The sequence below is a fragment of the Halichoerus grypus genome, chromosome 5, assembly GCF_964656455.1.
Source record: "Halichoerus grypus chromosome 5, mHalGry1.hap1.1, whole genome shotgun sequence".
Lineage (NCBI taxonomy): Eukaryota > Metazoa > Chordata > Mammalia > Carnivora > Phocidae > Halichoerus > Halichoerus grypus.
The window spans coordinates 171582419-171704136 of NC_135716.1; the positions used below are offsets into that span (position 1 = coordinate 171582419).

Here is a 121718-nt window from a genome sequence, read left to right on the forward strand (position 1 = left end):
CTGTTTGCCCACACAGGCATTGGAACCTTTGTACAAAGTAGGTGTTTATTTCATAATTGAATGAAATTAATTAATTTCATAATTTCATAATGAAATTAATTAATTTCATAATTTCATAATGAAATTAATTAATTTCATAATTGAGTGAAAGTCCACAGCGAGTCCATACGGTGCCTTTGCTCAAAGGAGCAAAAGGTCCCCCCTCGGGGCAGATATAGTCCCAAAGCCGGGCCCACTTGTCTGCATACTTTTGTTCAGTGAACAACCTACCCAACCATTCACTGCAGCTCGGAAGGAAGGAAGGAAGGAAGGAAGGAAGGAAGGAAGGAAGGAAGGAAAGAAGGAAGGAAAGAAGGAAGGAAGGAAGGAATGTGAAACAAGTGAGAAGCTCTGAGGCAGAGAAAAGATTTGGAGTGGAAGTGGAAGCCAGGAAAAGCTGAGTCCTGTCAATTTTGGAGTGGCAAACAAGATGACCCACAAACTCTGGCCACTGATTCCAGAAGGCACCCAACTCCTGTTTCGTAGAAGCCAGATTGTTTGGCTGCTCTTACCTATCCAAACTATTGTTGTCTCTCCTTATCTAAGGCAACTTGTGCAAGACTTGAATTGTTTCTCTCCAAGAGGATGACGAGCACCCTGAGCTATGAGTACGTACAGCGTGATTACAGGCGCCTCCAAGACTCAGCAAAGCCCAAAAGCCCTGCCTCTGCTTCTCTTCGAAGCCATATGAGGAGATAGCCAGGCCCTAGACAAAGCAACTTGAGAACATTTACTAAAGATATCAAGGACTGCAAAAGAAAACAGAGCTGGCCAAATCCTCAGGGTGGGTGGAGTTACTCTGGAAGACTTTCTAGACAGGCCGTATTTTTCTGCCCTCTGTGTCAGCCCAGCTCCTTCCACTCAGCTTTACCATCTCTCTCCCCAACCTCTTTTAGTAAGCAAGACTTATAGCTCGGGTTTAGTCTTGACCAGACATCTACAAAGGGCTGCTTGTTCCCCTTTTCCCTTTGCTCATGAGCAAATCGGCCAAGAAGCCAAAGCTCTGGGACTTAAAGGGCCCGAGGTGGGGAAAAGACACTGAGGCAGCTCACAAAATGTGATTTGTCACGGATGCTGACCCTCCACAGACAGGCAAGGCCTTGGAAAAATCCTGCCACCGAGGCTGGCCACCTGCCAACTCTGAAGTCAGTGGAGTTTTGTAGCCTTCTTCATCAGAGAGGGAGTTTCCCCAGCGCCAGGCTGCACTCACCCACCAGACTGGAGGTCGTGGGGTGAAGGCTGCATCTTGCCTTCAGATTAGGAGCAACACATTAGGTGCAGAAGCTGCTCCTCCAACAGACTAGAGCCCCCTGAGGGCACAAGTGTCCCCCTCTTCAGATTGGGAACTCATCCAGAGACAGCAGTAGGAGAAATGGTACCCTTTATCGAGTGCTTCCTATGTGCCTGAAACTGTTCTTTAAAAAAAATAATAAACATATTAATTCATTTTAGTCCTCAACAACACTGTGAGAGAGGTCTTAGTATTATTCTCCTTTTCCTATTTTCTAGATGATGAGACTGAGGCATCAAAAGGTTGACTAATTTGTTCAAGTTGCACAGCGAGGTGGTAGAGGCAGGATTCTCCATCAGACTGAGAACAACGTGAGGATAGGGACTATATCCTGCCCCTTGCCTCCCACCAGATTAGGGGTTCACTCAGGGCCAAGATCAGACATCCCTCTTCTGTCTACCAATATCTCCCTGTTTGGAGCAGTAACAGCCCTTACTCGGTGTTATGCCTGGCATCTGGGTTGGGGACAGGGAGTTACCCCTTAGAGCTCTGAGCTGGTCCCCCAGAAATATGCCCCACGGGGTGAAGAACCCAATCTTTTGGGGATGGAGCATCTATCTGGGATGGGGGTCAGGATGCCAGCAGTCTCTCAATTCCCCCCTGTGCCTGGGAGGCCACAGAGTGCCCAGGAGCCTGCAGGCCCCTATCACAGGGAACATGCCTTCCGGAGCCCGGCCTGGTGCGGCCCAGTTAGCTGGGCATTTCCTTCTGTCCACAGCTCACCTCACTCCTGGCCTCAAACCCAGCCCTGAGTCTCTGGAACCTAGCAACTCTCACAAGAAACAATGGAAACTTCAGGTTTTTTTCTCCTCCCTCTATCATTACTCAAAAGGTTTTCCTCTAAGCTCCATGCACACCCGCACACACACGCCAGTTTTCTCTCCACCCATCAGCCTGGGTTGCCCTGGAAATTTTCAGGCAGAACGGAGACCTGAGCGCAGGCGGAGAGGCCCAGTGGCATGGCCAAGTGTGCGGTCTGTGGGTCTGTGTCGAGGTGGATCATCAGGGACTGGGATTTCCCACCCAAGCATCTGTGACTGGGGCTTTCGTGGGGTCTGTGTCTGGGCTTGCGTGTGCGAGCTGTGTGTCTCTGGCACCCGGGCTGTGATTTATGTCCATCCAAGTTGGTTTGTGGTGGTTTACAGGGAAAATGGTGCGTGTGAGGGCCAGTTCAGTTCCCTCTGGAGTGCCCACTGTAAGGCGCTGTGGTTAGTGCGGGAGAAAATGTAAAAAAGACAGGCCAGCATGTGGGGGAGCGAATTATGTCCCCCTGTGTGTGAACGGGAAGCGCCTGTGTGGAATTTGTGTGTGAAAACACGTCCTGACACTTCGGGTCTGGGGCTTCATACTTGTGAGTCTGTGTAAAAATGCGAATAGGAACATGAGCCGCTGAGTGTGTGAAAGTCGTGCCGGCTGTGTCACCTGCAGGGTGACACTTTGGAAGACTGATCAAGTGTGTGCCTGAGTGGGTGAAGTCTGTTGGTGTGCGCTGGTTGGGGGTGAGGGCGCAAGTGTGAAAGGTCGTGGGGAGACCAGCGTGGCGCGCGCGCGTGTGTGTGTGTGTGTGTGTGTGAGCGTCCCAGGTGCTCGTGTGCAGGCCTTGTGTGTGAGAGCGTGGGGAGCTCTCGCGGCCCAAGTGAGAAAGGGGGTGTGAGCAAGTGTGGGTCCGTGCGGGGGTCGCTTGGACGGGGAGGGGCTTGTGCGGGGGTCGCGTGTGCCGGGAGGGGCGGCGGGGGCCCGCGCGCAGGGCCCCGGCCCCGTCCCATCCCACACTCCAGGCCGGGTTTGGCGGGGAGCCGGGCTGGGCCGCGGCCCGCGCCGAGGGGGTTGGGGGGACCCAGACAAAGGCCCAGTTGGCTGCGCTGCCGGCTCGGGCTCGGGCTTGCGGCGCCTGCGGTCCGGGGGCGGTCCGGGGGCGGGGCCTGATGCCGCGGGGCGGGGCGGCCCGGGGGCGGGGCCCGGGGCCCGGGGGCGGAGCGGACGGCCGCGGGGGCGGGGCGGGGCGGGGCGGGGCGGGCGGCGGGAGGGGTGGGGGCGGCGGGAGCGGGCCGCGCCGTCCCGAGGACTCCGCAGGCTGGCGAGCGGGCGACTGCGGGCGGGCGCCGAGCGAGAGAGCGAGCGGAGCCGGCCGGGCCATGGGACAGCGGGCGGCGGGCGCGCTGCTGCTGGCGCTGCTGCTGCACGGGCGGCTGCTCGCGGTGAGTGTGCGGGGCGGGGGGGGGGGCGGTGGCGGGGGACTCCCCGGGCCCCGCTCGCCGCGCCAGCCAACTTGGCTGGGACTCTGGCCCGGGTTGGGGGCGCCCGCCGGGGACCCCGGGTCGGCACAGGTGGGCGCCACCCTCCGCCGTGGGGCTGTCCGGAGGGGCGCCCGGGGAACCTTGCGTGGGGCCGGAGGCGGGGCCGGCCCGCGTGAGAGCCCGTGGGTCGCCCGGCCACGTTGCTGAGTCTCCAGTCGCGCTAGGCATGGCCCGGCCTGCCATTCCTGGGGACCAGGCGGAGAAACTTCGAGCAGGGCGGGAACTTGGCCGGGCAAGGGCACCCCTTTCTGTGCCAACTTGGAAAGGGGGCATTCACTGGTGATGGGGAGCCTATCAATCCTCACTGGAACTTTACCAGGCCGTCCGGCCCCTTGGGGAGCTAGTAACCAGGCAGGCACAAGTAAAAATCCATTCCGGACACAACTGAGGTTTGTGTGGAACACCCACGGGCTCCGAAGTCCTACAGCCTAGGACTTGAATCCATCCCTGCTCCTCACTGAGTAGCTATGTGACCTCGGGCAAGCCCAAAGGGAACTCAAAATGCATGGTCTCAAAGTGTAGAGCTGGAAGCTGGTTGGCAGGACTGCATGGAAGGCGCGTGAAAGTGCCTGGTAGGGGACCTAGGTCTGTTTCCTAGCTATCCTCTTCCGGGGTCCTCAGGTGCGGGGGAGCCTGCCACCACAGCCCACTTCCCTGCTCTGAGCTTGGATGGGCCCATGCAGAGAAAAAGAATGCTTGACCAGGGAGAGGCTCTGAGGACCTGAGTGAACTTGAGAAGGGCGGGGCAGGGTCAGTGGGCAGGCAGCTGGTGGCAGATGTGGGTGGGGGCACATCTGAGGAGCTGGGTCTGCCCTGGTGAACCACAGAGCCACCCCCACCGTCTTTGAGGTGGTCCTAGGCGGTCCCTGTCCCTACCCCCGCCCCCCACCCCCTTCTCAGAGCCAAGAGAGGGACTTTTCTCTAAGCCAGTGTTTACCCAGTGACTGAATCCCTGTCCTGGCCTGGCCGGCTGTCTCACCTCTGCCCTCTTGAGTCACTCCTGAACCCCCACCCCAGACCTGACCCCTCAGCTCTCTTGCCCGGCCCACCTAGAACCTCTCCTCCCCCACTCCCCATCTGCATAGGTTCCTTAATCCCCTCTCTCAGCCTCTCACCCCAGCAAGTCCAGCAGGGCCCATCCAGTTGCTTCTCAGTCTTGATCCAAACTTGATCTTTACTTTTCCAAAAAGTAGGCACCAACCTAGCACATGGGATGTGTTCCTTTTCTGAAACTCCCCCAGCTCTGCCCCCTGCTGAGGGGCTCCTGGATGCTGGGTCCTACTGTGGCCAGAGTGAGGAGGAGGGTGGAGTTATTTGCTGTGTACAGGAGGAATGTCCACAGAAATTCCAGATTGCAGCCAATCATCTCACTCACTTGTTCATTCAAAATATCTTCATTGAGCAGCGTTCCATGACAGTCCGTGGGAGTTCTGGGGCTCATTCATTCGGCAGATATTGCTAAGCACCTACTGTGTACCAGTGCATCTGGCACTGTGCTAGGGACTGGGGTTTATGGGTGAGCAAGAACAGGCCCTGTCTTTGCTTTCCCAGAACTGAGATGTGTAAACAGGCAGTTCCAATCCTGTGGGATTATAGAGTCTCCTCAGCAACCACACCGAGGTCTTCACTGTCCCAGCCCAGGCTGATGGTGGAGAGCTGGAAAGAGCTTGGACCCAAGAAGTCTGAATCCCAGCTCTGTCATTTTCTAGCCTGTGATCTGGGGCCATTTCTTCTTCCTGGGCCTCAGTTTCCACATCTGTAAAATGGGGTAAGAAGTTTATTGTACGTTTTCAATGACATCAGGTTCCTAGCCCAGTGCCCCAGCAAGCCTTGGGCTCCTCCTCACCCACTGCCCTTTATCTTTTCTGCCCTTTGGTTCACATCCACAAGCCAATAGAGGACAGAAGAGGAAGGTAGGGTGGTCCTTAGGAAGCTCAAGACCTCACTGGGGGCAGGAGACAGAGAAGCAGTGGACTGTGATTAAGTGTGGGAGTAATTTCAGTTCAGAGGAGGTGGAGAGGCTTGCTGGGGGTGGGGGCCAGGCCTGGGTGACTCAGTGCCTGCCTTGGCCTGCTGATCCCTTTTCTTCCTGCTGGGGCCTTAGCCCTTCCTTTCTTGGGGCCAGCCCTGCCAGGAGACAGGAATATTGAGGGGGCTGCCATGATTACGGTGTTTTTCAGGGCTGAGGAGGGAAGTCACTGAGATACCTGTTTCCTGCCTCGGCTGGGTTTCCTCACTAGGGAGGCTGTGGGCGGATGGGAAATGGAGAAGCTGGAGGAGCCTCCCCTTTCCTCAGGGGCAGCACTCCCTCAGCCCTCGCCTGGACATAACTGGCTGCCCTGCCCACCCCCATGGCCCCCAGTCCCCAGCCCCTCTTACTCCAGACCCGCTTGGGGGGGTGTGTGCTTGTGAGTGTGCCTTGGGGACTTCTGGAGGGAGGCCATAGAGGGAGGTGGAGGCTGGAAGGGGCAGAGATGGACCCCCTCCCCATACACTAGGCCCAGCTTCCTATGTCTGGGGAGTAGTGGCCCCCACCTGGCTTGGCCCGGGCCTGTTCTCCGGCTGAGCACAGGCATGTTGGGATCTGTGGATCTGAGGCGCAGCTGGGGAGAGGAGTGGAAGGAAGGTGGCAGAAGGTGACTGGGTTCAGGGCTTGGGGTGGTAGGGAGGGAGGTCTTGGAGTACCATGCCAGATGATGACAAAATAATATGGACAGTTCACATTTATTGAGTGCCAACTGTTTGCCAGGCACAAAGTTTCTCAACAAATTCTCACATGTCATTCCCCTGCTCAGATCCTCCCTGCATTCCCCCTGTTGCTCACGATCAGACTCAAGCCCCTGACCTAATATGACCCACAAGGCCCTTTGGGATCTGGCCTCCCCCACTCCCTCTCAAATCTCTCCTCTTGCCAACTTTCCCCTTGCTTACTCCAGCTACACTGGTCTTTGTTTCTTGAATATGCCAAACACACTCCCACCCCAGGGCCTTTGCATCTGCTGTTCCTTCTACCTAGAACGTTTGTCCCTCAAATATCTATGTGACCCTCTGCCTCCCTTCTTTTAAGTCCCTGACTACTCTGCCCAACATTCTCTGTCCCTAGACTGCTTTATTTTTTTCCTTGTTACTATCTGATAAGTATTCGTTTATTTATCTCTCTCCTACCCCCCCCCCCCAATTTAAGCTCCACAAGAGCAGGACCTTGTGTGTTTTTGTTTGCTGCTGCTGTATCTTTAGCATCTGCCAGGTAGTAAGTGCTCAGTCAATATATCTGTTGAATGCATTAAGCCACAGCTGCTGATATGGTCCCCATTCTCTAAGCAGAGGACATCCTGGGGACGCCTGTCCTGGCGGAAGCCTCGAAAGACCTAACTCCAGGGCGGCCATTTGTAGGATCACCTGTTTATTTGTAGGTTTGTTAATTTCCTCATCAAATATTCCCTGAGATCCTATAGACGGTCGAATTAATCCCAGGGCTTTCAGTGGGGAGTAAGGGGGAAGAAAGGCTAGCCGCTGTGCTTGGAGCCCTCACTAGGTTCCCCTGGTTTTCCCCTGGGGGCTCAAGGTCTAGGGTGAGTCTGCAGAGGCTTCAAGGCTGCTTGGCCTTGTGGGGAGACTCTCTGGAGGGGGAGTAGGAGGGGCCGCCCAAGATGTGGAGAGATAGAGAGCTGTGATTCAGAGGCTACTTGGAGGCCAGACCTGTAGGTTCTGGACCCTTCACCACTTGGGACATGTGGGAAGGGCTCTCAGTTCTGGCCCGTGGCCCCCCTCCCCAGTCCATCCCAGCTGTGAGGGGTCAGGCTAGGGAACGAATGGGTGAACTTGACTCCATCCCCCAGCAGCTTCCCAAAGATATGACGAGCACAGTGCCCCCTCCTCCCAGGGCCCACCCTGGCCTTGCCCCCATCTCCCTTCTTCCAGGAAGAGGGAGGTTGGGCTGAGGATCCTAGCCCTGCTGGAATGTTGCCCCAACCCAGGCCTTGGCCTCTTTGGCCCTGCTGCCCACTCCTGCTCCCAGGGCCCAGCCGAGGCCTGCCGGCTGCCCCGGCGCCCAGAGCTGGCTGACTGAAACCTAGAAGAATGTGTGGAACTCACTTCGCGGGGAGCCGCCAGCCTCACTGTTGGCCTTGGGTTGGGTCCGTGTCAATAGCAGCCTTGAGAGGGAGGGGCTTGTGGCTGTTGGGGGTGGCTGGGCTAGGGGCACCATCACCAAAGCCCCAAAGCCCTGGGAACAAGGCGGCTCTTTGAGGCCTGGGAATGTGGGGCCTTCAAGTGTCAGCCGCCCCCAGAACCCCCCTCCCCTGTTTTCCCTACGCCCGCCTGCGCCAGGGTTGCAGGGACCTTAGAGCATCCCTGTGGCATCCCTGAGGTGTCCTTAGGACAGCTCCTGGCTACCTACCAGAGTCCTTTCCCAGAGGCACGGAGGAGGGCACCCTGTTTCTCTGTTGCTCTGGATTTTTAGAGGGGGGCATCTGGTGCACACAGGCCCGCAGTGTATGGTGAATGAATGAATGGACCGATGATGGATGTGATTAAATATTCCACAGATTAGAGTCCCCTACAGGTGCGTGTTAGACGTAAAATTCATTCAACAAGTATTTATTGAATATCTTCTAAGTGCCTGACCTTGTTCTAGGTGCTGAGGTCACGGCAGGGAACAACAAGTCAGACTCCGTCCCCTCACAGTACTTGCATTAGAGCTAGTGGGGGAAGACGGTATGTCAGGGAGCAGTAAGTGCTCACGAAGAAAGATAAAGCGGGGAAGAGGGTGGAGACAGTGATGAGGTGGGATGAGGCAGTCAGGAAAAGCCTCTGAGAAGATGGTACTTGAATGGAAGCATCTTAAGAAGTGAGGGTGTGAGCCCTACAGATGCCTGGGGGGACAGGGCACTCCAAGCAGAGGGAACCAGCTAGTGCAAAGGCCCGGTGTCCAGCATATCTGTGGAAAACAAGGAGGCCCATGTGTTTGGAGCAGGGTGAGTGAGGGGGGAGCATGGTCCAAGTGCTGCGCCTTGGCCATGGAAAGGCCTTTGGATTTGCTTCTGAGTGAGATAAGAGGTCACTCTAGTTGCTGTGCAGAGAAGGTCAAGGGCAAAAGCAAGCAAGCCGAGAGATCCCGGCCAGAGACAAGGGGAATTCATACCAGGGCGAGGGAAGTGGGAAGAAGTGGTAGATTCCTGAAGATATTTTGAAGTTAGGACTGACAGAATTTGCGGATGGGTCGATTGGGTATGGGGTGGGACAGAAAGAGAGGAGTCAGGGAAGTCTCCACGGTTTGTGGCATGAGCATCCGGAAGGATGGAGCAGATGCTAATTAAGATGGAAAAACTCCGCGAGGTGTTGGAGGGGAAGGCCTAGGGATGGGGGCAGCATTGGACCAAGCTGGGGCCTCTACGCCGGCCTATGGAGTGGGTGCAGGGGGGTCTTGCCAAATGTGCATCTAAGGAGCTGCAGGCACTGGACCCTGAGAACCCCACAGCCTGAGCTCATGCTTAGGAGTTTATGTGTTTTTTAGAACGTACCGTCGTCCCCCCAGTGTGGCCGGGAAGCTCCACGAGGACACGGGCTCAGATTTTGTTCATTGCAGTTTGCCTGGTGCTAGGCAACATTTATCAAGTGAATATATTAATGGCCTTGGGAGAAGCCAGCAGGCCAAGAAGGCCCAGGCTCCTTGCTGAGGATTGAGAAGGGGCTGCTTTGGCCCCTGGGCACAGGGGAGCTGTCCTTCCCAGCCACTGCTCTCTGCGGAGACCTGGAGAATGTGGCATAAGCCGGGGTGCCCACACTGCTGTCTTCCACTTGTCTGTTTCCTCACTGGACTCGGAGCCCTTTCTCAGGCACCGTGATCAAGGGAAAGTGTGAGCTCAAAGGGCCCTGCCTTCATGTCTTAGCGCGGCCCCAACTGGCTGTGTGACCTTGGGCAAGTCGCTCTGTGTCTCTGAGCCTCAGTTATAAATAGTTATAAATAGGGATCATGATGCCCATTTCCCATTTCCCCGGTGGACCCTGCAGGTGCACCTCGCTCAGTGTGTGAAATGTAATAGGTGTTTGACAAGTGGTGGCTGTTCTGCGAGAATTGTTCCTGTTGAGGGCAAGGCCAGAGTGATATTTGACTAAGGGTCCCGAGGGCCCAGCACCGCACACCTTCTCCTGATCAAAACTGCTGCCAACCACTGCCCCGGGCCCCACGCTGGGCTTGTGGAATGAATGACTGTGCAGAAGAAAGCCGTCGCTTCTCTCTCGCGCGCGTGGTCCAAGTGCGCTGGATGTAACTGCATCTGATCTGTCACTGCCCCCCTTCCCCCACTGCGGCCACAGCTGCAGGACAGAGTCCACCCTTCCACTCTGATTGCTCCTTCCTGGTGGGGGAGCGGGGGGGGCACACCCCAGGGTGTGGCCTGGGAAAGGCTGGAGCCTGGGGACTTGTTGTCCCCTTCCCAGATGTGTGCAGTTGGTGGGCTCTGAGCAACAAGAGTGTGGCCAAGTAGCTCCCACGGCGGCAGAAAGGATGTTCGCGCATCTTAACGGGTGTGGCGAGGGGGCTTCCTGGGACCCCATCCCAGCCCCGTCGTCCTTCAGGCCCGCACTGGAGGAGACAAGACCTTGCCCAGGGAGGTCCTGAGGGAGCCTATAGCAGGTCACTTGCCAGAGGTGGTGGGGCTGCACAGCTCTTTACTCTGACCCCTGTGGGCTCACAGAGAAGCAGCAGGGCGAAGGGAGAGAGACTCACGAGTGCGTGGTCACCCGTCTCTCCACCCTGTGCCTTGGGCTTGGGCTGCTGGGTAGAGACCTGCCCCTTCCCCACGAGGGTGTGTCGTGTCCAGGTGTTTGCTTTTTTCGAATCTGGCCTCTTTCCCCATCTTTCCCCCAGTCCCAGTCTGTGGGGAGGGGGAGGCAGCCTGGGGCTTGGCAGGGGGAGGACTTCAGAGGTGGCCTTGGGTGACCTCACAGATGGTCTCCTGGCGTGGGGCTGGGAATTCCCAGCTGCCTCTGGCCCCTTCCCAACCCACTGCCGGGTCCCTGACCCCACCTCTCCCTTCCCTGCCTTCCCCTACTCACCCCCAAGGAGTCGGCTCTGGCCCCCACCTCCTGCTGCTGGCCTCCCCCCCTCCCCCAGCTGACTCATCCACTCTCCTTGTTTGGCGGTTCCAGTTTTCAAATAGTTGGGAACTGGGATCATTCCTCTTCTTGGATGCCTCGCTGGGCTGGATGGATTGAAATTCTGGCTTCATAAATCCTGTCCACAGTGGCCTGTCACTTCACAGACTCTTCCCCCTCTCCTGCTGTTTGCCTTCCTGTGACCCTTGGGCCAGAAGAACTGAGACCTCGGAGTTTCCTGAGGACAGACTAGTGTCTTCTCTGCCCTGGGACCTCCAGGGTCTCCTCCCCAGTGACCTCAGTCACCTAGATCGTCAGCCAATGCTCAGCGAGCACGCACACCTTCTCTCTCTTTTTTTTTTTTTTAAGATTTTATTTGTTTATTTGACAGAGAGAGACACAGTGAGAGAGGGAACATAAGCAGGGGGAGTGGGAGAGGGAGAAGCAGGCCTCCCATGGAGCAGGGAGCCCGATGCGGGGCTCAGTCCTAGGACCCTGGGATCATGACCTGAGCCGAAGGCAGATGCTTAACGACTGAGCCACCCAGGTGCCCTATGCCTTCTCTTGATTAAAAACCACCACCCTATCTGGAGCCAAACCCCACACGGGGCTCTCTCCCAGCAAGCAGTATTGCATATAATCCTCCCAGAAATCTCAAGGTTGGCATTATTATCTCCATTTTGCAGAGGGGGAAACTGAGGCACAGCAGGGGCATGGCTGGCCCAATTCATCCCTCTCGTATGTGGCGCAGCTGGGAGTGGGGCCCACGTTGTCTGCCTCCAAAGCTGTCATCCCTCCCCCTGTGGATCCAGCCTATTGGGTGTAGAGAGAGGGCAGTCAGGGAGGGCTGGCATAGTCAGGACGGGCTATACGGAGGAGGCAGACTGGACTGGCCTTGGCAGAGGGTACAGCAAGCTGCATATCTCCCATGTGGGCTTATCTCGTTCTTACTTCGCAGGCTTGGATGCCTTTTGCCCCTTGGCCTCCATCCCAACTTAGTGATAACATTCCCCCGGGGGGATGGATTTGGCTTTCCCTGGGATTGAGACCCTTGGGAACCTGGATCCTTCTCAGTCAGGTCCCAAGCCCCCCGTGGGACCTGCAGGTTTTGCCATTTGGAGTTAGTGAATTTTTGCTGAACGGGGCCTGCCTGGAGCCAGCCGTGTGCCCACCTCCATCACAGGGACCTGGGTGAAATACAAGGCACAGAACCATGTGGCCCAGCTGGAAGGTGTAATCTACATTTAAGTCCCAAACTGTGTCATTTGAGCATCCCTCTGCAGTGGAAGAGTCAGGAATTTTCCCATCCATTCATTCATTGCCTGAGGACCTACTGTGTGCTAGCCATTGAGCTCGGTGTTTTATCTGCATTGTCAGCTCTCCCGTGTAGTTGGGAGCATACCTCCATTTCCCATGAGAAGCAGCTCAGCGGACAGCCGTGACTTGCCCAAGATCACAGAGCCAGCTGCAGAGGAAGGTAGGAGCTGAATCCACATCTGTCAGTCCTCCTGGGAGAAATGAGAGGCAGGGTCTCTCCTCTCAGGACCCTCTGGGTCCTGGACCCATGAACCATAAGCACCCAGTGCAACTCACGGTGCAGACAGGAGCAGATTGTCAGGGACGGAAAAGATCGATTTGGCATGAGGTACCTGGAAGACTTTGTGGAGGCAGCGGACCCTAAAGAGCATAGAGGATTTGGCTGGTGGAGGAGGAAGGCATCCGGGGCAGGAGGCCAGAAGTCATCTGTCCCCATTGTCCCTAGATTCACATTGTTGTCAAGTGTGTGGGAAGGAAGGCCCAGGCCTGCTGCTGGAGTCATTAACACGGGGAAAAGAATGGGAGGAAGCCACCAAGATAGCTGAGGTGACATCCATCCTGGTCCCCCACCCTTTACCTGGCCAGACCAGGAGGCAGGAGGTCAAGGCCCAGGCTGCCACTTAGTTGCCAGCCAACTGCTGATCCTCCTTCCTGGGCCTTGATTTTTCTACCCACAAAATGGACTCCTTTCTTTCTCTCTGGCCCCCTGCCAACCCAGAGGAATGGAATGTTGAGTTCTTGGAGAAAACTCCTGGCTTCCTCTCAGGGGCTGGTGCTACGCCATTCTTCAGAGCCCACCATGTGACCAATCCCACGTCTTCCTTCACTGATGCTACCAGCCCACAGGTGCCAGGCCCTGAACGAGGGAACCAGATGGAGGAGGGGCTGCCTGCTCCCTTACACCTAACCTGCCCTCGCCTGCGCGCCTGGGATCCCCCCCGCAGTGGTCTGCCCACATGGGTCTCCCTCTGTGCCCCTCGGGGACCTGCGGCTGAGCGAACAGCTGGGCTGCTGTCAATGTTTAGTGAATGAGCATTAGATTCCGGGTCATGAGATTCCTGTACTCCTCCTGGCCCTGCCTGTGCGATCCAGGACAAGTCGTCTGACTTCTCTGAGCTTCATTTCCCCCAGAGGCAAGATGGGGCCATTCATTCATTCAGCAAACATTTATGGAGTGCCAGCCCTAGGCCGGGCCCTGTGTTAGGTATAAACCAGCGGGGGGGAGGGGGGTTGATGGAGCTTTATAGTCTCAGAGGGAGGCCAGCTGGTTGGTGGACTAGTCAATACAAGGTGTGGGGGCAGGGGGAGAGGTTTTCAGGGCCACTCGCAGCCTCTGTGAGAAAATCTGGAGTCTTTGTGACCTCGTCTAAGCCCCCATTTGTTAATAGTTACTTCACAGTCTATTCTCCTCATGGGAGGAGGGGACTTGGGGACATGGCCCCCCTGGGCTAGGGCAGGAGAGAAGACCCACAGGGCTGGAGAAGAGAGCAGGCCAGTTTTGTTGGGAGTCTCAGATGAGCTCATGGGTGTGGAAAATCACCGGGGCTATTTATGCTGAGCCTGATTATTTTAATTTAGAAGAAATGGAAGCTGCACACAGAGTTCGGGTTTGGGGCTCTGTGACATTGAGTTGAACGAAGAGGGTGGGCCCGAAGCTCCTGTTTTCCATCTTCGCCCTCTTTCCTCTCTCTCCACTCCTGGGGGGGGGGGGGGGGGAGAGGGGAAAGGGGCAGAGACCAGGCCTGGCCTGGATTTGATTTCGGGAAGTGGAGGAAAGGGTTAAGTCAGCCTGGTTTTCCACCTCGTGGGTGGGGGGAGGTGGGGAGCCAGGAAGGGAAGGCTAGGGCAGGAATGTGTGATAAGATCAAAGCTTTCAGCCTGCTGGGGCCTCACCTTGGTTTCACCTGAGCAACTGAAGGGAATTCTCTTCTCTGGGAGGAGGATGGAGAACTCCTGGGGGAGGGGGTTGCAGGTCCCATCCTCCTCCCTTGGGCACTCCAAAAGAGGTCCCACCCCCCATCTTCCAGAAGGCTCAGCTCTTGCCCTGACAGATGCTGGAAGCCCCAGGGACCACCTTTACTTGGTATATCCAGATTGGGGGGAGGGGTGCCCTCCTTACCACCCCCACCCCCACAGCTCTCTCACCCTTGGGGTTTCTGGCCAGGACTCAGGGGGCTCTTTCAGTGGCCTCTTAGCCCCCTATCCGTTAATTCTGCTCCATTTAACTCTGCAGGTTGTACTTTGGGAGTGTCATGGGCAGGAGGCACAGCCGTGAGTCTTGTCCTAGTTCCATCACTTACTGCTCTGTGATGCTGGGCTGGTGGCTTAACCTCTCTGAACCTCATCTGTCAGCTGGGAATGGTAATACCTTCTTGGTGGGATTTTGGGGGAAGATCAGAGATCATATAAATCTACAGCCAGAAGAGACAGTTGACAAATAACAGGAGCCATTATTTTGTGATTTTCTTTTCCCGCCTCTGAAGATTGCTTCTGATACTTGGTCCTAGGTAAACCTGGAGGCTCCGTTTTGTTCTGCCTCCTCCTCCCCCCGCCCTTTGAGAAGGCCCCAAGCCCCAGGGTCCATCCTTCTGTCCAGCACTCTTCGCTTATGGGTCTTCGCAGTGTTGAGAGGGGAGCAGGGCAGGACAGGTTGTGAGGGAAGAGGGAGCTTGGGCTCTTGTAAATGCCCCCAAGGCACCGGCCTGACCACCTGCCCTAGTGATACCTTGACCTTTCCTGGCCAGCCCGAGTAAACCAGGTGGTCCAGGCCACCCCCTGGAGTACCAGGCTGCTCAGCACCCCAGCCACCGCTGGGACTCCTGTCTCAGCTCTCTGCCTTGGCTCTGCCACAGTTAATGATTATTCTGGGCAGCAGGGGCAGGGAGGCCCGCCCTCGCAGCTTCTTAACCACTGGTTGCACCCAAGGTATGTTAGCAAGCGGCTTGGGTGTTCCCTGCTTTAATGTGGCAGCCCAGTTCTGAGGCACATGGCGGGGGCGTGGGGAGCAGGCGGGAGGGTCTTGGAGTCATAGATTGACAGGCCAGCCTGTGCCCCTGGGGCCCTGGGGCCAGATTGGGGCCCATAGGATCTGGGTGAAATATGAGCTAAGCATAATAGGCTCCTGTGGTTTGGTGCCAGCCATGTGAGCAGACCCTACAATCATACACCAGATGAGCAAGCTCGCCGCCCCCCCCCCAGCCCAGAAGAACCCCTGTGCTGCTCCTTACCCAGGCTCAGACCCTGCTGGGGAGTCCCATCTGGAAGGCAGTGTGAGGGTTAGGGCTTTGGGGCAGCTGGGCTTGGCTTCTCACCCCCACTCTGGCTGGCACTTCCAGCTGTGTGACCAAGTCACTTTACCTTTCTGAGCACCCATTTCCTCATCTGAAACAAGAGAATACTAATCCCTACTTTGCAGGTGTCAGTAGGCCAAGGTGCAGAAAGTATGTAGCTCATAGTTAATACCCGGGGATGGAAGAAATTATTACTGTTATAGTTTTTGTTATTAGGAGAAAGTGAAAGTTGAATCTTAGTCTTGGGTGGAACCAGGGCAGCGGTGGCCCGTGGGTGTTGGGCCCATGGCTGGGGGATTTGGGAGGAGGTGGGGCATGGGGAGATCCCAGGAACATGTTTGAAGAGGGCATGTATGAGAAGGCTGGCTGGCTGGAGAGAACAGGGCTTTGGCAGGCTCTCTGGGTCTCATCCAGGCCCCCTCAGTGCCCCCCACCAGCTCCCTATCCCCCCCCTGCCGCCACCCCAGGGCTGGGTCCTGAGGTTGGTGCAGGCTAAGTGGGGGAAGAGGGAGAATTGTTTATTTTGATAACATTAGGGCATATTCCCCCACTGGCAGCTGCTATTTTGAGAGCCCCAGAGAGCAGGGGCTATGGTTAAATTAGGTAATGTTGCTCCAGAAGGAATGTGTGAAGCCGTGGGGCCGAGGCCGCAGTGACAGGACAGTGGGTTTGCTTCATATAAAATTAACTGCAACTTGGAGAAGAGCTGCTCAGGTCACTTTATAAGGCGATGGAAGGGGGAGGCCGCTGGGGGAGTAGAGGTGATGGCCCAGGGCCTCGTCTGGGGGAGCCTGGGCCCCTGCCCGGAGGCCTGGCTTGCCCAGCAGGGGCTGGTGATGTGGCGGAGGGGCAGGGCTGCCGTGTCCTCAGCTCTGTGCCTCTGGCTCAAGGCGGGTGGGGCCCGGGGTGGCGTGATGCATGGGGAGGATGGATCCGCAGACTTGGCCTCGAATCCTGCTTCTGCCTCCTTCTAGCCTTCTGTGCTTGGGCAAGTCACTCAACCTCAGTGAACCTCAGTATTATCAGTGGTGAAAATGGTTCCAACCCCCTGGGGATGTTTCTTAAGGATTAAATCTCCAGAAGAAAAAGCAGAGCTAACTTTTATTATAACCTATGCAAGGTGGTGTTCTGACTCCAAGGATGGTCCACGCACCAGCCGCTGGGGCCTCACCCAAACCTACTGAATCGCCCAGGTGTGCTAGCAGTATCCCCAAGAGATCTCCTAGGAGACACATAGTAAAGGTGGTCTCATTTTATCTTGAAAACCACCCCTGTGATGTGGGAATTACTGTCATCTGTTGTGAAAACTGAGACGTGGAGAGATGACCAGCATAGAAGCTCCATCCACGTTCATTCTCTTTCCCAATTCTGCCCTTTCTGCCCCTCTTTTGGGCAGGGCTAGGGCTGGGGAGAGGTATGTCAAAGTTCCTGGCAGGACTGGAGAAAGTCAAGAGTATCTCCTGCTCTCTCTCTCTCTCTCGCTGACAAATAAAACTAAAAAAAAAAAAAAAATAGAGAGTATCTCCTGCCTTTGAGATTTAATCAGACTTTCTTTTTTTTTTTTTAATATTTTATTTATTTATTTGAAAGAGAGAGAGTGAGAGAGAGAGAGAGAGAGCACAAGCAAGGGAAGAGGGAGAAGCAGGCTCCCCCACCGAGCAGGGAGCCTGATGCGGGGGTCGATCCCAGGCCCTAGGATCATGACCTGAGCCGAAGGCAGACGCCCAACCGACTGAGCCACCCAGGCACCCCTTAATCAGACTTCCTTATCTCCGTGCACCATTGGGCTCGGCACAGCTAGACAGAGGTCATTCCAAAGTCATTCCATATTCCCATCCTTGGAGAAAGATAGGGGCAGGAAAGAGGTTCTCTACGATGTGCCCTGGGATACAGACAGCGGCCACTGCCCGACAGGTCAGGGGATCAGAGCAGGGGCTGCCCGGGATCACCCTGTGCATCACGGGTACATTTGAGACTGAGTTCATCTAGCAGCAAATATTTTGAGGAACACTTACTATGTGCCTAGCCCTGGGGAAGTATCCTAAATTTCCCCCCATTCTGCAGACTCTTTATTATCCAGAAATAAAAATGTTCCTACTTATTTATTTACCACTTACCACATGCCACACACTTGCATTATTTCTTTCATCTATTAAATGCCACTGCCTGTTTCTTCCTCTTCTATAAAATGGGGATAGTAATAATCATACCTAGCTTATGGGGTTGTTATGAAGATAATATCTGTCAAGTGCCTGGGACATAGTATTTGCTAAATACGTATAATAAGTACAAATAATCTCCCAACAAAGCAGGTACTATTACTGCCTTCCATTTTACAGATGTGCAAATGGAGGTCCAGAGTAAGAAGGGGACTCGCCTGTTGGGATCACAGAACATGAGGGCAGAGCCATAAGAAATTGAGTCCGTAAACTTCTAAGTGACTAGTATAATTCAGCTCACTCTGGTAAATGTTTATTATCCACTAGTTGCTGCTCAGCATTGGGATGTATCTAAAAGTTAAAATAGATGTAAAAGGTGGGAAAACCCATCCTGGTGTTTGTCCCCAAGGAGCTTTGATTCCAGCAGGAGAGTAGAGACATTTACACAAGTGGCTATAATTAAGACCAAATCTCTAGTCCTGTAAAAGGTATAAATTAAGTCCTGGGGGTGGGGGGTTGTGTGAGGGAGAAAGATGTCTTTGGGGGGGGGTCCCAGAAGACTTCAGAGTGAGGTGGTGATTTAGCCAGGCCTGGAAGGACGGATGAGTAGATTAGATTGGGAGGCATAGGAACAGCATTCTAGGAGGAGGGAACAGCCTTCATGAAGGCCTAGAGGCAAGAAATGTGCCCTGTGAGAGGGAGTGACATTCAGGGGCCAGGGGCTGCGTTGGGTCTGCGGTGATAAGGCCGGGAAGGCCAAGTCCAGCTTTCTTGTCATTGAAGATTTCCAGTTTTCTCGAAAATTGGCTCCTCAACCAGTCGGGGTTATTCCATCATCGTTTTGCCTTTTCTTCATGTCAAGAAATCAAAGATTTTTATAAATGGCCTGTCTGAGCTTCTGGTCAACGTGTGGTAACAGGCAGAGCTGACAGAATTCGGGCCAAAAGCAAGAGACTTGATGTCCTGATTAACTGGGCAGCCTTATCGCCCACACATGTACAATTTCCGTGAGTCTTTTCCAGCATTGACAATGACTCTGGGTGGGGAGCACAGTGGAAGGGCCAGGCTGGGTTCTGATTTCCCCTCTGTGGCTTACCAGCTGTGTGGCCTTGGGCAAGCCTCAGTTTCCTCCTTTGTAGAGTGGAGACAGCTACCTCCAGGCTTGCTTTGAAGGATTGGTGATGGTGTAATCTGCACTGCCCAGTATGATGGCTCTAGCCACATGTGACTATTTAGTAAATCTAAGATTTAACTAAATAAAATAAAATTTAAGTTTACAATAAAAAATTTCTTTTCTCCATTGCCTCAGCCACATTTCAAGTGCTCAGTAGCCACAGGAGGCTAGTGGCTACCTTATGGGACAGGGTAAACAGAACATGTCCATCACTGCACAAAGTTCTACTGGGTGGCCCTATGCACTCAGTAAGGGCGGCTGTTGTCATTGTTACTGGTTCTCCGTCCCAGTTTGGAGACTCCTGAGCCTTGACGGAGGTGGACAGGATTTTCCCTCTGTGCCTTCCCCACTTTCTCCTCGGCCCCCGGGGAGCTCTCCCTCCCCTGACTCCACCCATGTTAAAAAGGCTCCCTTTCCCCCTTAATTTCCCACCCACTCCCCTCAGCTGTCTCTGCAGATCTGCGCATTCAGCTGCTGGCATCTGGAATCTCCACGTCCAGCCTCGGAGATTCCCAGGGCCCATTCCTAGGGCAGGGAGGTGAGGGAGGAGGCCTCCCCTAGCAGTCCCCTGCTCCCAGCGGAGGTGCCTGGGCCCCTCTCGGCAGGATGAAGATGATGGTTTGTTGTGACGGAGGCAGTGGGCAGCCTGCCTGCTCTAACACTCCCGTATCTGGGCGCCAAGCGTGTTGTTTGCACTTGGCCGGGCCTCAGGGTCTGGCCCTGTGCCCTCGAGGGCTGGCCTAATTTGGCACCCCTGGTTACAAAGGCTGATCGTGGGCCTCCGCCTGGTCAGGACAACCAGGAGCTCTTCCCAGGCCGGGTCCTGGGGATGAGGGGCATGTCTGGAGCTGGAGTGCAGGACAGATTCCCAGCTGTGACCGGGCCACAGGCACTGAGTGGGGACAAGGCCCGGGCAGGCATAGGCAGGATGGACACTCTTAGGGGCCAGGCAGGAGGTCACCCTGGGCGGTTCAGGTTGGTAGGGTCTACACGCGGCATTCACACCTGTCTGGGGAGGAGCATTGGGTCTGAGATGCCAAAGAAGCTCAGGGTCTCCTCTGAGCATCATGTTCTGTCCTCCCCCTCCCTCATCAGCTGGGAGGTGGACAAACAGGCATCTGAGGCCCACAAGTGCTGAGGCCATTGAGGCCCAGCAAGGAGGCATGACGCCTGACATCACACAGCCAGTCTGGAGAAGTCGGAACTCCGACTCGGACATTTTAGGAGCTTTTCCCCTTCCTGCCCCTCCCGGTGGGAGCTCTGGGGACAGTAGCCCCTGGATATCTTGCTGAGAAAGACGGTTGGAATCCTGGCCCTGCCACTTTTTCTGTGACCTTGGGCAAGCCTCTCTGAGCCTCCTGGGCCTCATCCAGGGGATGGGGATCATAATTATACCTCATTCTCAGGGCAGTTGTGAGGGTTAGGTCACTGGCCTCCTGGCTGTTTTCAGAACATTCTAAGGATACTCCTGCCTTGGGCCCTATACATCCGCTATTCCCTGTCCCCTGAGTGCCCTTCCACTGTGCCCTAGCTTCTGTCATATCGCCGTCCCCTTCCCTAACCGGCCTGTGTAAAATAGCAGACCTCACTGTGGCAGTCCCTGTCCCCCTCGCCCTGCTGTATTTTTCTTCATAGCACTCTTGCCATTTGACAAATATTAGTTTATGGTCCCGTTGACTCCCAAGCCGAGTGTCGCCTCTGTGAGGGCAGAAGACACGCATGGTGCATGATACCTGTGCACGTAACAGTCGCTGGTTATCTTCCCTTCTCTTCCTGGTCCTTCTGATCGCTGCCATTTATCGGGCCCTGCCTCTGTGCCAGGCCCTGTGCTTGGCACCTCACTCTCAGCTCCGCAAATTTCACAGGGTCCCCGTCACGGCTTTGTCACTCGTCAGAGGTGGGCGGCAGGAGGTGCTCAGTGACTTGCCCAAAGCTAGCTAGCTGGAAAGTGGCAGGGCCTGGCTTCCAACCGGGTTAGCCCTGCCCCAAAGCTCCCTCTGCACCACTTCCTGTGTTGGGGTAACGAGATCAGAACTCTGACCCAGATTTGGAGTTCAGAATCTACACTTGACAGGAGTGAATGGATCAGATTTATGGGTGGTTCTCAGTCTTTTTGGGGTGCCCCTTCCAGCCTTTTCTTCTCCTGTACAACCATTCCCACTGCCCCAGAATGACAGGTACCCTTTGGCTGGGGAGCCCCAGGGGTCAACTGGACACCCCAGGGGTAGGGTAGGGACCTCAGGGTGGGCCCAGGTCCTGGGCTGTCCCTTGGCTGTCTGGTGGCAAGTGGACAGGATGTTCCTACAGGCAGCAGACATTCCTGGTCAGAGGTGGCAGGCAGTGGGAGATTTACCATTTCCGGTAACCTGAGTCACTGGGAGATTGGAGTTCTCCCTGCCAAGGACATGCACCCTTGGCTTGCCAACCCTTCCTGCCCTTTCCTCAGCCTTGGTCTGCCTGGGGCTTTTAGGACCTGCTGGAGGGACCAGCTGTAAGTCCCAGAGTTGAGATGGGGGTCTCCGGCCCTGATCAGCCCCTGAACAAAGACCCAGCCTAATGCCACCCTTCCGGAGTCCTCTTCTGTGGAACCCCACACCCCAGCCTTGGGGAAGGAGGGGAAGGAGGTGACATGATGGAAGGAGAAGGGCCCTGTGTTAGGAGCCAGAGACCTGGGTCCTGGGTCTGCCTCTGCCACCAACTTGCTAGAATTTCTCTTCTCGGAGCCCCCCGCACCCTATCTGAGTACCCAGCACTATTCCAAGTACTCTGCATACACCAGCCATCTTATCCTTATAACAACACTTGGAGGGCGAGGCAGGGTCACTAAAATGAAGCTCAAAGGGGGAAAGTCACCCAATGGGCAGTGTCACAGAATGGGATTTGAACTCAGGCTCTTCAGCACTAGCTGGTCTTCCTTGATGTCCTTCCTTCCCCTCTCTGAGCTCTTTTTTGGCTTCCCCTTCTGACAAGTGAGGGCTTTGGGCTAGGTGATCCCTCCCAGCCCTGGCAGCACGGGACCCAGGAATCTGTTGGAAGGCTTCCCAGGCAGGTTTCACGTGAGCCTTACCTCGCCTGGAGGGGGTGCAGGAAGCATTGCAGGAATTATTCTTCCCCAGGGGTTTCTGGAGAGCTCACTCTCTGGGCCTGTGAGCTCTTGGATGGGGACGTGGGGGTGGGAGGGGAGGAAAGGCAGGAAGTGACAGGTTGTCCTGTTAAATCTTCACAGCGGTCTTGTAAGGTGGTCATTTTTATTCCCGTTTTATAGATTGGGAAACAGAGGCTCAGAGGGGTCAAGTGATTTGCCCAGGGCTACACAGCTAGGACGTTGCCAGGCTAGGGCGTCCAGTTAGCTCCAAGTGGTGTGGAGTGGCATGTGACCAACCCACATTTCCTATGATGGCTTTGATTTATTAATGAAAATTGTAGTCTTCCTGAAAACCATGAACATGCCCCAGGCTTTGAATACCTGTGCATCCAAACTACATCTCCCAGGCTGCCTCTGATACCTGCAAGCGGCCCCGGGATCCTTTGTTAAACTGTTTCTCCACATACGCCTCGGAAAATATGGCCAGGCGTAATTACAGGGATGCAAGAGTTCAGAGGAGTGAGAGCTGCGTGGGCTGGAATGAACTGGAAAGGGTTGGCACTGTGCTGGGAGCAGGGCTGTGGGGCCAAGCGGGGCCTGGGGTGGAGCCAGGCAAGGCCAGGTTCGCAGGCTCTAAGAAAGCTCCTTGAAGGGCCTGCAACCCTGGCCATTTGCCAGGAACACCACGAGGGCTCTCCCGGGACCCCGTGCCCACTTGGCCCTGCCCATCCACCCCTCCCAACGAGGGTCCCTGGGGCGCCCAGGCTCCAGGCGAGGCTTCTTCGGCCCACAGACCTTTGCTCCATTTCTCCCTCTCCCCCCCAGACTTCCCCAGGAACTGGGTAAAGGGCTGCAGGAATGAGGCCTGCGTCCTGGCCAGTGGGCCCGGCCAGGGACCCTGGGATTTGAGCAGTTGACAGCATGAGGACTGAGATGACCCCAGCCATCCTGCTCCCACCCCCCTCCTGCTGTGGGGCCCTTGGCCCTGAGGCCCCAGCAGCTGTCAGCAGGGAAGGGTGACAGGAGGGCCAGAGGTGACTCCAGCCCGTCCCTTCTCCCCCTGCTTGGACCAGGCCCAGAATTCTTACCAGCTGTTGTCAGCAGCTGCTGAGCTTTGTTCCAGAGCCAGCACTGGGTACCCCCTCCCTCTCGAAGGACATCTTCCCACCATCGTTCATAGCCACCCCCTGGGGAGGGGTTGGGGCTAATATGGGGGACATGGTCACATCCCTGAGTTCCTTTGATTCCACTAACACCACGAAGAAATAGGAATCAATGCCCCCGTTTTTATGGAAGAGAAAACAGATCCAGAGAGGCCAAGTGACTTGCTTGCAATCACACAGCTACTGAGTGGCTGAATCTAGGCTCCTGGCTCCCGGCTCAGTGTCCACCCCACTGCCTTTCTTAAGAGTGTGTTGTGCAGGATGTTAGAGACTTTGAGGTTCCTGTCACCTTGGCCACTTAGTAGTTTTGGGACCCCGGGCAACCTTTTTTTTTTTTAAGATTTATTTATTTAAGTAATCTCTACACCCAACACGGGGCTCGAACTCACAACCCTGAGATCCCAAGTTGCACACTCCAACAACGAGCCAGCCAGGTGCCCTTCCAGGCAAACTCCTTCACCGCTTGAAGTGGAACTCTCATGTTCTTGCTTATAAAATAAGAATAGGACCTACCTCTTGGGACTGTTGAGCAAATTACATGAGAGAATCAATGTTAAGTACTTAGCCGAAGTCCTCGAGTGTTCTAAGGACCCAAAATGAGATGTGGCAATGTTATCCTCAGGGAGTATTAGCCACCTGTGCACCGAGCACAGTGGCTGCCTCTATGGGGGTTACAGACACAGTCCACAAATATTTATGTCGGGCACTAAATATTTATTTGGCACCTACTGTGTGCCAGGTGCTAGGAAAAGAGCAGTGACAAAATAAACAAAATCCCTGTCCCTGCTTACATTCTATCCCACGCGGTGGCTGGGGAGACACAGCTTCATCTTAACCACAGAAGCCGCCAAGCACTTGTACACACACTGCTGTTTTATCCCCGTTTTCAGATGAGAAAATGGGCTGAGAGCAGTGGCGGAGCAGATCCCAGGACCCAGCTCTCCCGAGGGTCTTGGGCAGTGGCCCTGAGGGCTTCCTAGAGGAGGCGGCCCTCGTGCTGCGGCCCTCAGGGCCTCAAGGCCTGGCAGGAAGGTTGGGATGCAGCTACCACAATCTGGGCAGCAACAATTTCAGGAAGGTCTTGCCTAGGTCAAGGCCTCTTGTTCCCCAGGGAAGAGGCCCAGCCAGAGCTTTAAATACCCCATGCAGCCCAGAATAGCCCCCATTGTCTTGGCCTGCAGCTGGGGGACCGTGGAGGATGCTGAGGGGAGGCTGATCCTGGAGCAGGAGGACGGCTTCCCTATATGGTAGGGCTGGTGTTTCTGGGAAGACTTTTCTATTTGGCTCCTGCAAGAGAGCCTGCCTGTGGGAAGGGTGGAGCGCTGCCTGGTTCTGCGTGAGCAACGTGCTGGCTGGAGGGGGAGCTCCGTGGGTGGGGGACTCCCAGGGAGGGCTGTGTGCCTGAGTGAAGGTGCTCCTTTGTGCGCCAGGGATGTGTGTGCATTGGCCCACTGGGCCCTCCACTGTGGGTAGGCCTAGCCATGTCCCCTGCCCGGGGCCTCCTGGCACCCTCTGGTGCTCTGGCTATTTTGGGCACTCGTTGTGTTCAGGTTTGGGGAGGGATGGGTAATCCTGCTCAGGGCCAAGGATGCTGGGGGCACACTCTGGACAGCCATCCCAGCCTCCTGGATCTTTGATGTCTGTAGCCTCTGCCCCTGACTTCAGGCTCAAGGGGTCATGGTCAGTGGACCCCTATGGGATGCCAGCCCCACTGGCAAGGGCAAAGAAGAGCGCCAGACCAACCTTGCCCTTGGGACATTCCCTGCTCTCAGTATCAGGAATAACTGTGCTTCCTCTAAGCAACGGGTTTATTTTGACCTCACTGGGACCCGGAGTCCAGGGACTGGTCAGGTTTCCTTCCTCCCATTGGCCACTGGAAAGCTCAGAGCCAAATGAATGGTTGCTTTCCCAAACCTCCAGAATTCAGCACATACTCTTATCTACTCACCGCACTCCAGACTGTCGGTCTGCTTTTGTGAGCTTCTCCTACGTATGTTTAGTTCATTCTCTCCTGCCGTTCTGGGTGCATCTTTGTAAGCTGCTTTGAGCTTTTCTGGAAGAGGGTGGCTGGGGAAGTATAAATAGATGGTGATGATGGTGACCCCGTGCTGGGCAGTCCCCTGCAGCCCCATCCTTAAGGCTTGATTCTCACTTTGTGATTCCCTCTGTGACAAGCCCCACCTTCTTTGCTGGTGGAAGTCATAGCCTAGAATTCTAGAAACCTAAGGTTTCAGGATGTCAGTGTCCTAAAATGTCAAAGCCAGATGGAAGCTTTGGGATCATTTAAGTTGAGAGCTTTCAAACTTATTGAGCAGCGAAACCCTTATGCCAATCAAAATAATAGTATTTTGGTTAAATCCTGCAATATTTTGATAAATAACAGCAAACACAGGACATTCACCATGTGCTAGAGCTATTTGTAGCATTTTACATCTTTACCTAATCCTTACAACAGTCCCATGAGTTAGATACTATTAATATGAACTATCATGCCCATTTTACAGATGAGGAACTGAGAGGCACAGAGGGTTAAAGTGACCTGCTCTCAGCTAACCAGGGGCTGCACCGGATGTATTATACAGAAGGTCATCATATAAAATGGAGAAGGGTGGATTTGTTTTCACTGAAGCAAGTACTTGGGAGAGGGGCTCTCTATCGGTCCCCCCACCCCCTCACCCACTTTCTAAAGTGGCCCTCAAGGCTGCTGAGACCAGGCTGGAAAGCAGTGATCCTGGCCTACTTCATCATTTGACAGAGGGAACCTGAGGCCTGGAGAGGGGAAGGGGCTTGCCCCAGACAGAGGGGTGAGCCAGAAGCCCTTTCGCAGTCCCTCCTGGCCTACTTTGTCACGTGGAAGAGCACCAGCAGCTGAACTTCCCCTTAGAACACTCAGCTCGCCGCCTCTCGTGGGCGGAGGGACCCTCTGACCTTCTGCATGGTCCTAGGGGACCAGAAGTGACCAGGCACGGGGCCACCCTCTGTGTGTCCCCTCCGACAGGACTCCTCTCCCGAGAGGGCAGGCTGATGGCCAGGGAGGAAAGGGGCAGCTTCCGTCTGGCTTTTTTCAGACTCTGACTGTGTTTCTCCCTGAGGAGAGAACATACCCCTCCTGTCGCCTGGCCTGCATTTCCTCGGTTAGTCCTTTATTGCATGGGGCCTTGGGGTTTTCTGTCTTCAAGAGCTCCCTTTTCAAAACCCCTGACGGTGGTGGCGGCGGTGGGCTGTATCTTAGATCCAGAGCCTCACTGAAGGAGAGCTGGCTGGCAGCTAGCCGAGGGAGAGGGGTCGGTTTGGTGCGGGTGCTCCCAATATGTGCTCTGTGGAACCCTAGTCCCTCCCATGAGGGTTCCAAGTTAAGCAAGTTTGGGAAACAGTAAATAGTTGCCCCCTTCCCTCACCATGGTGCTCAGGACACTGAGGACTTAGGGAACCAGCTCAGCTTTGTGTAACCAGCCTTTCCCAGATGTGTTTGTCTGCAGGACCCCCCCGCCACGTCCCGAGTTACTGTGCCTTGGAATGGACATTAGTCATGAGGAAAGGGGACAGGGGCACTTCAAAAGGAAGGGGCCCTTCCTTTTATTTCCAGCTCTGTTGCCTCCCGCCACCACCCCCCCCCCCCAGGCCTGTCTTCAGTCATGGGCTCGGCCCTGCTGGCCCCCTCCTCCCCCTCCGGGAAGCAGATGAGGAAAGCCCTGGGGGCCAGGGAGAGCTGGCCTCCTTGGCTGCAAAGAGCGGCCGTTCCAGCCTGTTTTTTCCTGTTGCTGATACCCACGGGAGCAAGCAGAGTAGAGTCACCGAGGCCCGGCGGCCTGGCTGCCTGGGGCAAGGCCCTCAAGCTGGAGCCGTGGCCCTGCTCGCCTCTGAGACCCCCACCCACTCCCTGGGATGCTGGTCTGGGCAGGGAGCAGGCCTCTGCTCAGTGACCAAGGGCAGCATCTTGTCCCATCAGAAATGGGCCCCCTGGCTGGAAAGCCTGAGGCGTCAGAGATGACAGGAGGAAGGCTCGCATGGTACAGAGTTCCTGGTTGGGAACCAGGGAGGGGTCTGGCTCCCAGTCTTGGCTCTTCCAGCTCTGTGACTCGGGGCAAGCTGTCTTTCTGAGACTCGGTCTCTTCATTTATAAACTCCGTCCATTCATTAACTTAAAAAGTGTTATCGAGCAGCTACTCTGTGCCAGGTAATTGGAGGTACTGGGGATATGGACAAAGTCACTGCCTTTGTGGAGCTAATGTTCCAGTGGGGGTGACAGATGATAAACAGATAAACATGTAAACCCGGGTAGAATGTAGGTGGTGAGATGCTGTGAAGCAGGGCAAGGGAAGTGACAGAGAGCTGACTAATAGATTCTGGACCTGGGATGTGGTCTGCATCTCTGTAAAGGTGACATTTGACCAGAAACGAGAGGAAGAGGAGGAGTGGGCACATCTGGGGGTGGTATCCCAGGTAGAGGATGCAGCAAGTGCAAAGGCCCTGAGGTGGGAGAGAGAGGTGTGTTTGAAAACTATTGAGATAAGTGTGGCAGAGAATGGGGAGAGCACAGCAGGAGATGAGGCTGGAGAGGTGTGTGTAGGTGCGTGTGTGTGTGTGTTTGTGTGTGTGTGTGTGTGTGTCTGTAGGCAGGTCACACAGGACCTGGTTACCCATGATAAAGGTGTTTCTTCTCATCCTTTCGTGAATCAAGAGTAATGGAGAGGCCTAACCCAGTAGGTTCAGGAGGTGGTCCTTGTTGTACGTGGTGTCTCATTTCAACAAAAATTTGTGGACCCTTCCCCCACGCATCCTCCCGTAAGCCTGGCACTGTGCTAGGGGCTTCATTCATGAAATCTGTGGGCATCTCTCTGGATGCCCAGAGAGAATGGGCCGGTGCAACAGGTTGCTGGGGCCTTGAAGGCCCACAGACACCCCAGCACTCCCAGGCTGCAGGGCCTCCTGGGTGCCAGAGAATCTGAGAACCACGCCGGGCTGCAGGCAGGAGGCAGGCGTGTGAACACCGCAGGCATTGTTGGCACCGGGGGTGCTTGGCAGATAATGTTCAAGCCCTGGGGACCTTCTTGCTGGGCGGCCCAGCCTGGAAGCCATTCCCACTTGCCCGCCCCCCCCTCCACCACTTTGGCGTACCTGGCGCTCGGGTGGGGCGGGGTCATTTCCCAGTGACTTCCTGCTGCTTCCCTCTAGGCTGGCAGGCGGGTCAGTCAACGCCAGGGGAGGCCCATTCTTGGGGTGTCTGTGGGGCAGGAGGAGAGTGCAGGGACTCTGGGGGGACCGAGGGACTTGGGCTCTGTGACTAGCTCCATGACACCAGCGTAGTCAAGGGACACTGCTCTTTTTGTGGAAAAGCCCACTCAGGGCTGGTCCCTTGACCGTGCTGTGCACTTTCCCACCTCTGGGCCTAGGCCCGTGCCCTTCCTTCTGCCTGGTGCGCACACTCTGCCCCTTCTCCGCCCTACTTAGGTGAGACCATCTTTCAGATCCAGCTGAATTGTCCTTTCCCCTGGGAAACCTCCCCCAAACTCCCACCTGCCTCGGTCAGTGAGGGGCCCCTCCCCTGGGCCCTCCCAGCCCCCTGTCCTTCCTCTGGAGCGCCCTCTCTGCTCTGTGTCCTCCCTCGGTGTAATGGTGTGTCTGCCTTAGGAACACAGAGCTCTGTGTCTCTTTACTTCCCAGTTTTATCCCCAGGCCCCAGCACATAGTAGGTGCCCGAGAAATAAAGCTCAAAGCGACTTGAATTGAACCTTATAGGGCAAGTTGGATTGATTATCCTTTTTTTTTTTTTTTTTACGGGGGAGGAAGCTGAGGCTGCCCAGCTAGAATAAGTGGCCAAGGCGGCCTGGAATCTGGGTTGTCCGAGCAGCATCTGCCCTCTGCCCCACTGGCTGCGTCTCCGAGACTCATAAGGTGCTCTTGCTTGGGCCGTGGTGGTGGCAGCCCCGTTCGGGCACAACCCCAGCTCCGTGCAGAGGGACCTTGAAGGCAGAGACTGTGTCAGGTCCACCTGGGAAAGGGCCAGGCAGAGTTCTCTGGCCACGCTTTGAAGAGCAGGTCCCCCATCATTCCACTTGCCTCTCCCAGCAGCCCTGGGCGGGAGGCAAACCAGGCAGGGCGTTCTGGTACCTGTCTCACCCCCAGGAGCCTGAGCGTGGAGGGAGTGTTGGCCGTTTCGGCGAGCGTGGTATCCAGACCCTCTTTTCCCTTGGGACCAAGTGATGTGGCCTCCGTTTTAGTGATGGGGAACTGAGGCAGTGTGGCTCTCGCTGTGGTATCTCGAGCAAGTCCTTACTTTCTCTTTCTGAACTTCACTTTCTGCTTCTGTCAGAAGGGCTAATTCCCACCTCGGGGCTGTTGGGCAGGTTCGCCGGTTCATTCATTCGTTCTGTCTGTGTCAGCAGATGTTAATTGAGCACCTGGTATGTGTCTTCTGTCTTGAAGATGCAGCAGTGATAAAAACAGATGAGCATCTGCCCTCCTGCTCCTTCCGTTCACATCAACACAGATAGCTGGTGTGGAAGCCTAGCGCGTTGAGTGGGTACTCGCTGCAGTGTGCGCTAAAAGGGAAGGGTGTCGAGGGGCTTGTCCAAGGCCACATGGTGAGTTTGGGGCAGAGCTGGGACGAGAGACCCCAGAGCTCCGCGCTCCCGTTCCCTTGTTCTCTGTTGAAGGCCCTGACCGGCCCTCCGCGCCCTTCCGCGGCCCTGGCCGAAATGCAGGCTTTGCAGGTCCCGGGCCTTGGGGTCGGAAGCCGGGGCTTGCTAGGGGCTGTGCCCCCAAGCTAGCAGAGTACAGAAGAGGGGGCCCTGCTTTCACGCTGGATTCCCGCTGCCTTAGCTGTGTGACCTTGGGTAGGTGACTTCACCTCTCTGAGCTTCTTTTCTTATCTGTAAGCTGGGCACGGTGGGCGGTGGGGGAAGAGCCGGTATCTGCTGTGGGTTTGCACGACATAAGCCCTGTGAAAACCTTATCTTGGCACCTGCGCCCAGGGAGGGCTTGCTGTGCCTCCTGCCATTCTCCTTATTCGGGGGCTGGTGGTTCTTCCCGGGCAACGGGCTGGCAAAGGCCCTGCACCTTGGGAGCCTGAGTGTGGGAAGCTGGCAGGCCTCCCGGGTGGCACGGGCAGGGTAGGCATGCCAGAAGAGGCTGTGGCCACCTCCTTTCCGGCCCGGCGCCCCTCTTGGCCTGCCAGGGGATTAAAGGCCTTTTGGCCTTTGTGTCGGGCTCACCCGCCCCTGGCAGTTTGCACAACAAAGTGCTGCCCTGACAGATTCCTTCCCCTTTGCCGTCTGCTGCCCATAGACAGGGCACTGGGCAGTCCGGGGGTGGGGCAGGGCACCTTGACCCTGTATCTGGGGCCGGGGCTGTCACAGAGCCAGGGAGCACTTGTGGGGTGACCTGGGAGCCTGGATCGTGGCAGAGGGGAGGGGGAGCTTCTCCAGGTGTGTGTCCTTCCCTGAAGATCCGGGGGCCCTGGATGGGGGGAAGGGACACTGAGGCAGAGCCTGTGTTGGCAGGTGGGCAGGCAGGGGCTTGCTTGTCCCCCGCCCCCGCACAGTCTCTGGATTTCGACGGGGTGAGCTCACTCCAGCCCAGATGCCTGGAGCCTTGCCCTGGGCAGGCAGCTGCAGCCCCCCTGGGGACTGCGGTGCTCAGACCTTCCCGCCCAGCTGCGGGGGTAGTGGTGGGCTGAGCCCAGGCCTGGGCCATGGGGAGGGGGCGATGGGCAGGCTGCCCAAGTCGAATGTGAATAATGTCTCTGGAGCAGCCCAAAGTCCCCCTGTCATGCCAGAGTCCGCCTCAGAGCCGGCAGATAACTTGAGTTTCGGCCCCAAGCTGTGTCGTCACCCCCTGGCCTGGGTGCCACCCCGCCAGCCAGCCCAGAGCTTAGGCGGCAGAGTCAGACCCTTCCCTTCACCCCAGACCTGGAGGCCGACTCTGGGCCTGAGCCCATGCCCCGCACTGCCTTGCATCACCTCTTGTCCATACCCACCCTCACCTCTACTCTGTGCCCCCTGCATGGTACTAATTCTAACACTTACTGAGCACTTACTGTATACAGGGCACCAAGCCGAGCGCCTTGCATGCCTTCAATTTCATTTACACGGTGATCCTCTGTGAGCCTCCGTTTGCTCATCTGCCAAATGGAAATGATGATGCATCTGAAACCCTGGGAGTCAGAGGTGCTTTGGAATTCAGAAGTTTCCAGATAGAAGAAAGGTTATGTAGAACACGTGAGAACACTCAGCGGAGTCTGGGGCAACACCCCATAATGAAACACAGTAATATTGCTGCGGCAAAAGCTACAACTCCTCACCCCTGAGTGGAGTAAATAGGATGTTAATAGCTTCCTGTCAGTTCAGTTCAGGACTTGGCACCAAACGAGCTTGTTATAAACTCATTTTAAAAAAAGTAAACGCTCTGAGTTTTCAGAGCTCTTTGGATTTCCCTTACTACAGACGAGGGATAATGGCCCAGCAGTGCTGGCCCTGCCCTGGTTGCTGCGAGGATTCGTCGAGGTGGTCCATGCGGTGCTGGGGATGGGGCCCGGCCAGGGAGAGCCCTCGATGAAGTTGGCCCGCTCCTGTCATCTCCTCCCTGGGCCGCCACCTCCCTTGATTTTAGCAGCACCAGAAACTCTTATCTGCACACGTACCCTTTGCAAGGCCCACAACCCTCACTTAAGAACTCTTAAAATCTCCAGACCCCATATCCTAGATCTGTAGCGGCGCCTCCCCCCTCACCCCAGACCTTCTCTACCTTCTGTGCCCCTCTCTAATGGCTCCACCTTTCTCCTCCATGCCGAGTGCTTCCCAGCTAGCCTTAGATCTGTCCGCATCCTCAGGCCAGGAGAGGAGGTAGACATCCAGCCTCTGTCCCTTGTCCCAAAGGGTCTCTGTAGGACTTGGACCCGGAGACTCATGTGCACCCTCATCCCCACCAGGAAGGCCTGGACACAGCCCAGCCTCCCGGAGCTGTCTCCCAGAAGTTCCCCACCTGTCTGGTGTCCCTCCTGTCTGGGTCCCCCCCTGCCCCCCGCCCCCCACTGGTGGGGGGCCCCCGTGCCCACACCCCTGCTCCAAGCAATTGTTCCCAGCACACTAGAACAGTCCTTTGGCCTTGGCTTGTATGAGTCAGCTGCTTCCACTTCCCCCACCAGGAACCTGCCAGGTCTGGAAAATCCCCCTCTCTGTTTGGCTCCTTCCTCTCTGGCCCAGGGCTGCCTTCTGGACCCCTCCTCTCCAGCCCCGCCATCCGGCTCCATTGCCTCCCTGAGTACTGGGTTCCTCTGGGAGGAAGCTGGGCTTTCTCATCGCCGGAGATGGGCTGCAGGGCAGGAAACCTGGGTTCTATTTCTGCTTTTGACCTTGGAGCCACCAGTGGCCCTCCTTGGGACGTTAGGCACACATTGCATGGGCTCGGGTAGCTGACAGCTCAGGCGTCTGTGGGCCATCCTGGGAGCCGGTTGGGTTGGGGATGGGAACTGGCCAGCCCTGGACGTCCTGGCCCTGCCCCCTGCTTAGGCCTCAAAGCCAGCCTGGAGGCCCAGCCTCAGCCCTGCCTCTTTCCTGGTCAGCAGATGCAGAACCCGGAGGTCCTGGGTCTGTCCTGGCCACTCACCTGGGCAAGTTACGTGGGAAAGCAAGGTGCTATTCCCTCCTCTGTGAAAGGGGGCCTTTCACACCTGCTCAGCCACCTCAGGGGTCATTGTCAAGGTCCAATGACACTGAGATTGAGGAAATGATCTGTAGACTGTGAAACAGCACTGTGGCTGAAAGGTTTTGTGGAGTGACTCTCAGTGACCTCAGTCAGTTCCGGCTCAGTGGCAAAAGCTTAAACATTGGAACCAAACCACCAGAGGTCAAATCCCAGCTCTCGCCCACCTGCTAGATCTTCAAGCAGATGACCTGATTGCTCCATGTCCCCATCCCTACAGGGGGCTGTTTAACACCTATACCCTGGGTTAACATTTATAAAAATCCTTAAAGGAGTGCCTGGTGTGTAGTAAGTGCTCAATAAATGTTAGCTCTTTCTGTTCCCAAGTAGACCCCAGACTTTCCAGATCTGAATCCAAGTTCCCTTCTATGGTCAAGTCTCAGGCTCCTTTGGGCTCTTTCCAGTCTGACTTCTTCTCTCCTCCCAGATGTGAAATACAGCTGCTAGAACCTTTTGATCTTCAGCTTTTCACAAATGAAGTCTCTGCTCTTGCAGGGTTGGCCCTCGCTACAGGCCCTGATCTGACCCCAGAGCCTCGGGCCCTGGGGTGGGGGCTGCGAGCAAGGGCAGGCTGGCATGTGGAAGGGCCCATTCCCTGGAGTCCCTGGGGTGAGAGGTCTTCTATCCGGGCCCAACATACCCTGGATTCTCTCACTCCTCTCACTGCAGATGTGTGTTCCTGACATTTTTTCCAAGTTGAATCTCACTTTGCTATTTCCTGTCCGGTTCCGACACCGCCCACCCCCCACCCCCACACCCCAGCTCCAGGCCTGGGAGAAGCCTTGGACCTTGCTCACCACCAGAGTTTTCCTTTCCAGACAGCAGTGTCTAGGGGATGCTGGGAATCTCTGTGCCCCACGCATGTCCCCCATGGCCTGGCTTGCATGGAGGATGTGCGTGGCAATGACAGAGGGAGAGCCCTCCCCAGGTGGGAAGGATCCAAGCCTGCCGCTCTAACCTCTTCTGCCCAGTGTCTGTGCCCCTATGCCAGTCTTAGCCTCACACTTCCCTTAGGCCAGTCAGGGCCTGCTCTGAAGCCCCCCTCCCCCACAGTGGGAATATTGCCCTCTACCTGCAGCCAAGGGAAGGAGGGAGAACCCCTCATGGGGATTGATCTTGTGGTTCTTAGCCAGTGAGTTAGAGTTCTCTGCGTACACGCCTCTCCATCCCTCCCGCCTGGATGAGAAGGGGCCCCGGAATCTATTTCTCACCAGCTCCTAAAGGTTCTATAGTTCATTCCTGGGTACAGACCCTGTGGGCATGACCCAGAAGTCCACTGGTCACCTAGGAGGGGGATGGGCATTTGTCCAGAGAGAGGGTGGGGAAGGAAAAGGAACAGGAGGAGGGGTTTGCCCCTGCATTGGAGGGGAAGGGGCTTTAGGCCATGGCAGGGGGTAAGTCGTGAGCAATGCAGACCTTGCACAAGGCTTGGTAGCATTGCAGACACAAAGGTGATGAAATGGCACCCAGTCCCTGCCCCCGAGTTGCTGCCAGCCTAGGAAGGGAGATTGCATATAGACCGCTCGGGGGCAGGTGGTACCTCCAAAGCAAGTCAGGTTCAGCAAGCAGCTAGAATTAGTAGGTGATGACATTTTTTGCCATTCACTCCATTCATTCATTCATTCATTCATTCAAGTAGTTATTGAACATGGGGTCCCTTCCTTCAGGATGCTTCCATTCCAGTGGAGATACAGGTGATTAGAGTGTGAGCCCAGGAGTGCCCAGAATCCAGCCTGGGCACAGAGGGGACTGTGAAGGCCAAGTGTCAGGACAAAGTCTCCCAAAGGAGATTGTCTTTCTTTTTTTAATTTTTATTTCATTTTATTTTATTTGAGACTTTTGTTTTTAGTCATCTTTCTTGAGGTGCAAATTACATGCAATAAAATGTACCCATTTTAAGGGTACAGTTCAATCACGAGATGTATATAGCCAGGGAACTGTCACTCCAAAAGGTTCCCTTGTGTCCCTGCCCGGTCAGCCTGCCCCACCCCTGGTCCCAGGCAACTAGCGACATTTCTGTCACTGAGGTTAGACCTTTCCCCCCTAGAGTTGCATCTCAGTGAGGTCACACAGTATGTCGCCTTCTGTGTCCAGTGTCCTTCACTCATCACGTGTGATTGAGCTTCAGCCGTGTTGCTGTGAATGTCAATAATTCTTTCCTTTTTCTTACCGAGCCGTTAGAGGTGACGGTTAGCTGAATTTTGGAGGGTGACTTAGTTAGCCAGATAAACAAAGGGAGGAAGGGCATTCCCGCGGAGGGACTAGCGCGAGAAAAGGCCAGAGGCTGCAGGAACGTGGGCTGGGCGAAGTCGGGGGGGGGGGGGGGGGTGAAGGGAAGGAGAGAGACTGGCAGACTCATTGTTTTTCTTCTCCTCCTTGGGCCTCTTTCCTGCTGCCATCACCTTGTCTAGCCAGTGAGGGCTGGGTCTGGTTTTCAAAGCGAGACCATTTCCTTCTGGCTGGGCTGGGCTCCCCAGGGAGGGCCAAGGCCAGGGCAGGGCCTGAGACACTCACGCCAGGTTATCTGGGACTGGATGTGCATTACGGGGCCACGGCACATCCATGCATGCTGGTGCTTGGGGGCTCTGGGGTTCTCTTCGGCTCCCCCGGGCTTGTGTTTTCCTCCACGTTATCTGATAAAACTCCTTTGGAAACATCTTGATCTTGTCTGAGGGGCAAGAGGTGTTCACTGCCCCTACCCCGACCTGAGAAAGGCAGGTGTGAGGGCCGCTGGGGGCCCCTCTGCTCTGGCCTGTGGGGCGCAGGGTCTCAGCAGGCCCTCTGTGGCACAGGAGCCTGGAGTAGAACTTGTGCTAGGCTCAGCATCAGCCTGAGGTCACACAGAGTTGACACCACGCCTGTCCAGCTGCTGGGCCCCACCCCCGCGGCTGGGTGCACAGATGAGCTTGTCAGTGTGGCCACGAGCGCCGGAGCGAGTTGTCCAACATGGCTGGAATGTGTTTCCTGTGGCTTGGAGCTTTGGAGGCCAAGGACTGAGGCCGAAAGAGGGGGCCAAGATGGCCTGGTGGGAAGCTGTCATTAGAGATAGCAGCTTCGGTGGACTCACCCTTGATTTCTGTCTCTGTCCCCTATCCATCCTGACCCTGGTCATCCTTCTTTGCTGGCCCAGGTCACCTTTTACCTGCCCGTGGCCCCCTGTCTACCACCTCGTGTCCTGGATGACCCTTGCCTTCCCCGAAGAAAAACGAGTCAGTCGTCACTTACCAAAGTGATTTTAATTTTACTGTCTGGTTATTTGAGGGTTCATTCAGACTCAGTGAATTTGCAGGGTTGGGCTCTGAGGCCTCCCGGGGCAAATGGGGCTTTGGGGAAACAGAGTCAAAAATAGCGGTTCAGCCCCAGCCTGACTCTCTTAGCCAAATTACGTCTGACTTAAGCACTCCAGGGCTTAGTGGGGGGGCACTCTGGGTCCCCCTTGAAGTGAGGGGTGGGGGTCCTGGGCTTGGCGGGGGCTGGAGAAGGTGACCTTTGGCTGTGTGATCTCCCACAGGTGGTCCACGGGCTGCAAGCGTATGATGGCTTGTCTCTGCCCGAGGATGCCGAGACAGTCACAGCGGGCCGGGCTGGCTGGAGGTACTCAGACCTCTCTGACGACGAGGACTTGCTGGCTGACGAGGCCTCTGGAGGTGAGCAGAGGGTTCTGGTGGCAAGGAGTGGAAGAGGTAAGGGGGTGGAGGTGGGGTTCTTCCCACTGGTCCTTAAAGAGGCCCCCGGAACCTGGCCCAAGGGGGTGCCTCCAGAGATGGGCATCCTAAGCCCTGGTCCCAGTGACCCCCAGATGCTCCGCTTACAACCTGTGTGACCCTGGGATGGTGGCTGCTCGGCACAGCACAGGGTGATGAGGACCGACGGGGAGGTGGTGGACAAGGCACGGTAGAGGACAGTTACCACCCCTTTCTGCACCCACTCCTGGCCTCACCTGGCAGCCAGTGTGACCGGGCCCCTCCCACCAGCATGGGCAGACAGTCAAGTCCCCAGAGTGTGCGGCCTTGGTCTGCACCCTCTCTGATGGAGGCTTCTGAGCGGACTTTTCCTGGCCAGCCTCCCTAGGCATGGGGAAGAGGCGACAGTTCTCGGCTTTCGTGACCTGGCCCACTATGTGCCAGGTGCCCCAAACCGCGCCCGACACCCAGTAGGTACTCAACAAATACTCAACAATACATCTCTCTTCTGCTTGCAGATGGCCTGGGGAGCGGGGACCTGGGCAGCGGGGACTTTCAGATGGGTAAGTTGCTGAGGGCAGAGGTCCCCTCCTGCCCCCTTGCAGAAGTCCCAGGGCAGGTTTTCCCCACCACAGAGGTCCCATCTCGGGGGCTGAGGGCCTCAGGGGCTCCATGGGCTTGCCATGCGGGTGGTCTCATGCTTGCCGAGTGACAGTCATGTGGCCTGATTGGCAGGTCCCTGCGAGGTAGGGGATGGCTGGTCTCTGTGGCTGTCTGTGCCCCAGGGATGAGGCTTAGGGCTGCAGGCAGAAAGTGCCCACTTGTAATAGGTACTGAAAGCCAGACACTCAGCATTCAAAGCAAAATTCTCATCTGCCAGCTCCACTGGGGAGTCCTTCCCTAGATCCCTTCTTGGGGGTGCAGAGCCAGGGACCCCAGGCAGGGGTAGCCAGGTAGAGGTGCTCTCTGGCATAGGACATTTGGGCAGGCCAACTGAGCGGGCAGGGGGTGGAAATAGCCTCACCCTGGACCCGGGAGGGACCCTGCATTTAGTTTGGGTCACCTGCTGGGAAGCCAGGGGTTCCCGGGTTGGAGAAGAGGGCTGGGCTTTGTGGAGAGAAGAGAATCAGGCCTCCATCAGCTGCTCACGCTGCCAGCACTCAGTGCACAGTGGAGCTGGGGCCAGGCCAGCGCTGGACCTCAGAGTCCCTGCTTCTTCCCGCCCCAGGATTCTGGGTAGAGACGGAACTACCGGGTAGCAAAGCCCAGCAGCTCTGTGTGGTTCCTGCTGCCTCCTCTGGAAGCCAGCGCTGAGCACTCTGTGGTCAGGGCCAAGGGTGGAGCTCAGCTCAGGCGGACGACTGGGCGGCCGCACTGCATCCAGTGCCTCCCACCGTGGTGGGCCTGCGCCTCTCCAGGGATGGGGTCACCTCCCTTTGACTGGTGCATCGGGGGCATCCGCATGCCAGAGGGTGGTGTCCTACCTGGGCAAGTGCAGACAGGAGGGTTGGCCCCTACATGTCCCGGTCCTGACTGTGACCTCCCAGCCCCTGGGACTCAGATCCTGCCTGAAGCTTTTCCTCATGTAGGTCTTTCCAGGCCTGCGGGATGCCTGGGAGCTGCCTCTTGCTAAGCCAGGCCTGTCTGCTGAGGCCCTGGTCCTGTCCCTACTGTCCATTTGGAAACGTCTGTGGCCCCTCCCCCCGGGGCTGTCGACCGCGGCAGCTCTGCCCTCTCTGAGGGGCCCTTGCCAGCCCACCTCCCCGTGAGATGCAGCTGTGAGGGCAGGAGGGGTCAGAGGTGGGGGAAGGGGCGGGGAATGGGGAGCAGCAGCTGGGCAGGGCCTGCTAGCAGGGCAGAGGCCTGCGCTTGTGAGTGGGGCCTATCCGTGGGAAGACGCAGGGCCTCAGACCCTCCAGGCCCGGCCCTGGCACCGGCCCTCTGCCCTTGGGGCAGGTCCAGGCAGCTGGGCTGAGTCTGAGGCCTGGAGGCAGCAAGCGTGTCTCTCATTCCCAGGGTCTCCTTGCCCGAGAGCAGTGCCCACCCCATGCTGGGAAGCAAGGGCCATCCTGACCAAGATGGGGCCACGCCGGCCATGCCCCTTGCCTGGGCTCTGGCCCAGCCCCCCACCCTGGAACCTAGCCCCTGAAATGATGCCGCCCTCCCCTCAGGCAGGGCTGTGGCTTCCGCAGCCTCTGCCCCTGCCCGGTCCCACAACCCCCACCTTCTGTGTGCTGGTACCCCAACCTGGCAGACAGCCCCTGGCTCTGACTCCCCATCTCTGGGACCCCTGCCCACCTCCCCTCCCCCAGTTTCTTCCCATCTCTCACCTGTCTGGCCTGCTCTGACACCCGTCTCTGTCTCTTCCTCCCTTCCTCCCCTGCCTTGGGCTGTCTCCTCCTCTTTGTCTCATCTGTGCGTCATCCTTCTGTCTCCTTCTGTGTCTTTCACCGTCTCTCTCTTTCCCTCTCTCCCTTCCTCCTGTGTCTCGAACCTTGCTCTCATTCTTCTCCCGCTTGCTCTCTGTGCCTCTGTCATTTCCTCCTGTCTGTCTGTTTCTGTCTCTTCACATCTCCGTCTCTCCCTCTGGTCCCCTCTACCTCACTTGCTGTCCGTCCTGGCCACTCTCTCTGCGGCTCTACTCTGCAGGCCGCGGGCTGCCCTCCTGTGGCTGGTGAGGCGTGTCCTCCCAGTAAGTGAGGCCAGGCGGCCTGGGGGCTCTCTCTGCCTCCCTCCCCGTTCCCTCTGCCCCCCTCTCCCTGCCTTGTCCTTTCTCCCTCTCCCCTTCCTCCCCAGCCTCTACTTTGTCATACACAAGGCTCCAAGGCACTTTCTTTTTGGGTCTGGGGGCTGGCCGGCCCCTGCCCAGGACATAGCTAGGCCCCATCTAAACACAGTGGGCGGGGGCCCCTGGCGTTCCCCCACCCCGGGCGCTGCTTGGGCAGGGATGAGTGCAGCAACCGCTCGGAGAACAAGGCCCTAGAGGCTGCAGGCAACTTGTACCCACCTCAAGACTGGCTGTTGCTGGGCCCACCCAAGGGACCCAGGGGCTCCTGGGGCTGGGGCTCCAGGGTCTGGGTATGTGGCGGAGGAGTTCTGCAGCAGGGAGTTGGTGGGATAGTCTGCTTCGGGGCAGGGGGTGGTCACGAGCGTGTTCCCCACCCCCACCTGGGTGCAAGCAGCTCCCGGCCTCCTGCCCCTCCAGCCTTTGGCTCCAAGTGAGCTGTCTGGATAGGGTCAAGATGAGGGCCAGGAGGGAGAGCGCTGGCCAGGGTAGGCACCCAGAGAGCACACCCACCCCAGGCAGCTTCACTCTCTTACAACACCCTCAGCTCTGGGGGCTGGTTTCTGGAACAGACAGGGCTTTACCTTCTGCCCCAACCCTAAGGTACTGGCCGGGGGGAGGCAGGTCAGGATGGAAGAGGGAGGTTACTCGCCCTGACCTACCCCTGGTCTGGGAACTTGCCCTGACCTACCGCTGGTCTGGGAGGAGACAGGGGTGGGGTCAGCCTGGAGGGTCCGAGCCCTTCCCAGGGCCTAGGAAAAAGGGGCTTTGTGGAGCCCCGGCCCCCTCCCCCAGGAGGGAGCACATTCCTGGGCAGAGGCCCGGCCTCCTCGCCCCCACTGGGCCATGGGGCTGAGGCCAGGGGCTGGGGTGGGGGACTCTCAATGGGCCTCTGTGCCTGCTCACAAGGGGCCTCTGTGGCCGAGCTCGCGGCCTCCACGCTCCGGCCCGCAGAGCGCCACCCACCCGACCCCCGGGAGCCCAGCCCAGCGCGGTCCCTGCGTTTCAGAGTCGACAGCGGCGCTGTCACAAGCACCCTCTCTCCGTGTAGGAGTCCACTCCTGCCCCATCCCAACACCCCAGGGCTTGCTTAGCCCAGGCCACAGACGGAGGGGGTCCTTGCTCGGGGGCGTGTGCCCCTGTGGGCCTGACCGAGTGAAGCGGCAGGGGGACGGGCCTTGTAGTTGGGCCCAGCTGATCCCGCTCCCTGCCCTACCAGCCTCGCCCTGTCACTGGTCACCTCTCTGAGCCCACTTCCTCCTCCAGGACTTTGCAGCTGCTCTTCCCACTGCCCGGAATGCTCTTCTCCCAGATTCTTCTCCATGGCTCACTCTCTCCCTTCAAGGATCCCCTTTGAGGAGGGTCCTTCCCTGGCCACCCTGGGAATGTAGCAACCTACTACCCCAGCACACCCTCTCCCCCAGCCCTGGTTCTTTCCCCAGAGGCCATATATTTCTTGCTCTTGTCTCCTTTCTCCTCCCACTAGAAAGCGATCTCTGTGGGGACAGGAATGGTCATTTGTGGAGTTGACGGCCGGACTCTCTGCCCTGAGAACACCACCAACCACGTAGTAGGCCCTCAATATAGATTTGTTAAAGGAATAAATGCCTCTCTCAAATGAAAGGTGGTAAAACCAAATCCATCCCTCTGGTTTGTTGTAAAGACCAGAGACGATGATTGCAGCTAACCCAGGCAGCCCCTAGTACGCACCCGGCGCTGTTATAAGTACTTTACGTTTCTGAACTTAACCCTTACAAGAACCCTCTGCGGTGGGCGCTACTGTTACCCCCACTCTGCACATGAGGACACCGAGGCACATCATCGGTGGTTAAGTGTGCTGCACGAGGTCACAGGGCTGTAAGTGGCCATTTTGCTCCAGCAGCTAAGCTTTTTTATTAAGCTACACGGCCTCTCGTATAGGAAGAGCTCACGTTGTATGGCACCTACTCTGTGCCAGGGTCTGTCCTAAGCACTTATACATATTTAAACACTTATAACTCATTAACTTGGCATTTATAATTAACACCTAAATTCATGAATGTTGTAAGATTTAATGCCTAAAAAATCTTGTACATAGTAGGGGCTCAAGAAACTGTGTGTGTGTGTGTGTGTGTGTGTGTGTGTGTGTGTGTACACAGTGGTCTGTGTATGTAGTGCGCGTGTACACGCTGGTCTGTGTGTACTGTAAGCATATGATACAGACTGATTCAGCATCTACTACGTGCCGGGCTCTGTTCTAAGCGCCGTGTGTGTGTGCTTGCACGTGCGTATGTATGTGTGTGACTCATTCGCAGCTCATATTAACTCGTATTTTTTTTTTAATTTTATTATGTTATGTTAGTCACCATACATCATTGGTTTTTTGGGGTTTTTTTAAGGATTTTATTTATTTATCTGACAGAGAGACAGCGAGAGAGGGAACACAAGCAGGGGGAGTGGGAGAGGGAGAAGCAGGCTTCCCGCCGAGCAGGGAGCCCGACACGGGGCTCGATCCCAGGACCCTGGGATCATGACCTGAGCCGAAGGCAGATGCTTAACGACTGAGCCACTCAGGCGCCCCTACATCATTGCTTTTTGATGTGGTGATCCACGATCCATTGTTTTCATATAACACCCAGTGCTCCACGCAGTACGTGCCCTCCTTAATACCCATCACCGGGCTAACCAATCCCCGCCCCCAAAACCTTGTTTGTTTCTCAGAGTCCATAGTCTCTCATGGTTCATCTCTCCCTCCAATTCCACCCCCCCCATTTTTCCCTTCCTTCTTCTAATGTCCTCCATGCTATTCCTTATGTTCCACAAATAAGTGAAACCATATGATAATTGGCTTTCTCTGCTTGACTTATTTCACTTAGCATAATCTTCTCCAGTCCCATCCATGTTGATGGAAAAGTTGGGTATTCATCCTTTCTGATGGCTGTTAACTCGTATTTTTAACTGCTACATGAACTCATGAACACTATGTTTAATGTGTATAAAACATTATACAGGGACGCCTGGGTGGCTCAGTCGGTTAAGCGTCTGCCTTCGGCTCAGGTCATGATCTCGAGGTCCTGGGATCGAGTCCCACATCAGGCTGTCTGCTCCACAGGGAGTCTGCTTCTCCCTCTCCCTCTCCCTCTGTGCTTTCCCTCTCTCTCTCTCTCCCTCCCTCTCTCAAATAAATAAATAAATAAATCTTTAAAAAAACAACAACCGGGGCACCTGGGTGGCTCAGTCGTTAAGCGTCTGCCTTCGGCTCAGGTCATGATCCCAGGGTCCTGGGATCGAGCCCCACGTCCGGTTCCCTGCTCAGCGGGAAGCCTGCTTCTCCCTCTCCCACTCCCCCTGCTTGTGTTCCCTCTCTTGCTGTGTCTCTGTCATATAAATAAATAAAATCTTTAAAAAAAATAAAAAACAACCACCACAAAATGTTATACATATCACATATATGTAGTAGGTGCTTAGGAAGCAGTTGTATGTGTATGCCCCCACCAGTCTGCTATGAATTTATTCAGCCATCACTTCTTGGGCACCAGCCATGTGCCAAGCACTACACTGGCTCTGGGGATGCAGGGGTGAATGAGATCCGGGGCTGCTCTCCTCTTCAGGTTCACCGTCCGGCGGGAGAGAAAGGGGACACCGGCTCCTGTTTCTAGCACTTGCCCTGTGCCAGGTGCCGCATCTAAGTGCTTGGGGAGATGGTGTGTGCAAGCATGATGTCATTTATTCCCTCCAGCTCCCAGTGTGGTCAATGTAATTAATATCCTCGTTAGACCGAGGTGGAAACAGAAGCTCGGAGAGGTGAAGTCAGTGCCTGCGGTGAGGCTGACCTCAGAAGCCATGGTTTTCACCATGATACCCTACCGTCTGTGTGTAACTGGGCAGGATCTATGCAGTGCAGGGTGGAAGCTGCTCTGATGGGGGGACCCCAGGGGCTGGGGGATCCAGAGGAGGGGTCTCTAACCCAGCGAGGGTTGAGGAAGGAGGGCAGGTCAGGTGGTCTTCTTGGAGGAGGTGATGGCTGAGTGGAGCCCTGAGGGATAACTAGAACCAGCCAGGGAAGAGTGGGGAAGCATGTCTAGGTCATCCATGGCTTATCCCTGTACCAGCCTCTTCTGGAAGCCAGCTCGTCTTGTCCAACTTCCTCTGTGCCACTGCGGGGGCCGGGGTGGGGGGGGCCTCTTCTGCACCATCGCTTAGCTTCCGGGTCAGGCTACATCCCTGATGGTTGAAGCCCCTCACTGGAGGGTGGGGGCTCGGCTTTGACCCTGGGCAGGCCTGCCAGGGCCACTGCAACTACGGGCAGTGCTGGGCATGGCTGTGGGCACACAGGTGTCAGCCTGGGCAGGAGGCCGCTAGAGATCATCCCTGAATTTCTTCCCACTGACCCAGCTGCCTGAGGCCACCGCCTACCAGGCCGGGCCCCTCATGTTGACACCCCACTCCTCTCTGCAGTTTATTTCCGGGCCCTGGTAAACTTCACCCGCTCCATCCACTACAGCCCTCAGCTGGAGGATGCAGGCTCCGAGGAGTTCCGGGAGGTGTCTGAGGCGGTGGTAGACACGGTGAGGTGAAGGGGAAGGGGCTCGGGAGCTCCCCGAGTATGGGGGGCGGGACTGGGATGAGGGAAGGTATCTGGAGGCTGACGGTGCTGTGTCACTCACCAGCTCGAGTCAGAGTACTTGAAGATTCCTGGAGACCAGGTTGTCAGTGTGGTGTTCATCAAGTGAGAAGGGTCCCCTGGGGGCCGGTGAGGGACGGGTGGGGGGGAGGGGGGTGACAAGGAGGGGAAGTAAGAGAACCCAAATGGAGTGGATCTCTGTTGGTGGAAGTTCACAAATTTGGGGAGACAGTTTAGACTTTAAATTGCCCCCCTCGGGTCCGGATTGTCCAGGAACGGGGAAAGAGGAGATCAGGCCTGAGCTTCAGGCAGGGGGCCGAGGGAGGAGCTGAGGCTGCAGGCATCGACCTCACCCTGCTCCCCTGCCCCCCTGCCCCATCCCTAGGGAGCTGGACGGGTGGGTCTTTGTGGAGCTGGACGTGGGCTCGGAAGGGAATGCGGACGGGGCTCAGATTCAAGAGGTGCTGAGCAAGGTCATTTCTAGCGGCTCCGTTGCCTCCTACATCACCTCTCCCCAGGGCTTCCAGTTCCGTCGCCTGGGTACAGGTAAGCCCATCCTGGGACCTGGGGCATTTCCTCATTTCTCAGACTCATGTGGGTCCCCTTCCAGGGTCCCCACCATGGGCTCTTCTAGCGTGGGGCGTGTACACCACTAGGGACAGGGAGCTCACTACCCCGTGAGTCTGCTCCATCAATCTCTATGCAGCCCTGTCTTGGCTTGAGTGTAATCTGTTACCTCAAACATGTGTCCAATTAGACCCAATTTCTGCTCTCCCCCCCTCTCTCAAGACCTCTATATGCTGACAGTAGGTGATAATTCCCTTCTGCATACAGTACTTTCAGATCCAAACACTTTTGCATTTAATAATAACCAACAAATGTTTATTGAATGCTGACTATATGCTAGGCACTCTGTAAGGCCCTTATATCCAGCCTCCCATTCAGCCTTCATCATTCCTATGAAGTAGCTATTCCTCCTGTTTTAGAGATTGGGGGACTGAGGCCCAGAAAGGACACGTGGCTTGTCCCAATTCACATAGGCAGCCAGAACTGACACCAAAGCCCATGTCTGTACCAGTCTTGATGAGAGGAGATGAGAAGATGAGAAACTGAGGCTCAGAGAGGTCAAGAAACCGGCCTCCAGTCACACAGCTATCAGATACAAAGGCCTGGCCTTCGCTCTCGGTCAGCCCGGGTTTCTTTGCACGGCGCCCTGTCTTCTGCTTTGACTCCAAGGCCAGGCAGGCCCCATTTATTCCCCACAGGCTCTGCTTCTCGGCTCCGACTCCATCCCTGTCTCTCCCCCAGGAAAGCTCCAACATATCACCATCCCTGACTCAGGGGAACCCAGCACTGAACACACTCTCGCCCTACTGTGGTGTAGCCCAGTTAGAAAAAAAACAGTGAAACCATCACCTCTCTCATTCTGCACGTAAAACCCCGATGAATGCACCTAAAGATCAAGGGTGCCCTCTTGGCATTCCCCAGCCCCAGATCTGAAGATTGCTGGGTGCCCAGCCCTCTTCTCCCCACTTTTTAGGGAGCCTCCCTGGCTAGGGATGGTAGGATGGGCCTGGCTCAGCCCTGCAGCCCACAGCTCCCAAGCCCCAGAGGGGCCTTGCTGATCACACCTTCCTTTCCAGCACAGACACCCCCGCCCCCTCCGGCCGCCGTGGCGGCCGCAGTGACACCAGGTGAGAGTGTAGGCCCAGCCGGGTACTTGAACGAGTTCCTGGATGGAGGGGAAGGAAGGATGAGGGCGAGATGGCTGGGCAGAGCCCACAAGCCGCCCCTTCTGCCTTTCCCCTCGCCCTCCCTGGGCCAGCTTGCGGCCTGCATGTGTGTGATGTGGTGGTTGCATGCGTGTGGCTTGTTAACTGTGTGTGGGGTTTCTGGAAGGGATGGGTGAGGCCACTGCCACACGGCCCATGCCCCGTTTCCTCTGCCTCGCTGAAGTCTGCCAGAAACCAAGTAGCCAGACACAGGGCACCAAAGCCTGCTCCCAGCCACGCAGTGTCTGTGCCACCCACACACTCCACCCCGCCCCCCTGCCCCTGCCCCTCTGACCCCCTCCTGCCCCCACAGTGCCCCAGGTCTCGAGAGTCTGCACCGAGGCCGAGTTTGCCTGCCACAGCCACAACGAGTGCATAGCCCTGGAGTATCGCTGTGACCGGAGGCCTGACTGCAGGGACATGTCTGATGAGCTCAATTGTGGTGAGGGGCCATCCGGGGCCATAAGTGACCTGCAGACACCAGGCAGGGCCAGGGCGCACCTGGGCCCCCAAGTCCACCGGGAGCTGTGAGGGTTTGGTGCCGGCAGGGGGCTCTGAGGGACGTGGGCAGGGATATGGGAAGGGCGGGGACAGCCTGTGTGGCAGGGAGGTACAGGGAGGGCCGGCAGAACGTGGGGGCGAAGGGTGAGGAGCCACACGCCGCCACCCTGTGCCAACACCAGGAGGGCTCTGTCCACAGAGGAGCCGGTCCCAGAGCTCAGCTCCATAGCCCCCGCTCTGGTGGAGACACCACCCTTACCACCCCAGCCGGAGGCGACCACCCCGCAGCAGCTCCCAGGCATGCCCACCCCCCAGCTTCTGGCCCCCAGCCCAGGCCAGCCTCTGCCCTGTGGGCCTCACGAGGCCACCTGCCACAGTGGACACTGCATTCCCAAAGACTACATCTGTGACGGGCAAGAGGACTGCAAGGATGGCAGCGATGAGCTGGACTGCGGTGAGGCCCGACAGGGTGGAGGTGGGAGGGGAGGTGCGGGGGACAGGGGTGTGGCCGGGGGAGGGCCTCTGGGTGAACCTGGCCCGGTCCCCCAGGCCCCACCCCGCCCTGTGAGCCCAATGAGTTCCCCTGTGGGAACGGGCACTGCGCCCTCAAGCTGTGGCACTGTGATGGGGACTTTGACTGTGAGGACCGCACCGACGAGGCCGACTGCCGTGAGTGTGCCGCCCCTCCCCGCCCCGCCCCGGCCCAGGCCCCCTGCCCCAGCCCTGCCCGTAAGACCGTCTGCTCTCCCTGGCTGAGCGCTGGGGACAGACCTGAATGTTCCTCTCTCTCTGCCCCCAGTGGTGAGGGCTCTTGGCTCTGAGATGAACTTTGCAGGAATCTGTGTGGCCAGACTGCCTGTGGCTAATGTCTCCTTGTTTCTTTTCTGTACTTTGTTACCATAGATCTTCTCTGTGTTATTTAGGCTTGGGTAAAGGTCAGACAAGTGGCCGAGAGGGCTTGATAGCCCGGTGTCCCCTAACGATGGGACTGTTGGTGTATGTGGGAGTCAAAACCTGTCCCTGACGGGTGTAGGGCCTCTTCACATACAGCTAGTTCTGAGTTTTTTAGACATCCATCTGCCAGCTCTTCCTCATCTCCCCATTCCGTCGTCCATTGGTATATCTGTCCATCCATCCATTCATTCACCCAGCTCTCCGTCCATCCGCTGTCTGTCCACACAGCTCTTCATCCATCTGTCCACCCATCAACCTAACATCCTTCCTTTCTCCTAGCCATCTATCCACCCCATCCACCCAGCTGACATCATCCATCCCTCCAGTCAATGTCAAGCACATTCTGACAGTTAAATGGGTGAGGCTAGAGAGTCAGACACCCTATTGGGGAGCATCTAGAGTGTCCTGCCCTGTAGGTGAAGCCTGGGGATTGTTAGTCTGAGATGGAGGATAATCTTCAAACCACTTCTCTGTGATCCCGGGTCACATGCCTGGGTGCATGTTGATATTCCTTCTGTCCGCCGGTCCACTTCCTCCCTGCCTTCCTCCACCTTCCCTGCCGCACATCTATGCCAGAGAGAAGCAGCAGCGTGCCGCAAACTGACAGAGTTTTATGATGTCCTTCCTGTGGCTCTAAGCTTGCCTGACGAGACAGCCCCTTGGGAAGAAGTAATTGAGGGCTTTTGTTGAAAAGCCCTTCTCAGCTGGGGAAAAATCAAAGGAGACCGCGAGTCCTTTTTGGCAGAGCGCAGGACCGAGAATGTGAAAGCTGAGTGGCCTTGGGAACTCCTAGAGTGTGGGGACGGAGGCCCCAAGCTGGTCAGTAGAGGGCTGCCTGGCCTCCTCTCACTTCCTTCCCTGTGGTCTCCTCTCCTACACCACTCTGCCTTCTCTGTCCCTGTCCGTGTGTCTGTCTCAAAGTCAGTCTCCCCGAGGAAGAACGTCGGTCGCCGTCTTCTAGAGGTGCCCAGCTGGGGGCCCAGCCCTGGTGCCAGGCCAACCCTAGGCTGCTGGCCAGTCCCCAGGTGGCAGCCCTGGGTCAGTCAGAGGGATACAGAGCAGCGAGGTTTGGGCTGTGGCAGGTCCCTTGCAAGGCCTTTCTGCTAGAGAACCTTGCACCAGGCATTATCTGGCGTCTAGGGATCCCAGTCACTTTGCCTGTGCCTTTGACAGAGGGCTTGGGCTTCTGAGGCTGGCTGAGTGTGGAAGGAACTGAGTGACTGTGATGTGCCAGGTACATCTCTGTTTTGGGGAGTGCAGGTGCCGCGAGTGGTGGGGACAGGGTAACGTGATGGCCATTTGGTGGCCGGCTGGTGAGAGCTGGCAATGTTGTGGCAACAGTGTGTGGGTCTCATCAGGGCAGCTGTGTGTCACGTGGGTGAGAAGAGAGAGTGACCCTGGGGACACCAGGGGAAGGTGGGCAGGGTTGACTGTTGGGTGTAGGTAGGGAGTGGGGGTGACCCTCCCTGAGGGCAGTACCGGCTGCCCACACCGCCTGGCTCTGTCCCCCAGCTGCCAAGCACCCCAAGGACGTGTGCGGGCCCACGCAGTTCCGCTGTGTCTCCACGAACACGTGTATCCCGGCCAGCTTCCACTGTGACGAGGAGAGCGACTGTCCCGACCGCAGTGATGAATTTGGCTGCAGTGAGCAGGGGCCAGGGTTGGGGGGGCGCGAGCCGTGGGCCCTGGGCCCCGGGGTGGGTTCCCGTGGCCCTGTCCATAGTCTCAGCCCTGCTCTCCTCCCCGAACCCCTCCCTTTGCCCTTCACACCCCTCACTCCTGCTCTGGTCTCCCCAGTGCCCCCCCAGGTGGTGACTCCTCCCCAGGAGTCCATCCAGGCTTCCCGGGGCCAGACAGTGACCTTGACCTGCGTGGCCATTGGCGTCCCCACCCCCATCATCAACTGGAGGCTTAACTGGGGCCACATCCCCTCTCATCCCAGGTACGGTTCTGAGCCTGGGGAAGGGCCTGGGAATATGGGGGATGCTGGGCCGGTGGCCCTGGCCTGACCCAACCTGTGTCTCGGGGCCCGCCAGGGTGACCGTGACCAGCGAAGGAGGCCGTGGCACGCTGACCATCCGTGATGTGAAGGAGGCAGACCAGGGGGCCTACACCTGTGAGGCCATGAACGCCCGGGGCATGGTGTTCGGCATTCCTGACGGTGTCCTGGAGCTCATTCCGAAGCGAGGTACGGCCGGTGGGCAGGCGGGCCCTGGGCCCGGTGGGAGAGTCAGGGCTGTCTGCTGGTGACCGGCTGCAGCTCGCTCTTGTGCCACCCGGCAGGGCCCTGCCCCGATGGGCACTTCTACCTGGAACACAGCTCCTCCTGCCTGCCCTGCTTCTGTTTTGGGGTCACCAGCGTGTGCCAGAGCAGCCGCCGCTTCCGAGACCAGATCCGGCTGCGCTTTGACCAGCCCGATGACTTCAAGGGTGTGTTGGTGGGCAGACAAGTGGGCGGGTGGGGGGGGGGGGCGCCAGGCTCCTGCGGGCCTAGAGAGACGGCAGAGGGGAGAGCAGCATGGGCGGGCAAATGGGACCGGGTCCAAGGACGGGCACAGGGTGCTGAAGAAAGGCTGAGCCCTGTGAGAACAGCACTTCAGGGGAAACAGATATTTTAGGAAAAGCCAAGTCCATACTTGATGTCTGCCTGCTTGGGTTATGAAGAGGATGGGCTCTGGAGCCAGATCTCTTGTGTAAATCCTGATGCTCCCTTACTGCCTATGCCCTTGGTCAAGTGGCTGTCTTGTGTCTCCATTCCCTCCTCTACAAAATGGGGATAAAATAAGAACTACCTCCCACATTGTTGGAAGGAGTTAACAGGTTAACATATATAAGCCACTCAGAATAATGCTCAGTCCGTGCTAAGTGCCCAGTACGTACTCCCTGATGTCCTTGTCATCATCCGCAACGTCCTCATCCCGAGAGACTGAGAGGTGCTAGTGTCCTCAGAGCCAGGCTTTGGCATCTTCTCAGCCTGGGGCTGACCTCCAGCTACATCCGTTACTGTCTGTATGACCCTTGGCTTCTCCAGGCCTGTTTTCCCAAACCTAAAGGCAGGCAGCTGGACTCCATTGTCTCTGGCTCTGAGAGGCAGAACGGCACGGGCCCAGACATCACATGGACCTGGGTTCAAGCCCCAGCCCCCACTTACTGCCCCACATGAAGCTGCACCGTATCTCAGTTTCTGCATCACAAGGGATTCAATGCCAGGAGGGGACTTAGCTGCCTCCCCAGTAAGCACTCGGCTGGTGCTGCGGCCCGACACACAGTCATCGGACAGCCAGTCGTCCTTGCAGGGTCAGGGCCGTTTTTACTCTTTTCAGATGAGGACCCTGAGGTCCTCTGAGAGGCTGTGGGGCTTCCTTCCCTAGGGTGACACAGCTGTTGAGAGGGTGTTTAGAGCTGGACCCTAGGCCTGTCTGATCGGAGTCAGAATGGTCAGGGTAGGCGGGCTTCCAGGCTGAGCAGGTGGCCTGTGCGTGGATGGTGATTAGGATGTGGGGGACCCGAAAACATCCCTGCAAGGGAAGGAGGAAGGCAAGCATGGGGGAGTGTGGCCTGGTCTTCGGGGCTCTGTATGGTCATCCTGAGGATGAAAGTGTGGACTCCTCCATGGTTACAGGGCTTACATTTATGAGGAAGGGGGCTCACACACAGAGGTAGTCGTAGCACAAGGAAGGAATTTCTAAGAGTCAAACGTGTCCAGGGTTGGGAGGGACTGCCTTTGGAGGTAATGAGCCTCCCACGCCTTAGAGCTGTTCATAGCATGTGGCTATTAACATTAAAATTGATCAACTCGGGGTGCCTGGGCGGCTCAGTTGAAGTGTCCGCCTCTTAGTTTTGGCTCAGGTCATGATCTCAGGGTTGTGAGATGGAGCCCCAAGTCGGGCTCCATGCCCAGCAGGGAGTCTGCTTGGATTCTCTCTCTCTCCCTCCCTCTGCCTCTGCCCCTCCCCACTGTGCACGCGGGCTTTCCCTCTCTCTCTCTCTCAAATAAATTAATAAATCTTAAAAAAACATATTTAATTCACTTTCTCAGCCACATTTTGAGCACCCAGTAGCCACACATGGCTAGTGGCTACCATATTGGGAGTACAAGTATAGGACATGTCTATCCTCGCAGACATTTTCTGGGATGGTTAGTGCTGCCCTAGAGATTTGGAAGCATGCTGCAGAGAGAATTTCTCCGTGTGTGTGTGTGTGTGTGTGTGTGTGTGTGTATGTGTGTGTGTTGCGGGGGCGGGGGGCAGTCGGGCTAGCCGAGCCATCATAATGACAGCAACCGTAAACAGCTGGTTTTGAGCACTTCTTTTGTGCCATACTCTGTTTTAAGCATTTCCTATCAATTTGCTCATTTTATCTGCCTAATAACCTTCTGAAGCAAGCTAGTAATTCTTCCGTTTTATAGATAAGGAAACTGAGGCCTTTCTTCAGACTCACACAACTGGAGGGTGGTAGAACCAGGACTTGGCATCTGTTCATCAGCCCTGGGTAGCTCTCTGCTGCCCCCCAGGGCCGTTCCAACCCTGACAGTCTGTGGAGCTGTCCTCAAACAAAAGGCTCTGAGAAGTCCTGCTACAAAGAATCCCCTTGACCTTTTTTTGACCCTGTGGTTCCCAAATGGTTCCCAGCCACCATTCTACATCACTGGCTTTCCCCAGAGCATGCTTTGGGAAATGCTGCTCCAAAACTGTAGGGAAGAAAAAAACTGCTTTTTTTTTTCTTTTTTGACTTGGGGAAAGACACTGAAGTTCTCTTTAAGTCACATTTCTCCCAGCACTTTCCCACCTTTCTGGATAGCCGCCTTTGAAGGCGGGTATCTCCGGCAGACATGCTCTGTGGCCCTCACCCCTCCTTCTTGCTGCCCACAGGCGTGAACGTGACGATGCCCGCGCAGCCCGGCATGCCACCCCTTTCCTCCACCCAGCTGCAGATCGACCCTGCTCTGCAGGAATTCCAGCTGGTCGACCTGTCCCGACGCTTCCTGGTGCATGACTCTTTCTGGACTCTGCCTGAGCAGTTCCTGGGCAATAAGGTGAGGGACCGCCTGCTGCTCTGGCCGGGGGGAGAAAGGCCAAGCCCCCTTCCCATGCCCAGAACCTGCCTGGGTGTTCCGCTCCGTCTGAAGCTGGCAGGCAGCAGGACAGACTGTGCTCTGGAGGAAAGGTGGACGCTGGCTTATTCGTTCAGGGTAGGGTGTCTGGCCACCGCGCTCAGCCTTTAGAAAGGGGCTCCTCAGCCATTCCCCCCACACCTGAGATGGGGTCGGTGCTCCTCCTCTGGCCTCCCTGGGCAACTTTTATTCTACCCCCATATCAGACCGAGTACCACCAAGGCAGAGCCAAGTCCCACCCATCTCTGCTTCCCTGTGCCCAGCTCTGTGTCGGGCACACAATGAGCACCAGGCACACAGAGGGAAGGAGGAAGGGCCAAGTGAACACAGAGCAGGCATCAGGTCACGCCCCGGCTTCCCTGCCCCGATCTGCCCTGTCTCGGCCAGGTGGACTCCTACGGTGGCTCCCTGCGCTACAAGGTGCGCTACGAGCTGGCCCGGGGCATGCTGGAGCCAGTGCAGCGGCCGGATGTGGTCCTCGTGGGCGCCGGATATCGCCTTCTCTCCCGAGGGCACGTGCCCACCCAGCCTGGCACCCTGAACCAGCGCCAGGTTCAGTTCTCCGAGGTGGGCGCTGCCTGAGCCCTCAGGGCTGGGGGGAAGGGGCTCAGGCTGGGCAGGTGCTAACGGGTGATGCCTCCACACCCCTTTGCTCGTGTCCAGGAGCACTGGGTCCACGAGTCCGGCCGGCCGGTGCAGCGGGCTGAGATGCTGCGGGTGCTGCAGAGCCTGGAGGCCGTGCTCATCCAAACGGTGTACAACGCCAAGATGGCCAGCGTGGGACTGAGTGACATCGCCATGGACACCACCGTCACCCACGCCACCAGCCACGGCCAGGCCCACAGCGTGGAGGAGTGCAGGTGCCTGACCTGGCAGGGCTCAGAACCACAGAGTCCGCGGCAAGGATAAGGGAGAAACAGCAGGGCCTCACGGTTCCTGTAACCACTGTCTTCGTCCTGCCCCCACAGATGCCCCATTGGCTATTCCGGCTTATCCTGTGAGAGCTGTGATGCCCATTTCACCCGGGTGCCGGGTGGGCCCTACCTGGGCACCTGCTCTGGCTGCAACTGTAATGGGCATGCCAGCTCTTGTGACCCTGTGTATGGCCACTGCCTGGTGAGTAGTGCCAGCTGGCATTTGAACACTGGCTAGGGGCAGGGGGCACAGACAGGGTGGGAGGCCCAGGCTGAAGCCTCTTTGTGCCCGCAAGCTTAGCATGAGCCTCTAGAATGACTGTCGTGGCTGCTAGATAAACTGTCATGACCTCTGGATGCATTAACAGAGATATAACGTCCAGGTAAGGGAGGTGAAGGTCCTGTTCTCTTCCACCCTGGTCAGAACAGTCCTGGAGAGTACTGTGTTAAGGATGGTCCTTAGCAAGGCAGCCTTAAGGGGAAGAAGCCTGGAAATCATATGTATTTCTAAGGAATAGTGGAGGGGGCTGGGATTATGGAGCTGACCGAAGACAAGGCTCAAGCAGGGAAAGCTACCACCTTCAAATTCCTCAAGAGCTGCGTAGAGTAAGAAGAAACAGATTCCAGAGGGCTGAAATGGCCAGTGGGTACAGGTTAGAAGAGGGAGGCGGGTTTAGGTCAGTATAAAGCAGGTATGTAGAACCTTCTGTGGAACAGGCTGCCCATGTGAAGTGCCGAATTCCCCATCAAGATGCAGCTGGATGCTCCCCTGTCTGCAGAGCTGTGGAGTAATTCCAGCATGACAGAGGAGGCTGGGCCAGCCACAAAGGGCCACACTCAGAATGCAGTGTGGCCCGGGGCGCCTGGGTGGCTCAGTTGGTTAAGCAACTGCCTTCGGCTCAGGTCATGATCCTGGAGTCCCTGGATCGAGTCCCGCATCGGGCTCCCTGCTCGGCAGGGAGTCTGCTTCTCCCTCTAACCCTCCCCCCTCTCATGTACTCTTTCTCTCTCTCATTCTCGTTCTCTCAAATAAATAAATAAATCTTTAAAAAAAAAAAAAAAAAAAAGAATGCAGTGTGGCCCTACACTGGGGGCGGAGGCCTGCTCTGTAGGACCTGAACCCCTCCATCCCCTTCCTCCCAGAATTGCCAGCACAACACGGAGGGGCCACAGTGCAACAAATGCAAGGCTGGCTTCTTTGGGGACGCCACCAAGGCCACAGCCACTGCCTGCCGGCCCTGCCCTTGCCCATACATTGACGCCTCCCGCAGGTCAGAACCAGCTCGGGGTGGGGCAGCAATGCTGCGGGGAGAGGGCAGTACAGCAGGCATGGGGCAGACTCTGGGCAGGGAGGTGGCAGACCCGGGTTCAAATCCTAACCTGGTCACTAAATTGTTCCGTGCCCCTTGACCTCTCTGAGCCTCAGCTTCTTTCCCCATCTAATGGGCCCATCTGTCTTTCTAGTGTTGTTGTGAGGCTGCAGATCAAGAATAGGTGGGCAGGGGCTCAGTCAGTAAAGCACGCGACTCTTGATCTCAGGGCTGTAAGTTCGAGCCCCACGTTGGGTGTAGAGATGACTTAAAAATAAAAAAAGGATAGGTGGGCAAAGAGACGGCATCACGCCTCATGACATATTGTGCCATGTGGGCAACAATCACTTCCCAGGGTGGGAGTGTACACCCCGGCCTGGCCCATCACTGCAGCCCTGCCCCCTCTCCTGCCACTTGATACCCACAGATTCTCAGACACCTGCTTCCTGGACACGGATGGCCAAGCCACATGTGATGCATGTGCCCCAGGCTACACAGGCCGTCGCTGTGAGAGGTAAGGGAGAGCCGGTGGGGACCGCAGGGAGAGAGCTGTACTGGGTGGGGACACGGAAGCGCTGCTGACGACCCTCCCTCTCTCCCCCAGCTGTGCCTCGGGATATGAGGGCAATCCCATCCAGCCCGGCGGGAAGTGCAGACCCACCAGTGAGTATCACAGCCGCCATACCCTGGCACCTCCCCAGGCTGCCCACCGGGGCTCCAGTCCTGGAGCCCTGCCCTAACCCCGTGATCCTTGGGGAACCATCCCATTCTGCCACCAGTCTGGCCAGACTGGCTCTATCCCATTCCCGCCTGCCTTGCCAACACCCACTTTGTGCTTCCAGACCAGGAGATTGTGCGCTGTGACGAGCGAGGCAGCATGGGGACCTCTGGGGAGGCCTGTCGCTGTAAGGTACGCATGCTCCCCTCCCCCACCCCAGGGGCCTCCGGCGGGCATGCAGCTGGGAGAGGGAGGAAGGAGGCTCAACCTTCTCCATAGCTCCTTGGCTGGTGGGTGACAGCTTAGCTAGAGGCTGCTGAGCCTGGCTGGCTAGTCTTCCTTCCCCTCTTGAGAGGTGGTCTGGCATCGGGAAGGAGCCTTGGTTGGGGAGTCAGGTAACCTGGGCTGAAGTCCCAGATCCTTTGCCAGTCATTCTTCGTGTGATTGACTGCTGTATCTGTATTCTATCTTCGCTTTTACATCCTCACGCTGACGTGATCTTATGGGTATTAGCATCCCCAATTTACAGATGAGCAACGGAGGCTCAGAGGAGGGACATCATTTGCATTAAGAGTGGAAGACTCGAGTGTCAGTGGAGAAAAAACTGGGCAAATTTTGGAGTTAAGCGCTCCTGATCTTAAATCCCAGAGTGGATTAGCAAGCCAAGGGGCCTGGTGTAAATCATTTCCCATCCCTGAGCCTCCATTTTCTCATGTGGAGCATGGAGGTATCACATATTTCTTGGTACTCAGAAGAATTAAATGAGCTGGTGGTCGAACAGAAACCAGCACAGTGCAAGAAACACTCTACATAAAGAGTAGCAGTAACTTTTAACCAAATGGCTGTATTTCAAATCTATGCGGGTTTGTGAGCCCCCTACCAGCCAAAGCGAAAAGGGGGAAAAGATTGGTGGCTTAAGCTCCCCTTAATTGGGAACCACTGTTCACATGGTGGCAGCCCTGCTTACAGGTGCTCTTTCCGTGGCTTTTCCGGCCTTGGGTCCCCATCTAGAGGGTGGGCAGATGAAGCCGGAAGCTCCAGGCAGCCCCTCCCGTGGGCCGTCCTGCAGCTTCCAGCTCTGTGCCTGCAGAACAACGTGGTGGGGCGTCTGTGCAACGAGTGTGCGGCTGGCTCTTTCCACCTGAGCGCCCGCAACCCTGACGGCTGCCTCAAGTGCTTCTGCATGGGTGTCAGCCGCCAGTGCACCAGCTCGTCCTGGAGCCGCGCCCAGGTACCTGCGTGGGGGGGCGGGGAGACAGCGGGCGGCGGGGGGAGGCGCTGAGCCCAGGGCCCACCGCGTGCCAGGCCCAGCCCCCAGTCCCCATGCCGGCCTCCTCTCCCCCTCCCAGGTGCACGGGGCTTCTGAGGAGCCGGGACAGTTCAGCCTGACCAACGCCGCGGGCACCCACACCACCAGCGAGGGCATATCCTCACCCGCGCCCGGGGAGCTGGTCTTCTCCTCCTTCCACAGCCTCCTGGCCGGACCCTACTTCTGGAGCCTCCCCTCACGCTTTCGCGGGGACAAGGTGGGCAGGGGCGCTGGGAAGAGAAAAGGAATCCTGGGCGGCAGGGACGGCACAGGCAGGCAGAGGCTCGGAAACAAGAGTGTCAGGGTGCCTTCGGAGCAAAGGGGCAAGGCGTGGCCGGAGCAGTGGCGGGGCCTCCACTGAGTACCCGTCCACCCTGTGTCCCAGGTGACCTCATACGGAGGAGAGCTGCGCTTCACGTTGACCCAGAGGCCCCAGCCCGGCTCCACGCCCCTGCACGGGCAGCCCCTGGTTGTCCTGCAGGGCAATGGCATTGTCTTGGAGCATCACACTTCCCAGGAGCCCAGCCCCGGCCAGCCCAGCACCTTCACGGTGCCCTTCCGGGAGGTGAGCCACCCTGCCCGCAGCCTGGCGTGGGGCGTGGGGCGTGGGGCGTGGGGCGGGCCCCTGCCTCTCTCACCCAGGGGCGTCAGTAGCCTGGGATGTCAGGGCTTGGAGGCACACATGTCCTCTTTTTGGCAGCAAGCATGGCAACGGCCTGATGGGCAGCCGGCCACACGAGAGCACCTGCTGATGGCACTGGCGGGCATCGACACCCTCCTGATCCAGGCGTCCTTCAGCCAGCGGCCAGCTGAGAGCAGGTGTCTGGGGCCAGGGCAGGAGGACACAGGGGCTCAGGGCCATGGTTCCAGTCTCGGCAGCGTGGTGCAGTGTGGCCAGACCACCAGCTCTCCCACATGCAGGCTGTGGGGCCTTCGCGCCTCACTTTCCCCGTCTGTAAGATGGAGATCATGGGGCTGGGCTGAGGTCGGGTTCCCTAGGAGCAAAGCCTGAGATGGGGATTGGGGAGCACAGGATTCACAGTGAGAACATGGGAGGGAGGGAGAGAGAAGGACAGATGGACGAAGGAAGTGGAAGTGGCCAGGCAAGGAAGCAGTTTCAGATAAAGACTAGCCTCAGGCTCACCCCACAAGGAGCTCTGCAGAGGCATTCTGCTTCGAGGCAGAGGGGCTTCTGTACCCTAGGTCAGGCTGTCATTGGTCACCCCGAGAGAGCAGGTGGTATGTTCTGTCCGGGAAAGGAAGGCTCATTCTCTGGAAAGAGTTGCAGGTATAAGCCATTTACCATGACCCTCGCAGCGGCTGGGGCATGGACATCCAGCTGGGGAGCCAGACGGGGCCCCAACACCACAGCGGGGCTGTTGGGAAAATTAGCAACGTAATTGCATGCAGAACTCCAGGGATGCCTGGCACGGAATGTGTGCTCATTCGGGGTGGGTCTTGTCATTCCCAGGGTCTCTGGTATCAGCATGGACGTGGCTGTGCCTGAGGACACCGGCCAGGACCCTGCGCTCGAAGTGGAGCAGTGCACCTGCCCACCCGGGTACCGTGGCCCATCCTGCCAGGTGAGCCCTGGGCTCCACCCACCTGTCCACCAGCAACCTCCTTGGTGCTTCCAGGCTCCTCCCCCTTCAGCTCTCCCGTCCTCCCCAGGCCCACCCCAGCCCCACCATCCAGTGGGCACTGCCCTGAACAGGCCTGCCCAGGAGGGCCCGACCACTGCCCAATCTTCTTGCCCCTAGGACTGTGACACAGGCTACACACGCATGCCCAGTGGACTCTACCTGGGCACCTGTGAACGTTGCAGTTGCCATGGCCATACCGAAGTCTGTGAGCCTGAAACAGGTGCCTGCCAGGTGAGTCTCGCCCTCCTTCCCTCCTACCTGGGGATCAGTGGCCTCCAGGGCTGCCAACACCAACCTCTGCCCCCTCCAGGGCTGCCAACACCACACGGAGGGCCCTCAGTGTGAGCAGTGCCAGCCCGGATACTACGGGGATGCTCAGCAGGGGACACCGCAGGACTGCCAGCCGTGCCCATGCTATGGAGCCCCCGCCGGCGGCCAGTGCGTCCTATACCTGCCCTTTCCTGAACTATCCCCTGTGCCCTTCCAGACTCCCTTCTTCCCAGGCCCTTCTGAGAAGCAGTGGTTAAATCCTGGCCTTGCCGCTGCCTCACTGTGTCGCTTTGTATGAAATACGCTTCCCTCTCTGGGCCTCTACTTCCTCATCTGTGAAATGGAGAGAATAAGACACCCCATCTTGGCCACTTATGTGAGAATTGAATGAGGGCTCTGAGCACAGTGCCTGGAGCATCGCTCGCTTGCCCACTCTTCCTTTCCCTTCTCCCCCGGACCTAAAGGAAGGGCTGCTGACCTTCTAACTAGAACTTTGCCCCCCACCGACAGGGCTACCCATACTTGCTTTCTGGACACTGACGGCCACCCCACCTGTGATGCGTGCTCCCCAGGCCACAGTGGGCGTCACTGCGAGAGGTAAGGCAGGTGGCGGGCAAGGTGGGGAGTGTGCAGGAGGACCTGCCCCAGAAGCCTCCCACTCTCCCCTTACGCGCAGGTCCCCAGAAGACACTCAGCTCTCCTCCCTGAGAGCCTGAATCCTCAGAGATCTAGGCCTGCGGTTCACCTCCAACCGCCAGCACCCCCTGCCCCAGTGAGGGCAGGGACTCCCCAGAAAACGCCTCATTCTTGCTAAAGGTCCTAGGTTCAAGGCCCGATCATGCTCACTCACCGGTTCTGTGGCCTCGGGCCTGTCTCTGCTCTTCTTCTCCCACCTGTCCTCCTATCTGTAAAATGGGCGAGTTAGGCTGATTGGTTCCTTCCCACACTGTGAGGCCTGGTTCCAGTCTGAGTCTGATACAGGGCCCCCAGCACAGTCCTGGGCTCACAGCAGGCTCGCCAGGATTCTGTGGTTCTGCCCTCCCTTCATCCAGTGCTTTCTCCTTAGGTGTGCCCCAGGTTACTATGGCAACCCCAGCCAGGGCCAGCCATGCCGAAGTGAGTAGGGTTGGGGAAGCTTTTGGGGTCGGGCTACCCTGTCTCCCCCAGGGGTGGAGCCAGGGCAGACCTTAGTTCTCCTTCAGCCTGCAGCAAGTGACTTTAACCTTTCTGAGCCTCAGCTTCTTTATCTGTAAAATGGGTATGGTAAAAAAACCTCACCCACTCCAGAGAGCTGCTATGAATAGATGTAACGCCTACGTAGAGTAGGTGTTCAGAAATAAACACTCCCTCTCTCGGTGGTGAGTTCGATGCCCGGAGGGTGGTGGAAGTGAGGGTGCTTGGAGGCAGGTTTGGGGTTCCAGCTGTGGCTTCCCTCTGCCTCAGGAGACGGCCAACTGCCAGAGCCCATTGGCTGTGGCTGTGACCCCCAGGGCAGCATCAGCAGCCAGTGTGACGCTGCCGGCCAGTGCCATTGCAAGGTTAGTCCAAACCCCCGCTCTCTAGGAGGCCCCGCACGGCAGCCGTGGTGGTCGCCCTGGCGTTCCCTCTCACTGCACCCTTGGGGCTGTCCCTGAGCCCCCACCACCCTTCCCCAGAGGCCCCATCGCTGCCCCACTGCCCGGGCCCTGTGGGAAATCAGGCAGCAGCTGACGGGAGCCGGGCCTAGGCCTGGGGGGCTGCGGGGCTCCCCCGGAACTGCTGGCCGTGGCTGGGAGGCTGCCGGAGGTGCAAGAGCTCCCCACCCCCACAGCCCCCCACACCCACCCTTCCGTCCGTCCTCCCAGGCCCAGGTGGAAGGCCTCACGTGCAGTCACTGCCGGCCCCACCACTTCTTCCTGAGCGCCAGGAACCCCGACGGCTGCCTGCCCTGCTTCTGCATGGGCGTCACCCAGCAGTGCGCCAGCTCGTCCTATGCCCGCCGCCCGGTAAGTGCGCGTGTGCTGCCCCTCTCCAAGTCCCCACTGGGGCCGGTCGCAAAGCTGGCCCAGTGGCGTCCCTTCGGCCTATGAGGACACCCATCCCCATGCCCCCGTTATGGCCCCTGTAAGCACAGATCCCAGCGACCCTCGCCCCTACCCTAATACCCTCCCTACGACTCCAGTATCGCTTGTGTCAGCACTGAGCCCGGCACCCCTCTCTTCTCCCCGGTGGCCTCCCCATTCCCCTGTTACTTCTGTCCTTGCCCCACTCTCAGCAACCCCCCATGACCCACCCTGACGCCTTCCCCTGCCCCTCCCCCACCAAGGTGCCCGCCCCCCGGGCCCAGGCTGACACCCCGTCCTCTCTCTGCTGCCAGATCTCCACCCGCTTTGCCCCTGGGGACTTCCAAGGCTTTGCCCTGGTGAACCCGCAGCGAAACAGCCGCCTGACGGGAGGCTTCACCGTGGAACCTGTGCCCGAGGGCTCCCAGCTCTCCTTTGGGAACTTCGCCCAGCTCGGCCACGAGTCCTTCTACTGGCAGCTGCCGGAGGCGTACCAGGGAGACAAGGTGTGATCCCCTGCCCCAGTCGCCGGTTCTGGGCTGGCCCCCGCTGAGGCCCGTGGCCAGGGGGGACTCGGTCGCAAGTTGACCTCAGAGCAGGCGTCGGCCACGTTGCGGTTCGGCCTGTGGCCTTTGGGGTCAGACAGGCCTTGGTGTAAACCCAGCTCTGCCACTGACCAGCTGATTGCCTTTTGATAAACCTGAGCTCCAGGGCGGCTGGGAGCATGAGAGATCGTGCCTGGCACACAAGAAGTGCCCTCCTGTCGATGCTTATTAGCTTTCATGCAACAGATAGGTCTTGGGCGAGGCCCTGGAGACCCGGGGACAAATGAGACAGCACAGTTTCAATTTCCCGCATTTGCTCCCTCCACCTTCCCTCATCGAGGCTGTTGGCTCTGTGCTTGGCGCTGGGCGTGATCCTAATTCTGATGAGAGGTCGTATTTCGTGAGCTCTCACTGCGCCAGGCGCTGCTCTAAGTGCTTATATGTGTCGTAAATCACCACTCCTGCCCCCTGTCCTGTGAGGAAAGGAAGGGGACACCCAGAAGGTGGTATGCTGGCATTCAGAGCCAGGTCAGAGGCTGACCTTGGATGCTCCACCGGCCAGAGATGAGCTGTGGTTTGTGGTGATGGTGGTGGGTGGGGGTGCGGGATCCTAGAGGCAGACTCCAGAGCAGCCGGCCCGGATGTGCTCATCGGGCAGTCTGTGCCACCCAGTGGCACCCAGGGAAAGATGGTCTGGGTACAGGAGGCCCCTGCTGGCCGAGGTCAGCGCTCCAGCAGATGTGTCCCCTCTCCCAGGATCCCAGGGACACAGAAGGGGCAATTACCAAGCTGCCCTGTCCTTCCTGGGACAGACCCACGTATCCCAGCCTCCTCCCAAGGCTGATCTTCTAGTCCCTTCTCCCTCTCTGGTTCCTCCCGTCCTGGCTTCCCCGTCTGCCTCTCTCCTGCCCTGGCCTGCAGTTCACAGATCTCTCTCTCTGACTCCCTCTCTTGGCGTTTCCCTGCGCCCCACGGAGGGAGGCATATCTTGCACAGATGCGCCGGGCTCACCAGGTAGGCCAGTGATCTGAGTGGTGTGAAATGGATATGACACGGTCATGGTGTTTTTGGATGCTGTCAGTCCCGCATGGGGAAATGCCCAGGCTCCGAGGAAGTGTGGATCTGCATGGACCCAGGCAGTGCCCGATGGCCCCGCAGTCAGGGCACCAGTGTGCCCCAGCCCTGCGGTGCCAGGAATTAGAGCTAGGAGGGTGTGCGCCCCATCTGCTCTGTGGTCGGGTCCTGGTGCCTGCTGGCTGTGGCCAGAGTGGTGGCAGGGAAGCTAACTCGCCAAACCACATGACTATCCCTTGCTCACCAGGTTACCCTAGCACTGCCCCCCAGCAATCTCCATTAACCCTCCGTGTGCATATGCCCCCTCGGTAGCCTGGAGTTAACCCCCGCGTGCCAGCCTGGAGAGGGGAGTCTGCATCTTCCTCCCCAGTCAGTGTGGGCCTTTCTGGGGGCTCCCCGGGGCTCTGACGCTGGGGCCCGGGGAGGTCTGAGCTGGCCTGTGCCCTCCACCCATCAGAACCGCACGTCCCTCTTAGAGGAGCAGTTGCGGATGGCTGTGACAGCTGGGAGGACCATGAGGCCTCCAGAGAGCAGGGGCCGGGCCCAGCGGCTATCACAGGTAACTCAGGGCCTGGCCGGGACAGGCTGTGTCTGGGGCCCCGTGCAGACCAGAGAGTATAGTTCAAGCAAGAGCCTTGAGCTGAGGCCCTGGCCTTCCTGAGCCATTTGCCCCCATCCCAGGCCCCAGCCTAATGCCCAGGCCACTCCAGTGTTGCCCTTGGGAAACATCCCAGAGCTGTGAATGGCTTGGGCTGGTGCCATGGGCGTGGGTGGTAAGTGAGGCCCAAGGAGCGGCCTCCCCAACCACAAAGGCCTCTTGGGCCGCCTCCAGCCGCTCTGGCCTGAGCTGGACAGAGCCATCTGCCTGTGTCTTGCCAGGGGGCATCCTCTGTATGGGCTTCTCCCCACAGTCACCTGGGCCCATCCCAGGATGGCCCCCCCAGGTTCATAAGGAGCAAGAGGACATCAGGAACAAGGACCAGAAGGCCAGACACTTGTAAACAGTTAGCACAGAAGTAGGGGGCTCACTGGGCCTGGTGCGGCCTGACGGGAGGCGAGACGTCATGGTGTCCTTTCTGCCCCTCTCTGCTCCTTTCCTCTGTCCTCCCTCTCCCGGCCCCCCAGGTGGATGAGGCCCAGAGGCGGATGGATGCCGAGATCTGGCAGCTCCTTTCCAGCTTTGCTGCCCACCCCCAGCCCCCAGCCCCGGGGCTCTTGCCCCATCCCGAGCCTGCAGCTGTTCTGCAAGTAGCTCCACTTTCCTCCTCCTCCTCCTCCTCCTCCTCAGCTTCTGTCCCTTCCTCAGCAGGCTCTCAGGTATGTGCCAAGGCACCCGCCAAGAGACCCCCCCCCACCTACCGTGTTTTCTAGACCAGTTGTTTCTAAACCAATCTCACGAATTCTGCCATTTCTGCCCACTACCTGGATTATTATTTACTTCAAATTTCTCTTTATTTTTTTTAAGATTTTTTTTTTAAGTAAAATCTACACCCAATGTGGGGCTCGAACCCACAACCCCAAGATCAAGAGTTGCATGCTCCAATGACTGAGCCAGCCAGGGGGCCCTCAAATTTCCCTTTAAATCAATCACATACCAACTCATTTGTGCTAGTCATATATTTTCCAGTACACAATACCCACGAAATTTTAAAATGTTTTCTGGCGTGCCCTTTAAGTCATCATGGGGTCCCAAGAGGCACACAGCAGACAAGAGGAGACAGCAGCCCCACCACGCTCAGTGAGAGCAGTGGAGGTGGTGTCTGGATCCAGGGATGGGGAGCAAGTTGTCCCAAGAGCAGGGCCAGAACTTGAGCTTCAGGCTGGGGGCTTCTAGTTCCCCCCCCCCCCGCCCCCCTGGGCCTCCCTCGAGGGTCTGCGTGTACGCGCACGCGTGTGTGTGTGTGTGTCCCTGCCAGGACTGTAGCCGTGCTCTCGCCCCCTGCCCCCGCCTCCCTTCCACCCCCAGCAGTTCTCACCTCCTATCCTTCTGTCCTAGTTCTCTCTCTCCTATGAAGGCTTCTCTCTGCTTCCTGGGAGCCTCTATTATTGGCAACTGCCCCAAGCCTTCCTGGGGAACAAGGTAACAAGGAGTTGGGGAGTAGCAGGGTATCCAAATCCCAAAGTATTTGAGAGCCCTTTGTCAAAGCCCTTTATGACCAGAAAGGGGAAGGGACTTGCCTGGGGTCCCACGTGGGGCTGAGACGGTCTCACCCACAAGGCTTTACCGTATACCCAGATCACTGACCTGGCCCTTGGCTTTGCATGCATTCCTTCGGGAAGCATTAACTTAGCACTTCCTATGCGCTGTGTTGTGTATGGACAGAAGACGACCCTGGCCCCCCACAGCGCGCCGTTCATCTGATTGTCGTTCCTGTCATCAGCATCATCAATATCATTGCTGTTACCGTTGGCTTCCGTGTTAAGATTGACATCGGCTCCATCTTGTTCCAAAAACAAAAGTGCCTCTTAAGAATACACATAATATGCAATAAAATATTCAGAGAAGCAGATAGGACAGCGTGGTCCAGGGGGGATGAGGATAAGAAAGATGGGCTAAAGCCGAGGCTAGAGCCAGGAGTCATGAGAAGCTGACAAGCCTGCAGGCCGTGCACTCCACGGGCTCTCTGCTCAGGGCAGTGCTTTATACAACCTGTGTTACTTCATCGTCACGCTGCCTTTCAAGCTACTTTTTACTGCCATTTCCAGCTGAGAAAAATAGGGCTCAGAGAGGTTAAGTGAGTTGTCCAAAGCTGCCCAGCCAGGATAGCTGGACTTGAACCTGAGAGTCTGCTCCCTGAGCCACCCTCCTGCACATGCATGCAGCTTGGTCCTGGATGTGGCGATGAACTTGCCGGCATCCAAAGCAAGAGGGAAACTAGTTGTTCCGTGGTTATCCAGTTACACCTCTGAGTTCCTTACCTGACTCTGAGCTTGTAGAGAACATCCTCAGGACCGAGGTAGCTCACACCCGGCCTGGCATGTAGCCAGTAGGCATTTAATAAATGCTCACCAACTGCATGAACACACAAATGAACACATAGGCCAGGCCTGACACACTGGTGTTTTCTGAACATGTGCTCAGGTGGCAGACGAGAGAAAGTCCTGGGACAGAGCCAGGGTCTTGGCTGCCCCGGGAAAGCCCCCAGCAGGAAGCCCAAGGACTCTTCCAGTTATGAGCAACAGAAAACCCAAGTCCAGCTGGCTTGTATGAGACAGAGACTCTATTGGCTCCTATAACTACAAAATCCAAGGATGCTGGCATCAGGCATGGCTGGGTCCAGGGGCTCCTTAGGACTTTCATCTCAATTGGTGTCATTCGCTGGCTTTTAACCTGACTGGTAAAGGGAGTATCTCTGTTCCAGTGGAAAGAGCAGATCTTTGTGTCCATCCCTGACGGAGTGGAAGGGACAGTGGTAGAATATGCACCTTCACCAGACCTGGCTCATGCCTGCCCTCAAACCTCTGGCCTGCATGTAGGACAGAGCTTCCTTTAAAGGAAACCAGGGCTACAGTTTGCAAAAAGCGAGGTAGTGGATTCTAAGCGGACAAAAACCAGCTGCCCAAGAGATAAGACCTCTGAAGGCCCACCCTCAGCCCTACCCCCATGGCTGGGAACTTTTGAACCTTCTGCGGCCTGCTCATGATGGTTACTGTCGGTACCCCTGTCTACTCTATGGGAAGTTTCTTCAAGTGGAAGGGGGCTTGAAGCTCGTTTGCTGAGTCATCAAGGCTGCTCAGGGTCCCCGCCCGCAGGTCCAAGACTGTGAAGGAACTGAGGGATGTCCTGTCTCCTAGGCAGCCAGAGGCCATGCACAAGGGCCTCTGGTTGAATGGAGGGGACAGCAGAGGTGCAAAACCACCTTGAGAGGCTCTGCCCAGTGGCCAGTAGGGTCACTGAAGGCAGAGTCAGGCTGTGACTTCAGGGCTTGCCCCTTTGTAGGTGGCGGCCTACGGCGGGAAGCTGCGATATACCCTCTCCTACACAGCAGGGGCGCAGGGCAGCCCGCTCTCTGACCCTGACGTCCAGATCACGGTGAGCACATGGATTCCAGCCAGGCGGGCACCCTCAGTGTCCTTTCAGCCCAGCCCCCTGCTGGCCCGGCATGACCTGGGGGACAGAGGCCCAGCTGCTGGGAGAAGGGGGCAGTGAGCACGTACCTGATTCCTTTGGGCACGGGAGCTTGGGAAATGAGAGAGGTGGGAGGCTGGTGTTTTGGAGAGGCTGGGACTGGGGGAGGACTCCTCTGTCCCCAAGAGCCCCTTGGTTCCCCCTCCCAATCCCGCCGCTATCTCCCCAGGGCAACAACATCATGCTGGTGGCCTCCCAGCCTGCGCTGCAGGGCTCCGAGAGGAAGAGCTTCGAGATCGTCTTCCGAGAGGTGAGGGGCGCCCCACCACACCGTGTGGCTGACCCTCCCCCCCCACCCACCCTGCTTCGGAGCCCGGCTCTGACGCCAGCTAACCCTGCCTATCCCCAGCCAGTGCCTGGAGTTCGGGGGTCCCGGTAGGGGGAGCTGCGGGAAGAGCCTGCAAAGCCCAACACCCCTCACCCACACTTGCTGTTGTCCCCCACCCAGGAATTCTGGCGCCGGCCTGACGGGCAGCCGGCCACGCGGGAGCACCTCCTGATGGCACTGGCTGACCTGGATGAGCTCCTGGTCCGGGCCACGTTCTCCTCGATGCCACTGGCAGCCAGCATCAGCTCCGTCAGCCTGGAGGTGGCCCAGCCCGGGCCCTCGGAGGGACCCCGGGCCCTGGAGGTGGAGGAATGCCGTTGTCCCCCAGGCTATGTTGGTTTATCCTGCCAAGTGAGTGTGGCCAGCCCGGGCGCCTCTGCTCTAGTCCTGCTGGGTCAGCAAGCTGGCCAGCTGGTATCCCCATGGCCTGGGATGACTGCCGTAACAGTCACGTACCGTGCGTGCCGTGTCGCATTTATTCTTCCTGACCACCCCCGAGGGATGTGGAATTATCCCCTTTGAACAGATTCTGTTTGAATAGAGGCTCTGAAGGGTGAGTGGCTTACCCAAGGCTAAGACCCAGCTCTTCCTCCCAGGGTACCCCCCAGAGACAGGGAGACAATACCAGACACAAATTACCCTTGGCCAAAGCAGAGCATAGACATGCCTCAAGGAGGTCAACAGTGTGGGGCAGGGTAGAGTTCTGGGCAGAAGCTCAGAAGGAGGAATGTATGGGGAAGTAGCCTGCGATGCAGAAGGGTCCCCCCTGGAGAGCTGGGGGTGGGGGGCAGGGGCCACTTCCTTAGGCCCAGAACAAGGCTCCGATCAGTAGGGAATGCCAAGCTGTGAAGGGAGTGCTATGATCTGTGCTGGGCCTCAGGAAAATTCCTCTGGCCTGGTGAATGACCCCAGTGGAGTCCTATTTAGAGGGAGGGCCGTGGGGGTGGAACAGAGGGCATCCCAAGGCTTTGGCTGGAGACCATGCAGAAGTTTCTAGGCACACAGCAGGCTACCGGTCCACACTGGATGAGTGAGCTAGGAACGGAGGAAGGGGGATGGAACGAGGGGAGGGGGCAGAGTTTCGATGCCAGGGGCATCTGAAGGTCAAGTGCGGGACCAGCCAGCGCCCGGACTCAGGAACTCCCCCATGGAAAGTACACGTCTCCACATCTGTGCACCTTTGCTGTGGCCACAAGAACTTTCAAATCCAAATATATGAACTTCGCATCCTTTGAAGTGAGAAAATTTCGCACGTTTTGAAGGAGAAGCCCTGGGGAGAGCAGCATAATCCTGTGTGCACATTTTCTGCAGTGAAGCAACACAGATTTCCAAACATCCCTTTGAAATGATTGGGGAGGGAGGGCCTGGAGGGGTTTCAAAGGAGGGGTAGTGAATAGAAATTCTTTGTTTTCAGAACCCATGATTACTCACTTAGAATGTGTAAAAACATCCTTCATCAAATGTGTGCTGCCTCTTTCACTTTATTTACTGAATGTAAAGGTGAAGGTGAAGACCTCCAAGGGCTCATTCCAAATCTGGGTCTCCCGAACCTTGTGTTTTCATCAAAGAAATAAGTTTTTCGGTAGAGACCCTGCCAGAATTTTCAGGAACCAAAAGGGCAAATGGAGAAGGGTTCTCCATTAAGGGTGAACTGCGATTTCTGTAACTCCTGAGTGGCTGGAGGTGCCGGGCAGGATGGGGACAGACACTGTCCCAGCTTCCTGAGTGTTGAGAAAGGGAACACAAGGACAGGGAGGAAGATTCCAGAGAGAGGAGGCTGTCTGGGAGGGGAACTGGGCCTGGGATTTCCCAGCCTAGAGCCAATGGGAGTCTAGACCGGAGAGCCACTGGAGGGAGAGGATTCTGGTCTGTAGGCTCCAGATGGAGACCAGCCCCCCTCTCTCCCCAGGACTGTGCCCCGGGCTACACACGCACTGGCAGTGGGCTCTACCTCGGCCACTGTGAGCTGTGTGAATGCAACGGCCACTCAGACCTGTGCCACCCAGAGACGGGGGCCTGCTCGGTAAGCCGCACATGGGGCAGGGGTCAGTTTGTCCGGGCCTGGGTGGGGCACCGGGGATGCCTGGGAGGCAGGGAAGGGTGGCCTTGGTCTGGTAGGCCTAGGTCCAGGGGCGGGGTCTTGGGGCGTGGCCTATGGACAAAGCGCCTGGACCAACAGTCTCTTGTGGGGGTGGGGGGCAGAGGGGCGGCGGCCAGAACGAGGGCATAACATCTTTCTCTATAAAGAAAATTTTGGTTCCTGCTCTGTCCTCTTACCAGAGTGATACTTGTTCTCTGTGGAGGCCTCAGGCTACAGAGACAAGCCAAAAAGAAAGTAATAATCCCTTATAATCCTACCACCTGGAGGTAATCACTGGCCCCATTAGTGTGGGTGGAACTCTTTTGTTCTTTTTCTGGGCAGATATTTACACATATCAATATGCCTTTTGTTTTACAAATAAACACAGCATCATTGTGTTTGATGATCAGCTTTTTTGCTTACAAGTTCATGAACAGCTTTCCAGATCATTAAACACTTGTCTGGGAACTTTTCAGAGGGGGTGTGTGTGTGTGTGTGTGTGTGTGTGTGTGTGTCTGTGTGTGTAGCGCCCCCCAGGGTCAAGGGCTGGGTGGTTGACAGACCCACAGCTAAACACAGAGCAAGGAACTGGCTGTGTTAATAAAACAAACGTGGATCTCATTGGAGGAGAACATAAAACCCACACATATTTTTATGATGAAGCATGAATTACAAAGCTCTGCCCCCACCTGCCCAGGTATATACCTTTACTTTTCTCTGATGTCACAGGTGTTTGGGTAGAAAAATATAAGAAGTGTAATCAAGGGACTCTGCTGCTCCCTCTGCCCCTTCCCCTGCTCATGCTCTCTCTCGCTCACTCACTCTCAAGTAAATAAAATCTTTTTTTTTAATATTTTATTTATTTATTTGACAGAGAGAGGGAGGGAGAGAGAAAGCACAAGCAGGGGGAGGAGCAGAGGGAGAAGGAGAAGCACGTTCCCCGCTGAGCAAGGAGCCCGATGTGGGTCTGGATCCCAGCATCCTGGGATCGTGACCTGAGCTGAAGGCAGACGCTTAACTGACTGAGCCGCCTAGGTGCTCCAATAAATAAAATCTTTTAAAAAGTACAATCAACATCATTCTTTTTAAAAAAAAAATTTTATTGGGGTGCCTGGGTGGCTCAGTCAGTTGAGTGCCCAACTCTTGGTTTCAGCTCAGGTCATGATCTCGGGGTTGTGGGATCGAGCCCCGTGTTGGGCTCCGTGCTCAGCACAGAGCCTGTTGGGATTCTGTCCGTCTCCCTGCCCCCTGCCCCTCTCACTGTTCACATACGCTCGCATGCACGTGCATGCTCGCGTGCTCTCTCTCTCAAATAAATAAATCTTTAAAAATTTTTTGATTAAATTTTTAATTTTAATTCCAATATAGTTAACATACAGTGATATATTGACATCATCCTTTTTGATAGCTATGGGGGTGGATGTTCATTTTAATTCATCCAGTTCCCTGTTCATGTTTGTTTCCGGCATTTTGCTGTTATAAACACCACTGAGTTGAACATCCTGTAGTGAGATCTTTGTGCCATTCTACATTTCTTTAAGATAGGCTCACAAACATGGGATTTCCAGATCCAGGGATTACAGAATTGTATAGTTTATGGTAAACGTGGCCAAATGGCAAGCGGCCGACATTCTTGTGCCCTACAGCAGTGCCAGCACAACGCCGCCGGGGAGTTCTGCGAGCTGTGTGCACCTGGCTACTACGGAGATGCCACCGCTGGGACACCGGAGGACTGCCAGCCCTGCGCCTGCCCACTCACCAACCCGGAGAACACGTGGGTGCCCTCACTCCAGGCCCACGGAAGCCCTCCCCCTGGAGAGCGGAGGGACCAGGGTGGAGAGTGGGCATCCCGCGGCCTGACCTCTGCCTCCCCTCTCCCAGGTTCTCCCGCACCTGTGAGAGCCTGGGGGCTGGTGGGTATCGCTGCACAGCCTGCGAACCTGGCTACACCGGCCAGTACTGTGAGCAGTAAGTTTGCAAATAGGATGGATGGGGGGGGTGGGGGACCTTTGGTAGACTCCTAGGTGAGAGCCCTGGATGGTGTTGCTCAGAAAGGTCCCTGCCAGGATCGCATCTCTCCCCTGCCCAAAGCCTTTCCAAGATTCCCCATTATCCTTGGGCCAAGCCCAAGCTCATCCCACTTTTGACACCCAAACCTACTGTAGGCGGGCTTAACCTCTTGACTTCTTGATGTTCAGGTCTTTCCACGTGCTGTTCCTCTACCTGGAACATTCTTCACCCTCAAGCCTCCCCTTTCTGGCTAACTCCTGTTTAGCCTCCAAAGCTCAGCTTCATTCACTCATTCAGCACGTTTTTATTGAGCATCTACCATATGCCGTGTGGTGCGCCAAGGTGTTGGAGATAAAGTGGTGAACAAAACAGATTCAGTCCCAGCCCTTAGGGAGTCTACCACCTGTCACGGAAGACGGGGCAGCAAGTAATCATACAAATACATCATTACGGGCAGTGGGGAGCTCTCTGGAGTACAGTCTGCTCCAAAGGAATATAACAACTCAGCAGTGCCATCCTCTGGGGAGCCTCTTGATTCTCACGGCTGGGTCAGTGCCCCTCGTCTGTGTCCCTCACTCTCATTTACATAGTTTCCATGTTGGTCTCCCCACAACTGAGTTCTATAAGAGCAAGAGCTTCATCATGTTCACTGTCATATTTTCTTAACCTAGCATCGTAGTCGCTTAATAAATGTGTGTTGAATGAATGTTTCCCTGGAGAATAAAGGCCTCATTAGCCCCATTATCCAACCTGCCGACATTGTCCTGTGCTCCCCTTTCTCAGCTCAGTGAGGCCCTGTGTTGGGGCCTCTTTGGTCTCTAAAGTCCTTCCAGAGTTGTGAGCCTCCCCACCCCACACTGGGTCCACCCCCATGGGCTTCTGGCTCCCCAAGTCCACTGTGAGGCACTGAGTCCCCTGGGGCCTGGGGCCTGACAGAGCTGGGCTTTGTTCCTCCTTATAGATGTGCCCCAGGTTACGTGGGTAACCCCAACGTGCGGGGGGGCCGGTGCCTTCCACAAGGTAAGTGGGATCGTGGCCCCAGGTGAGGGGGGTGGGCAAGGCGGTGAGCCTAGGGAGTTTGAAAGCTACTACGTCCAGGGGAGACAGGGCTGAGGGTGGGGCATGCCAGTCTTTGGGGAGACAGGCAGACCTGATCCAATGCCGCATGCTGGGAGCCTCCTGCTTGAACGGCCTCTCCTGTCCTTCCTCCAGCAGATGCAACCCCGCTGGTGGTCCAGGTGCATCCAGCTCGGAGCATAGTCCCCCAAAGTGGCTCCCACTCCCTGCGGTGCCAGGTCAGTGGGAGCCCACCCCACTACTTCTACTGGTCTCGTGAGGATGGGCGTCCCATGCCCAGCAGTGCCCAGCAGCGACATCAAGGTACCCAGGGCCCCAGGTCCCTCATCCCTGTGAGCCACCCCAGTGGGAGGGGAGGCACAGGCCTGTTTACTGGGATCCTGTCCTTACACACAGGGCTGGGTGGGAGAAGGGGTACATCTGCCCTGACGAGCTCCCATCCGCTCCCCACCAGGCTCTGAGCTCCACTTCCCCAGTGTCCAGCCCTCGGATGCCGGCGTCTACATCTGCACCTGTCGTAATCTCCATCACGCCAACAGCAGCCGGGCAGAGCTGCTGGTCACTGGTGAGTCCCTGCTCCCCGCCTCCCCAAGCCTGCCTGTGCACGGCTGGCCTGTGGACACAGGCAGCGGGCACGTTCCTCTGCTGGAGGGGGTGATGGTGCTCGGAAGGGGGTGCTGGCCATGGAGACGGAGAGATGATAGAGTAGAGGCGAGTTTTAGGGGCAGAATTGGCAGGACTTGGTTGTGGTCATTGAGGGAGAAAGAAAGGCTAGGCTGATGCCCCGGGGTCTGGACTCCAGCAGGTAGGCAAATGAGGTGCCCTTTGCTGAGATGAATAGGCTCAGTAGGAGAGTGTTTTCCTTGGGGCTCCCCCAGAGCTGAGTCTGGGATGAGCATGGGCATGCCAGTAGTTTATCTGGGAGGTGAGGTGAGGCAGGAAAGAGAAGGCATCCCATAAAGGGCATGTTACGGAGCACATTCCTACTGTGGGCAGTTGTTAACAGGCAGCCAAAGGAATTCTGGGAAACTCCACAGTAAAATATGCACCTTGGAGTCACCCTCCCCCAGGGTCAATTGATCGAGGCCTCTTCTAGGAGCACCAGATCCCCTGCATTCTGCACCACCTCGGGGGGAGGGGGGCACAGGAGTCTCCAGTGGCCTGAGAAAGATGACGTCAGGCGTAGAAATGCATCGGCTGGCAGAAGTCAGGCAGGCGGGCTCCGAAGTGACAGGGCAAGGGGATGTGCGCGGGGCACCCGCTACAGACAGGTCAGAGGGCATCACAGGGTGGGTTTTGGACTTGTTGACGCTGGAGGCATTTGAGAAAACATCTAAGCAGGTACATCAGGCAGGTGTTTGGGAATGGGAGTCTGGAATTCAGGAAGGAGGCCCCGGCAGAGAAATGAATTCGAGAACTCTTGGCACAGAGATGGTGTTGAAAGCCATGGAACAGAATGAAATTAGCCAGGGAGAGTGTGGCTCAAGGACAGGGCCTGCGGAGTCCCAAGGAGCTCCAGCTGGAACATGTCAAGCTGAAGAGGGGGGACAGCAGGTGCAGCCAGTAAGATAGGAAGGGAGCAGGGGACGTGGTGTGTTGGGGGTCGTGGGGAGAGGGGACTTCAGGGAGGGCGTGGTAGGGGAAGCCACCCCCGGGGAAGTCAGATGTGGGCAGAGAGGTGACCCTTGGAGGTCATGCTTTGACGAGAGCCATTTTCAGTGCAAAGGAGGGGTAGAAACAGAACCGGAGGGAGGCAAAGAATGGTGGGGAAGGCCAAAAGTAGACAGCAACTATAGACAACACTGTCAAGAGTCTTGGCTCTGAAGGAAGGCCAAGAAATGGGGCAGTAGCTGAGGGGAGTATGAGGTCAAGGGAGTGTTTTCGAAGGTAGGAAATTCTAGAATGACCCATGGAGAGAGAGAGGAGGGACTGATGTAGCAAGAGAGTGCGCAGCCCCTGGAGGAAGTCCTGGGGAGGGGATGGAAGGACAGGATGGGGCTGGGTGATGGGAGGGGAGGGTCTCATCCTGCAGGGACCAGGCAGAAGGGAGGGTGGCTGGGTTTGGGAAAATGGGCGAGGTCCCACCTGGTAGTTTGGACTTTCTCAGCAAGTGTGGATTGACACCCTTAGCTGTGGAACTGGAAGGGGGTGCGGGCGGGTGGAGAGGTTGGGAGGAGGTGCGAAATCACTGGGGAGAATGGAAACTCCCACCGGACAGAGGAGCCCGGCTGGAGCCGAGCAAGAAGTGTTAGGGCGGATCTGTGGTCTGGATCCTGCAGTGGAGCCAGGTGGGCTCGTGGCGTGGTGCTCCCTGAGCACAGCCCGTGGCTGCTCAGTGCCAGCAGGAAGGTGGACTGTGGGGCTGAGCCAGGCCGGGGGAGGGGGGCACAGGGCACACAGTGGAATGGAAGCTAGCCTGGGACGGAAGCACCTCCCAGACAGGATGATGGAGAGAGAGAGAGAAAGTGGCCCCAGGCCCAGGGCCCAGCCAGCACCCAGCTCACGGGGGCCCTCCCGTCCCCGCAGAGGCTCCCAGCAAGCCCATCACGGTGACGGTAGAAGAGCAGCGCAGCCAGAGCGTGCGGCCTGGAGCCGATGTCACCTTCATCTGCACGGCCAAGAGCAAGGTGGGCAGAGCGGGGCGTGGACTCAGGGAGGGAGGCTCCGCCTTCCGGTGGCTCCCGGCTTCACCTCTGACCTCCAGTCCATCCTCCCGGCCCCGCCCACAGTCTCCGGCTTACACCCTGGTTTGGACCCGCCTGCACAACGGGAAGCTGCCGGCCCGGGCCATGGACTTCAACGGCATCCTGACCATTCGCAACGTCCAGCCGAGTGACGCGGGCACCTACGTGTGCACTGGCTCCAACATGTTCGCCATGGACCAGGGTACAGCCACGCTGCATGTGCAAGGTACACGGGTCATTTCCATGCCTGGCCCACTGCCCCCACCCCCCGCAGCCTTCCCCCGTGCCCACCAGGTCTAGCCACCGTGTCTTCATTCACCTGACAGTTTGTGACCATCTACGGGGTGCTAGGTCCTGGCTAGACTCTGAAGAAATGGGGGAGGGGACAAACAGGAGCTCTGCCCTCCTGCACCGCGTGTTCTGATAAGGATGCAATAAGCCTGGGAACAAACGAACAAGCAGTGTAATTTCACATGCTGATGAGGGCTGAGCTAGGAATAGACAGTGAGGTGGGAGAAGGGTGGCTAATGTCCACGGGGTGGTCAGGCTGGGCCTCTCTGAGGAGGTGACATCTGGGCCGAGAGTTGAAGGAAGAGAAGGTGTTCAGCCACTTGAAGAGCTGGCAGAGTGTCCTTGGCAGAAGCAGCAGCATGTGCAAAGGCCCTGAAGCAGGAGCATTTTGATGTGTTTGAGCCCTGGCAGGGCCAGTGTAGCTGGAGCTATGGAAGGGGGATAGGTGAGGAATGTAAAAGATGTGAGCAGAGGTGGATCACAGCAGGGAGTTCGGATTTTATCCTAAAAGCTCTAGGGAGCCACAGATGGGCCTGAAGTGGGGAAGTATGAAGATCCCATGGACGTTTTCAAAGCTCCGTGTGGCCACTCTATGAACAGATGGCCATGGGGGGCTAGAGTAGAAGCAGAGAGAGCAACAAGGGGGACACTCCCCATCCTGACCGAATCCTCCCTCTCCTCCCCCATCAGCCTCGGGCACCCCGTCCGCCCCTGTGGTCTCCATCCACCCGCCACAGCTCACCGTGCAGCCCGGGCAGCTGGCCGAGTTCCGCTGCAGCGCCATAGGGAACCCCGCGCCCACCCTCGAGTGGACAGGTAAAGCCAAGCAGGACTGCCCTCAGGGCCCGCTGCTCCTGGATGGGGGGGGTGGGCAGTGGTCAGGGGCAGGACCTGAGGCTGTGGGGTCTGCAAGCCAGGGGGCCTGGCAGTGCCAGTCCCAGTGGGTGCTGAGCCCACCTCTCTCCATCAGGGGGCCCTGGGGGCCAGCTCCCTCAGAAGGCACAGATCCACAGCGGCATCCTGCGCCTGCCAGCCGTCGAGCCCTCGGATCAAGCCCAGTACCTATGTCGTGCCCATAATAGCGCCGGGCAGCACGTGGGCAGGGCCGTGCTCCACGTGCACGGTGAGGGGACAGGGCTGAGGGCGGAGCTTGGGAGCACTGGGGCGGTCCAGAGGGGTGTTCTCACGGGGTTCTGTGCGCAGGGGGCAGCGGGCCCAGGGTCCAGGTGAGTCCAGAGAGGACTCAGGTGCACGAAGGCCGCACCGTCAGGCTATACTGCAGGGCCGCAGGGGTGCCCAGCGCCACGATCACCTGGAGGAAGGAAGGGGGCAGCCTCCCCCCACAGGTGAGGACATCAGCAGAGTCCCAGCACCTGCCACCTTCGCTTCTGCCTTCCTGCCTCCATTTCCTTCCCCATCTCCTCCCCTCCTGGTTTTCCTCACGTCCCGAGTGACAGCCTGCTCAGCCCACCTGTCCGGTGTACCCTGGCCACGAGCAGCTGCCGGCCTCTTGCTTTGCCGCCTGGCTCTGCCGTCCGTGTCCAGCTGGGCCCTAGTGTTGGCTCTGTGCTTGCCTCTACCTTCATGCCCCCCTACCCACCCTTGCTGGCTGGCCCTCTGCAGGCTGCCTCGCCCCCTCGGGCGGCTGACCCTTCTCGCTGTGCGGCAGGCCCGGTCCGAGCGCACAGACATCGCCACGCTGCTCATCCCAGCCATCACGGCTGCCGACGCCGGCTTCTACCTCTGCGTGGCCACCAGCTCCGCGGGCACTGCGCAGGCCAGGATCCAAGTGGTTGTCCTTCCAGGTGCGGGGCCTCTGGGGACTGACGGAGTGGAGAGGGCAAACCTCGGGGAGGGCTCCCCAAGGCCGACTCCATCCCCCTCTGGCCCCAGCCTCAGGCGCCAGCTCCCCGCCCGTCAGAATTGAGTCCTCATCACCGTCCGTGACTGAAGGCCAGACACTGGACCTCAACTGTGTGGTGGCAGGGCTGGCCCACACCTCCATCACGTGGTACAAGCGAGGAGGCAGCCTGCCTCCCCACAGCCAGGTATGGGGGTCCCTGAGCCTGTGGCAGGGCACCTGGGGGTGATCCTTTGCACAGCCCCGACGCCCTCCTCAGGCAACAACCAGCCCTGATTTCCCTCCCTATCCAGCTCCTGTCATGGGGCAGCTCGGAGTGGAGCCAGGGAGAGCCTGATGAATGACTCACCAAGGCTCAGAGGGAATGGTGACTACGGCCCCGCCTCGTCCTCACCCCCCTCTGTCCCACCCTGTCCCAGGTGCATGGCTCCCGGTTACGGCTTTCCCAGGTTTCACCAGCTGATTCTGGAGAATACGTATGCCGAGTGGAGAATGAGTCAGGCCCCAAGGAGGCCTCCATCATCGTCTCTGTCTTCCATAGCACCCACTCAGGCCCAAGCTACACCCCAGGTGAGGAGCCAAGCAGGGCCGGGCAGGGGCCGAGCCCTAGGATCTCCCCACTGTTCCCAGGGAAGGTGTCTGTGGTCTCTTCGGTAAGATCAGGACAAGAAGGGGCGCTCTAGGCAGGCTTTGGGGATGTGAGGGGACTGAGAGTGTGGGTAAGGTTGATCTGGCTTACCTAGGGCCTCACGATGAGGTTACTGTTTCAGATTTCATCAGGAAGCAGCAGAGTCAGGATTAAACTGAGTTGGGAGTCAGGCTGACCTGGATTTAAATCCTCATTCTACCTTTTATCAGCCTTGAACTAAGTTATGTCACATTTTAGGGCTCAGTTCCATCATCTGTGAAATGGGGACAATAGCACTACCACGTGGTGTGAGCAGATGATAAACACTGTCTAGAAGAGAGTTGTAACGTTATTGTCTGTATCCGTTGGTCCGGCCTGGGCACTGAAGGGCTTTGGTTGCCTGTAGGCCATAGTAGCTCATCACAGATCAGGAAGCCATAGGTGGACAAATGGGCCTTGAATTCGAAGTTGGAGGTGGGTCAGGGAAGGAGGGGCCTGACTGACCATGCTGAGGTAGAGAAGCATGGTCCCAGCCCTAGAAAGGCCTCCCATCTGCCCTCCCAAGCTAGGGCTCGGGCCTATCCCAGGGCACTCTGCCCCAGGGCTGCAAGACTGTGGCTCAGGAGCCCAGGCCCCTTACTAGTTCCTCTGTGCCAGTTCCTGGAGGAGGCCCTCTGGGCAGCTCCCAGCTCATCCGCATCGAGTCCTCCTCCTCCCACGTGGCCGAAGGGCAGACCCTGGACCTGAACTGCGTGGTGCCCGGGCAGGCCCACGCCCAGGTCACGTGGCACAGGCGCGGGGGCAGCCTCCCCGCTCGGCACCAGGTACAGCAGTCCCCAGGACCAGCCTGCTGGAGGAGGGGTGGATAGGGCCCCTCCGGCCCCCTTCCAACCCTCCCTGTTTGCACTCAGACCCATGGCTCGCTGCTGCGGCTGCACCAGGTATCCCCAGCCGACTCAGGCGAGTACGTGTGCCGCGTGGTCCTTGGCTCCAGGCCCCTAGAGACCTCTGTCCTGGTCAACATCAAGGCCTCCGGCTCCCCTGCGGGCTCCATCCCTGGTGAGTAACTGCCAAGGACAGGGCACGCAGGAGGGGCTGAGGGCCTTCCGAGGTGCTGAGGTCCTAGCGACTCCGCCTGCCATTGGGAGGGTGGGAGCAGGAGGCCCACACTGGAGCTGGCGACCACTTCTCTGAGTGACCCGCCATCTTCCGGTCACTTTTCTCTGGCCACGCAACTGCCTCCTCTTCCCCTCCCCCAGCCTCAACTGCCCTCTTCTCCCCCCACTTCCTTGCTCCCTTCTGCAAGGCTTGGCCCCTGCCCTGGCCCTCTGCTCGGGGCAGCTCGGCTGAGGACATCAAGCCCAGGCCACCAAACCGCCAAACACGTGAGAGCCTGGCCGGGCTGGCTCTCTCTGAGGTGGACCCTTCTGGCCCTGTCTTTGGGGGGCATCTGCTACTTTTGCTTCTTTCCCCACAGCCCCAGGACCTGTCCCACCTGTCAGGATCGAGTCCACCTCCCCCACCGTGGCCGAGGGACAGACCCTGGATCTGAGCTGTGTGGTGGCAGGGCAGGCCCACGCCCAGGTCACGTGGTACAAGCGCGGGGGCAGCCTGCCCGCCCGGCACCAGGTGCGCGGTGGCAGAAAGGCGGGAGGGGCTGGCCAGGCCCAGCTCTGGGAAGTGAGTTGAGGGGGTCGGGGCCCCGGAGCTGAGCGGCTGGCAGTTCCCGGCTCAGAGGAGCAGGGCAGAGGGGCATCTGCTAGGCTGTGGGGAGCCCTGCTCTCACACCCCTGCCCCTGGCTGCCCAGGTCCGCGGCTCCCGCCTGTACATCTTCCAGGCCTCGCCAGCTGACGCAGGCGAGTACGTTTGCCGGGCCAGCAATGGGCTGGAGGCCTCCATCACAGTCACAGTAACCAGGACCCAGGGGGCCAACTTCGCCTACCGTGAGTGGGGCCACCAGGTTGGGCTGGGACGGAAGACAGGGATAGGCGGGGGCAGCTGTAGAGAAGTGGAGTAACCGGTGACCATCTTCTCTCCCAGCTCCGGCCGGCTCCCAGCCCATCCGCATCGAGTCCTCCTCCTCCCACGTGGCCGAAGGGCAGACCCTGGACCTGAACTGCGTGGTGCCTGGGCAGGCCCACGCCCAGGTCACATGGCATAAGCGCGGGGGCAGCCTCCCCGCCCGACACCAGGTACAGGCCTGGAAGATGGACAGGCCAAGAAGGGGATGGGAGGAAGGCCCTGGGTGGTGGAGGTCAAGGAGGGGGGGTACTGGAGGCTGGCTCCTCAGAGTCAGGGAAAGCGTTAGACCCCATTGCACAGGTGTCCAGTACAATGGTTAGAACCCAGACTCGAAGACTGGCCGGCCTAGGTGTGAATGCTGCTTCTACCGCTTATTAGCTTGTGACCTTGAGCAAGTTACTTAACCTCTCTGTGCCATATCTTCAGAGTCTGTAAAATGCTGTCTTACAGAATTGTCTTCAGGGTAAAGGGACTTAATATATGTGCAAAGTGCTCAGAGCTCAGGCAGGTAGAAGTTGCTGAGCTGTTGTTCCCACAATACCATTATTAATATTACTGTGTTTTATACAGTTCAGGATGCTATCAATTGCAAGATGCATTATGATTTTTTGTACCTCTAAGGAAAAAAAGCTGCCACTTTTAATTGTAAAATTATTCACTGTAAGACGCATCTTGATTTCAGAGACATTAAAAAGTGTGTCTTAGAATCGATGGAAGGTGGTATTAGTGCTTGCCCAGTTCATCATGGCTCCTCCTGGCCACCTCCTACTCTTGGGACAAGTCTCTCCCTAAGCAGGACGGAGCTGATGGTCAGGCCCCAGGGGTCAGAGAGTGAGGCAGGCATGCAGGTTATGGGTACAGGGGTCCCGTGGGGGCCCCCTCTGAGCTCACCTCCATTCCGGCCAGACCCACGGCTCACTGCTGAGACTACACCAGGTGTCCCCAGTTGACTCGGGCGAGTATGTGTGCCGCGTGGTGGGTGGCTTGGTGCCCCTGGAGGCCTCTGTCCTGGTGACCATTGAGCCTGCAGGCTCTGTACCCGGTAAGCAGTCCTGGGGGTAGGGCAGGGCTAGGGGCCCAGCTGTGGGAGACACTGGCAGGATCCCATGAGACCAGTAGCCCTTATCTTCACTCACAGCGCCCCCCCGCCACCTCCTAGCCAGGAATTGACCCTCTGCCCTCTGTCCCCAGCACTGGGGGTCACCCCTCCTGTCCGGATCGAGTCGTCCTCCTCCCACGTGGCTGAAGGGCAGACCCTGGATCTGAACTGCCTGGTTGCTGGGCAGACCCATGCCCAGGTCACGTGGCACAAACGTGGGGGCAGCCTCCCCGCTCGGCACCAGGTAGGAGGCAGGGAGCTAAGGGGGAACCTGAAGGACCCTGGTGACTATAGAGGAAAGTACACGGGCTTTGAATTCAGGTGTATCTGAGTTCAGACACTGTCCTACCACTTGGCCTGCTGTGTGACTTTAGTCCGGTCATTTAACCTCCCTGATCCTCAGTGTCCTTCTCTGGCAGGTGGACTCACACTGCCTAAGTCCCCTGCCCCAAAGCACATCAATGAATGTTGGTCACACACTTCTTTTCATTGGACCCAGTCCCGACACTGGGTCAGGGGAATCGACTGGTCACCAGGTGGTCTTTCCAGGAAGAGCTCCTCTTGAGTCCAGTTGACTGGACCGGGCTGGGAGCAGGGCCAGGGAAGGGAGCGGGAGTCTGGCTGGGAGCCCCAGGGCCTGACTCTGAGCCTGACTTCCTCCTGCCCAGGTGCATGGCTCAAGGCTGCGCCTGCCCCAGGTGACCCCAGCCGACTCTGGGGAGTACGTGTGCCGCGTGGTGAGCAGCTCGGGCACCCAAGAAGCCTCTGTCCTCGTCACCATCCAGCAACACCTTGGCCCCTCCCACCGTGAGTATCTCAGGGGTCATACCAAACGGTGGGGGGCCGCTCGGGCCACTCCAACCTCAGCGACTCCCACACCCTGCCTCCTGTCTCGCCCTCCCAGCCCAGGGTGTGGTGTACCCCGTCCGCATCGAGTCGTCCTCGGCCTCCCTGGCCAATGGACGCGTCCTGGATCTCAACTGCCTGGTGGCCAGCCAAGCCCCCCACACCATCACCTGGTATAAGCGTGGAGGCAGCCTACCCAGCCGGCACCAGGTATGGAGGCATCGGGTGGGGATGCGAAAACTGGGCACACTGGCCCTGATGGCATCCAGGGGGCGCTGTCAACATCTCTGCTGTGCTCGTTAGTCATTCAGTAAACACTGAGCGTTCTTACTCGATGGGCCCTGGACCGATGCTAAGGATACGTAGATCCTACTGACGCTAGTTGGATCCCATATCTTTTTTTTTTTTTTTTTTTAAGATTTTATTTATTTATTTGACAGAGAGGGAGGTAGCGAGAAAGGGAACACAAGCAAGGGGAGTGTGAGAGGGAGAAGCAGGCTTCCCGTGGAGCAGGGAGCCCGATGCGGGGCTCGATCCCAGGACCCTGGGATCATGACCTGAGCTGAAGGCAGACGCTTAACCGACTGAGCCACCCAGGCGCCCCGGATCCCATATCTTAACAGAACATTCTATGATTTACTCACTCACTGAATGTCCCTGAGAATCTACCCCAGGCCGAGTCTGTGCCTGGCACTGAGGATTCCAAGTGGGACGAGGCAGGTGCCTGGCCTCAGGGAGCGCACAGGCTAGCGGACGAGGCAGACACGCCCTGTGAGAGCAGTGTAATAGAAGCCACAGCCGGGCACTGTGGAGTCACCAGGGATGGCCTCGGCAGGCTTTTGGCCCAGGTGACAGGTGAGAACAGTACAAAGGCTAGAGGCACGGTCCACCCCAGCCTGGAGCCTCAGGAAGGCTGCTGAGGGAGTTCTGAAGGACGCCCAGGTGGCGGCCAGCCCAGGCGAGGCAGCGAGGCTCCTGGAGTCCGGGGCGGCAGCCCCCGAGATGCGGAGATGCTGCCCCCACCCGCTGACACGTGCTCCCCCTCAGATCGTAGGCTCCCGACTCCGGATCCCCCAGGTGACACCAGCCGACTCGGGCGAATATGTGTGTCACGTCAGTAACGGTGGCCACTCCCAGGAGACCTCACTCGTCGTTACCATCGAGGGCAGCGGCCCCTCCCACGGTGAGAGGGCACAGGGCAGGGGGTCCAGGCAAGTGGGTGCAGGGGGAGGCAGACCGGGCCCTGGCACCATCACTGTTGGCTGACTCTGGCTGTGTGGCCCGTCCGTCTCTGTCTCAGTGCCCAGCATCTCCCCGCCCATCAGGATCGAGTCCTCGTCCCCCACCGTGGTCGAGGGGCAGACCTTGGATCTGAACTGTGTGGTCGCCGGGCAGCCCCAGGCCACCATCACGTGGTACAAGCGTGGGGGCAGCCTTCCTGCCCAACACCAGGTACAGAGTGGAGCCAGGCCAGCGAGGGCAGAACCCCTGCCCGCCGGGGCGGCATCGCAGGGACAGACCCCATGGGCAAAGAACCGGAAGTGAAGCCCTTGCTGGCAGTCCTGGGGCAGTCCTCCCTCCTGCCCTGGGTAGACAGAGAGTGGCCTCAGCGGGTCTGATGAGGGAGGCCTGGGAGCTGGTGACTTCTGGGCCCCTCCACCCCTCTCTCACTCCTTCCCCATCTGCTCCCAGGCCCACGGCTCCCGCCTGCGGCTGAACCACATGTCTGTGGCTGACTCGGGCGAGTACGTGTGCCGGGCCAACAACAACATCGATGCTCAGGAGGCCTCCATCGTGGTCTCAGTCTCCCCCAGTGCCGGCAGCCCCTCCGGTGAGTCTGACAAAGGCCCGGGAAGGGACCAGGAGACGCAGATAACAGGGCTCCCTGGGGAGTCAGAGGTCTCACGTTCAGGTGGCCGTCCAGGCCAAGGGCTCTGCAGCAAGATGCCTGGGTTCCAGTCCTGCCTGCACCACTAAGAGACTTGAGGGACTTCCTCTCCTCCCGCAGCTTCGTTTTCTCGTCAGCAGCGTGGGGATGCCGGTCATTCCAGCCCCCTGTTGGTGTCCGCTGTGGTGGCCACCGGTCACATGTGGCAATAAGGACAAAGTTTAACATTCACATCATCACATTTCAAGAGCTCCACAGCCGCACACAGCTGCCGTCGTGGGCAGTGCAGATGAGTGTTGCCATGATCACAGAAAGTTCATGAAATCTATGAGGATTTTTTTTTTAAGATTTTATTTATTTATTTGAGAGCAAGAGAGCAGGAGCAGAGGGGGGAGGCAGAGGGAGAGGGAGAAGCAGACTCCCCACCGAGCAGGGGGCCCGATGTATAGCTCGATCCCAGGACCCTGGGATCATGACCTGAGCCGAAAGCAGACACTGAGCCACCCGGGCGCCCAGTGACTTCTATGAAGATTAAACGAGTTCATACACGTACAGTGCTTCCAACGGTACCTGGCATGCTTAGTAGGCGTTAACGATCATTATTACCTCGGGCGACAGGGGTTTCTATGGCTGAGGCTCCTACCAGCCCAGTCGTTCCTAAATCTGCTTCTGTGCCCACAGCCCCTGGCGGTGCTGGGCCCATCAGAATCGAGTCCTCCTCCTCCCACGTGGCCGAAGGGCAGACCGTGGACCTGAACTGTGTGGTCCCTGGACAGGCCCACGCCCAGGTCACGTGGCACAAGCGCGGGGGCAGCCTCCCCACTCACCACCAGGTATAGGAGTTGCGGGGCTGGATGTGGTGGGAGGGCTGCTGAATGTGGGGGCCCGGCTAGGGGCCCCTCCCCCAAGATCTACTCACGAAGGAGGCCGAGAGTCCCTAGGGGCACAGTGCATGCCCAGGTCAGAGGTCAGACCTTGGCCCCAGCCTTCCAGGATTCTACCTGCTCCCTCACTCTGCTCCTGTTTCCCCATCCTGCCCCTGCTCAGGCCCACGGCTCCCGGCTGCGGCTGTACCAGGTGTCCCCGGCTGACTCGGGCGAGTATGTGTGCCACGTGGTGAGTGGCTCGGGTCCCCTGGAGGCCTCCGTCCTGGTCAACATTGAGGCGTCTGGCTCCAGCGCTGTTCCTGTCCCTGGTGAGGGTCCCTGTGATGGGGTTGGGAGGCTGGAGAAGGGACGTGGCCGGTGGGGAACCAGCAGGCAGAGGTCGGGAGCCAGGTCAGGTAGGATGTCTAGGGCCTGAGAACCGGACTTGGGAGTCCGGCCTATGTGGGCTGGAGACCCAGCTCCTTGGTCCACACTCTGAGTTGTTGCACAAGGGACTCCGTGCCTCACCTTCCTCATCCATAAAGTGGGGATAGCAGAACTCTTGCAACAATACGTGTGTTCCCTAAAGGCTGGAACTGCACCTCTATGGGTGCATGAGGGTGATCTGGGGGGGGGGGGGCCAATAAAAATCTTTCATATTACCAGTGGTATATTAGAGAAAAACAGCCACATATGAAACCCGCCATGCTTTCAGGGAAATCATTGTCTACGACGGGGCTAAGTATTTATGGGTTTTGTTAAGTGAATCAATTGACAGGAAAATATAAAGTAATTCGTACGTGGCTATAGCAGACACGATCATAGTTTGGGAATCGCTGAGAAATAAATGTGATCTAGCACTTACGAGGTGCTGGGCCCTGTTCGGTTTACACGTTTAACCCATTTCATCTGCACAAGAACTGTTTGAGGTCGGTGTGACTATTCTCCCCATTTTACAGATGGGAAACTGAGACGGAGAGGTGAAGTCACTCTCCGAAGGCCCTACAGCTAATAGATGGCAGAGCTGGGTTTTGAACCCAGGTAGTCTGGTCCCCGAGTCTGGGTTCTTAGGCACACATTGCTCAAGTTTGAGAAAAACGAGTGATCTATAGGAGGTGCCTGGCCCTGGGCCCGGCCACCGGTGGTGCTGGGAGCCCAAGAGGACATAGTGGGGCCATGGTGTGGGGCGTGCCATTTCTCCCAGGCCAGCCCAGCTGCCCAGGCTTCACAGGAAAGGGCAGTGGGGGGGAATCAAGGCCGTCTCTCCATTTGTGATGTGGCCCCTGGTCTGAAAATCTGGGCGCCCAGGGGTCGGGACTGAGGGCAGAGGGGTGGGAGTTCCAGCTCACTGACCTCTTCCTGTGCCTCAGCCCCAGGCGGAGCCCCGCCCATCCGCATTGAGACCTCCTCTTCCCACGTGGCCGAAGGGCAGACCCTGGATCTGAACTGCGTGGTCCCTGGACAGGCCCATGCCCAGGTCACGTGGCACAGGCGCGGGGGCAGCCTTCCTGCCCGGCACCAGGTACGGGGGCTGGAGAAAGCAGGATGTGGGCACTCCCCTACCCCACCCCACCCCTGCCCAACAGTCCTGCCTCATTCTAGCCAGGAGGGAAGGTGGCTCTGAGGTCCAGGGCTTTGGGAAAATTGCAGCAGGAGACCACTGGAAGTCAGGAGGTCAAGAAGAGGCTGGGTGCAGCAGAGAACCCCCGGGCTCCCAGCACCTGGGTGCAATTAAAAAAAGGCACCTGTCATTCAGGACGCTAGACTTCTTCCTACCACAAAAATGTCATAAACATACTCCACAGTGTCTAAGGTCTCAGGGGGTCGCCCTGCACATGATGCAGCCTTCACAGCTATACGTGACAGTCCTGGGGTGTATGTAGCAGAGGGCTTGGGCATCTGAAGGCCGTGGCTGCCAGCCCCCCAGCTCACTGTCCCCGCCCTTGCCCTGCTGCTGGCCAGGTCCACGGACCCCTGCTAAGGCTGAATCAGGTGTCCCCAGCTGACTCTGGAGAGTACTTGTGCCAAGTGACCAGCAGCTCAGGCACCCTGGAGGCTTCTGTCCTCGTCACAGTTGAGGCCTCCAGCCCACGCCCCATTCCTGGTGAGTGACGGGAGCAGTGGGTGATGCTGGGACACAGGCTTGGGGAATCCCTTCCTGGCCTTGCTCTTCCCTGCTTTGCCAGCAGGGCTCTGGCTCTCTGCTCTGTGAAGGTCCTCCAGCCCCTCCCCGCAACCCCGAGGGACCAGTCCTGGGTCTGGGTGGCATGGGCCCATGGCATCCTGTCACTGCCACCACCCTCAGTCCCTGCCTTCGTCCCCGGGAGTCCCACTCTTCTCACTCACCCCCTGTGCCCCCAGCCCCCGGACTGGCGCAGCCCATCTACATCGAGGCCTCCTCCTCCCACGTGGCCGAAGGACAGACCCTGGACTTGAACTGCGTGGTGCCTGGGCAGGCCCACGCCCAGGTCACGTGGTACAAGCGTGGGGGCAGCCTCCCCGCCCAGCACCAGGTACAGGGGCCTGATGGGGAGCGTTCCAGGGCAGGCCGGGTTCGACCTGCATTTGCTCTCTGCACCCCAGACCTCGTGTGAACCCTGGCCTCCTCTGGGACCCCAGGGGATAGTGTAGTTTTTGGAGCAGAGCTGCTCAGCGGGGGAGTGAGAGACCTGGGTGTTCGGGCCCTGCTGCTGAGTTGTCCCCGAGGCAGCTTCCTCCTCTGTAAAGTGGGCCGGGTGAATATGTAGGAGCCAGTAAATGAAGATCCCTCATCCCTCCCAGCTGGAGCCCTGGGCTCCTGGGACTCAAGGGAGAACTCGGCCACTGGCACAGCGGGCTTGGGGACTCGCCCAGCCCCAGGTGCTTTGGCCTGATGGCTGTCCCCTCCTCGCTCCCACAGACCCACGGCTCCCGGCTACGGCTGCACCATGTCTCCCCTGCCGACTCCGGCGAGTACGTGTGCCGCGTGGCTGGCGGCTCCGGCCCCGAGCAGGAGGCTTCCTTCACAGTCACTGTCCCACCCAGTGCGGGGTCCTCCTACCGTGAGTGTGGCAGATGCCACAGGCAGGGGGCGGAGGGCAGACCGTGGAGCTGAGGCAGGGGGGTCAAGCCAAGCCGGCCCTCCCGAGCCCAGCCCCCTGCTTGCCTCATCCCACAGGCCTCAGGAGCCCTGTCATCTCTATCGACCCGCCTAGCAGCACTGTGCAGCAGGGCCAGGATGCCAGCTTCAAGTGCCTCATCCATGACGGGGCAGCCCCCATCAGCCTCGAGTGGAGAACTCGGAGCCAAGAACTGGAGGGTGAGCTGGCGGGGGCGGGGTGGGGGATCCTGGAGGCAGGTGTGAAGGTGTCATCACCACTGTGGGTGGGGCAAAGGCTGAGGGGGCCCCTCCCCTCTGGGGCCTCACTGTCCCCCATCTGGATGGGGAGGGGGCTGAACCCGGGAGTCTCCAAGGCCTCTTCCGTCTGCCACCTGGGACCCTGTGAGCTAGACACACCCAGGCTAGAGGGGTCGGGGACAAGGGGCCAAGCGGTGCCCACTGGCAACACAGTGGCATGAGGACAAGCTCACTGACCATACCCTGCCCGATGCCAACTCCACAGACAATGTCCACATCAGCCCCAACGGCTCCATCATCACCATCGTGGGCACCCGGCCCAGCAACCACGGTGCTTACCGCTGCGTGGCCTCCAACGCCTACGGTGTGGCCCAGAGTGTCGTGAACCTCAGTGTGCACGGTGAGCAGCGTCAGTCCGTGGGCTCTGCCTTCCTGTCTCCAGCCCTGATTCTGAGCTCACAACCTCCAACTTTCAGTCCTGCCTCTGCCAACGCCTCCCTCTTGGGCATTCTCCCTCTCGGCTTCAGTTTCCACGTCAGTGCAGGATAGTGCCCGGTCCGGGCAGTTACTGAGACAGGGGCCGTGATGGTGCATGTGACGGGCAGAGCCCCGCACGCACATCAGCGATGTCGTTCCTCTGGGCAGGGCCCCCTACTGTGTCTGTGCTCCCCGAGGGCCCCGTGCGGGTGAAGGTGGGCAAGTCTGTCACCCTGGAGTGTGTCAGTGCTGGGGAGCCCCGCTCTTCGGCTCGCTGGACCCGGATTGGTGCCCCCACCAACGTGGAGCAGCGGATGTATGGGGTCGTGGACAGCCACACGGTGTTGCAGGTGAGGCAAGTCTTGCCCTGGGCAGAGGCTGGGGCCATTTCATCTCTGGGTCTGAGGCCCAGTCGGGGTCCATCCTCGAGCAGATGCTCGGAGGAAAGAGTCGTGGATGGGCAGATAGGTGATGAATGGATGGAGAGAGAAAGGGAGGCATGGGTAAGTGGTTGGTGGGTAGATTGGAAGATGGGCAGTAAGAAAAAAGGTAAAAGAAGGGAAGAAAGAATGGCTGGAAGGATGGATGGATGGGTGGGTAGATGGGTGAGTGGGTGGGTGGATGGGTAGGTAGATGGGTGGATAGGTAGGTAGATGGGTGGATGGGTAGGTGAGTAGGTGGCTGGATGGGTGGAAGGATGGGTAGACGGATGGATGGATGTGTAGTGAGTAGATGGGTGGGTTGATGGACAAGTGGATCAACAGACTAATGGCTGGATATCTTGAATGTGAGTCCTCAAGCAGCCAAACAGGAGACCTGAAAGCAAAGGGAAGGGTGGAAGGGAGAGGGGAAAGCAAGCCAGACCTGGGGGTTAATGCCCAGGTGCCCATCCGTGCCCACTTACCCAGCATCCTTGCTTTCTTCCAGATCTCATCAGCTAAACCATCAGATGCAGGCACCTACGTATGCCTGGCTCAGAACGCACTGGGCACAGCACAGAAGCGGGTGGAGGTGATTGTGGACACGGGTGCTGTGGCCCCAGGGGCCCCGCAGGCCCAAGTTGAAGAAGCCGAGCTGACCGTAGAGGCTGGACACACAGCCACCCTGCGCTGCTCAGCCACAGGTGTGGACGGGGGCTGGCACACAGGGCAGGAAGAGCAGTGCGGGCCTGGGGCCTGAATGGGAGACACGAGATCCGAAGATGATAGCGCACCCAGGGAGGGGACTTTGTTGCTGGCACCACCCAGTGATGGCTGAGGTGCCCACGCAGTGATCCCCATGAAGGGACGAGATCACCCAGTCGCTGCCTCACCATCCTCATGCCCAGCTCATCCCTAGGGCAGCCCGGTGACCTCTGTGGTCTTTCACTCCACTCCACAGGCAGCCCCACGCCCACCATCCACTGGTCCAAGCTGCGCTCCCCACTGCCCTGGCAGCACCGGCTGGAAGGTGACACACTCATCATCCCCCGCGTAGCCCAGCAGGACTCAGGCCAGTACATCTGCAATGCCACCAGCCCTGCCGGCCACGCTGAGGCCACCATCGCCCTGCACGTAGAGAGTAAGACACTCGTCCGACCTCCTTGAGCTACCCTCTGTGCCCTGCATGGAGCTCGGAGCACCCAGCCGCGCTACACCCTGGACAGAACCCCAGGAGTGTCATGCAGAGGGCCCTGTGCCCCTTGGCCCCCCAGAGCCGGCCCTAGTCTGAGACCCACCTCCCCTCCTGGGACCCTTGCTTCCCTCATCCCCAGTCCTCTTCTTCACCATTCAGCTTCCCTGGTCCTTTGGCAAAGCGCCTGGGTCCCACACCTGCTCCCACCCTGACCGCTGCTCTTCCATGCCCTGACCTCTGTGCCCCCCCAACCAGGCCCGCCGTACGCCACCACGGTCCCGGAACACGCTTCCGTGCGGGCAGGGGAGACAGTGCAGCTCCAGTGCCTGGCTCATGGGACACCCCCGCTCACCTTCCAGTGGAGCCGAGTGGGTGGCAGCCTCCCTGGGAGGGTGACTGCCAGGAACGAGATGCTGCGCTTTGAGCCCGCGGCCCCCGAGGACTCAGGCCGCTACCGTTGCCAGGTCACCAACAAGGTGGGCTCAGCAGAGGCCTTCGCCCAGGTGCTTGTTCAAGGTGAGCAGCCCTGGCTCAGGCGGGGCAGAAGGGGCTCCTAGGAAAAGAACATCCCTTGAATGTTAGGATGGGCATTTTCTGGGTCCTGGGAGGGGGAGGCATCAGGGATCTCTCTTTCTCTGTCTCTCTCTCTCATACCCACACACACAGAGAACCTCGTACATGTCCCCACAGGCCCCTCTGGCTCCGTCCCGGCCACTGCCATCCCAGCAGGATCCACGCCTGTCGTTCGGGTCACACCTCAGCTGGAGACCAAGAGCATGGGGGCCAGTGTCGAGTTCCACTGTGCTGTGCCCACTGACCGGGGCACCCAGCTCCGTTGGATCAAGGAAGGGGGTCAGCTGCCTCCTGGCCACAGTGTGCAGGATGGGGTGCTCCGGTGAGTCAGGGGGCAGGCCAGACTGAACTTGAGCACCCCAGCCCAAGGTGCACAGGGGGACTGTTAGGATACCTGTCCTGTGGGGCTCAGTATGAAACCATGTCCTTGGGCAAGTCACTTCCATTCTCTGAGCCTGAGTGTTCTCAGCTGTACGATGGGTTATATGAGACCACATGAGATTATCTAAAGCACGTGGAAGGCCTTCAGTAAACAGTGGCTCATATTTGTATTCTTTTTTCTTTTTAAAGATTTTATTTGTTTGTCAGAGAGAGAGAGAACACAAACAGGGAGAGGCGCAGGCAGAGAGAGAAGCAGGCTCCCCGCTGAGCAGGGAGCCCAATGCAGGGCTCGATCCCAGGACCCTGGGATCATGACCTGAGCCGAAGGCAGGCGCTTAACTGACTGAGCCACCCAGGCGTCCCTCATATTTGTATTCTTATCAGTAGTATAGGGGAGAGGGAACGGGCTCTGAGGCTGGAAAGATACACATGACCCCGTTCTCAGCTCTGCTGTTCTGTAATGGTGTGTGATCTTGAGATCTGACCCTAAGGTCTTAACCTAAAATGGGTGTGGTGACATTGGTCTGCCTGCCTGCCCTACCTCACGCGGTTAGTGGGAGACCAGAAGCTTACATCGTGTGCCAATCTCTGGTGGCTTTGAATTTCCACGCCATCGCAAAGCATTCTTGTCAGTTGTTTTTATTCACTGATGTCTTATTACTTTTTCTTTACAGAATCCAGAACTTGGACCAGAGCTGCCAAGGGACATATGTTTGCCAGGCCCATGGACCGTGGGGACAGGCCCAGGCCAGTGCCCAGCTGGTTGTCCAAGGTAGGATGGTGGCTTCAGGCCTCCTAAGAGCAGGAGACAGAGATGAGGGGCACAGGGACTGTGTTCCCCAGGAAGCCCCTTCGATGCCTATGAATAAAGAGAATTACTTGATTGTATCTTGCTTGTGACCAGCGTAGCATAGGGGGGCTTGACAAATATCGCAGGGGAGGGAGGCAGAAGGGAGATGGGTGGAGCGAGTGGGTGCTCAGACCAACCAGTGAAGAAGGACAGCAGATGCCCAAGTGAGCGAACCTACAACCAAGAGCAGACGAGTGCGCGTGTTCATGAGCGAATGCACGAGAAAGCGCCTGGACGCCAGGGGCTCCGGGGTTCACGTCCTTGGGCCAGGCCCGCGGCAGGCTGGCCGGCCTCACTCTGCCTCCGCTTCCCTCCTCCCCAGCCCTGCCCTCGGTGCTCATCAACATCCGGACCTCCGTGCAGACCGTGGTGGTTGGCCACGCCGTGGAGTTCGAGTGCCTGGCCCTGGGTGACCCCAAGCCTCAGGTGACATGGAGCAAAGTCGGGGGGCGCCTGCGGCCTGGCATCGTGCAGAGCGGAGGCATCGTGAGGATCGCCCACGTGGAGCTGGCTGACGCAGGACAGTATCGCTGCACCGCGACCAACGCTGCGGGCACCACCCAGTCCCACGTGCTGCTGCTTGTACAAGGTGAAGGCCAGCAGGGACCTCCGCGGGGACAGGGGGCATCACCAGCAAAGCGGACACGCAGTCGTCACCCACGAGAGCACCTGCTCTGATGACGGAGCCCCACGGCCCAGTCTGATGGCAGAGACGACCTAAACACAAAACAGACACGCGAGAGTGCAAAAGAGCAGGGAACGCAGGGCCGACACGCATCTGTGTCATCTTCAAAGGCAGCTCCTTTTCACCCCAACCCCCATGCCCTGCCCCCAGACTGAACGCTGCATCCTGTCCTAGTGCCCCCTCGGGTCCCCAGGGGGCGGCACAATGTTCCGCTGGGGTGTGTTGAAGAGTCTCAGGCTGCGGGGTCCAACGGACCCGTCCCTGAGCCCCGACTGCCCAGTTCCACGTGTGCAACCAGCAGGGAGCCTCATCTGTGACCTGGGGACGCAGCGCCTCCCTTCGGGGGCTAGTGTGAGGATGGAACGAGTCAGGACACAGGCTGGGCTCCCAAATGGTGGCCGTCATTGGGTTGATGGCCCGTGTCTCCTTCCCCACTCCTAGCTTTGCCCCAGATCTCAACGCCCCCAGAGGTCCGTGTACCTGCTGGTTCTGCAGCCGCCTTCCCCTGCATGGCCTCTGGCTACCCCACTCCTGACATCACCTGGAGCAAGGTAAGTGTCGGGCAGGGGCGCGGCGGGCATGCCTGAGGGGCAGGGACCGGGTCTTCACGGTCTCGGTGCCCCCAGGACCTGGCCCGGGCTCGGCACAGAGTACGTGCCCGGTGCTTAAGGGTGGGCCTGCGGCGAGGTGGGAGGCAGGCCCTGCGGAGGTGCGCGCAAGGCCCGGCTCCAGAGTGCGGGTGTGTTTGCAGCTGGACGGTAACCTGCCACCCGACAGCCGCCTGGAAAACAACATGCTGCTGCTGCCTTCCGTCCGACCTCAGGACGCGGGCACCTACGTCTGCACGGCCACTAACCGCCAGGGCAAGGTCAAAGCCTTTGCCCATCTGCAGGTGCCGGGTAAGACGACACCTTCCAGACTCCGGACCCGGCAGTGCCCTGCCCGCTGCCGGGGGGGCATGGTTTCTAGCTGTGTTCTCTGCCCGCAGAGCGGGTGGTGCCCTACTTCACGCAGACCCCCCACTCCTTCCTGCCGCTGCCCACCATCAAAGACGCCTACAGGAAGTTCGAGATCAAGATCACCTTCCGACCCGACTCAGCCGATGGTGAGCAGGAGAGGGGCTGCCGTGGGGTGGGGATCTCCTGGAGTAAGCACCACCACTCTCAGAGCCATCGTGGTCCCCGGTCCTACCCACCTCCCTCAGCGTCCTGTCCCGGGACCCCAGGCCTGCCATCTGGGCCCTCTCTCGTGCCTCCTCCTGTCTCTATGCCCCACTCAGCAGTACCTTCCACCTCTGATGGGTGCACCCGCACCCAGCCTCCTGTCCCAGCTTTCTGTTCATTCTGTCCTCCTCCTTCCCTCCTTTGTCTCCATCTCTCAGACTTCCCTCCTCTCTCTCTCTCTCTCTCTCTCTCTCTTCCCTCCATCTCCTACGGCTCTCTGACTTTCCCTGTCCAGGCCTCCTTCTCTACTCCGGTGAGTCTCTGCCTCCCTGTCCTCCTGCAGGTAGGCCCTCCAGTGTGAGTGAAGCAAATTCCGTGTCTTGAGGGGCTCTGAGCGAGCCCTGTGGAAGGGCATCCGGAGAAAGCGAGAAGGCCCTGGCTGTGCCGAGCATGCAGAGGGAGGGGTGGGAGCTGGAGAGTGAAGGCTCCCCGGCTGCGGTCACTCACTCCCGGGGCTGGGCGGACAGGGAGCCCGTGGCTGGTGGGAGGCCCTGACACGGCTGTGCTCCCCGCCCCCCCCCCCCAGGGATGCTGCTATATAACGGCCAGAAGCGGATCCCGGGGAGCCCCACCGACCTGGCCAGCAGGCAGCCCGACTTCATCTCCTTCGGCCTCGTGGGGGGAAGGCCCGAGTTCCGGTGAGACCCTCGCCCGCCCCCTTTTCGAGGGAAGGGGGCTGGGGAACCGGACTGCGGGGCTTCGGTCAGGCACACACCAGCCTGGACTGAGTTGAATGAAGGAGGAAGGAGGAGGTGCGGCCGTTAGCCTCGGTGACTGCCTGATCTACTGGAGTGGGCACGGTGTGTCGGCCAGGTGCAGGAGGAAGCCGCCTAGACTTGCACAAAACTGCGGCAGAGATGCTCAGTGATGCTGAGCGCGTCTTTACCGGGTGGGACTCCTGCAGACTGGGATTCGTTCATTCATTCGCTCAGAAACTATTTGCTGGGCCCCTACTCTGTGCCAGGCACTGATACAGAGAGATCAAGTTCTGGCCTTGGGGGAATAGATATTCTGGTTGCGGAAGAGCAGCCATAGAGAGGGAAAACAACAAGGTGATCTCCAGGGCCATGGAGCCAAGGGCTGTTAGCACCCTGGGGTCTGCTCTGGATAAGCTCTAGGGATGGGGGGGGTGGGCGGGGGAAGAGAGTATCTGAGGAAGGGGCAGGGTTGGGGCGAGCTGGGGGTGGGTGATAGGGTTGGGGGGACAAGGCAGGGATAGGAACTAGATCAGAACTGCAGGAAATGGCGACATCACCCCTTCCCAGGCTAGGCCCCCTGCCAGGCCCTTCTGACCAGCCCTGTACGCTCTCCCCCGCCCTGGCCCCATCCCGGGGAGCAGGTTTGACGCAGGCTCGGGCATGGCCACCATCCGCCACCCCACACCGCTGGCGCTGGGCCAGTTCCACACCGTGACCCTGCTGCGCAGCCTTACCCAGGGCTCCCTGATCGTGGGCAGCCTGGCCCCGGTCAACGGGACCTCTCAGGTGAGGCCCCACTGGTGCCCCCATTTCCAGCCCCCTCCCCACCTCTGCCCAGCCCCTGTCCACCATCCCCGGCTTCTCCACTCCCCAGGGCAAGTTCCAGGGCCTGGACCTAAATGAGGAGCTCTACCTGGGCGGCTACCCCGACTACGGTGCCATCTCCAAGGCGGGGCTGAGCAGCGGCTTCGTAGGTGAGCCCCCGCCCTGCCGCCGTGCCTGGCCGAGCCTCCGCTGGCTGGCTGGCTGGCTGGCTGGCTGGCTGGCGGAGCCCATGGGAGCCTGGGAGAGCGCTGCGGGCTGCGGGCTGGGGCTGGGCAGGCCTCCCGGCACCGCCCCCCTTCTCATCGTGGCCGCCCTCCGCCCAGGCTGTGTCCGGGAGCTGTGCATCCAGGGCGAGGAGATCGTCTTCCATGACCTCAACCTTACCGCGCATGGCATCTCCCACTGCCCCACCTGTCGGGACCGGCCATGCCAGGTAACCCCACACCGAACGCGCCACCTCACTGCCCCTGGCCACTGCCCTCCGCCGGGGCAGCCCCCGTGGGAAGTGGGGGAGAGCCAGGGGGTTCTCCACCTGACTTCTGGGGGTGGCTTCACAGAACGGGGGCCAATGTCAGGATTCAGAGAGCAGCAGCTACGTGTGCATCTGCCCGGCTGGCTTCACCGGGAGCCGCTGTGAGCACTCCCAGGCCCTGCACTGCCACCCAGGTGTGTGACCCACCCTTCCGATCGCTGCCACCCCCGGGTGCTTGCCTCTGCCCATAGCTGCCCCTCCATATCCACCCATCCCACTGCTGACCATAGTACTTAACCACACTCTCACCCAAGGACTCGCCACTCCTCCCAGAGACTGACTTCCATCCCTGCCACCCTAACACCCACTCTGCTCCCCAAGTTCTCACCCCCGTCATTGGTGCCCAGCTACTCATCCTACCCCCATCACTGCTGCCAGGCAACCCCCCCCCAGCCTCTCACCACCCCAGGTTCTTACCACCTTCCCATCTCTCACCAAGGCACTCAGCCCATGCCCTGCCTCCCAGGTACCCAGCACCCCACACTGTTACCCCATCACTCCTGCACTCCCCTCCCATGCCGTCCCCCGCCCAGCCTCCTTGGTGCCCCCCTGCCCCGCCGTCATCCATTCCTCCTGCCCAGTCTCCTGATGCAGTCCTCCCAGGCCGGCCAAGGCCCCCGGGGGCAGTAGTAAGGCTGTAGTGTCAGGACCCCACCCTCTCCCGGGCCACCTTATTGTCCTTCTTGCTGGCCCCTCTGTCCCCCAGAGGCCTGTGGGCCAGACGCCACCTGTGTGAACCGTCCTGATGGCCGAGGCTACACCTGTCGCTGCCACCTGGGCCGCTCAGGGGTGAGGTGTGAGGAAGGTGAGTGGAGCCGGACCTGAGTCCCCGGGGAGCCCGGGAGGCATGGGGGAAGCTGGGCAGGGACACTCTGAGGCCACAAAGGGCCCCGTGGATGGTAACATGAGTCCAGAGCCAGAGGGCCTCAGAGTCACCTGGCTAAGCCTCTGCCCAGCCTGAATCTCTCCCATGAGGGTCTGTGAAGCGCCCCCCACCCCCCGCCCCGGAGACGCTTCCAGCCTGGTCTGCGGTGCCCGAGGGCAGGCGCTCCTGTGGTTGGCGGCTCCTAACCAGCTGGTCTGGAGCCCCGGGGTCTGGGGCGGGCCGGGCAGGGACGCCGGTGCCCCCACTGCCCCTGGCTGAGCTGTGGTGTGCAGGTGTGACGGTGACCACCCCCTCCATGTCGGGCACCGGCTCCTACCTGGCACTGCCCGCCCTCACCAACACACACCACGAGCTGCGCCTGGACGTTGAGTTCAAGCCTCTGGCGCCCGACGGCATCCTGGTGTTCAGCGGGGGGAAGAGCAGGCCTGTGGAGGACTTCGTGTCCCTGGCGATGGTCGGCGGCCACCTGGAGTTCCGCTACGAGTTAGGGTCAGGTGAGCACCAGACGCTGAAGGCAGGTGGGCTCTAGGTGCCAAGCTCTGCGCCCCCCTCGGCTCCCCAAGGCCCAAGGAGGGTTGGAGGAATAACTTCCGAAGTCAGACCGACTGAAGTCCTCTGTTCGCTCACGTTCTTTCGCTCCACTTGTGACTTTAAGCAAGTCCCCTAGGCCTCTGTCGGACCACCCTATCCGCTCAAGTGCCCGTTCGGGGGGGGGAGCCCTCCGCGCACACCATCCCCGTCTGGCATTCCCCCCCCCGCCCCAGGGCTGGCCGTGCTGCGGAGCCCCGAACCCCTGGCCCTGGGCCACTGGCACCGAGCGTCTGCCGAGCGTCTGAACAAGGACGGCAGCTTGCGCGTGAACAGCAGAGCCCCCGTGCTGCGCTCCTCACCGGGCAAGAGCCAGGGCCTCAACCTGCACACCGTCCTCTACCTCGGGGGCGTGGAGCCCTCCGTGCGGCTGCCCCCCGCCGCCAACGTTAGCGCCCACTTCCGCGGCTGCGTGGGCGAGGTGAGGAGCAGGGGAGAGGAAGGGAGGGTGCAAGCCGGCCCCTCCGCCCGCAGCGAGCCCAGACTGCTTCCCGTCGAGCCTCCGTTCCCTCCTCTGCGAAATGGGGGTAGTGACACTCCCTTCGAGGAGTGACCGCGCTGCTGGACGTCCCTGGCTCGCAGGAGGCATTCAGCTTAGGTTCCTCCCTCGCCGGCGCGAGAGTCCCTTCCACTTAGGTTCCCAGCTCCCCTCTGCTGGGCCACTCGGCCTCTGGCCCCAGCCTGCCCAGAGCCCCCTCAGCGTCCCTGTGCCCACAGGTGTCGGTGAATGGGAAGCGGCTGGACCTCACCTACAGCTTCCTGGGCAGCCGGGGCGTCGGGCAGTGCTACCCCAGCTCCCCGTGTGAGCGCCAGCCCTGCCGGCACGGTGGCACCTGCGTGCCAGCCGGCGAGGACGAGTTCCAGTGCCTGTGCGCGGCTGGCTTCAAGGGTGAGCCAGCCTGCCCGGCCCCGGCGGGGAGGGCGCGGGGTGCTGGGTGGCCGCTGCGGCCCACGCCTGCTCACGGTGCCCTGGCCCGCAGGAGACCTCTGTGAGCACGAGGAGAGCCCCTGCCAGCTCCGTGAGCCCTGTCTGCACGGGGGCACCTGCCAGGGCACCCGCTGCCTCTGTCCCCCCGGCTTCTCTGGCCCCCGCTGCCAACAAGGTAACTGTCCTGGCTTCTCCCCACCTCCCGCTCGGGGCCCTGGGGGGCGGCGCACGGGACCCGCCGTGTCTCTGCCCGCCGACCGCACCTGCCTCTCCTCATAGGCTCTGGACAAGGCACGGCGGAATCTGAGTGGCATCTGGAAGGCAGCGGGGGCAACGGTACGTACTTCCTGTGGCCAGAGAGGCTTGTCTCCTCCTCGGCTTCCCGTCGCAGCCCCTCTCCCAGGGACACTCTCAGTTCCGGCCTGTGAGCAAGACAAGGCCACGTGAGAGGCTCACTGGGCTCAGAGGGACAGAATAAAGAAGAGCCCAGCAACACAGAGCTGGCTCCTGCCCCGTACTTACGGGCTAGCTGAGCTGGCTGGGCGGCCCCGGCGTGCGTCCTTGAGCCACTCTGACCTCAGTTTCCTCCTCTACATTCACACATCCTGTCAACAAACCCTTGCGTGCCCATCCTCGCCCTGGAGGCAGGAAATGTAAGATGAACAAGGCAAGACCTTCCTTCTCAAGGATTCCACAGTCTATTTAAAAGCAATGATCGTTTCTTAAAAATCAGTGTTTATTGAATATTCGCAAATGCTGGGCCAACTGCTTTGTAGACACCCATCTTCTTATTTCTCACTAACGTGATAGGAGAGGGAGTGGCAGAGTGGCTAAGAACATGGGCTCTGGATTCAAATCCTAGCCCTGCCATCTACTAGCTGTGTTCCCTCGGGTGAGTCACATACCCTTCTGTGCCTCAGTTTCCTTAAGCCCTTATGTGTAAAATAAAGAGAAGTGACATCCTTCCACGAGGGTTGGATAAAAGTTTGTGTCAGGGTACAATTATTCAATGTACTTAAAATGCCTAGAACAATGTCTAGTCGACAGTGGGTATAGAACGTTAGCTTTTGTTAACATCATATCTAAACCATAGGATTATTGTAAGGATCCCTTTAAATGAAAGGATGCTTTCCTGGGATGCTCCCCGCACGTTGTTTGGCACTAGCTTGGGTGCTTGGGAAATGTTCGCTGTTCGCATCATTGGGCGGAGGGTGGCCAAGTGTTCCCTACCCTTGTAGGCCCACAGGGACCAGCACTGGCCTGTTGGCTGGGTCCAAGCAGGTAGGGCTGGGGATGCTAAAACCACACACGGTACGGACGTTGGGGCCTAAAGGTCCGGGTTGCCATGCTGGCTTCCGGCTTTCTGGGCAGGTCACTCACACCCTGCCCCCAGCCTGTCCTCACCTCTGTAGGATAGAGGGAACACAAAGGTTCTGAACCTTGTATGTGCCATGGACCTAGGTGACCAGCTCTCCCAGTTTGCTCAGGACTGAGGGGTTTCTCAGGATGTGAACTTCAGGAACTAAAACCAGGACAGGACTCAGCAAATAGGGACGATTGGTCACCGTATCTGGACCCTACTGACTACATAAAATAAAATACATAGGATTTCAGAGGAAACCAATTGTACTGAAATAAGTTTCTCAAAATATTTAGAATTTTCTGATTTGTAACATATGAGCTTCTGTAGGAACACAATACATAACGAGATCGACTGGTGGCCCTAATAGCTACCACAATTTCAGGAAGCCCTGAAGTGTCTGTAACCACTGTCACGTGATAAGGAAACGTGTTAGTGCCCCACTACGGCTCCTTGGCTTTGCTGCCCACATGCACAGCGGAAGGAACTGCTACATTTCAGTGAGGAATGAGTGAAGGTCAAGCTAGTGTCTGCCCGTCCAAGTTCACAGACCCCTGACTTGTGTCCATAGCCCCCTGGGGTCTCTGGAGACACACGTTGGGGTGGAGGTGGGGGTCTGGGAGCCCGTGCGGTGGCCGCTCCATGCAGACGAGCAGGGGCCTCACCATCCCCCGCGTCATCCCGCAGATGCCCCTGGGCAGTACGGAGCCTATTTCCACGATGACGGCTTCCTCGCCCTCCCTGGCCACATCTTCTCCAGGAGGTGAGGCGGGTGTTGGGGGAGCTGGTGGGGCCAGGCAGGGGAACAGGAATCTGCACCTTCTTCCCCCTCACCCACCTCCTCCACTCCCAGCCTGCCCGGGGTGCCAGAGACCATCGAGCTGGAGGTTCGGACCCGCACGGCCAGCGGCCTCCTGCTCTGGCAGGGCGTGGTGAGTGTGGGCGGCCAGCCGGGTCTCAGGGTCCCCAGCCCCCTGGTGGCCAGGGCCGTGAGAGGGAGGAGGGCCGAGTCCACAGTGGCAGGGGCCTCGGCTCTCCAGACCAGGAACCCCAGCAACCCCGCGCTTCCCTGGCAGGACGTGGGAGAGGCTGGCCGTGGCAAGGACTTCATCAGTCTCGGGCTTCAGGACGGGCACCTTGTCTTCAGGTGGGTCCGGGCACCTGGCCCTTCCTCCCCCTCCCTGGCCGCCCGCACCACTTCAGTTGGCTCCCCCTCTGCTCGGTGCCACGGCTCCTCCCACGAGAAGCTGCAGGCCCCCAGCCCCACATACCACCACCGTCTGCCCCAGCTCACACTGTCTTGGGCCCATGTGACTGCAGCTACCAGCTGGGCAGTGGGGAGGCCCGCCTTGTCTCTGAGGACCCCATCGATGATGGCGAGTGGCATCGGGTGACCGCGCTGCGGTAAGAGAGCCCGCCCAGGCCCTGGGGCGAGGGGCTCAGAGTTCTGGGGTGGGACAGGACGCCGCCCCCCACGTGCAGCAAGACAGGCTTTGAGCTCTGGGAGACAGAACTTGAAGCCAGGGTGGATGAAGAGCCCACCAGCCTGAACACAGACTTCCAGGGTGGGACATAACACCATGGGGATGCGGGGGGGGGAGACAAGCACCCGAGGGGATGGGTGACAGCTGGGGGAGGTGCTAGGAAGCTGTGTTTGTGGGGCCAGATCTCATCAAGTGGGGGGAAGGGAAGAGCTCCAAGCAAGGGCAGGACTTCCTGTCTGGCATCTCTGTGCAAAGGGAGGGGGGACTCTTGGAACTGGTGGTGAGGGGCCCACCCCCATTCCACCAACAGAGAGGGCCGGAGAGGCTCCATCCAGGTGGACGGTGAGGAGCTGGTCAGCGGCCAGTCCCCAGGCCCTAACGTGGCAGTCAACAGCAAGGGCAGCATCTACATTGGTAAGTCCGGGCTCGGGCCTCAGTGCAGGCCTCGGGCACCCTCCTCAGGGCCAAGGCAGGGCATGGGGCCCTGCAGAGCTAGGGCATGCCGCCTTCCTCAGCCCCTGGGCTCCGGGAGCTGACGGGCCCTGTCCTCCCCCCCGCCCCCCACCGCGTCCCCGCAGGCGGAGCTCCGGACGTGACCACACTGACCGGGGGCCGGTTCTCCTCGGGCATCACGGGCTGTGTCAAGAACCTGGTGCTGCACTCGGCCCGGCCTGGCGCCCCGCCCCCGCAGCCGCAGGACCTGCAGCACCGCGCCCAGGCCGGGGCCAACACCCGCCCCTGCTCCTCGTAGGCAGCCGCCTGCCCCAGACGGACTCCCAGGCGGCATCCCAGCCCCACGACGTCGAGTATATTATTATTAATATTATTATGATGAATATTTTGTAAGAAACTGAGGCAATGCCATGCTTTGCTGCTACTGCCCTGGGCTGGACTGGAGGGTGGGCGTGCCACCCCCCCTACACAAACACACCTGGGCAAAGCCGCAGGCTGGTAGGTAGGGCAGGTTGGATGAGAGCCGGTGCCTCAGAGGGCCGCCAGGACTCGCGGTCAGACACGGTGGCCGAGTGGGCTCCGAACTGTCACCACCGCTCGAGAGCCCCTCCCCCCACAGAGCTGGGCTGTCCAGTCCGGCAGCCCTCGGGCCCCTCAGTCCCACAGGAGCCAACCGCAGCCCACAGCCTGGTGCCTCCCCAGCTCCCTTTGCCAGGCAGCTCACCCCTGGGCAGGCCAGCCCGCCACCGCCAGCCCGTGTCCCAGCCCCTTCCACCTCTGCCTAGCCAGCCGGGCCCCCTGCCCCTGGCAGCCTCCCCCTCCCACCGAGCCCTCCTGGCCCGCATCCCGCCACCCCCGCCCCCCACCCCCCAACACCTGGCCCAGGGCCCCTGCCCTCAGGGGCGGCAAGGGAAACTCCACCCCAACTCTTCCCAGGAGCTGCTATAGGCAGAGCCCAGCACTGAGAGGGTCTCCCCGCCCCCACCAGGCCATGTCCCCCTCCCCCCACTGATCTGGAAGTGAAGGCCCAGGGGACATGGGGAGAGGAGGGCATTGGTGGTTGAAAAGAGTTAGTGCCTTGGGTGGGAGATGCCAGGACTCACGCCTGGGAGGGACAGGAAGGGGACATGACAGCCCTGCCCCATCTGTGGGGAGCCCGAGGGCCCATGTGGGGGCATGTGCCCTCCCCACCAGCAGCCCGCAGATGTGGGGTCAGGACGCCTGGCCTCCGTGTCCTAGAAGGGACCCTCCTGTGGTCTTTGTCTTGATCTTTCTTAATAAACGGTGCTATCCCTGCCACAGCTATTTCCTGCACCTCTGGCTGGGGCTTGACTCGGTGGAACCCGAGGGGGTGCTGGCGGGGGGGCAAAGCCGGGCAGGTGAGCGCCGGGGGTGAACAAGGCAGCTGCAGGGGAGCGAGGCCCCTGCTCCCCGCCCTTCCCGGATCCAGCAGAGTGCCAGCGACCTCCCGAGCCTCGGGGCCGCTTAGCCCCCGTGTACCTCACGACAGCCACGAGGCAGGAGAGGAGCGGACTGAGTCTGCGGGTTTGGTGACGTGCCCAAGGTCAGGTGGCCCTCCTGGGGGTGGGGTGGAACCCGAAGTCTGTCTGACCCCAGAGCCCACTCTCCTGTTTCTGAAGCCACAGCCTCTAGGGCTGTCCTCCCCGACCCTGCAAGGCCGGCCCACTGGCCTGCAGCCCCCCAGGAGCCACCCGGCCCGGACACGGGTAACAGGAGGTGCAGCCGGGGCAGAGGCCGTGGGCACCAGCCCGCCAGGCCAGCCAGCGGGACGAGCAGTAGCCCCAGAGGAGGCCCAGGAGGAGGCCCGCGGACGCTAGGACCAGCGAGGAGACCAGCGCCACGCCTCGGAGCCGGGGGCCTGCGGAAAGAAAGGGAAAGCCTGCTCAGGCCCCAGCCTGGGCCTGCTGCCCCGTGCCTGTCACGTGGGGAGGGACAAGTGTGACCTTGGTGGGAGGAGTGGGAGCGGACGGAAAGCAAGAGCCATCTACCTCCCGGAGGAGCTGCTGTACCCGGCTGTTCAGGGGCCCGGCCTGCGAGGGGGGTGCTCTGGGCGGCCATCTGGGGAGTTCCTGCAGACCTGAGAGCCGGGGAGAGCGTCAGGGGCTTGGACGTAGGGCCACCCGTACTCCCTGCCTGGCTGGGCACCAGAGAGGGACCTGCAGCGGGAAATAATAGAGGAACACACAGAACTTTCCAGGGCTTGACTTGGGCTCCTTGAAGTTTCCCCAAACCTGTCTGAGTTTGTTACTGTTAGTATTTCCATTTCACACATGGGGGAAGTGAGGCACAGAGAGGTTAAGTCGCTTGCCCAGGTCACAAAGCAGGAAGTGCTAGGGGAGGACTTGAGCTCATGCGGCCCAGCTCTAGTGCCCAGGGTTTATAAATGGAGCTACTTCTCAAGAAGGAGGATGTGTCTGTACTGAGCATTCTCTGGGCACCAAGCACCGTGCTGGGTGCTGGGCTCCTTACCTGTGGTATTTCACTTAGGACAACTCTGAAAGGTTAGGTTTATCAGCCCCTTCAGCCAGGTGTTTTTTTGCAGTAAACAACCTGTTCAACAGTACATAGCAGCCCTGTTCGCAGGATGTGGCATCTTAGATTCCCAGGAAGGAGCTTCCTGGGTGGCCTATTCTGGTCCCCCCTGTCCACAGAGGTCATTCCTGGTCATGCTACTCCCTGACTCTATGACCTTGGGCAAGACATTTCTCCTCCCCTAAGCCTCAGTTTCCCCATACATAAAATGTGGGAGACAAGACTGGACAATGGTTTCCAAAGTAAGTCTTGAAGGTCCAACTCAGGTCCCTCGGTGGGACATCAGTCAGCCAGGGCCTGGGCCTCCATGTCCAGTTAAATAGGGCATCTTCCCTTTTGCTGTCTTGATCCTCTGCAAAATTTCACTTAGGAAAAGCTTCCACCACTGAAATATCATTTGGAAGCAGCTGGATTAGATCATCTCCAGCATCATTCCGGCTCTAACTTGCTCTGATCCTCAGATAGTCCGGCCTACACAGATTCCCCACTGCTGTGCTTCACCTTATTCTCTCCTGCCATGCCCCTGCCCCCAGCCTCCCCACTGAGGCCCTGCCCCTGGGAAGGGGAGCTAGCCCCGGTTTCCCTCCTAGCTGCTCAGCAGGGCCCGGGCCGCACCCATCACTGACCTCTGCAGTCGGCTGGTGGCCCAGAAGCCTGGTCACTACCATCACCACAGTTGTCCACGCCCCAGCGATCGCACACCAGGCTCGGGGGTATGCACCTGCCATTCTGACAGCGGAAGTAGGCGCCACAGGCTCCTGGGGCCAGGAGGGGAGGCATGAGATGAGAACCCTGAGCCAGCCCGTGACACACAGGGATGCGTAGCCCTATAGTGAGGGAACCTGGGAGCTGCGAGCCGCAGAAAGCTGCAGATGAAAGCATGGGTGGGTGTTCCATGGGAGACAGGTGTGTGCAGGATGACGCTGACGGCCATTTACTGAGTTCCTATCCCCGTGTTGGGCATGGCTCTAAGCACTCCACTCACACCCCAGCTCCTAAAGTTCTCACAATAACCCTACATGATAAACACTGTTACCACCCCCATTTCAGAGATCAGAAGACAGGCCCAGAGAGCTTAGGTCACTTGCCATCGGCTCTGCCTGGCCTTCTCTCCCCAAAGTAACTGCATGGCTCACTCCCTTCAGGTCCACACTCAAATGTTACCTGCCAGGGGGCCCCTGAGCTCCACGTGAGAATGGCACGCCACCCTCCCCCAGCGCTCTGATCCTCCTTGTCCTGACTTCCATCCCTCTGCAGCACTCCTCACCTCAACAGAACATGGGTTCACTCGATTATTTGTTTATGGTCTGAGTCTCCTGCATAATGTCAGCTCAGAGAGGACGCGGACTCCTCTTCCGTTCACTGCTGTAGCCCTGGAGCCTCGAACAGCACCTGGCACATTGCAGGTGCTCCCTAACATTTGTTAAATGAATGAATATGCACGCAGGTGAACGAATTGTATGACTTGATGCGCAGGGCGTGCAGAGAGGTTGACTTACCCAGCATCTCATTCTGTGGAGAAAAGCTGGTGCAGGTAGGGTTGCCCAAAATCCTGGCTCGGGGGTGGGCGTGGGAATCAGAGCGTTCCACTTCCTGGCCACGGAAATGGACACATGATCCACATGACTAATCAGATTTGGCCCTGGCACTTTTGCTAGAACCATAAGAAAAGATGCTCACTCTCCATTTTGTTGAGGTTAGAGCTATAATGGTGACCGTGGACTTGGAGCTGCAGGGTCATCCTGCTGCCAGATAGAAAGAGAAGCTGCCTGAAATGGAGGCCAAACAGACGCCCACAATGCAAAGACAGAGAACAAGGAGACAGCGCCCAGGTGTCTTACTTGAACTGCTGGATGCAGCCATACCTGAACCAACACCTTAATATCCCAGTTATAGGAGTCCCTCCCCATTCTCTTTTGGCTAAACCAACTTGAGTTGGGTTTCTTTTGTCTACAAATGAAAACGAAGACTATATAGCAGTTATGTAGGTGTAAGAATGAACGTGAGAGAAAACACAAACAGTAGTGTGGTTATGTATGGGCGGTCATATGTGGGTGTCCTATGTAGGAGTGTGTGCATGAACCAGGCAGCCTGTGCCTGCAGGTGTGAGTGATGGGGACTGTGTGTGTGGCCTGAGGGTGTGAAATGAACCTTTCTTCATTCAAATGGCAAACTGATCTGAGGAAGCCAGACCTGTGACAGGGCCTCGTCCCTGCCTCCTTCTTTCAGGAGTTCAATCCTGCTAAACACAGAGCAGCGGCAGCATCCCGGGCTCCCTGGCTGACCGCTGCACCTTGCAAGCAGGCAAGGCCACAGGGAGAAAGAGAGCGAGGGAAAAAGAAAGAGAGGGAGGGAGGGAGGGGTTAATTCTCAATCAGCCAGTGAGAGCTGTTTGCAAAACATCGTAGGCCCCTGGGCATGCTACAGCCTACAGGAGCCAGAAAGGAGACCCCAGGCACCACTGGTCTTGGCACTAAGGATTTAGGGTCCAAATTTCATATAGTTCCTCCCAGAGCCAGAGACTAAGGGGAAGAGAGAAAGAATCTAAAATCCAAAATTCAGGGGTGCCTGAGTGGCTCAGTCGGTTAAGCGTCCAACTGTTGATTTTGGTTCCGGTCATGATCTCAGGGTCCTGAGACGGAGCCACACAACGGGCTCTGTGCTGGGCCCGGAGCCTGCTTAAATTTCTTTCCCTGCCCCTGCCTCCCACCCCTGTTCTTGCTCATGCACACGCGCTCTCCCTCTCTCTCCAAAAAAAAAAAAAAAAAAAGTTTTTTTTAATTAAAAAATAAAATAAAATCCAAAATTCAGACCAGGCAACAGGCCAGGGGAGAAAAAGGTGGGGGCCTTGTCTAAAGAGACCACGGGACGGCCCGAGGGCTCTGCCCGACCAGCTCCGTGTTATAGGGCTGTCCAGGGCCTGGCTCGTTGAAGTCTAGTCCCTGGTGAGCCCGCGCAGGCCCTCACATGGCCCCGCGCTCCAGTCTCAAAGTGCTCGCAACCCCACGTTCAAATCCCCAGCCTGGATACCTTGCCAGCGTCGGCAAGAAAGCTTCTCTGTGCTTTTGGCGTCTTCTGGGTTTTGGCAGCTCGCCTGCTCGCCATCACCGGACACAGCCTCTGCTGCGACACAGGGGGGCGTCTCCGATCCTGGGGGAGCCTGCGGGGGCTAAAGCCTTGAACTCAATTTGAACAAGAGGACGTGCTCTAGCCGCTAAAGCCCAGCCGCTCCGCTTGTGAGCAGGGAGGCCCGGGCCCTTTACCTAACCCCCCGAGCCTGATTCCCATCCCGAAACACGAGCACGAGAAGACGGGCACGTGTGGCTGTGAGCAACACAGACCTGGCACGCCAGGGGCAAAGGCAATGCGTGATAAACCATCATTAACTACTAGCAGTTCCCTTTCCTTGCTGAAGCGGGTATCTGTCACTTACAGTCACCGGAGACCCCGCTCAGCCCCTCTGCGTTCATCTGCAGGGCTGGCCCAGGACAGAAGAGCCGTGTGTGAACTTGAGAGTGTGTAAGTTGTATCTAAGCGTGCAAAGTGATACTGTCTGTGTATGAGGTGTGTGAGTGGGCAGTATGTCAGGCACGTGGGTTGTGCGTTGCAGTGTGTGAGGCACATGGGTGTGGAGTTGTGTAAATGAGTGCAAAGTTGTGGGTTGTACGCACATATACGTGTGTGTGTGAGTGTGGGTGTTGGGGTGTGAGGTTTGTGGGTATGGGGTTGTGTGAATGAGTGTGCAGGGCGTGGGGACTGTGCAGTGTGTGAATGTGGGTGTTGGGGTATGAAGGGTGTGAATGTAGGGTCATGTGAATGAGGGCAGTGTGCGTGGGTGTTGAGGTGTGAGGTGTGTGAATATGGGGTCGGTCGTGTGGGGGGGTCATGTGAATGAGTGTGAACGGTGCATGAGTGTGGGTGTGGGGTGTGAGGTGTGGGAGTGTGGGAGTCACGTGGGAGTGGGAGTTGTGAACGGGTAGGTGAGTGTATGTGTGAATGAGTGTGTAGGTTGAGGGCTATGTACAGTGAGTGTGGGTGTTGGGTGTGAGGTGTGTGGGGTTGTGTGAATGAGTGTGCAGGATTTGTGGGTTGTGTGCAGTGTGTGAGTGGGGGCCGGTGTGAATGAGTGTGCAGGATTTGTGGGTTGTGTGCAGTGTGTGAGTGAGGGCCGGTGTGAATGAGTGTGCAGGATTTGTGGGTGGTGTGCAGTATGTGAGTGGGGGCTGGTGTGAATGAGTGTGCAGGATTTGTGGGTGGTGTGCAGTGTGTGAGTGAGGGCCGGTGTGAATGAGTGTGCAGGATTTGTGGGTGGTGTGCAGTATGTGAGTGGGGGCCGGTGTGAATAAGTGTGCAGGATTTGTGGGTTGTGTGCAGTGTGTGAGTGAGGGCCGGTGTGAATGAGTGTGCAGGATTTGTGGGTTGTGTGCAGTGTGTGAGTGAGGGCCGGTGTGAATGAGTGTGCAGGATTTGTGGGTGGTGTGCAGTGTGTGAGTGGGGGCCGGTGTGAATAAGTGTGCAGGATTTGTGGGTTGTGTGCAGTGTGTGAGTGGGGGCTGGTGTGAATGAGTGTGCAGGATTTGTGGGTTGTGTGCAGTGTGTGAGTGGGGGCTGGTGTGAATGAGTGTGCAGGATTTGTGGGTTGTGTGCAGTGTGTGAGTGGGGGCTGGTGTGAATGAGTGTGCAGGATTTGTGGGTTGTGTGCAGTGTGTGAGTGGGGGCTGGTGTGAATGAGTGTGCAGGATTTGTGGGTTGTGTGCAGTGTGTGAGTGAGGGCCGGTATGAATGAGTGCGCACGGTGAGTGTGGGCGTTGGGTGTGAGGCGTGGAGTGTGTGGGAGTTGGCACCGGGCGAGTGTGTGCGGGCGTGCGTCAGGGGCTGGTAGGGGGGCAGCCATACGCGGCCCGGGGAGTCAGATTTACGGGGTAGGCTCCGGGGGTCTGGACTGGCCCCTCCCGGGACCGCGCTCTGCCCGCTGCCAGCCCCCACCCCGCCCACGCCCAGGCCCCAGCCCCCCACCCCCCCATCCTCTGGCGCCGCAGGTGCCACACCAGTGACCCCAGCCCGCAGCTGCCCCCGGCTTGGGGGCCCCGGCCCCGGCCAACAGCCCCCACCCACCCAGCCGGAAAGAGGTGGCTTCGCCCACGAAGTCCACGCGGGGCTGGCGGCCTCTCGTGAGCAGGCGGAGGCCCAGGAAGGGTCCGGAGGACGCCACCGGGGCGGGGATGGTCAGGCCGCAGAGAGGGGCCCCCAGGGGCCGCGGCGCCCCCGGCGGGCCCTCGTAGAACTGCAGGTAGGACCCGGGGGCGCACGGGTCGGCCGGCGCGGGGGAGGAGGCGTTGGGTGCCGGGGACACTGGGGGCGCCCGGGCCGCCGCGGCCAAGCTGTAGACCAGGAAGAAGCGGAACTGGAAGCGGATCCTGTCGCCAGCGGCCCCCGCCCGCATCCAGAGCCCGCAGTCGGTGTCCGGGGCCACGAAGTAGAACCTGCGCGAGGCGGAGTGCGAGCGCAGCCGCAGCCCGGCCCCCTGCCACGTCTGCCCGCAGAGGTCCACCAGGTCGGCTGCAGGGAAAAGCACGGACCCTGGAACCGCGCGGCCAGGTTCGGAGCCCTGCCCGCTGTGTGACCCCAAGTAAGTCACTCACCCTCTCTGGGCCTCAGGTTCCTCATCGGTAAAATGGAATGATTGCCCGACCTCAGAACTTTTGTGAGGGTTGAATAATTTAATTCGGGCCTCAGTCTCTTACTCAAAAACGCTAGGATGTGTTTCAGAATTTTCCAGATTTTAGAAAGATAAGGTGGGTAATACAGGAGATTATGTTGCAGCCCTCCATGATCAAGCACATTTTCTAGAGCAAGTCTACAGACGTAACCCTAAGCAGGACAAATAAATACAAGAACCAGCCTCCTATCAGTTCAAGTCAGGTGTTGCCAGTAAATCAGTTAAGAAGGAATTTGGGCTTTCAGAGCTTTTCATATTTTGGAATTGAAACTAGAGGACTGTGGGCAGGTAAGGGTTCAGTGCTTAGGACAGTGCTGCGCATTTAATGAGTGTCACATAAGTGTTAGTATTATTAGTATCTTATCCGAGGAGGGGTAGACTCAACTGGGCACCTGCCCACCCCACAGCCTTTCCCTGTTGCTCGATAAAAGAACCCTATTATCTCTCAGCTGTAGGTTGCTCTCTCCTGATCATTGGCCTAAACCAAACTTTGCAATCCTGATTCAATTTGCGGGGTTTAGGGATTGGCATGGGACCAGATTCTGGCCAATGAGATTGAAGAGGTTTGCTGGGGGCTCCTGGGAAAGGTTTTCCTCTCTGATTAGAAAAAAAGAAAAGAAAAAAAGAAAAGGGAGAGCCGTGTGATGAGGAGCCTCTTTCTTCCTGCTTTTGAAAGCAGTTGACTGAGGATGTGATGGCCAGCGCTGTAGCAGCCATCTTGCTAGGATGAGGTCATGAGACTCAGGGAAAACATTGACATGGTTGAGCTGCTAAATTAACCATTTCTGGAATCACCTATGGCCACTCTCCCTAACTGAAATAAATCCACTTGGGTTAAGCTCTGTTAGTTTGGTATCTGTTACTTACATCCCAAAACATCCTCACTGCTGCAGAGTTGTTGTGAGGATTGAATGAGATAATAGGCAAATAATCAAACTAGCTCTGATTTTTGTTAAGGACGGAGAAGAGGAGGTGGCTTTTCTGGTGCATGTTAGGGGCACCAGTGGATCTTGAGGACCAACCAGAATGTGGGTTTTGGGGGAAGAAATTCACCATCAGAGCTCAGGATGTGGGAGCCTTTTCTCAAATCTGCACAGACCTAGTAAAGCCAGGCCCTGCCCTGGAGGCCCGCGGGGGAGGAAGGAGGTTTGGAGAGTGAATGAATTGAGCACCTTCTATGTGCCAGGCGCTAAATGTCTTACACATTTATCTCATCTTATATGCACAGTAATAATAGTCCCTTAAGGAGCAAGGGCCCTTATTCCGACTTTGCTGCTGAAGAAACAGACCCCGAGAGGTGGAGCAGTGATGTCACTGAGAGTGTGAACACAGACCGTCTGCCCCCAAAGCCCATGGTGTTGTCCATTCCCTCCCCCACACACACACACACTCCAGACCCCTGTTTCTGGGTGACTTGGAGCTCCAGCCTCCCAGAGCGGTTTGGGGTACCAAACAAGACCAGGCACAAGGCTTTCCAGCCTCCTCCAAGTCAAGGGGGTCCCAGCCCATCATGGGGATATGGTGTCTACGGGTGGTAGGCTCTGACTCTCCTGCACACCCCAGCCAAGCCCCCTCGTGCTCACCTGTCTCCAGAGTAGATGCAGCCAGGGCAGCCGCCCCCAGCAGAAGCAGACTTTGGGGCACCATCCAGGCCCTGCTGTGCCCAGCAAGGGGGCAGACCTGCAGAATCCTCAGTTTGGGGTCTTTGGGGAGACTAGGGTATGGGGGCCTGGCAGACAGGCTGGCAGGACACAAGGAGCAAGGGGAGGTAAGTCCACCAGCCCTCTGGTCTCTTTATAGTGATCTTCGTGCTCCAGATCCTTCTTCAGATCAGGATTGTGTCTCGGGTTGCCGTGGAGATTTGGGGCTGAGGCTGGAGCCTAGGGAAAGAAGGCTGGGAAGATGTCTACTCACTCCCTGCCAGACAGGAACTGCGGAGACTCAGATCCGGTTCTCCCACAAGGCTTCTGGGAGGGGGACTCAGCACCTCAGAGAGCTGCTACTCTCTGGATAAGTTGACACCTTAGGACTGAGCTTGAGGGAGGCCCAGGACATCAAAGGGCAGCTCTGAGGGCCCTATAGAGGCACCGAGTGGCGAAGGAGCACTAGACCAGGAGTTCCTACCCGAGGGCCTTTGCACTCACAGTTCCCTCCACCTGGAGTGCTCTTCTCCCATAGCGTTCCATGTCTGGCTTCTTCAGGTCTTTCAGGTTTTGACTCACATGTCACCTCCTCGGACCACACTTCCCAGATCACCTTTCCGTCTGAATTAGTACTCTCCCTCCTTGTCTCTCAGTCACATCTCCCAGAATTTATTATCTTAGCACTCGCTCGAATTACTGGGCTGACTGATATCTTGTGTATATTATCTATTGGCCCCACTAAAATCATGTTCCACAAGGGTCTTGTTGATCTCTGAACCCCCAGGTCATAGCACAGTGCCTGACACAGGGCAGGCCTCCAGAAAATAAGAATAAATAAATAAAAATAAGAATAAAAATAAAAATAAAAATTTAAAAACAAATAAAATAGTATTGAGCACATGACCTCTCTTTTTTTTTTTTTTTTTTTTTTAGATTTTATTTATTTGAGAGAGAGAGAGCACAAGCAGGTAGAGCAGCAGGCAGAGGGAGAAGCAGGCTCCTGGCTGAGCAAGAAGCCCGATGTGGGACTCGATCCCAGGATCCTGGGATCATGACCTGAGCCGAAGGCAGACGCTTAACGACTGAGCCACCCAGGCACCCCACATGACCTCTCTTTTGCTGGGTTCAACTTCCCCATGTAGAAAAGAAAGGACTTGGACCATTTCACGATTTTCCAAAACTTGTTATTAGACCAGTGTTTTTCATGGGGCATGGGGCTGGCTCAGTCAGTGGAGCATGCAACTCTTGATCTTGGGGTTGTGGGTTTGAGCCCCACGTTGGGAATAGAGATTACTTAAAAGTAAAATTTTTTTTAAAAAAAGAACAATTTTTCAGAAGTTTTCTTACATGGGACCTTTTTTTTTTTTTAGATTTTATTTATTTATTTGAGAGAGAGAGTGTGCATGAGCGGGTGGGAGGGGCAGAGGGAGAGGGAGAAGCAGACTCCCTGCTGAGCAGGGAGCCCAACATGGGGCATCCCAGGACCCCAAGATCATGACCTGAGCTGAAGGCAGATACTTAACCAACTGAGACTCCCAGGTGCCCCTACATGGAACCTTTAATATATAAATGATAATTCTAACTTCATAGGTTTGTTGTAAGGACTGAGTCACATGATACAAGTGGGATACTTAGAATAGTGTCTGTCACATTGTAAAGTGCCCAGTGCATGCTAGGCTGAATGATGACTCTTAATATTATTACTTAAACAGGTACACCACGTTTCAAGAAGTGTCCAGTTGTGACCTTTGAGATACCACCTCGGAGTCCCAAGACTCTATGGGAAGGTTAAAACCACTGGCCCTGGGGCACCTGAGTGGCTCAGTCAATTAAGCATCAGACTCTTGGTTTTGGCTCAATCATGATCTCAGGGTCATGAGATCAAGTCCTGTGTTGGGCTCCACACTCAGCGCGGAGTCTACTTGACATTCTCTCCCTCTGCCCATCCCCCCTCTGCCCATCCCCCCACTTGTGTGCTCGTGCTCTCTCGCCCTCTCTCTTTCTCTCTATAAAACAAAAACAAACAAACAAAAAACAGCCATGGGTCCCAAAACTCTCTAACGGCTGTCCCTGCCGGAGCTGACATTCGAGGCTACCTTGTACGCCATCCCAGCCCAGGCCTGGGGGTTCTGAGAGGACGTGAGTCTGCTTCAGCAGACGTAGATTTACCATGAAGCCTGTGAAGCTTAAGCTTTAGGACACATTACTTGTATGGGGTTATATGTCTTATAAAATTTGCAAAAGTAAGATATTCTAACCACAATCAGACCACTGTCTCTTTCTACCCCGTCTCCTCCAACACACCTCACTTCAATGCCATGGGCGTTTTTGGACTCTCACTCGCTAAAGGAAGGTTGGTTTGGGTTTGGGTTTGGAAGGATATATGAATGGGGTTCTAGCTTCTTCTGGGTCTAGTTTTATTATTTCTGGATGCTCCAAAATGGCTTCCACGAATATTCCTCATGCTCATTGTACTGTCCTCCCCCATGTTGTGATATGGAGGTGCAGAATCAGAGACCCTTATCATGCCTGGCCCATCTGCTATGAGGGTGTTGGAGCTGAAATAAGGTTTGAAATGTATGAAGCCAAAAGCTACTCTGTGGAAAATGCTTCCAAACCTTATAGCTCACATATAAAAGGTGCTTGATAGAGGTTATCCCAAGTTTGACAACAATCCTTTTTTTTTTAAGATTTTATTTTTAGGGGCACCTGGTGGCTCAGTTAAGTAGCTGCCTTTGGCTCAGGTCATGATCTCAGGGCCCTGGGATGGAGCCCCACATTAAGCTCCCTGCTCAGCAGGGAGTCTGCTTCTCCCTCTCCCTCTGCACCCCCCAACCCCCTGCTCATGCTCATTCTCTCTCTCTCAAACAAATAAAATATTTTAAAAAATTTTTAAATATTTTATTTTTAAGTAATCTCTATACTCAATGTGGGGCTTGAACTTACAACCCCAAGATCAAGAGTCGCACACTCCACTGACTGAGCCAGCCAGGTGCCCCAACAACAATCCTTAAGAACATAAATAACCATATCAATAATAAAATGCAAAGCTGAAGAAAAAAAATCTAAATAATCACTAATAAAAAACTAACTTTGTCATATTTCTAGCGACCACTTCTTAAGTGCAACATTCCAGGCGCCGGCTGTAAGCTCACCACATGCTTTATCACACACAGTCATCACAATGACCCCACAAAGAAGGCACTCTTATGGGTCTCATTTAAATGATGACAAATCTGAATACAGATAATGATAATAAGGTTGGTAAGTAGAAGAGTAGAATATTCCCACCACATCCCATTTCCTAGTTGTGTGACCCTTGGGCAAATGACTTAACCTCTCTGTGCCTCAGTTTTCTCATCTACAAATTAGGGACAATACTATAGTATCTTATCGGCTTATTAGGAAGATTAAATTAAAAGAAGGATGTAGGGGCACCTGGCTGGCTCAGTTGGTAGAGCTTGTGACTCTTGATCTCAGGGTCATGAGTTCAAGCTCCACATTGGTCATAAAGCTTACTTAAGGGGCACCTGGGTGGCTCAGTCGGTTAAGCGTCTGCCTTCGGCTCAGGTCATGATCTCAGGGTCCTGGGATCGAGCCCCGCATTGGGTTCCCTGCTCCACGGGGAGCCTGCTTCCCCCTCTCCCACGCCCCCTGCTTGTGTTCCCTCTCTCTGTGTGTCTCTCTCTGTCAAATAAATAAATAAAATCTTTAAAAAAAAAAAAGCTTATTTAAAAAATAAGGGGCACCTGGGTGACTCAATCAGTTAAGCATCCAACTCTTGATCTTGGCTCAGGTCATGATTTCATGGTCATGAATTCGAGCAATGCATTGGGCTCCACGATGGGTATGGAGCCTACCTAAAAATAAATGGGGCACCTAGGAGTCTCAGTTAGTTAAGCACCTGCCTTCAGCTCAGGTCATGATCTCAGGGTCCTGTGATTGAGCCCCATGTCAGGCTCTCTGCTCAGCGGGGTGTCTGCTTCTCCCTCTCCCTCTGTGCATGCTCTCTCTTTCCAATAAATAAATAAAATATTTTTTAAAAAAATAAATAAATAATTATTTTAAAAGAAAGCATTTAAAAATTAAAAAATAGAAGAAGGATGTAATTTCCTTTTTCAAATATCACTAACCTCTGTTACAGGCATTGGAGATATTTCAGGGAAGAGAATAAACAAAAACTCTACTCTTGTAGAACTTACATCCTAATGGAGGTTAAATGAGTAAAATGTGTAATGCATTGAATAGTAATAAATACTTTTTAGCCTGTGTTGTTCCTGATTTTATTTATTTTTTTAATTTATTTTTATTTAAATTCAATTAACATATAATGTATTATTGCTTTCAGAGGTAGAGGTCAGTGATTCATCAGTCTTACATAATACCCAGTGCTCATTACATCACATGCCCTCCTTAATGTCCATCACGTAGTTACCCCATCCATGAATAGTGATAAATAATAAGAAGAAAAAACATAAAGCAAGGTGGGGAGATGTGAAATGTCAGAGAGCTGCTGAAATTTTGATAGGGTATCCTGGGAAGGCCTCATGGAGAAGGGTCTTTTGAGTGAACATCTAAAGGAAATGAGGGAGCCAGCCATGTAGTTATTTGAAGGAAGGGGGAAGAGCAAATGCAAAGGCCCTGAGGCAGGAGCATGCCTGACACAAGCGACAACAGTGTGGAGCGAATGCAATTACGGGGAGAGTGACAGGAGATGAGTTACATCAGTGAAGCCCTAGTGGTCATCATAAGGACTTTGGCTTTTTTCTCCAGCTGAGACAAGAACCACTGGACAGGGCCAAATGCTACAGAACCAGATAGGAGACTATTTTAATAAGTCTAGAAAAGATGGTAGCCTGAACTAGGATGGCAAGAAGTGGTCAGATTCTGGACATATTTTGAAGGTGCAGCCAATAGGATTTGCTGACAGGTTGGACTTGGGTGTGAAGGAAAGATGAGTCAAGGATGGCACCCTGAGTTCCAAGCTGGCATCTGGAAGGATGGCATTGCCATAACTGGGATGGGGGAGGATGAGGATCTCAGCTTTGGATTCATTCTGATTGAGATGACCATTAGACTTTCCAGTGGAGATGACAAGTGGCAGTTGAATCTCCGAGTCTGGAGTCCGGGGGGTGGGGGGTGTGTGGGCTGGGGATATAATTTGGGGAGCAGTGGCTTGTGGATGGTATGTAAAGCTACACGATGGGGTGAGTCTGCCATGGAGTGAGCAGAGGAAGACAAGAGGAGAGAACCAGCAGCCTTGGACAGGGCCCCAACCCTTTTCCTGGAAGAATGCATCTGGTACCCATGAGTCTGGAGAAAAATGTCCCCTAGGGGGCAGTCAAAGCCAATTTGAGGATGAGGAACTGCTCTGACATCCTAGAAACGGCCGCTGGGTGGTGGTGGGATGCCCCTCAGCTTAGAGGACAGCGACGGTGGCAGCTCCATCCCGAAACCAAGCACTGGGCATCTCAGGTCTGAGTCCTAGGTGTCTTCCCTACACGTTCAGGGAACTGTAGATAAGGACGGTTGTCCTGCCCAATTGCCATGTCCTACTTTTTCTGTCCAATAGGTCAGCAAGCCCGGATCATCTCTAAGGGCTCTTTCCCTCAGACCCTCTCTGAGTCTGGAATATGGGCTGAATGCTTCTGCACTGAGGATGTCACATCTCATCTGTCATTCTTTCCTGCAACTTACAGTTTGATAAGCTACTAGTAAATAACTATTCATTGATGCCAATTCCAAGCCTGGGGCCTTGAACACCTTCACTCCAGAAAAACCCAGAGGCAGGTATAATCATCTCCTTTTATAGAAGAGAAAGCCAAAATCCAGAGAGATGAAGGGACCTGTTCAGGCGACGTGATGGCCCAAGCATGGGAGTGCCTGTCATACCACAAGATATGGAGTGGAAAGCGGCCGCCCTAAAGGCAACCACAGGAAGAACACTGGCAGGTAGAGGGACAGACAAGGCAACTCAATATGATGAATTAACATCAGTACAATTGCCAGTAAGTCAGAACTCATGCAAAGGACATCCTGAAGTTATCTTGAATTATGATCCATGGGCAGTAGCCAATGGCCTAATAATTTGGTGCCCCAAATGGAAAAATAGATAGTTGTCTAATAAACAATCAGTATGGAGAAAACCAACATGGGAGAACATACATCAGGTTTGACCGTCTAACCTAACAGGGGATCATGTCTCAGCACCTAGAAAGGTAAAACTCAAGAAGCAAAATACAATTAGAAAGTAGAGAAATTAACGGGAAAGATAATATCAAAAATGGTTAATTGACAATATTCTAGCTAGGTGGGGTCCCCAAACAAATGGACAGTTGGGCACAAACCCATCAATGAAACAATGAGGGAGAGAGGTGGTCCTAAAACAGCACATACTGAAACATTGTCAAATCGGTCACCCTTTCTCTGTGTCAGTTGACAATAGAAAAAAAAGGGGTAGAGTCTCTCCTTCGCTCCCTTGTGGTGTATCCAATAAACTTCTAGCTCCTTTGTTCTGCCTCCAGCGAATTCCTTCACCACCCGCACCACCAGCTTCCACCTGCTTGAGTCGCCCCAGATCTGGGGGCCCCCCATCCAATCGTGAGAGAGAAGGACAGTATGCTCTTTTTAAATCTTAAAAAGAGCTAGCAGAAGATGCATCTGGTAGACAGAAGATGCTGAAGCCATGACTGGGTCACCAGGAGACCAGAAATGGCTGCGGGGGCTACTTCTCGGGACTGGGGTTTACACAGATGCTAGAACGACGTCAGGCACACAGACACCTACTAGTATCGATGAAGCGCCCCCCCTCCCTCCTCCCCCCCAGGTCACAGAATCAAACCAGGAAACAAACTTTACAGTAAGGCCATGGGTCTAGGCCAGTAAGAAGAAAATCTGATGCCTCATACTCTGACAGCAGCAGGAATGGTAAAAAGTTTAACGGGTTACTAAGGAAACACCTAAATCCAGCCTGGGGTGAAATAAATAGAAAATGGAACAGTGTTCTGGCAGAATAAATTGTCCAAATTACATAATAAACAACTGTCCTGACAGCCTAGAGCTGTGCAAACAGCCAAAATACAGTCCTATAGGGGCACGTGGCTGGCTCGGTCAGTAGAGCATGCGACTCTTGATCTCAGGGTCACGAGTTTGAGTCCCATGCTGGGGGTAGAGATTACTTAAAAAAAAAAAAAAGAAAAAGGAGGTGCCTGGGTGGCTTAGTCGGTTAAGCATCTGATCCTTGATCTCAGCTCAGGTCTTGATTGAAGGGTCCTGAGTTCAAGTCCCACGTTGGGCTCTGTGCTAGGTGTGGAGCCTACTTAAAAAAAAAAAATAAAGAGGCAATGGATGGGGGCGCCTGGGTGGCTCAGTTGGTTAAGCGACTGCCTTCGGCTCAGGTCATGATCCTGGAGTCCCGGGATCGAGTCCCGCATTGGACTCCCTGCTCAGTAGGGAGTCTGCTTCTCCCTCTGATCCTCCCCCCTCTAATGCTCTCTCTCTCTCTCTCATTCTCTCTCTCAAATAAATAAATAAAATCTTTAAAAAAAAAAAAGAGGCAATGGATGGAGCTATGTCTCTGTCTTCCTGCTTGGCAAGACTCTGTGCCATGGACATTTAATGGGACTCTTAATATAACCCCAGTGATTGGATACATTGCAACATTACCAAATACTTAAGGAATATGCTTGTTTGCTATGATTCTGATACTGATTCAGGTCTGTGGTAGCAGAGGTGTGACCGAATCAGGGTGTGAACTGTAGGGCAGATGTGTTTGTAAATGATGTCTCAATTCTGGACACAGCTTCTTATTTTTTTTTTAAGTAAAGTCTACCCTCAATGTGGGGCTTGAACTCATGACCTCAAGACCAAGAGTCACGTGCTCTACCAGCCAAGCCAGGCTGACACCCATGCTACAGCTTATTGATTCCAGTTTTTTTTTTTTTAGGATTTTATTTATTTATTTGACAGAGAGAGACACAGCGAGAGAGAGGGAACACAAGCAGGGGGAGTGGGAGAGGGAGAAGCAGGCTTCCCGCCGAGCAGGGAGCCCGATGCGGGGCTCGATCCCGGGACCCTGGGATCATGACCTGAGCCGAAGACAGACTCTTAACGACTGAGCCACCCAGGCGTCCCTTGATTCCAGTTTTTAAAGGCTGCCTGCATCCCACTGAAGGCCAGCTCACATCTTTAACAGTGTCAGAATATTCGTGTTCCCCTTGTATTTCTGTAAAACCTATAGTCCAATGGTGAGGTGGCAAGAGCCAGTACGTAAAGTAATCGTACTAAGGATCAACATATTAGGGCTTACTAAATTGCCCATAACCAATCAGAGCAAGAGTGTGAACAGCAACATACAAAAAGCACGGTTATAAACAGTCTCATGGGCTAGATAGTGTCCACCCAAAATCCATGCCCCTCCCACCCAAAATCTCAGAATGTGACTTTATTTGGAAATAAGATCTTTCCAGATGTCATGAATTTAGATGAGATACAGGATTAGGGTGGGCCCTAGCCTCAATGACCAGTGTCCTTGTAAGAGGAGAAGCCACACAGAGACATACACAGAGGAAAGATGGAGGCAGAGCCAAGGCACGTCAGGAGCCACCCGGAGGACGGAAAAGGCCAGGTAAAAGCCTTCCTCAGCGCCTTCAAGGGGCGCGTGGCTGTGCAGGTAGCTTGATTTTGGACTTTCAGACTCCAGGACTGTGCATGAGTAAGTTTATTGTTTGAAGACACCCAGTTTGTAGTAATTTATTATAGCATCCCTAGGGGAAGAATATGCACAGAAAGGGAGGTCTCCATTATAAGATTCCTGACCCTGATGCCCCTTGCTCCCACCCACGGCAAGAATGCACACTGGGGGCGCCTGGGTTAAGCATCCGACTCTTGGTTTGGGCTCAGGTCATGATCTCACGGTCATGGGATTGAGCCCCACGTTGGGCTCTCGTGCTCAGCGCAGAGTTTGCTTGAGATTCTCTCTCTCCCTCTGCCCCCCCACCCCACTCTTGTGCGTGCTCTCTCTCAAATAAATCTTTAAAAAAGTGCATACTGTCCTCTATCACGATTGGATGGGGGGGCCCAGATGTGGGGCAACTCAATCAGGTGGAAGCTGGTAGTGTGGGTGGTGATAGAATCGCTGGAGGCAGAACAAAGGAGCTAGAAGTTTATTGGATACACCACAAGGGAGCCGAGGAGAGACTCTGCAAATGAGGCAGTGGGTGGGGGCTGTTTCTAAAGAGGAAAGGTGAGGAGGTAAGGCATCTTACGGAATTTTCCCTTTTTTGGTAACTGTGCCTGGTTGTAAGTAGCCCATTGGTCAGTTAGGGCCTATGGATGTTTTGAGGTGGGTCCTCCAATGGGCCTTTCTGTATTCAGGCAGGGGTCACTGTGGGCCCTTCCTACATTCCATTGCTCAAGCCTGTTGACTAAAAGCGGCTTCAGGGCGCCTGGGTGGCTCAGTCGTTAAGCGTCTGCCTTTGGCTCGGGTCATGGTCCCAGGGTCCTGGGATCCAGCCCCACGTCGGGCTCCCTGCTCAGCAGGGAGTTAGCTTCTCCCTTTCCCTCTGCCCCTCCCCACCACTTATGCTCTCTCTAGCTACCCCCATCTCGAGTAAATTAAAAAAAAAAAAACAGTAATCCTTATTTAAACTGATGCACATTCATTATTTAGCAAGTATTTCTTAAGCATCTACTACTATGTGCTAGGCGCTGTTCTGGGTGCCAGGAACATAGCAATGAACAAGGCAGTAAGGTTCCTACTCCTGAAGGGCTGACAATTGAGAAAGACCTCAATGAGCAAGTAAACAAGATCAAAATGAACACAATCTTTTTTTTTTTAAGTTTATTTATTTGAGTAATCTCTATATCCAACGTGGGATTCCAACTCATGACTCTGAGATCAAGAGATGCACGCTCTTCTGACTGAGCCAGCCGGGCGCCTTGAACACAATCACTTTATTTAGAGAGCGAGCACACGAGCTGGGTGGGGAAGCAGAGGGAGAGGGAGAGAATCCCAAGCAGACTCCCCATTGAGCACGGAGCCTGACGTGGGGCTCGATCTCACGACCCTGAGATCGTGACCTGAGCCAAAACCGAGTCTGACATTTAACAGACTGAGCCATCCAGGCACCCCCCACCCCCAACACAATCACTTCAGATATTGTGATAAGTGTTAGGAGAAAAATAAACAGGGATGTGATAGTGGGGTGTGAAAGGGAGGTCTACTCTTGACAGGCTGGTCAGGGAGGTCTTCCCTGTGAAGGTAACATTTGAACTGAGATCTGAAGGAGCTGGGGAAGAGCATTACTAGCAGAAGAACAGCAATTGCAAAGGCCCTGAGGCAGGAAAGTACTTGGATACTGTGGCTAATTCACAGTGAATGAGGGAACAAACAATAATATAAGGTTGAAGTTAGGAGTGGCCAGATCATGAAGGGCCCTTAGTTTTAGTTTCCTTTTGTTAGAACCAGGGCGCAGGGGCACAAGAGCATCTGGTTCCAGGGGGGCCCAGAGAGATCAAGTTCAGCACTCACCACTGACAAAATCTAAAGGCAGATACACAAGTGGTGTTGAAATGAGAAAGGATTTCCGTGAGCCTGACACCGGGAAGACAGCAGACTGGTGTCTCAAAGACTGTCTCTCAAGTGCCGAAACTACTTCTAGGTTTATATAAAGAAAATGTGAGACAAAGGTCAGGTAGGTACATGCTGGTGGGCAGTGAAGGTCAGATCAATCATGCGGTCAATCACTCCGGTCTTGCTGGCTCGGGGCAGTCCTTGTTGCTTGAGGGGGTAGTTTTGGCTCACATCAGGGGATGCTTTGCCTGCGGGGTCTTTTGTCTGAGTTAAGAGATAAGCTGGAAAAGAACTTAATCAATTAGAAAGTACAGACAGAGGTCAAAATGGAGGTAGTCCTCTTTCATTATTACTGTAATTCCCACACTTAGCAGCTTCGAACAGTTTATGATTCTGGAGGTCAGATGTCTGGAGAGGCTTTCTTTGAACTAAAATCAAGGTGTTGGCAGGGCTGCATTCCTTGTGGATACTCCAGGAGAGAATCCATTTCCTTGCCTTTCCCAGCTTCTAAAGGGTGCCTGCATTTCTTGGCTTGTGACTCCTTCTACCTTCATAGTCAGCTGGGTAACTTCTTCTCTGGCTCTGACCATTCTGCCTCCCTCTTATAAAGACCCTTGTGGGGGCACCTGGGTGGCTCAGTCGGTTAAGCCTCTGCCTTCGGCTCGGGTTGTGATC

At 57.2% G+C, this 121718-nt stretch overlaps 2 protein-coding genes and 1 long non-coding RNA gene across 13 annotated transcripts; 1 reads left to right on the forward strand and 2 right to left on the reverse strand.

Annotated features, from left to right (window-relative positions):
- The first annotated feature begins 3364 nt into the window (after window positions 1-3364).
- HSPG2 (heparan sulfate proteoglycan 2) lies at window positions 3365-101854 on the forward strand. 11 transcript variants are annotated; one of them, XM_078073682.1, is made up of 98 exons: window positions 3365-3528; window positions 36127-36262; window positions 36817-36861; window positions 43521-43630; window positions 43733-43791; window positions 44072-44232; window positions 45330-45380; window positions 45772-45900; window positions 46159-46413; window positions 46509-46628; window positions 48426-48557; window positions 48711-48855; window positions 48950-49101; window positions 49197-49343; window positions 51785-51948; window positions 52414-52593; window positions 52690-52886; window positions 52995-53142; window positions 54084-54211; window positions 54678-54764; window positions 54855-54913; window positions 55093-55160; window positions 56038-56199; window positions 56318-56494; window positions 56663-56842; window positions 56978-57096; window positions 57749-57860; window positions 58038-58151; window positions 58231-58358; window positions 58701-58787; window positions 59257-59306; window positions 59634-59728; window positions 60035-60175; window positions 60547-60738; window positions 65792-65884; window positions 66150-66230; window positions 66429-66659; window positions 68218-68331; window positions 70035-70162; window positions 70270-70356; window positions 71360-71418; window positions 71611-71778; window positions 71930-72040; window positions 74002-74102; window positions 74205-74385; window positions 75141-75266; window positions 75421-75573; window positions 75654-75796; window positions 76120-76255; window positions 76344-76498; window positions 76731-76881; window positions 77597-77763; window positions 77851-77998; window positions 78417-78568; window positions 78748-78883; window positions 78981-79132; window positions 79869-80004; window positions 80154-80305; window positions 80730-80868; window positions 80966-81117; window positions 81955-82090; window positions 82208-82359; window positions 82600-82738; window positions 83477-83628; window positions 83843-83990; window positions 85032-85183; window positions 85624-85765; window positions 86023-86174; window positions 86561-86702; window positions 86819-86959; window positions 87264-87398; window positions 87644-87825; window positions 88403-88598; window positions 88856-89035; window positions 89345-89605; window positions 89780-89984; window positions 90718-90815; window positions 91216-91482; window positions 92020-92129; window positions 92330-92477; window positions 92567-92683; window positions 93328-93439; window positions 94141-94285; window positions 94374-94473; window positions 94648-94757; window positions 94882-94990; window positions 95563-95661; window positions 96015-96236; window positions 96507-96751; window positions 97048-97219; window positions 97311-97433; window positions 97538-97594; window positions 99306-99381; window positions 99472-99550; window positions 99695-99765; window positions 99939-100022; window positions 100413-100516; window positions 100681-101854. In XM_078073682.1, exons 1-98 carry the CDS (start codon window positions 3466-3468, stop codon window positions 100851-100853), a joined length of 13281 nt encoding a protein of 4426 aa, XP_077929808.1. In that variant the 5' UTR covers window positions 3365-3465; the 3' UTR covers window positions 100854-101854. The 11 variants fall into 11 exon arrangements, with proteins under 11 accessions (XP_077929808.1, XP_077929816.1, XP_077929809.1 ...); XM_078073690.1 differs by having other exon boundaries at window positions 82690-82738; XM_078073683.1 differs by having other exon boundaries at window positions 71614-71778.
- LOC144381974 (uncharacterized) lies at window positions 5003-6234 on the reverse strand. Its single transcript, XR_013448355.1, has 2 exons — window positions 6163-6234; window positions 5003-5383 (listed from the first exon to the last, which is right to left on the reverse strand). It is a non-coding gene; the product is annotated as an uncharacterized LOC144381974 (long non-coding RNA).
- Window positions 101855-102204: 350 nt separating the features above from the next.
- LDLRAD2 (low density lipoprotein receptor class A domain containing 2) lies at window positions 102205-110474 on the reverse strand. Its single transcript, XM_078071793.1, has 5 exons — window positions 110411-110474; window positions 108224-108667; window positions 103735-103866; window positions 102586-102732; window positions 102205-102434 (listed from the first exon to the last, which is right to left on the reverse strand). The coding sequence occupies exons 1-5, from the start codon at window positions 110472-110474 to the stop codon at window positions 102205-102207; spliced, it is 1017 nt and encodes a 338-aa protein (XP_077927919.1).
- Window positions 110475-121718: the final 11244 nt, after the last annotated feature.

Excerpts from the sequence above, each read along its gene's own strand:
- LDLRAD2 (XM_078071793.1), bottom strand. The coding sequence starts at position 110,474 with ATGGTGCCCCAAAGTCTGCTTCTGCTGGGGGCGGCTGCCCTGGCTGCA. Across the intron at positions 108,668-110,410 it reads TGCATCTACTCTGGAGACAG|CCGACCTGGTGGACCTCTGC; the intron begins GTGAGCACGAGG and ends TTTTCCCTGCAG. Across the intron at positions 102,733-103,734 it reads GCCACCAGCCGACTGCAGAG|GTCCCTCTCTGGTGCCCAGC; the intron begins GTCAGTGATGGG and ends TTCCCGCTGCAG.
- HSPG2 (XM_078073682.1), top strand. The coding sequence starts at position 3,466 with ATGGGACAGCGGGCGGCGGGCGCGCTGCTGCTGGCGCTGCTGCTGCAC. Across the intron at positions 46,414-46,508 it reads CAGCGATGAGCTGGACTGCG|GCCCCACCCCGCCCTGTGAG; the intron begins GTGAGGCCCGAC and ends CCGGTCCCCCAG. Across the intron at positions 49,344-51,784 it reads CCAGCCCGATGACTTCAAGG|GCGTGAACGTGACGATGCCC; the intron begins GTGTGTTGGTGG and ends TGCTGCCCACAG.